General features: G+C 37.4%; 1 protein-coding gene across 2 annotated transcripts; it reads right to left on the minus strand.

Moving 5' to 3' along the window:
- Positions 1–25,520: 25,520 nt before the first annotated feature.
- GNAI1 (G protein subunit alpha i1) lies at positions 25,521–96,905 on the minus strand. Of its 2 annotated transcripts, XM_074367571.1 has the most exons (9): positions 96,660–96,905; positions 96,039–96,207; positions 51,784–51,826; positions 51,547–51,688; positions 43,482–43,639; positions 39,870–39,998; positions 34,137–34,266; positions 33,117–33,270; positions 25,521–27,553 (listed from the first exon to the last, which is right to left on the minus strand). In XM_074367571.1, exons 2-9 carry the CDS (start codon positions 96,154–96,156, stop codon positions 27,363–27,365), a joined length of 1,065 nt encoding a protein of 354 aa, XP_074223672.1. In that variant the 5' UTR covers positions 96,157–96,207; positions 96,660–96,905; the 3' UTR covers positions 25,521–27,362. The 2 variants fall into 2 exon arrangements, with proteins under 2 accessions (XP_074223672.1, XP_045366421.1); XM_045510465.2 differs by lacking the exons at positions 96,039–96,207; positions 96,660–96,905 and adding an exon at positions 95,475–95,499.
- Between the last annotated feature and the right edge of the window lie 47,274 nt (positions 96,906–144,179).

Here is a 144,179-nt window from a genome sequence, read left to right on the forward strand (position 1 = left end):
ATTTCACATCTAGTGAAATTGGAGATGTGAATTTGCTTGTACTCAGTAGTTCTACTTCCTAAGTATGAGGATTCCCAAGATGAGCATGTTCATGGATGGCAGTACTGGCAAAAAAGGGGAAATGGTTGAAACGTCCAGCAATGGAGAATGACTACATAAATTATGATACGGTCAGGCAGTGGATTAAAATTCAGCAGTGAGAATGAATGAACAAGGGCTACACACGTCAACATAGATAAATCTCACAATGTTGAGTAACAACAAAGGCAAGTCATACAAGAACATGCAGTTTGAGGCCATTCATCATTTCAAAAATAGGAAACACTAAACAACATACAGTTAAAGGATATGTGCATGTGTGATAAATTAATAAAGAAACATAACGGAATAATAAACACAAACTTCAGCATCCTGATTAACTCTTGAGGGCATGGAGAGAGATGTGGTCAGAGAAAGACCTATGGGGGACTCCAAAGATACTAACTATACAGTATAGAAAACAAAGTGTTTATTGTTTAAACCAGACATTTTAGGTTTGTACACACCCATCTACATACATACACATATATAACTTCATAATTAAAAAATTTTTTAAAGAATTGTTTAAGTCAGGAAATGAAAAAACATGTGCCTAAGGGTCTCAGGAGCTTGCTGAGAGGAAAATCAAAAACATCAACTCTTACTTAGCTGTTCTCTGCAAATAGACATTTGTGACTATGACATCAGACAGTGGGAGAGTTTCCTCACACAGAAGCCTTCCTGTAGTTCATGCCCACCCACATCTTCCAGCAGTTTTACCTCCAAGCCTGTTCTCTCCAGGCATCCACAGTTATGAAATGTAGCCTCTTGTTTACCCATCTGGTCTACCTTTGTTAAATATTTCTAGTCTTCTGACTTCTTTTGTCCGTCTATCTTCCTTTTTTGCCCTACTTCCCAATTTTTTTTAACCTTGATTCTCTACTTGCCAAACTCTTAAAGCTCAAAGTAATAGGGGAAAAAAATGGGGTGGAAAGAACAGAAAAAGAAAAGAAAGTTCTTTCAAACAGTGTTCTAAATATACTCATTGTGTCCCTGTAGGTATTTGAGAGGGATGGAGCCTCCTTTATTAAATAAACAAAGCAGATACAAAAAAATGTTTTGTTTTCAAGCAGGCTTATCAGAGTCCTTGAAACTCTAAGAGGAGGATTATAGCATGCTGTTTATTTCCAAATTTGTTTGACACAAAGTTTCCCTGTTTTCCAGATGCCCCTCTTAGATAATACTATGTTCAGTGGAAAAGTTACGGAAAATGCTGAGTTTGAATTATGACCAAGAATGTTCTTTCAGAAAGAGAGGAGTCAAACATATTTTTTCTACTTTAAATATTTGTCATAAAATATTTTAATTGGATTCTCCTACTTTCTACAATGGATTCTTTTTTGATATGGATAGTACAAAGTCTTTATGGTAAATATTGCAGTTTAGTGAATACTGTCTCAATATAATCACCTTTTAAAAAATTTTATGTCATGGTTTCTCCCTCAATACTGAATGAGTCCCTACTCTATTAGATGCTGTCTTAGTGCTACGGACACAAAAATAAAAAATATAGACATCACTTTTCTTATGGAACTTGTAAGAAAAAAATTAATAGAAATTAATCACTTCACTGTTAAATGTACTTAATATAATAGTAAAATAAGAAACAAAATTTTAAGGCAACTTGAATATGACTTTGAGTCTCAGGTGTATTTTTTCCCAAATTATTACAACTCTTATGCAAGTAGAAGCCCGAATTGGTTACCGGGGTATTCATTACGTATTTGAGTTCCCCATAGTAAAAAATACTGCACAGGGAAGAAAAAGTCATCATATGATGAAAAATTCATTTAGAGCTTTTGATGCAGTTAGTCCCTGCTCAAACATCCCTCTTCTGTTAACAGGACTACGTTGTATCACCCATGATGGCAATATCTTTACCCATCCAGGCTTTTAATTATTCTATTTGTGTTTTATGACCTGATGTTCTATGTAAATATGATTCAAACTATGAATTAAAATTACCAGCGTCATTCAGACGATAAGATTTAATGCCATTGACAAAAATAATGTTGGCGAAATACTATAAACAAATCCCATAAAGAAATGAAAATCTGGCAGAGTAAAAATTGTTAGCAAATAAAGAAAAATATAAGAATGGTAATACAACGGATTATTCAGGGTGAATTATTAAGAGAGGTACTTGAGAAATTTGGTATACTCAAATAGATTTTTAGAAATGACTCTGTAAGATCAGTCCATTAAGCCAAATATGAAGGCAGTCATACTCTATAAAAAAAATTTTTTTTAAAAAATGCTATACCAAAAGAAGTACTAAAAGACTTCTTACACCTAAACAAGAATTTAGAGCACAATTGAAATGTAATGTAAATTTGGTTAAACATATGTATTTTTTTAATTTTCAATTTTATCTGTCAAGAAAACATCTGGTCAGACTTGTTGATCATTATTTATTATGAATTTCCCCCTATTTTACAAGTATTTACTTTAAGTCTTTTTCATTGTTGATTATTCTCAGATAATGAAGATTTCCAACACTGGTTGGAAATCTCCTAGTTTAAACATATGCATAAAAGTCACATTGAACTTTGGAGCCCTATGTTCTCAGTAAATGAGTACCTGATTCTGGTTTTGGCAGTTATAGCTGATGTAGTCATATGCCTGAGATTCTTAAACTATTGAACCTTTCATCTTTAATAGGGTGATACTTGGTTCCAAGTACTATGTTCTTGATACCAAAGCAATGAACACAGTGAGTCTCTGTGTAGGCCGAATAATGGATCCCCAAAGTTGTTTATGCCTGGAACCAGTGGATACATTACTTTACATCCTAAAAGGAACTTTGCAAATGTGATTATGTTAATGATCTTAAAATAAAAGAGAGGAACCTGGATTATCCAGGTAGGTCCAGTGTAATCACATGAATCCTTCTAAGAGGGATGCAGGAGAACCGTAGCACTTGTACAAAAATATAAGGATGGAAGCTGAGGTCAGAGGGAAGAGGTGAGGCTGTAGGTTCTGAAGACAGAGGAAAAGGCCATGGGGCAAGAAATGTAGGCCTCTAGAAACTGAAAAAGAGCCTCCAAATGACAGGCAGTCCTGTGAACCCATTTTAGACTTCTGACCTCCAGAACTGCGAGAGAGTCTATCTGTATTGCTTTAGGGTGGTGATTTGGTGGTGATTGCTACAGCAGCAAGAGGAAACCAACAGTCTCATGTGGAATCTGCTCTGCTGAAAACTGAAGGAAAACTTAGCTCTCGCTTGCCCAGTCCCCTTTCAGGAGGAACTTGGCAAGGAACAGAGAAATGGCTCTCCTTTGCTAACCATTCCTTGTATGCATCAGCTCCAGAGTTTTTTCCTCCTTGAGGCCTTAAGCCCATCCCCAGCCTCTCAGGTCAGGTTGCCTTTATTGACAGTGACCATAGGTCAATTCTGAAGGTGCAGTGGGATGATTATGCTAGAACAGGGCTAAACTGGAACAGTGTTGGGCAGATGGTCACCCTACTTATATTTTCACTGTGGTGCTCATTTCATTTTGTTTAAAATTACAGTTAAATACTTGTCTTTCTCCCCATCTCCTTCCTCTTCTGCCAGAGATAAGAGAAGTTTTCATTTCTGTTCTCCATAATATATCCATCGTCCCCTTTGCCAGCATCATCTTTGTCGTCGTCACCATCACCATCGTTATAACTGAATCTTCCATCACACTTACTGCATGTTAGGCACATCCTGTGCATTATATGTAATAACTCAGCTAATCCTTGCAACAACTTATAGGAAGATGGCACTATTATATCCTCGTTTAAGAGAGAAATTACTGAGACACAGAGAGGCTAATTAACATGCTGAGGTTCACGCAATGGGAGGTGGCAAGACCAGGATTCAGTTTCAGACAGTTTGATTTCTTTATCACTATTGTCCCCAAATAGGACTTTTCACAGAGAAGAGTAGGTTGTCATTTGAAAAGTAAGGGAAACCTAGATTCACATGCTTATACCCTTAATTCTAAATTTTAATAGGAAAAAGGGGCTTGGAAATAAACAAGAATTTCAGTGTAATAATTTGTATTTTATCTATTGCAAAATTTAAAAAAGGATATCCACACAAATTGTCCCTGGTCTTCTGATAAATGAAAATTATTAGAATTGATTTAGGGAAATAGAAGTTACTGGAAGGAACATAGGCATTTTTATTTATTTTCTAGTTTTACTGAGCTATGTGTAATGACATACATCACTGTCTAAGTTAAAGGTGTGCAGCATAATGATTTGACTTACTATTGTGAAATTATCACTAAGTTTTGTTAACATCCATTATCTCATATTGAAGCAAGAAGGAAAAAGTTTTTTTTTTTGTAACGAGAACTCTTCAGATCTACTCTCAAAAACTATCGAATATACCACATAGTAGTGTTTACTGCAATCATCAAGTTGTACATTACATCCTCAGTATTTATTAATCTTATAACCCGAAGTTTGTACCTTTTGAGTACCTTAACCCAATCCCCTCCCTACCCCGGATGCTTCCCCCACTCTGGTAACCACAAATCTGATCTCTTTTTCTGTGAGTTTGGTTAGGGTTTGGGTCAGGGGTCAGAGGTGGGGGGGATTGTTTGTTTTTTAGATTCCCCAGATAACTGAGATTATACAGAATTTGTCTTTCTCTGTTTAACTTATTTCACTTATCATAACCTCAAGGTCCATCTGTGCTGTCAAAAATGGCAGAATTTCCTTCTTTTTATGGCTGAATAGTACTCTATTTTGTGTATGTTTATGTATCAATTTTTTTATCCATTCATCCATCAGTGGACACTTAGGCTGCTTCCTTCCTTGTCTTGACTATTTTAAAAAATGCTTGCTATGAACATGAGAGTGCAGATATCTTTTCCACATGGTGTTTTCATTTCCTTCAGATATATTCCCAGAAGTGGAATTGCTGGATCACATGGTAGTTAAGTTATTAATTTTTTGAGGAACCTCCATAATGTTTTCCATAATGGTTGTACCAATTTACAGTCCCACCAACAGTGCACAAGGATTCCTTTTTTTCCATGTCTTCTCCAGCATTTATCTCCTCATTTTGATGGTAGCCAGATAGGAGTTAGATGTTATCTCATTGATTTTTGATTTGCATTTTCCTGATGATTAGTGATGTTGAACACCTTTAATGTACCTCTTGGTCATGTGTGTATGTTCTTTGGAAAAATGTCTATTTGGGTTCTTTGCCCATTTTTAATTAGATTATTTGATTTTTTTTTGTTGAGTTGTATGAGTTGTTCATTTATTTTCATTGTTAACCCCTTATCCATTATATGGTTTGCAAAAATTTTTTCCAATTCTGTAGGTTGTCTTTTCATGTTGTTGTTTCTTTGGCTGTGCAGAAACATTCTAGTTTGTTATATAGTCCCACTTGTTTACTTTTGATTTTGTTGCTGTGCTTCAGGTGTCATATCTAAAGCAGTTGTTGCTATAACTGGTGCCTGTTGCCTGTTGCCTGTGTTTTCTTCTAGGAGTTTTATGCTTTTCAGTCTTACATTGAAGTCTTTAATCCATTTTGAGTTAATTTTTTGTGACGGGTGTAAGTTAGATGATCTAGTTTCATTCTTTTACTTAGGAATATCCAATTTTCCCAGCTCCATTTATTGAAGAGACTCTTTTGTCAAAGGAGTTTTCTTGGCTCCCTTGTCAAGTATTAGTTGACTGTACATGCATGGGTTCACTTCTGGACTCCCTATTCTGTTCCATTGGTCTGTATGTCTGTTTCTCTACCAGTACCGTATTTTGATTACTACAGCTTCATAATACAGCTTGGAAATGTGATACCTCTCCTTTTTTTCTTCTTTCTCAGGGTTGCTTTGGGTATGAGGCCTTTTGTGGTTCCATATAAATTTTAGGGTTTTTTTTTTGTTGTTGTTTTTTCTACTTCTGTTAAAAAATGTTACTAGAATCTTGATAGGAATTACACTGAATCTATAAATGGCTTTGAGTAGTAGGAACATTTTAACAGTATTAATTCTTCTGATCATTGAAAATATAATACCTTTCCATTTATCTGTGTCTTCAGTTTCTGTCATTGATACCTTGTAGTTTTAAGTGTAGAGATTTTTCATCTCCTTGGTTAAATTTACTCCTAAATATTTTATTGATTTATGTTCTTTATTTATTTTTCAGATAATTCATTGTTATTTATAGAAATACTACTAAATTTTGTATATTAATTTTGTATTCTGCAACTTCACTGAATTTGTTGATTAGATCTAACAAGTTTTGTTTTGGTTCTGCCTTTAGGATTTTCTATATATAAAATCATGTTATCTGCAAATAAGGACAATTTTACTTTTTTTCAGTTTTGATGCCTTTATTTCCTTTTTTCTCTTTTCTTTTTCTTTTTCCTTTTCTTTCTTTCTCTCCTCCTCCTCTCCCCCTCCCCTCCCCCTCCTCCTCCTCTTCTTCTTTGCCTAATTGCTCTGGCTAGGTCTTTCACTACTATATTGAATAGGAGTGGTGAAAGCAGGTACCCTCATATTGTTGTTCCTGCTCTTAGAGGAAAAGTTTTCAGTCTTTCACTGTTGAGTATGATGTTAGCTGTGGTCTTGTCACATATGGCCTGAATGAGGTACATTACTTCTAACCTAATCTATCACGAGTTTTTATCATGAGTGGATATTGATTTTTTCAAAGCTTTTTCTGCATCTATTTAAGAGGATCGATTTTTAATATAATTTTTTTTCATTCTGTTAAGGTAATGTATCACATTTATTGATTTCCATGTGTTGAACTATCCTTGTATCCCAGGATAAATCCCACTTGATTATAGTGAATGATGCTTTTAATGTGCTGGTGAATTTAGTTTCCTAGTATTTTATTGAGAATTTTTGCATCTATATTCATCAGTGATATTGACTTGTAGTTTTCTTTTCTTACAGAGTTGTTTTCTGGCCTTGATATCAGGGTAATGCTGGCCTCCTAAAACAAGTTTGGGAGTTTTCCCCTCTCTTTGATTTTTTGTAAGAGTTTGAGAAGAATTGGCATTAATTCTTCTCTAGATGTTTGGTGAAATTCAGCAATGAAGTCATCTAGTCCTGGGCTTTCCTTGACTGAGGATTTTTGATTATTGATTCAGTCTCCTTAATAGTAAATAGTCTGTTTAGATTTTCCATTTCTTCCTGATTCAGTTTTGGGTTGTATATTTCTAAAAACGTGTCCATGTCTTCTAGGTTGTCTGGTTTGTTGGCATATAGTTGTTCATAGTAGCCTCTTAAGATCCTTTGTATTTCTGTGGTATCAGTTGTAATGTCTACTTTTTCATTTTTCATTTTGTTGATTTTGGTCCTCTCTTTTCCTTGGGTAGTCTAGCTAAAGGTTTGGCCATTTTGTTTATATTTTCAAAGAACCAACTTTGAGTTAGGTTAATCTTTTGTATTGTTTTCCTGTTCTTGATTTCATTTGTTTCTGTTCAGATTTATCATTTTCTTACTTATGCTAACTTTTGGCTCAATTCCCTTTTTTTTTTTTTTTTTCTGATTCCTTGAGGTACAGAGTTAGGTTGTTTATTTGAGATCTTTCTTTTTAATGTAAGTGTTTTATTGCTATGAGCTTTCCTCTTAGAACTGCTTTTCCTGTATCCTGTAAGTTTTTAATTTCCTCTTTAATTTCTTCTTCTGTTCATTGGTTGTTCAGGAGAGTGTTTAATTTTCATATATTCATGAGTTTTCTAGCTTTCCTTCTGTTATTGATTTTTAGTGTCATATCATGATAGAGAAGATGTGGTGTGCTTTCAGTCTTCTTGAATTTACTAAAACTCGTTCTGTGGTCTAACATGTGGTCTGTCATATAAAATGTTCCACGTGTGCTTGAGAAGAGTATGTATTTCGCTGTTATTGAATGTTCTGTAGGTCTGTTAGAATCATTTTGTCTATAGTGTTGTTCAGATCTGCTGTTTTTTACTGATTCTCTGTCTAAATGATCTATTCATTGCTGAGAGTTGGGTATTAGAGTCCCCAGCTTTTATTGTATTGCTGTTTATTTCTCCTTTCAGCTCTGTTAGTGTTTGCTTATATATTTAGGTGCTCTAATGTTGGGTGCATAAATATTTACACTTGTTAAATCTTATCGATAAATTGTTTCCTTTATTATTATGTAGGGATTTTCTGCCTCTTTTTACCCCTGTTAGTTGAAAGTCTATTTTGTCTGATAAAAGTATAGCAACCTGTATTTTTTGTTTTGTTTTGTTTTTGTTCTTTTTGTTACCATTTGTTTGAAATGCTTTCTTTTAATCCCTTCACTCCTAGTCTATGTTTGTCTTTAAGGCTAAAGTGAATCTTTTGTAGGCATCTTATCATTGGTTCTTGGTTTTTTTTTTTAATCCGTTCGGACAGTCTAAGTCTTCAGAGAATTTAATCCATTTACATTTAAAATAATTAATAGGTAAGGACTTACTATTGCCATTTTGTTAATTGTTTTCTGACTATTTGATAGATGCATTGTTTCTTGTTTCTTATCCTGCTGTCTTTTTTTGGTATTTCATGTTTCTTTGGTATCAGTATGCTTTGACTACTTTATCATGGTCTTCTGTATAATAACTACAGGTTTTTCCCTTGTGATTACCATGGGGCTTATGTAAAGTATCTCAAAATTATAACACCCTGTTTTAAACTGATAGCATCTTAACTTTGATAGCATTCCTAGAGTTTATACTTTTACTTCTTTTCCCCCTCACATTTTAGGTTATTGACGTTATAGTTTACATACTTTAATATTTTATATTCAATAAGAGATTATTATAGCTATGGTTATTTTTGCTACATTTGTTTTTTAATTTTTAAAATAGAGTCATAAGTGAATTATGCACCATCATTACCATATTACATACTTCTTCTGCATGGTCAAGTCTGCTTTTGAAGCTCTCTATTCAGGTCTTGATCAGTCATTTTATTTTTCAGCTCTGGTATCTCTGGTTTTTTGGATGATTCCTATTTGTTGAACTTCTTGTTTTGTTCATGAATTGTTTTCTTAATTTTATTTTGTTGTCTGTGTGTTTTTGTAGTTCACTAAACTTCTTTTTAAGAGAATTATTCTGAATTCTTTATCTGACAGTTCATAGATTTCCATTTCTTTAGGGTCTGTAATTAGAGCTTTTTGGTTTCCTTTGGTGGTGTCACATTTACTTCATTTTTTGTGATTCTTGATTTCTTACATTGGGATCAGCATATTTGAGTTAAGTGGTCTCTTCTTCCAGACTTCAGAGCTTCACTTTGGCAGAGACAGTTCTTCATCAGTGAACTTAGTCTGAGCTTCTGAATGTGTCCCTTGCAACATTCTTGGGCAGGTGGAGCTTGCTATCAGGGTCTGTTTTTGGGTGAAGCCACTGCCCAAACTGTGATGTTGGGGGTACTCTTGGCTGAGAACAGTTAGTTCTATGACTGTGACTGCTGACTTGGTCCCCCTACCCAAGTAAGGCTGTAAGATGGTTTCTGCAGTTGTGTGGGTTCTCTGGTCAGGCTTGCTAGATGGTTGAAACTGTGTGCTATACTCAGTAGTAGGCAGGCCTATGAATTAGCTTCCCTTTCTGCTGCCCTGGCCAGACAGCAGAAAGGGCCCCAAGGCCTGCGTGGCTCATTGTTTGGGGACCAAAATCAGACAAGACTATGCACTGAATTTCCTGGCCAAATGGGACCACCAGTTTGCTCTGCAGAGGGAGAGAGCCCTGGGCTGGACTCTGTTCAAGTGCCACTGTAAGCAGGGAGGTTGGATGGATATGCAGCCTCCCAGGTACTCTAGTTGAGCCTGATCAGACCTGCTGAAGGCTATCTTCAGCAAGAGGTGGAGCCACAACTTAGTTTCCCTTCTCCGGTAAAGTGGGAATATCAGCTCTAAGGCTGGAAAGGTCTTGACTTTGTGGTCTTCACTCAAGCTGATCCATCCACCAAGTTTTCTGCCTGAACAGGGCTACCCTGTGAAAGATCAGCTCTGCCTGCTGAACTCTGCTCAAGTGTTGCTGGGCTATGCCGATGTCCAGGTGCTTCAGCCAGGCTTTGTGGTTATTCAGGGTTGGGAGCTATACTTAGCAAGCAGTACACTGGGCTATGACTCAACCACACTCCTTCCCCCCAGTTCACGTGTGTGGGGACAGACCAGGTCCCAGAGCCAGCAAGGTCCTTATTTGAGGACCTGAATCAGGCAGACCTGTATCCCAGCTAGTTCCCTGACCAGACTGCACCATCATCTTGGTTCTGCAGATGAGCAAAGCTGCTGGTTGGGTCTTCTACCTGGGTACAGAAGTCGGAAGTCAGTCTGTCCAGATCCAAGTTCTGGTTGTTGCAAACCCCTCCTCCCTTCTCTGTCACAATCCGGTCCTCAGTGGTCAAGTCTGAAAGATTGCTCCATAGTTTCTATGGGACGAGAGCAGAGTGGGGCTCCCAAGAAACAACCCACAATGCTGGGGGAGCTAGATGTCCACCCAGGGATCTTTTCCCACTAGAGGAACCATAGGCTCAGGGGAGATGTCTCAGGGTGGTGCTGCGCCAGCCTGGGGGAGGGGCAATGCAATCAGCATGGAGGTGCTCCTCTTACCCTTTGAATGCAGTCTGTCCTGGTCTTTGTGATGCAAGGGTATGCTTCAGTGTCACCCCTTTGTTCTAGAATTTTCTCCGTGGTGTCTTGTCAATGAACAATAATTGGGTTGTTTTTATCACAAAGTCAGAAACCACCTTGGTGGTTTACCATCTTGGTGACGTCATTCTTGCATTTTTAAGTTGTTTTTTGATTAATAGTTAATCATAGTTTCTATAAGTGGAGCTGGTTTAACAGGTCACATGCTTCCCAGCTGTCCTTGACAAGAACTTTAAAAAAGGACATTTTTGCCAAAGATTCGAGGAAAAGAAAGGTACCATTTAATTAGAAAATATGGAACATTTATACAGCTTATTAGATGAACTCTTTTGCCAAATTTGAGACAAGTCATGTTGAGAAAGAACTCTGGGCTGAAGCTGCCAGCCAAGTGTGTGAAGTCTTCTGCTTAATAAACAGAATAACCACTGATTTGGGTTATCCACACACTTAGGCCAAGAAAAATTACAATCCTAAAAAGCAAAGTTGCGCTCTAGGAAATTATGTGAAAGACTGATGCTAATTTTTTCCCATGGAAAATACTGTTTCCTATGTGAACCGTGTTGTATTTAAGTAATGGTTAAGTGCAATCTGTTGGTTTAGTGATATGAAGGATAGAAAAAGGTGAAATTACCAGAATGAAGATAGGGCTTGTGTGAGTATGAGTATGCTTTGATTTCATAAAAACAGATTCTTTCAAACATTAGATTGTTTGATATAAAAATATGAATGTAAATTTATTTAAGTCTTAATACATTTATCGAATACATAATCAGTTAAATGATAATTATGTTGATATAAAATCTTGTCTTTGTCTTATAATTGTTAAGGCAACTTAAGTCAACTTTAATCATTTAAGCTGTTCCAAACTTAAAAAACAAAACTACACGTATTTCTAAAATGTCTCTTGATAATTTCACCTATTTACAAATGAAATTGTTCACATATAGTTTTATTTGGTACTCGTTGTACCAAGTAGAAAACATCTTATTTCTCATGAAATGATTTGTTTGTGTACTCTGATGAGGAGTATACATAATATATGCATATATGTAAAATAAATTTTTTCATGATACTAGTAAACGAATGAACTCAAATCCTGAGGGAAGTTTGAGAATTTAGAAAGCATGTAAGGTCATGGAATACATGGAATATCCTATCCTGCTCCAAGTCCTGCAGAATATCAGATTCTTGTCCTCCTCCGCACCTCCAGGGAGCTACTCTTTCTGAAAAAAGTTCGAAAGCTTTTTTAATGCATGGCTGTGCTCAGCCCAGTCCTGTGGGAGGTGTGGAGGAAGAAAGGAATTTGGCCGGGGGAACTGAAGCATATTAAAAAACAAAACAACACAATAACAACATTAAAAAAAAACCTAATATTGTGATTTGGCTTAAGGACACTGAAGAGATGGGTTTGTAAACCAGGATTTAGCGATTTTCCAGGACCCTGATGCCTCTATTTCTATTCCATATATTGTAACTAAAAATAAAGATACGGCTACTCAAAAACTCAGTTTTAGAGTATGCATTTAAAATGTGGATTGCCGTCTTTTATCAAAGCTGACATGTTTGAGAACGAGAGAGCCAACCCTGCTCCCCTCAGTAAAGGCCATATTACATCAACCCAAACCATAGCATGTTATAACTGGGATAGTCCTCAAATCTTAGCTTTTTAACCATGGTTTCTGCTTCTCTAAAATTTGGGAATTTTTCCATGGGATGCAAATAGAGTGTGGAAGAAAAAACTGTGTTTCACTTCCCAAATAGAATTGTATGTAACGCAAGATGCTTGATTATTTTAAACATTCCAAGAGGCACATTAACCATGTGAGAAAAACAGGTGGAATTTTAAAGATGTATTTAATTTAACCCAGTATATCCAGAATACTAGATAAACATGTACATTCTTTATTTGTGTAAGTCTCTGAACTCCTGTGTGCATTTTGCCTTCACTGCACACCTCAGTTTGTACCAGCTACATTGCAGGTGATTCAGAATCACTTATGGGTGGTGGCTGCCTTACTAGCACAGTGCTAGTGTTTGTAAAACAGTAGGTTCACACACACATGGGCTTCTTTGCTTCAGGCCTTTTTCAGGGCCTTTGACATGCTAATGTACTCCCAGTAGGCTTCTTAACATCTGCTCAGGCAACACCATTTGGGATCCACTGCACTGCTCCCTGGGGCACTCTTGGGAAAAACTTCATGCACTGCATTCTGAAGACATGGCTAACAGGTGACTTACAGCCCTGGATTTTACTCCCACTCTGCCACTTAGCAGGTAGTCAGCATTACAGCAGATACTTTAACCTTTCTTAATTTGTCTCCTTATCAGAAAAATGGAACTTTGACCAAGGACATTGCAGGACTGCTCTGATGACTAAATGAGAACATTAGTAAAACACCATGATAAGTGCCTGGCACACAGCAGACACCCAGGAAATGTATTAGGTATCCATTTTCTGTGTATACTTAAGATATTAGAAGGGATAGATAATCTATAATATATTTTAAACTTATGTATGAGTTTATGGTGTTGAATGGATCCTATTTTATTCAAGTAATTCTTATAAAATATTATAAATTCTTCTCAAATTTCTCAGTGGACTCAATTTAGATCTATGTTTCTTTTTCCATATATATATATTTTAAATTATGGTTGATTTACAATGTTTCATTTGTTCCAGGTGTACAGCGAATTGATTCAGTTATACGTATTCCATTTCAGATTCTTTTCCATTATAGGTTATTATAAGATATTGAATATAGATTCTTGTCTATTCTATATAAAATAGAGAAAGCCCTTTGCTGTTTTAAATCTGTACTCAGAAGCCTTAGGTGCAAGAGATCAGAAGTGGGCTCTCAGAGAAAAGAAAGGGCCCTTTATACTGGCTCTGTGCTGTCCCTTCTACCTTCAGCCAGAAGAACTCTTTGTTTTTTTTAAATATATTTTTACTGAAGTACAGTCAGTTTACAATGTTGTGTCAATTTCTGGTGTACAGCACAATACTTCAGTCACATAGGAACATACGTACATTCATTCTCATAATCTTCAACATAGGTTACAAGATATTGAATACAGTTCCCTGTACTGTACAGTATAAACTTGTTTATCTATTTTATATATATTACTTAGTATCTGCAAACCTTGAACTCCCAGTTTATCCCTTCTCATCCCCTTTCCCCCTTGGTAACCATAAGTTTGTTTATGTCTGTGAGTCTGTTTCTGTTTTGCAAATAAGTTCGTTTGTCTTACATGTAAGTGATACCATTTGGTAGTTTTCTTTCTCTTTCTGGCTTACTTCACTTAGAATGGCATTCTCCAGGTTCATCCATGTTGCTGCAAATGGCATTTTGGTTTTTTATGGCTGAGTAGTATTTCGTTGTATAAATATACCATAGCTTCTTTATCCAGTCGTCTGTCAATGGACATTTAGCTTGTTTCCATGTCTTGGCTGTTGTAAATAGTACTGCTGTGAACACTGGGGTGCATGTGTCCTTTGGAATTAAGTCCACTGGATATATGCCCAGGAATGGGATTGCTGGGTCATATGGTAAGTCTGTTTTTGGTTTTTTGAGGAATCTCCATATTCTTTCCCATAATAGCTTCACAAAACTACATTCCCAAGAACACTGATCATTTGTGGACTTTTGAATGATGGCCATTCTGACTGGTGTGAGGTAACAGTTCATTGTCATTTTGATTTGCACTTCTCTGATAATGAGTGATATTGAGCTTTTTTTCATGTGCCTATTGGCCATTTGTATGTCTTCATTGGAGAATTGCTTGTTTATGTCTTCTGCCCATTTTTGGATTGGGTGGTTTGTTTTTTACTTTTTAAGTTGTATGAGCTGTTTAAATATTCTGGAGATTAAGCCCTTGTTAGTCTCATCTTTTGCAAATATTTTCTCCCATTCTGTAGGTTGTCATCTTATTTTGCTTATGCTTTCCTTTGCTATTATGCAAAAGCTTGTAAGTTTAATAAGGTCCCCTTTGTTTATTTTTGCTTTTATTTCTATTGCTTGGGTAGGTTTCCCTAGGAGAACGTTACTGAGATTTGTCAGATAATGATTTGCCTGTGTTTTCTTCTAAGAGGTTTATAATGTCTTGTCTTACATTTAAGTGTTTAAGCATTTTGAGTTTATTTTTGTGTATGATGTGAGAGAGTATTCAACTTCATTGATTTATATGCAGCTGTCTGATTTTCTGAACACCATTTGCTGAACAGACTGTCTTTATTTCATTGTGTTTTCTTGCCTCCTTTGTCAAAGATAATTGACCAAAAGTTTGTGGGTTTATTTCTGGGCTGTCTGTTGTGTTCCATAGATTCATATGTCTGTATTTGTACCAATACCATGCTGTTTTGATTAGTGTAGCTCTGTAGTATTGTCTGAAGTCTGGGAGGTTTATTCCTCCAGCTTTATTATTTTTCTTCAGTATTGCTTTGGCAATTCTGGGTCTTTTGTAATTCCATGTAAATTTTAGGATTATTTGTTCTAATTCTGTGAAAAATGTCCTGAGTAATTTGATAGGGATTACATTAAATCTGTAGATTGCTTTGGGTAGTATGCCTATTTTAACAATATTAATTCTTCCAATCCAAGTACATGGGATATCTTTCCATTTCTTAAAGTCACCTTTAATTTCCTAGTCAATGTTTTGTAGTTCCCTGTGTATAAGTCTTTCACTTCCTTGGTCAGATTTATTCCTAAGTATTTTATTGTTTTGGATGCAATTTTAAAAGGGATTGTTTCTTTGCTTTCTTTTCCTGATACTTCATTGTTAGTAAAAAGAAATTCCACTGATTTCTGTATGTTAATTTTGTATCCTGCTACCTTGCCGAATTCTTTTATCAGCCCTAGTAGTTTTTGTGTGGAGCCTTCAGGGTTTTCTATATATGGCATCATGTCATCCGCATATAATGACAATTTTACCTCTTCTCTTCCAATTTGGACTCCTTTTATTTCATTTTCTTGTCTAATTGTTATTGCTAGGACTTCCAATATTATATTGAATAGAAGTGATGAGAGTGGGCATCCTCATCTTTTTCCGGATTTTAGTGGAAAGGCTTTCACCATTGAGTATTATGCTGGCTGTAGTTTTGTCATAAATAGCTTTTATAATGTTGAGGTAATGTTCCCTCTATGTTCACTTTGATTAGAGTTGGATGTTGAATTGTATCAAATGCTTTTTCTGCATCTGTTGAGATGATCATGTGATTTTTGTCCTTCCTCTAGTTGATGAGGTGTATCATGTTGATTGATTTGCGTGTGTTGAACCATCCTTGTGTCCTTGGGATGAGCCCAGCTTGATCATGATGTATGATCTTTTTTATGTGTTGTTCGATTCTGTTTGCTAATATTTTGCTGAGGATTTTTGCATCTATATTCATCAGCAATATTGGCCTATAGCTTTCTTTTTTTGGTAGTGTCTTTGGCTTTGGAATCAGGGTGATGGTGGCTTCATAGAATAAGTTTGGGAGTATTCCCTCCTCTTCAGTCTTTTAGAAGAGTTTGAGAAGGATCGGTATGAGCTCTTTGTATATTTGATAGAATTCCTCAGTGAAGCCATCTTGTCCTGGACTTTGGTTTGCAGGGAGGTTTTTATTGCTGATTCTATTTCACTTCTAGAGATTGGTATTGGTCTGTTCAAATGATCTATTTCTTCTTGATTCAGTTTTGGTGGATTGTATGTTTCTAGAAACTTATCCATCTCTTCTGAGTTGTCCAATTGATTGCCTTATAGTTGTTCATAGTATTCTCTTATAATTTTTTCTATTTCTGTGATACTGGTTGTAATTCCTCCATTTTCATGTCTTATTTTGTTTATTTGTGTGCTCCTTTTTTTCTTCTTCTTAAACCTGGCCAGATGTTTGTCAATTTTGTTTACTCTTTCAAAAAACCAATTCTTGGTTTGATTGATTTTTTTTCTGTTTTTTTAATCTCTATTTTATTTATTTCCTCCTTGATCTTTATTATTTCTTTTCCTTCTGCTGACTTTTGGTTTTGTTTGTTCTTCTTTTTCTAATTCTTCTAGGTGGTAGGTTAGGTTGTTTATTTGAGATTGTTCTTTTTTGAGCAAGGCCTGTATCACTGTGAACATCCCTCTTAAGACTGCTTTTGCTGAATCCCATAGATTTTGTGTGGTTGTGTTTCAGAAGATTAAAGAGTTCATTAGATATTAGATAAGCTTCCTTTTGAAGAAGAAGATACACAGGTAAAACTAATCAATGGTCTATTATAATAGGGAATTTAAGGATGGAGTAAAACTTTTACCCAATCCTGCAAAAAAAAAAAAAAAGTTCCATTTCTTAGGGGTTAATTGCCTTCCAAAGTAGGCTGATATGAGAAATGGTCCCTTAATTAACAGGTGCATATGTCTGTGAAAAGGGGAAACATGTTATAGTCTGGTAGAATATTGTACAAGTCATGTACAAATTAAAGAATCTCTTGCTAGGATGGTCCACATTCCACAAGCTACAGAATCAACAATTCAGTACTATTTTTTTTTTTTTGCTTGAATGAATTCATTTTTATTCATAGATAGAAGTTTAAAGCTGGAAGGATGTCAGATGTCTATTCCTTATTTGATTTATTTTTTATGGAGATGTAATGGACATACTGGTTTCAGGTGTACAATTTAATAATCTGATATTTGTATACATCATAAAATGACCATCACAGTAATTCTAGTTAAGATCCATCACTACACAGTTACTTTTTTGTGTGTGTGATGAGAACTTAGAAAACTTACTCTCTGAGCAACTTTCAAGTATTATTAACTGTAGTTACCATGCAGTGCATTACATCCCCCAAGAATGCCTTATTTTATAACTCAAAGTTTGTACCTTATGACCATCTTCACCCATTTCACCCACCTCCTAACCCTGACTCTGGCAAGCACCAGTCTGTTTTTTGTATCCATGAGCTGGATTTTTGTTGTTGTTGTTGTTGTTTTTAGATTCCATATATAACTGGGATCATTCAGTATTTTTCTTTCTCTAACTTATTTCACTTAATAGTATATCCTTGAAGTACATGCATGTTTATCTTAAATGGCAGGATTTCCTCCTTTTATTTGAATAATATTCCATGGTGTGTATGTGAGATTATATACATAATATCACATTTTATATTGATATATAAATATATATGTGAGATCACATTTTCCTTACCCATTCACCCATCAGTGGACACATAGGTGCTTTCATGTCTCAGCTGTTACAATGCTGTGAACATGAGGGCACACGTATCTTGTCCACACAATGTTTTTGTTTCCTCTGGATATATTCCTAGAAGTGGAATTACTCGGTCATACAGTGTTGAATTTTGAATTTTTTAAGGAACCTCCATACTGTTTTCCATAGTGACTGCACCTGTTTGCATTTCTACCAACAGGACACAGGAATTCCCTTTTCTCCATGACTTGACCAATGCTTGTTATTTATTGTCTTACTTTTTTTCAAATAGCCATTCTAACAGGTATGAGGTGATTGCTTATTGTAGTTTTGAATTGCATTTTACTGATGATTAGTGATGTTGAACACCTCTTCACAGACTTGTCCATCTGTATGTCTTCTTTTGAATAATATCTATTCAGATTCTCTGCCCATTTTTAAATCAGATTGTATTTTTTTGCTAATTAGTTGTAATGAGTTCTTTCTATATTTGGATATTAACTCCTTATCAGATATATGGTTGCAAAATTGTCTCCCATCTGTAAGTTGACTTTTCAGCTTATAGATGGTTTCCTTTGCCAAGCAGAATCATTTTTAGTTTGATATAGTCCCATTTGTCTATTTTTGGTTTGCTGGCTTTGCTTTTGGTGTCAGATCTAAAAAATCATCATCAAGACTGATGTCAAGTTGCTTACTGCATATGTTTTCCTCTAAGAGTTTTATGGTTTCAGGTTTCTGCTCAAGTCTTTAATCTACTTGTAGTTAATTCTTTTGTGTAGTGTAAAATAGTGGTCCAGTTTCATTCTTTTGCATGTGGCTGTCCAGTTTTCCTAACATCATTCATTGAAGAGATTGACCCTTTTCTCACTGTATATTCTGGGGTCCTCTGTCATAAATTAATTGACCATGTATATGTGCGTTTATTTCTAGGCTCTGTATTCTGTGACATGCATCTGTCTGTTTTTATGCCAATGTCATACTGTTTTGATTACTATAGCTGTGTAATACAACTTGAAATCAGGGAACATGTCTCCAGCATTGTTCTTTCTCAAGATAGCTTTAGTTATCTGGGGTCTTGTGTGATTCCACACAAAATTTAGGATTGTTTGTTCTATTTCTGTGAAAAATGCCATTGGAATTTTGATACGGATTGTATTGAATTTGTAGACTGCTTTGGGTTGTATGGATATTTTAACAATATTAATTCTTCCAGTCCATTGGCATGGAATATCTTTCCATTTACTTGTGTTTTCACTTTCTTTCAACAGTGTCTTATAGTTTTTAGTGTACAGGTCTTTCACTTTCTTGGTTAAATTTATTTCTAGGTATTTTAGTCCTTGATGCAATCGTAAATGGGATGGTTTTCTTAATTTCTTTTTCTGATAGCTTGTTATTAGTGATAGAAAGGCAACAGATTTTTGTATATTGATTTTGTATCCTGCAGCTTTACTGAATTTGCTTATTAGTTCTAACAGGCAGCAGCTTTCAAAGTATGAAAAGATACGTAGTTCTATGGGACTTACAAGCATGAATCCTACTGGCCATCAGAGCCAGGTGATTTAGAGTCATCTACTAGGTAGAAATTGCAAAAATTAGGGCATCAAATGAGTGTACAAGCCCTTTCCAGGGGATACTGATGACCTGGACTGAGGCAGGGGAGAGCACAAAGATGACATCCCCTGGCCTCCCTCCCCAGAGAGCATGTCAGTCTGCCCCTAGGTATGTGCCAGATCAGCAGCCTGCCCCCTAGGTTGCAGTTCCAGCATAAGCAAATAGGCCTCTTTCGCGTAAAGACTGGGGTGTGTTTCAGTCTACTGTCTGCACTGTTCCCTGGGGGTGCTGACCAGCTAAGAACTGCCTCTCCATTTATTACAGTCCCATGAAAGCCCTATCGGCCACCAGAGACAGGCAATCAAGGAGCATCCCCTGGTTGACAGCTAGAAAAACTGGGCCACCAGACTCTTGTACATGCTGCCCTCTGGGAGATGCTGTCATTCAGGAGTGCAGCAGAGGGAGAGTGCAGACATAGTGCCAGCCTTCTGAAGTCTCTGGAGAGATTAGAGTTGGCCCTCAGATGTGTGTTTAATTAGAAGCCTGCCTCCCAGGCTGCAGCTATGATGATGAGCTAGTATACCTCTTCCACAGAAACACTGGGCGCCTCAGTCTCTTGTCCCTTGCTGTGCCCTGGGCATGGTAGCCTGTTCAGAACTCTATTTTTGTGACAGTCCTATGGGAACCTTGGGTGTAAACCTTACTGACCACCAGAGCCAGGCATTCTAGAGGTGTCCCCTGGGCAGTAGCTGCAAAAATTGGGGCACCAGATGAGGGTGCAGACCCCTTTCCAGGAGATGGCAGTGACCTGGAGTGAGGAGGGAGAGCGCAAAGATGGCGCCTGCTGAAATCCTCTCTGTTCCTGGAGAGGATTTGAGTTGAGTAGTGTCTAGATGTGAATTAAATTAGATGCCTGCCTGTCAGACCCATTGCTTTAAGATAAGCAAGCAAGTTTCTTTCACAGAAAGTCTAGGTGCTTCTTAGCTGGCTGCCTCTGCACTGGGCCCTGGCGAGGGTGAGTCTGTGTGCTCCTGCCTTTTAAGAAGTGTTTCTCAGTTTGCTGTCATCCTGTGGGTCTCATGGATGTGAGCCCCACTGGCTTTCAAAGTTAGATGTTTTGGGGGTTCATCTCTCAGGTGCAGGCCTTAAATGTTAGGGTGCCCTACGTGGGGTTCAAACCTTTTGCTTCTCAGGGAGAAGCTTGGGGTTTTGAGTTCTCTCCTGACTGGGTTGCCATGCTGGGGGTGAGTTTTACAGTGAGATGGCATCTCAGGCTCTCCTACCTGCTTCAGTGGATTTCGTTTTCATTTGCCCAGTGAGCCAGAGTTGCTCAGCTGTATTTCAGTTATTTTCAGAAGAAATTGTTCCATATGGAGCTGTAAATTCAGCGTGTCCATAGGAGAAGATGAGTTCAGGATCTTTCTATGTTGCCCTCTTGAACTGGAACCCAATATTACTTCATTTAATGTGAATTAAAGACAGAATTATTTACAAGTAGTTTTGACTTCACTCATTTTTTGATTTTCAAAAGTAAGGAAAGGCTCAAAGCTGAAATTACTTTGACTTTTTCACAGAAAATAATTAAAATTCAAGAGGGCATAACAAAATTCCAGGTAATATCCAGTCTTCACAGTGGCTTATTTTTAAGAATAGCTTTACAGTGAAATTGTACAAATGTCAGTTTGGTAAATATTAACTGCAGAATCATGTATCTAAATTAATTTTTTAAATCCTAGTAAGATAGAGCATACATATAGTGTGTTTGTGCAAAAGTAAAATTAATCTTAAGAATCTCTTCATGGACGGCTCTGTTGGAAAAGGAATTTCTTTGGTTTGGATTCTAAGGTTCTCAAGAGACCTACTCCATGTACTTTATTTCAGGTGAGGCAATATGCAATTCAGAAGGATATAGTACCTTCTTTTGCTAAAAGTGGCACTCTGTCACCTGCTAAAATAGTAGTTTAAATCTGCTTTGATTTATCTTCAGTGGATGCTTTGCTAAATACTTTTGTTTCATTTGTAATCAGTTACCATGCATTGTTAATTTGAAGAACTCTCTGTTGGCAATGGCAGTGTTTCCATTCAGTTCATTGGTATGGAGCCCCAGGAAGATGGCCAGTGAATCAAAGAAGTTGGAAACATTTGACCTTATGTATGGTGCTCAAGGTTTATAACATGGTAGAGTGTCCCCGGTCAGGCCTCCTCAGCCCTGGCCTGCATGATTGCAGTAGATTCCTGCTTGTGCATATTTGGGTGTTTCTGGACTTGATGAAATGTGTTTCATAATTTTTAAAGTAACTAAGACATCCAAGTAAATAATACAACACATCACAACAGATACCAAAGCAAGCAGTTATTGGTTATGGGAAAAATGCCATGGAAACAGGCCAATGGAATTATGAAATATAAAACTCTTGATATAAAGGTATTTTAATTATTAAGATAGGGTTTTCAAAAGCAACTGCAAGAGAAAGTTTCCCAAACCAACTTTAACATAACCAAAAATATGGGAGGTTTATGTTAAAATAACAGAAAAGTGTCCTGAAATTAAGAAGATGGCTTTTTTCTTCTCAAATTTTCCACTGTCGTTATCAATATGAGACACTCTGAAGTTTTAACTATAAAAGTGAATTATGATAGTTATTTTGTTTTGAGACATTTTATTCAAAGCTCTTTCTTATCAACAACTATTGGTTAAGCACTGATTGTGATTTTAAAGTTATCCCCAAATTTAATAGTCTTTGTAGTCAAATAGCTGTAAAACTTACTGTTTAGCACATGGCAGACTCACTTCCAAGTGCTTAACATGCATTGTGAACTTAATAGTCTGATTATTTAACAACCATTAATATTAATGGTCTAATTATTAACCTCTATTTTTTCAAATGATAAAAAGGCTGAGAAAAATTAAATAACTTGCCAAAGGTTAACCAATTAATAATAAGAGAGCCAGGTTTGAGCTCAGACTGAATGCCAGCACCTCGGCTACCCCCACCCCAACTCCTTTTCTCTAAAATAACACACTACACAATGAAAGTGCTAACATCTGTAATACAGATCACATTATTAAGTTCTACACAAAGCACATGGGTGGTTCTGTAGATAATGATGTAAGAATAAGAATGTCCATAACTGCCCCGTTAAGTACCTTCAAATCTAATGGGTGTTAATATGGGTTTGATATAAGATACAGTAAGTATTATATTTATATTTTTTGAAGTCTTAATGTATTTTGAGGTATATTTGACATATTGCATTTGTTCATCTGTACATGAGTCAGTATGTGTATATATTGCAAAATGATCATAGTAAGCCTAGTTACATCCATTACTATATTTTGTTCCAAATTTTTCTTGTGATAAGAACTTTTAAAATTTCCTCTTAGCAACTTTCAAATATGCTATACAGTGTTATTAACTGTCACTATTCTGTACATTATATCCCCATGAATTATTTCGTAGCTAGAAATTTCTGTCTTTTTACCCCTTTAGCCTGTTTGACCCCTCCCCCCATACCACCTCTGGCAACCAGTATTTTCTCTGCCATCAATGAGCTGATTTTTTTTTTAGATTTCACATATGAGATTGTTTATTGGTCTTTCTCTGACTTACTTCACTTAGCATAATGCCCTCCTCAGGGTCCATTCATGTCGCTAAAAATGGCAAACTTCATTCTTTTTATGGCTGAATAATATTCCTCTTTGCATGTCTGTATCACAGTTTATCCATTCATTCATCTGTAGACACTTAGGTTGTTTCTGTATCTTGGCTATTTGTAAATAACACCATTAACATGAGGTTTGTCTTTTTGAGTCATTGTTTTCTCTCTCTTTGGATAAGTACTCAGAATTGCTGAATATGGTTGTTTTAGTTTTAATATTTTGAGGAACCTCCATCCTGTTTTCCATAGTGACTGCACCAATTTACATTCCCACCAGTGGCACAAGGGTTCCTGTTTCTCCACATCCTTACAAACACTTCTTATTTTGTGTCTTTTTGGTAATAGCTATTCTAACAGGTGTGAAGTGATAGCTGCTGGTGGTTTTAGTTTGCAATTCCCTGATACTTAGTGATGCTGGGCAACTTACTACAAGCCTGTTGGCCATCTGTATGTCTTTTTTGGGAAAATGTCTTCAGGTCCTTGGGCCATTTTTAATCAGATTGTGGGGTTCTTTTTTTGCTATTGAGTTGTCTGAGTTCTTTATATATTTTGGATATTAACTACTCCCTTATAAGATATGATATGCAAATTATTTCTCACATTTCACAGCTTGCCTTTTCAATTTGCTGGTAATTTCCTTTGCTGTGCAGAAGCTTTCTAGCTTGATGTAGTCCCACTCATTTTCACTTTTGTTGCCTTTACCTTTGGTATCAGATCTAAAAAAGCATCACCAAGATCAGTGCAAGGAGCTTACCACCTGTTTTCTTCTAGGAGTTTCATGGTTTCAGGTCTTATTTCAGGTGTTTTACCCATTTGGGGTTTATTTTTGTGTACAGTGTTAAGATAGTGATCCAGTTTCATTCTTTGGCATGTGGTTGGCCAGCTTTCCCAAAACCACTTATCGAAGAAAGTGTCCTTTCCCCACTGTATATCCTTGGCTCCTCTGTCATAAATTAATTGACCACATATGCCTGGGCTTATCTCTGGGCTCTTGACCTGCTTCTCAGCACTGTTATGTCTGTTTTTATGCCAATATCATACTGCTTTACTTTAGCTTTCTAATATAAACTGAAATCAGCACAACGCATCCAGCTTTGTTCTATCTTACGTATTTTTAATCCAAAAAATATGGTTCAGATAAACCGAGGTGAGAGTGGGAATGGTTAAAAGAGTACTTACACATTTTCTGGAAATAAGGTAGCATTATTTAGAGTTCTCTGACAGACATGAAGTCAGAAGGTTTGAAACCTTGATCTTGCTCATTAACTCCTCTGTGTTTTTTTGGATCTATCTCAGTTACTGCTGGCATGCAGTAAGAACATGCATTTGAGCCAGAATTTTTTTCAGTAAAAGACTGAACCTGAATTAATTAGATGAAGCATAAGTTTTTTGTTTTTTGTTTTTTTAAGAAGGGTAATGAAATGAATGAAGGGGATTTTAGAAACCAGAACAGCTTTATGAAACTTAGGTTGGGAACTGGGACTATGATTGGTTCATTTGGGCCACTCGCCCAGTGATGCGGACCGGGACTGGTCAGACCCAAGCCTCTGACCTGGGACGTGAAAACTGTGACTGGCAGTCCCGTGAGAACCTGTAGTTCCTGAGAGGGCAGATTGAAGAACAGATGCCGATTTACCTTAAAAAAAAAAAAAAAAAAAGGTACCACAAACAGAAGTGCTAATAAATAAAAATAATTAAAGCATTAACAGACATGAATGAACACATCCCATGGTCCAGGCATTGTTTAAAGCAATCTCAGGCAGTACAATGCTTGAAGGAAAGCCCAGGCCATGCACAAGCACTGTTAGAGTGATTAGGATGTAGTGTGGGAGAGAGTGGGGACGCTGTGAGGTGGGCTCAGATGATGAAAAGCCTGGAATAGAAAGCTAAGTTAGATTTCATTCTGTTGACAAGTCAGCCAATGCACAGAAGGGAACACAGCCGAGGTTCTGGATTAGGATAAATAACCTGGACTAGAGAAGGGAGAAATTTTAAGTGGAGATTTTAATTAATAAGCCATTTTAAGTGGAAGTTAAACAGAGAACTGAATTCAGTAGGTGGTAGTGGAAAGGGAAAATAAAAACAAAAAACACATGTGAAGCACTGGGAAAGTAGACTTGTGAGCAAATCATGGCTTGTCAGAGATGGAGATGGGGATGAAGAAGAGTTCCAAAGGGTCGAAAAACCTCCCCACTGAGAGAGTACGTGACTGCTGGTGCGGCTAAGTCAGAGGGTGAGAACTGGTTTAAAAGTAAAAGGACGATGAACTGGTTTGGGTGTGCTGAGTCAGAGCGGGCCGTCAGAAGGGGATCTCAAGCAGGCAATTCCAAATGTGGCCCCACACCTCATGAGAAAATTGGGGACAAGGAAAATTCAAACTTCTGGAGTAGATGAAATTGCAGAAGGATAGCAATTAGGTAAGGAAGAAATGAAGAGACTACAGACTGATACTTAAGTTCTAATGCTAAACACGAATTTAGCCAACAGATTTGTAAAATTTTAAAAATTCAAATTTATTAGGTTTTATTAGTAACACAATTACACAGAATAAAGTTCAGGAAATCATCAATGATGGTCACCAATATGTGCTTCTTTGTGGCTTTTTGAACTTATTTTTCATGATTCAAATTTATTCATAGGATAGTTGAATTTTATATATAGCTTCATAATATGAATATAACAGTTCTTCCATCTGTAAAATTAATGAAAACATATCTTTCATGAAAGGCACATAAAGAATCTAAACTAACACATTTAAGGAATTTTGATAACTCTGAATTTCTTTACAAAGAGGAAAAACAAATCCCCAAAGTGAACAGATGTAAATGCAGTTTCTAGTTACACACATACACACTGGTAGACTTCAACTAATAGACTTCAACAAAATGATAGGACACAACTAAATTTAGAAAGTACTTACCCACAAAGCTTACTGAAAGCCTGACTTTTTCAAGGTGAGTTATGAAAGAGAAATAAGGTATGGAATGCTGTTCATTTTGCTAAAATGAGGTCACAGAGACACTAAGTAACTAAAAAATGACCATCACAGTTCAATATCTAGCTGATATGTAACACTTACTTGAGTATACATACAATCACTGAATACTTACTCTTTTTCTAAGTGTAATTGCCCATTTCATTCTCAGAAATAAAAGCACAATTTAAAAAGAAAGAATATAAACTCAAGCAAGTGGAGGAAATTGAATAAGCTAAGGGGAAAAAGTAATTTTAATATAGCGTGATGATTAAATTTGAAACTAGTTACCTATATGAATTTAAAGCTTGCAGCAGAATATTCAAAGATTTTCTTGTTATCTTCCAAACAAGGAGCTATCATGTATGGTAGGTACAAGGGATTTCCCAAAGGAAATACACAAATGAATGTCTCAAAATTCATTATGCTATCTTAGTTTCTACCCACAAAAAATGCTCTCACATCCACCTAAACTTAGTTATAAATAAAAATGTAGTTATTTAAAGTGTATAAAAATTAATCTGGCATCACCTTTAAGGCAATGCATGAATACCATCCAAATATTAAAATTCAAAGTGAAAACAAACCAACTAAATAAAAATTAAGTGTTTATTAGTCTAAGATAGTATATCCTCAAAAATCTGCAATTTTATACTTTTCAAACCAAATCTAAAGTAGCATCAGATGAGCATGCACTCTTAAAAGTTAAAATGCATACAATGTTTAATTGATCCAAAGGCAGGTATAGTCGTCATCTTTAAGAACATTTCAATGAAACACATCAAATTTGAGGAACAAATCATGTTATTAAAATAGTCTGTGCAACGTTTGTACAAATAACATTTTTATGATTACGAGTATACATATAATCAAGATAAGGGCTGCAACGTGTCCTAATGTTAATTACTGTACTTAAAAATTTACAGGACATGAACATAAATAAAGCTGTTTAAAACTGGCAAACATAGGTCTGTCATTCAGTACAAAGTACTTAATATTTCTGTTATTTCCAAAGCCATCACGCTATAATCACTTTTAATACTTAAAAGTCATGTGGAAAACTAAAGTCATAAATACATGTATACATATATTTGCATATTTACACTTACGTAGAAATCATCAATACACTAGAGCCCAGCTTTAACACTGCCCTTGGTTTCATCCTGCAAGACCACCTCTCACATTTAAGAAAGGTCCTTCTGCTACTTTCAGTTAAAAAACACAATAACTTTGGTCAGGTCCCAGATGCATTTGCCATATACTACATTCTGTGTTGCTGCAAGACTCTAGTCTAGAGAGATCCACATATAAGTACTCATTTGGTTTGAAAATGCATTTTACCATTAACTGCAAAACTCAGAAGAGACCACAATCTTTTAGATTATTTTTTATGATGACATCTGTTACGGCATCAAAGACAAACTGCACATTCTTGGTATCTGTGGCACATGTGAAGTGGGTGTATATTTCCTTTGTGTCCTTTCTTTTATTGAGGTCTTCAAACTGACACTGAATATATGCAGCTGCCTCTTCATACGTGTTTGAGCCTGAGATGGGAAAAGGAAAGGAACACAAGGTGAAAAATTGAAATGAGTATAGTGCTGAGCAACAGGGACCTTAAAATGCTGAAATTAGTTTCATATGTATAAAGTATGTGGACTCTGTAACTGTTCCCTTCCAGAAAACTATTTCTTCAGGGGACTGAGACTTCTGACTTTGATACTTGGCGGTACATAAAGATAATCACACAGTCACTCTGTGAGCCAGCACTTCCCTTTCTAGGTGTGCCTTTGACAGACCTATATACCTGTGTTCCCCAGAAGGCATACAAAGACTGTTTAGGAAACAACTCAAAAGCTCGTTAACTGTAGACTGGCTATGACTTGAGTGGTGGTAGACAACATCAGGATTTTCACTTTTTAAAATTCAGTGAGTTTCACATTTGTGCTAAGTGTGTATCTATATAATTTATATATGTACATATATAATACTTAACAGGTTTTTTCAGATGAATATTTTATTTATTTCTTTTGCAGTAATAATACAAAATTACATGCCTGGCCTTCAGGGTCCTCTGTTACCCAGCCTGCTTGGTAAAGCCATCCTGAGACCCTCTATTCCACGTTTGAGGCTGACTCCATGTCAGGGAAGACCCTATGTACAGACCACCTCCTGCGTTACTGTAGTGCTTCCCCTGTCCCGTACTTCACCAGTTGTTTTCACATCTTGGCTACTGTAAGTAATGCTGCAATGAATAGAAGGGTGCATATCTTTTCCAGAGAGGTTTTACTCTCTCCAAATAAATACCCGGCAGTGGAACTGCTGAACCATATGGTAGTTCTCCCTTTAGTTTTTTGAGGAACCCCTCCGTATTGTTTTCCATAATGGCTGTACCAATTTACATTCCCAACAACAGGGCACAAAGGTTCCCATTTCTACATATCTTCACCAATGTTTGTTATTTCTTATCTTTATAATAGCCATCCTAACAGGTGTCAGGTGACAGCTCACTGGTTTTGATATGCATTTCCCTGATGATTAGTGATACTCAGCACCATGTTGGCCACCCGTATGTCTTCTTTGGAAAAATGTCTCATTCAGATCATCTGCCCATTTTGTAAATCAGATTTGTGTTAACTGAGTTGTATGAGTTCTTTATACAGTTGGTCCCCTGTATCTACGGATGTGGAACCAGCAGATATGGAGGACCACCTAACTGTACTATGCCATTTATGTAAGGGACTTGAGCATCCACAGATTTTGGTATCTATGGCAGGTCCTGGAACCAGTTCCCCAATGGTACCTCGGGTTGACTGTACATTTTGGGTATTAACCCCTTATCAGATAAATGTTTTGCAAATATTTTCTCCCATTCCTTAAAGCTGCATTTTGTTGATGGTTTCCTTTGCTGTGAAGAAGCTTTTTAGTTTGATGATGTAGTCCCACTTGTCTATTTCTGCTTCTGTTGCCTTTGCTTTTGGTGTCCAACATTAAAAAGAAAAAAAAAAAAATCACAGCCAAGACCAATGTCCAGTTGCTTACTGCCTATATGTTTTCTTCTAGTTTTATAGTTTCAGATCTTATGTTCAAGTCCTTAATCCATTTGGGTTTATTTTTGTGCAAGACAGTAGTCCAGTTTCATTCTTGCCTGTGGGTATCCAGTTTTCCCAACACCATTAATTGAAGAGATTATCATTTTCTCGTTGTATATTCTTGGGTCCTCTGTCATAAATTACTTGATGGTGTATGTGTGGGTTTACTTCTGGGCTGTTTTGTTCCTCAGATCTATGTGTCTGTTTTTATGCCAGTACTGCACTGTTCAGATTACTACAGCTGTGTAATATAGTTGGAAATCAGGGAGCAGGATGCCTCCAGCTTTGTTCTTTCTCAAGATCGCTTTAGCTGTTGGGAGTCTTGTGATTCATAAAAATTTTAGGGTTATTTATTCTCTGTGAAAAAGGCCACTAAAATTTGGATAGGGATTGCACTGACTCTTATCTTAGAGCTTTAGGTGATACAGACCAGTTTAACAGTATTCTTCCAATCCATGGGCAGGGAGTATCTTTCCATTTATTTGTGTCTTCAGTTTCTTTCATCTGTGTCTTAATTTCAAATATACAGGTCTTTCACCTCTCCTTGGTTAAATTTATTCCTAGAAATTTTGTTCTTTTAATGCAACTATAAATTGGAGTGTTTTCTAAATTTCTTTCTGATAGTTCATTACTAGTGTATGGAAACAACAAATTTTGTATACAGGTTTTTATATCCTGCGGCTTTACTAAATTCATTGACTATGAGTTTGAACAGTTTTTTGGTGGCCTTTAAGATTTTCTATATATATATAATAATATCACGTCTTCTGCAAATCGTGACAGTTTTACTTTGTTCTTCCTGATTTGGATGTCTTTTTTTTTTTCCTTGCTTAACTGCTGTGGCAGGACTTCTAATTACTATGTTGAATCAAAGTGGTGAGGGTGGGCAACCTTGTCTTTTATTCCCTATCTTAGAGGAAAAGCTTTTAGCTTCTCACTGTTAAATGATATTAGCTATAGGTTTGTCATATATGGCTTTTATTATGTTGAGGTGCATTCCCTCTGTACCCGTTTTGTAGTTTTTTTTTTTATCATAAATGGATGTTGAATTTTGTCAGATGCTTTTTTTTTGCATCTATTGAGATGATCATAAGATTTTTACCCTTCATTTTGTTTAGGTGGTGTGTCACATTAATTCATTTGCAGATAATGAACTATCCTTGCATCCTGGCAAAAAACCTCAGTTGTAGTGTTTGATCCTTTTAATGTATTGCTGAATTCAGTTAGCTAATATTTCGGCTTGTGACTTTTTTTCTCTTATGGCATCCTTGCCTGGTTTGGGTAACGGGGTAATGCTGGCCTTGTGAAATGAGTTAGGGAGTATTCTCTCCTCTTCCATATTTCAGAAGAGTTCGAGAAGGACTGGTAATACGTCTCCTCTAAGTGTTCGGTAGAATTCACCAGTAAAGCCATCTGGTTATGAGCTTTTGTTTGTTGGGAGGTTTTTCATTACTGATCCTTACTAGTAATCAGTCTGTTCAGATTTTCTATTTCTTCATGATTCCATCTTGGAAATTCTCCATTTTCTCTAGGTTGTCAAAGTTTACATTAAACCATATACTTTACAAATAAAATTTTAGCTTATTAAATCATAGTAAGGTTGGTGCTCTGAAATTCTGTCAATAAATAGTGTCTTGTTGACTCACAAAGCTAATGTAATCTCTAAATTAAAAATATGTTTTGGGAAAACAGTTTGCACTGAGTGCATGGTTTAATTTGCTCTATCTATCTATTTTGGGTAGCTAGTTAGATTACTGAATCTCCAGAGCTACAAGATACATGAACGAATTAAGTATATTCCTCAATCTGACTTTAATTTTTGGAACAGAATGACCTGAATTGGGGTTGGAGGTGGGAATGTTGATAGAACTGTCTTGAATAAAGGTTGAGTATAGATGATAAGACTGGAGAATTGGAGGGTTAGTGATAGAATTCAAAGGGAGATAAAGGAGATTTGAAAGAAAAAAAATAACATGAGTTCAGTCTGAGTTTCAGGTGGTAAAAAAACCTGTGTATGTTCAACAAGCAGTTGGAAATGGAAGCCTGAGTCTCAATAGAAAAATTAGAGCTGACAACAGAATTTAACATGATGAGAATAAATATGACTAAGAAAGAATGGAGTGCTAAAGGATTGTAAGACTGCAGATGGAATTTGGTAAAATGTTAGCACATAAATGTGAAGAGGATAAGAGCAGAGAGAGGTAGGAAATAAACCAAGTGAGTAGTTTAGAGGCTGCACTGAGTTCTTCCAGAGAAAACAGCAGCCACAGGAATTGGGAGCTGAGGATAAAGCAAGAGGCCACTGCATCAATACTCAGCAGGAGATGAAGATTTTAAGTTACAGTCTTAACTCTGGGACTGTGAAAGAATTATTCTGAGATCAGTAATTCTTATTAACTTGACAACATAAGAACATTTTGAACACAATGTATACATGTTAAAAAAATTTAACATTCTTGGTTGCTCTAAAATCACTGTAGGGAGGTAATATTTGTGGATTCTTTTAGGTCCTCCAATAAAGATAAAACTGAGCCACCTTGATTCGGGATAACTTCAATCTTGGAACTAGAACTATAAATTACGTTTTTTCCTAAATTGACACAACATTGTAAACTGACTATACTTCAGTTAAAAAATTAATAATTAAAGCCCTAAAAGTGTTTCTGAGTAAGGTACCTAGGATACTATGACTTTCAAAAGAAAATGAAAGTTTTAAAATAAGCGACTGAAATTATTTTGACTTGAAGTATAACTGCAATGCACAAAAAGGGCTGGCTGTACTAATGAGTACTGTATGATTGTATTTATTGAAGAACCTTCCCACTCTGGCTCCAGTGAATATAATTAAATGTGTTCTGGTAGTTAAGTGTTCTGGACGCAGGACTGCAGCAGACTTGGGTCTGGATTTGGACTCTGTTGCATCACTGAGCCCCGGTGCTCTCACCTGCCTAAGTGGGAATACGAACACTGATATCACATGGTTGTTTTAACACTGCCTGTGAAAAGGCAGTAAGTACTCATCGTACAAAACTGACTAAAATTTTGTTTCTAATGAAACAAATGCTTGAGATTTTTTTTTTAAACAATTAGTATGGAATAAGGGCAATTAGCTGAATGAACCAAACTTTTCAGAATGTTTAGGTTTAGAGATCATATACACTATTGGTAGTCAAGAAAAAAATTTAAAGGCACAGAGCCTTCATCATTAAAATAAAATAAAACCTTATTTAGTAACCCAATATGTAAAACAGATGAAAGCTAGGTTACTCTGCTTTAATGAGGGAGAAGTTGCATTGGTGGGGGAATAAAAGGGGATGAATACGTCTGTTCCTTGGACTCCCGTTCAACAGCAGCCAGGGAGGTGTGCCAAGGAACCAAACCAATGGTTTAGGCCAACTTCTGATTTCATGGATGGGTACTGAGACTAGGGAAAGTAACTGCCTTGTTCAAGATCAAAGAGCTAATTATGGAAAAGCCAGGACAGCATCTCAGGTCTCCTTTTCTCACTGCAGACAGTTGGTCTCATTACCAAAGCCTGGATTTCCTGTGAAAGCCGCCTGACTCCTCTGAGTGGTTAGCTAACCCAGGACTGCTTTCCCATTCTTTCTCTTACTTCCCCTTACTCTTACTGCTCACATTCTCCAATCGTTGCGTGCTGCACCACCACTGGGTATTTGTTTAGGAGTATGCCTGTCTCTCAGATCAGTCGGTGAGCAGAGACACGTCTTACGTATTGTGCTTCACGCTATACCTGACACCGGATCCGTTAACAAACCAGACTTCGAATCATCACAGAAAATTATCTACTAGCTTTTCCATAAAATGAGTATGTTATTTTTAATCATCTCAGCCACACTTCAAGAAATTATTTGTGCTTGAATGCAGTTTGGCAAATAATTTCTCTTAAAGGTAAGAATTACTAAGCCCAGAGATTCAAATCAACAACTGAAATCTTGCCTGAGGGAACTTTCACTTAGAAATACAGGCGTTGACAAGTTATCTGCAGAAAGTAAAATACCTGCATATTCTGGATAGCATATAGTGAGAGGGCTCTTTTTGATCTTTTCTTCGAAGAGATCCTTCTTGTTTAGAAAAAGTATGATAGATGTATCTGTGAACCATTTGTTGTTACATATGCTGTCGAACAACTTCATGCTTTCATGCATTCGGTTCTGTAATAGAAAAGAATACAGCCAATTGTCATAATGACAAGGATTTTGAGAAATAATCACTTAAAAAATACCGTGCTTTGTCAGCTGAAAAGTAGATAACATACCACAAAAATACATTTCTGCCATTTAAGAACGAGAACACACACTTTGATTTTTGGTGAGATGAGTACCTAAGTCACTCATGACTTATGGCATTCAGCCAGAAAACGCGCTGAGCGCCGCGGCTGTCACTGTGCCTGGCGCGTCCTGCTGCAGGCCCTGTGATCTACAAATGCCAGTGCGAACATTTGAAAGGAGACCTCATTATTAGAGTTAACCAAGTTTCCTTTAAGAGATAAGCAGAGATTTCTCAAGATTCACAAACTAAAATACCTGAAACAATTAGCCCAACACCCTAAATATAACTGTATATTAGGGAAGGAAACTTGTAATTTCCTGCCCTTCCAGTATTTGTGGTTTCAAAAAGTCAGTGCTGTATTTTGTAGTGCCAGACGACAAGAGATGAACGTGTGTGCTGCACCTCCTGCACAGTAACTGTCTATACCTTATTTTAAAATTCTGCAACTGACATTTATAGCTTTCCCCCCTAGTCTGTACCAAAGTTAAGAGTTCTAAATTTCTGTTTAAAAATACTTCCTCCAGATTAATGGTTCATTGATACACATCTGAAAATTACATGACTAGCAAAGTATCAGACAGATCAAGGCTGAGCTACTCTCTTAACTTACTACTCCTGCTTCTGAGCTGGCACAAGTAGTAAGTTAAGAGACGTAAGTCTTGGACTAGAATTTTTCTCAGAAAATTTCTTGGCAACATCTCCAGCTTTTCATATTCTGTGCTCCGTCTTTCAAAGTGGCTCTACTTGCCATTTCTTCATCTTCAGCTAGAACCAGGTCATAGTCACTCAGTGCCACACAGAAGATGATGGCGGTCACTCCTTCAAAGCAATGAATCCATTTCTTCCGCTCAGACCTCTGTCCTCCCACATCAAACATTCTGTTAAGACGAAAAGAATGAGTTTGACATCATCCTGGATGTTCAGAAGCTCTGAGGAGTTCTATAAAATGAATCAAAAAGCTCCACATCACATGGGGAATGTGGGATGGGAAGAAAGGAGAAAAGGACTTCATGGGAGGAAAACAATGTCATAAACTGACTTTGAGAAAGAAAAAAAAAAATCTCCTGGTTTTTAGTCTTTGAAGGGAGGGAATCTCAAAACAAAATACCCAAAATACCCTAAAAAAACAGCACTTTCCTTGACAAATGAGAACACTTTAGAACAGAACATTAAAACAAATACCAGTGAAAGAGCTGCACTATGTGTAAACACGGAGAAGTCACGTGAAGCATTTAGCGAGAGTATGTTCAGTTTGCCACAGTCATGGAACATTAGAGGCAGAGAACATGGTCCCGTCATCTCACTACAAAATGTTTTCTCTCAGAAGCAACAAAGCAGGCAGGACTTTGATGTACAGGAGAAACCACTCTGGGTAAGAAAAAGCTGAGCAAGCAAGTCCTACTGAGACAGGGGTGAGCAGGTTGCCTAAATTAAAAAGTAAAACCATGGTATAGGAAAAAACAATGAGGTAAAATGAGATAAATGGGTGGTCTACTGAGCAGTCCAAAAATTAAGTGAGTAAACTCATTTTTACATGATATACCACAGTACCACTGTAGGACAGTGTACAGGGGAGTAACACAATTAACAGTATAACGACAATGATCTTTTCCTCTTTTTCTTGTAAGAGTTTATTGTTAAACAAAGTTGAAATTCATTATGCAACCTAGAAGCAACCACTTACATAATGAAACACTATGCAAAGTGGTACATTTTTTAAAGGCTCCATTTATTTAGATGGTGCACTAATTAAAATAGTCCCTATTTAATTCTCAAGGAAAAAGAATTTTCCCTGCAGAGTAGTACTGGCCTATAAACCAAGTCCAAGTCCAAGTCCATCAGACATGTGCTCTACAAAAGCCACTAGTGCTGTTACTTTTATCATTATTTTCAGTGGCCTTCTATTGGTTTAGCTAGTAAACTGTTCATTAAGCATGCTATGTAATGAAATGATTGCAGTATACACTGAATTAAAATGGATAATAAAGATCAACTAGGAACAAAATAAATTAAAATGATAAAAGATAACTCATTTGTTAAAATGCCAAGGAACATAATTTGAAGACAACTTTACTTAAAAAGATAATATATTTTAGATAAAGTCTCTGATCAACAGTCACATTATTTCCTGATTACTCAATATAAAATAACCACCAAGCCCACTGTGTCCCACATTTTCCCTCTGTGATGGTTGACTTTAAGTATCAATTTGGCTAGGCCATCACCCGCACCTGTTCAGTCAAACACTAGGTGCTGCTGTGAAGGTATTTTATAATTTTATAGTTGCAATTAACATTTTTAATCAGTTGATTTTTAGTAAGATTATCCTTGATAACGTGGGCAGACCTCATCCAATGAGTTGGAAGGCCTTAAGAGCAAAAACTGAAGTTTCCTAAAAGAAAAAGAAATTCTGCCTCAATAGTGCAAGACCAGTTTCTATCTAAGCCTGCTGTCCTGCCCCACAAACTTCCAGTCTGCCAGCCCCAACCGTCATGTAAGCCAGTTCTCGAAATATACAAACCTTACTGGTTCTGTTTCCTGGGAACCCTGACTGATGCAAATTTTAGTGCCCAGAGTGGGGTAATGCTGTAAAACGAATACCCATAACTGGAAGTGGCTCTGAAAGTGGGTAATGGGTAAAGGCTGGAAGAATTTTGAGTTACTTGACAGAAAAAGCCCAGGTTGCCTTGAAAAGGTGAGTGGTTATAAATATGGATATTAAAGGTGATTTTGAGGAGACTTAGAAAAAGTGAAGAGGATAGTTTAGAAAAGCTTCTAAGATAGATATATATTTATATATATATATATATATATATATATCATCATGAATACAACGTTAAGAGATGTCAATGTTAAAAATATTTTTGATGAAGTCTTAGAAGGAAATAAGAAATCCATTATTGGACACCAGAGAAGAGGTAATCTTGGTTTTACAGCAGCAAAAAACCTGGCTTAACTGTGTTCCACTGTTGGGTATAAGGAAGATGTTAAGAGATGCACTTGGATATTTAGATTTAGCTGAGGATATTTCCAAGCAAAGAGCACAAGGTACAGCCTTGTTTCTCTGCGCTGCTGAAGTAAAATGCAAGAGGAAAGAGAGACACTGAGAAGTGAAGTACTAAGCAAGAGGAACCAGACACGCAGGGAAGAAGGCCACGTGATGAAAGCCAAGGAACACCAAGGCCGACAACCACTGGAAGCAGGAAGAGGCAAGGGAGCATCCTTCCTTTGAGCCTTCAGGAGCATAGTCCTGCTGACGTACTGATTTTAAACCTCTAGTTCCCAGAACCATCAAGAATAAATTTATGCGGTCTAGTTTGTGGTAATATGTTACAGCAGCCTTAGGAAACTAGTACATCCTCCTCTATGGCTTTTAAATAGTTACTTCATCTCCTCTCTGCTCGGGCCATTTTATATCCCCTCCACTTCCTAAATATTTGTTGAATGGAAGAATGAACTGTGTGTCTACAGAATATTTTAAAACACTTTCAAGCAGCAACAGACTAGTTTTCCTATATTAAAGATCTAGATCTTTCAGTTATGCTGTGGGAATATTAAATATAAAAGAGCTTTAACTTGACAATCATGTAATTCTCTCCAATTTAATTTAGAAGCAAAAGAGGGTCATTCATATATTGGTCATAAACAAAGAACCTTAAATCTAAGCCAGTGATTCTCAAACTTCAGGGTGCATCAGAATCACCAAGCAGACAAGTTAATGCTGCCAATCAAGGGGCCACACTTTGAATATCACTGGCCTAATTAAAAAGTTAAAGCACAAATGACTAAGAACTAACATGACAAATGATCAGACTGTGCACAAAGCATTATTCATTCTTTCACACATTCATTAGCATTATCTTCCAATTCTGAACATCTGTTTTTTTTAACCCAAAACAGAACAATTTATAATATGTTCTCCTTCATGAAAAGATGAGACTTTTGACTAGCATCCAACAGGGAGTGGAAACCGAGTTTTCTTAGGTTTCTTTTTTGAGGGGGAGTGGAAAGACAGAGGGAAGGTGGAAGGGGATATTGGAGATCCCGATATGGCTGACTTACCTGCAGAATGTCATCTATACCACTGTGACCAAGACTGCTACAATGCTAGTTGACCATATATGAATATTAACCCCATAAATGTGACACTGCACCCCAAAACCAATCACACATTTACAATACTAAGGGAAAAGAATAGAAACTTATCTGTTATAATTTTCTAATAGAAAAGATGCTTTAATTCTATATTTAACAAAAATATCAATAAAAACTTGATTCTAAACCAAAATAAGACACTTGCCACAAATGCAGTCAGAGGTGATAGTATATATTCTTAAATTATAATGCCTGGTTATTGCCTCATTTTGCATGTTAGTTCCAATCATACCACAAAACTGAGTACCAGCAGTTAAAATCAGACAATGAATTACAACACAAAACACACAAAATGATAAATACACTAAAGGGTTCCCAGTAGAATTATTCTAAGTATATTTTTGCCCTCATTCTTCTGAGGCTCACTTAACATATAAAAAGCAAAGCTGGAACCATATGTTAGCAATGATAGTAATTTAACAGAATTCAAATCCAAAATAAGAAAAAGCTTATTTGAAGTTCTTGACAAACCTATGTTTAAGTCAGCAAGTGGAAACAGTAAGTAAAAACATCCTATGAAATTCTGCCTCACCCAAGGAGACTAAATAGAGCAAGATAAGTGGACTTTCTGGAAAGATCGTGATGAGAGACAACTTTACTAAGTCCCAGTACTTGCCTGACATTAAAATGACAACCTTGAGAAACCTAGGCTGGAAGTGAATGTTTAGGGTGCATCTAACCAAGAACGAAACTGAACTAACTGTGCACAGTTAGGTTGCCTAAAGTACCAAATAACTGACAGAACATTTACCTCCACCATTTCCCATCATTTACAGAGCTCTCCCCTCTGTTTCCTTTATAGACAATAACTCATTTTATCTTTAAACTTCTGACAATGGGCAAGACTGGAACAGTCTGTTAAAAATCTTAAACAAGTTTGCACTTACCTAATACGGGCCTAAGGCTAGATTCCTTATAACCCCAACCTCATGACAATTTAAGTTTGTTATAGAACACGGTCTTAAAGCAAGGTAAATCAAAATAAAAATTTAAGGTGTACTAGGTTTAAAAACAAACCTTAAAGCCTAACTCTTAAAAGTGAATTTCCTTATAATTAAAATCACTTCATAATTTTTAAATAAATATATTAACAGTTCTCAAATAAGACAAATCTGGTGACTTAATATTTTAATATTCCTGAGTGGTTATTTAATATTCTAGAAGTAGTAGGCAAACTAAAAGAAGGTAAATGATTTCAATAAGGGAATATCAGCAGCCAAAAAAAAAAAAAAAAAAGCGCCGGCTGACAACTAAAAAAATGATGAAAACAGAAAGTAATTAAAACCAAATGCAAAACAGTACCCATGTATTGAAGCCCAAAGTCACATGGTCAGCTAAACCAATTCTGACCTGCATCTCTGTTTAAGAAAGCAGGGCAATATTTGTACATCTGAAGGGAGGCTGCCATGGGAAACAGAAATTAAATTTTAGTTTTCCAGAAAATTCAATTACATGAACCACTGAATGTGGGATAACTTGGTGATAAAGGATAATAACAAATGAATTATAGTTAAAATACTTACGGAGGGAATATATTTAACTGTGCTTCCCACAGTGAGCTGCTTACGAGGTGAGCTGGTGAGTACTTGTTTATAATCTCTGACTAGGAACCTTTTCTTAAGATGGTTTCAGAAATTCTGCTTTATTATCATACTGTTTCAGTAGAGTTAAGTGAAGCTAAATTCAGCAGTTTTTCTCATACTTTGAAAATTGTTACTTATTAGAAAAAGGTAAACACAGTTCTGTAAAACTGAATGTAATGTTTCATTTAACTTCCCTGAGCCTGGTTTGGGACAAAATGAACTCCTGGATCCCACCCACTACTATAGGCTAAAATTCAGTGCTTCTCTGGTCAGACCTCAGTAAGTTACAGTACACCCAAAATTAAATGAACATTTTTCATCATGAAATAGTGCAAACATGAGTTTGCATAAATAAAAATCATCATGGAAAAATTTTGGAGGGTAACTGTTTAAAGTATTTCCATAAATAAGCATATATTTTATCAGTAACTCTATTTCTTTTTACATAAAAATGGATGGCAACACTTCCCCAAAATATACAATATTAGAACAGTAGTTTCTATTTAAAAATAAAAGCCAAAAACTATTTTTAGTTAGATCACTGTGAAAAATACAGGCAAAAGGAATTTGCCTGGCTACTTTTTCTGAAATAAAAATATAAACATTCCTCCTAAAAATGTTTTTCCCTCTTTCACCCCGAAATTCTCTTGTCCAATGTGACAAGAGAAACGGTTTTGTAATTTCCAACTCTAAAATATTTTAAGCTTGTAAATTATAATTTTTTTCTTAAAGAAGTTACTTACTTAAAATGAAGATCTTTGAAAGTAAAATGTGTTTCAACAATTCCTGTAGTCTTTACTCGAGTTCTGAGAACATCTTGTTGAGTTGGGATATAATTTGGTTGTGCAATTCTGTCCAAGTCATTCAAGTAGCTGAAAAAATAAACATGTTAATAGTTAATACTGTCAATAAGGATCATCTAAATCAAAGAATAAAACATTGTGATGCATGCAGTATGCCAAGTTACTGTTACATTTCTGTATAATGATGCAATACAACCAATTTAAGTTTATATCTTACACAACTCCCACTGAAATGAAAATGTACTTCTCCAGCCACAAAGCTCTTTTAACATTTTTTAAACGTTGTGTAATTTGCTTCTTAAGGACAGTAATTAGTAATTCTCCTTGTTGGAAAAGAAAACAAAGTAATAACTTCATAAACGCCCAAACTAACTGCACACCATGAATCTGTCCCTTAAAATTCATTACACTTTTTTGATGTAGCACTGTTTATGTTCCAGACATTACTCTTTTTGTTGAGGATTTAGAAAGCCTTCATTTTTGAGAAAGCAGTGAGGAAACCTCTGGAGAAAGGCCGAATTCGATGTTGTTCTCCACCAACCAGCCCTAAGTCACAGATGGACACAGTGCACGTGCTCCTGTCCTCCGCATTTTACTGGCTCTCTGAATCAGTATTCACATTTCACTTCTCACTGATTTGTCACTCATTCAACACTCTCTGCCAATGATGTCAAATATGCTGTGATATAAAAATGTAGTGGTGTCATCCCAGCAATTATTTCATTTTGTGTCAAATTCTTCAGTAGAGTTGATAATATTAGATCCAGGTATGGAGAGACTGATGTGAGCCTGAGTGGTTAAAGGAGGATTCATGGATAGTGAGGGGTATAAATAGAAATCTGAGCGGGACAATGAATAAAAGGAGTGTCATGCAGTAAAACAGCATGGAGGTAGGAACAGTCACATCTTGTTTGTCAAGTAGGCTATGCATGGAATTAATCGGGGAGCACCACTGCAGTGTTTTCTAATTCTAGAGTGGACCGGCCTGATATAATTTAGAAGATACATCTAGGTTTATTACAGAGAGGCACCAATTACTGCAACTTTGATGTCATACTCTGAAACTGTTCCTTAGCCATTTACAATGGGGTCTTACAAACAAAAGGAGCTCAATAAATATTTGATGGGTGGAGATGGAGTTGGAAAGCTATCCACTGAATTAGTAATCAGAATAGTTTAGACAGTTAAGTGTATGTATGTGATGTTGACACTAGAATACACAGAGATGACAGCTTAAGTTATCTGTGTTATATTTACTGAATTTAAAATAATCTTATTATATTTATTTGCATTGGTGATAAACCCCTAGTACTCTGTGTTTTCAGTTCCATATAGGTAACATTCACTTTACTATCAGAAAATCTGACTTTAAATAAACAGGCCACAGCAAGATTTTACTGACTGTCCCTTTGAATAGTGAGCTGTTCTTATTTAAAATGTGCTCTGATTACTCACAGGTACACTTCTTTACCTAATACTGGCACAGTTCTACTAGCCTCTAAAATAATGCACCTTTATATTTCAACACTACAAAAAAGAAAAAAAGGCATTGTGAAAAACTCCAATTGTTTTAAATGATCACAAATTTAAAATGTAAACTGGTGGTTGGATGCTCTTAACGGGCAACTTGACAGCATCCCACATCTCCAGCCAAAAACTCAGAAATCAAGATGCCTTATAACTACTATGAAGAAAAAACTTTTTATGACTTTCTTCATTCTTGAAAAATGGCCCCATCTTAAGGTCAGAACTACTAGTAATGAAATTAACAGGGAGCCAAAATGACACCTTTTGTCCAAACTGTGCACAGGACATAGGTTTTGGTCAATATACTGAGGAGGTCTAAGAATAAGAAGATGGAGGAAGTGAGGAAGTGAACCACAATCTATCATCCTTGGGAAGCACCCCTTAATTACCGAAATAGCTCTCCTTGCTGGGCTCAGCTCAGTGCAATCTTCTCACCATAAGTGATTTCCACTTAGATCTTTCTGCTGGTGCTGGTGGTGCCAAAGCAAGTACTGTGGACTAAGAGTTGTGTTCCTGCACTAGGTAATTTTTTTCCCCTGATTTTCTAGCCTCTGTAAAATCTGGTTTATGAATTTATTCATTATTAAACAGGGGCGTATTGCACGATGACTGTGTGTCAGGCAATGGAGAGAGAACACTGGGAAGAAACAGACCTTACTGAATCTACAGTGTGGTAGCAGAGATAGAAAAGAATCAAACAGTCCCAATACGAGTATAAATCAAATCACCTCAAAATAAATGTAAATCTGTGAGTGCTATGAAAGAAAACACATGGTTATCATGAGTACATAAAACAAGGAGGCAGAAAACTACTCACTGAGTCAAGGAATATTTCCTTGTAGAAGTGAGAACACCAGTTGGAGAGACGGGCTACGCAAGAGGAAGATGCTAACACACACACATGTAAACCACATGCTTTAATGTGTAGTAAATACGTTTAACCACATGTAATGATCTGTAGTGTATGTAATATGTGGTTTATATGCTTGTAAAACATTAAAAATTCGTATCAAGAAATACAGCATTATAAAAGCTGTGATGGGTTATATAATAACTTGTATTATGTATTCACTCACACTGACTCGGACGTGCAGTACATGACGTGCTATACATAATTGGGTCCTCGGGAGCCACACCCGTTTAGTTTTTCACTGTGGCCAGTATGTGTATTTACCTAGACCTTCCAGTACCTGTCATCTTCTATCTAATCCTCACTTGTGTCCCTAAGAGCCAACCAATAAACAGCTCTGTCAAGAAAACTGACGAATTCTGGAAAGTAAAGTGAGTGCACAGCGCATGATTCTCATCATATCGTCTCTGACATCTGAGTGTGTTACCAAATAATGGAAACAAATCCCTGATTTTTTAATTCTGTGCAGATCACCAAGCAGAAAGCTCCCTGACGTTTTTAATCACAACTTGCTTTAAAGATTTTTTGGGGCCACTACCTGGAAAATAAGGGCAGGTTTTTCTTCTAAAAAACTACACTTAGATATCTGTAAACAAAGTCTAACCCAACAGGGCACATATAATTGACACCTTTCAAAATGTAGAGCTATTATATTGCTCTCAGTGAGAGACTATCTTGGGGTCACCATGCACCCTTCAAAGGGGGCACCGGTCACTGGACAAGTAACTCTTCTCAGGCACCATTAGTAAACGAAAAGCACTCAAATTGGTTGCCCTCCCCTTTAGCCAGCCTCAGGCAAACTAGAGATACACCCGATTTCAGAGTAAACTTTGGTAAGTTCCAGTTACTTTCTTGGAAATATACTGGGAACAGTTCCATCCTGCATGTTTCAAGTAGAATAGCATGAGTCCCTTGAGACACGAAGAAAATAACAGCACTGCTACCTACAAACACACACATACAAAAGACAAAATGTTTTCAAATACTGTCATCCTGAATATCCTGAGTTGTACAAGAACGTGTCAGCCGATTCTGCGCTAAAACTGACTTGGAGGTATATTTGACTTGCAAGTAATTATTCATGATAGTGTAGTTCTGAAGTTATGATTACTTACTATGCTGCAGAATCATTAAGCTGGTACTCTCGGGATCTGTTGAAGCAGGCTTGTACACCACTGTCTTTCCACAATCTCTTTATCACTCCAGCAAGTTCTGCAGTCATAAAGCCTTCTTCAGCAGCGCCAGCAAGCACGAAGAGCTGGCGGGCATCATCCTGCATATTCAAAGACCATTTTTTTAAAAAGGCAAAAAGCAGACATTACAGATAAAGTACATTATAGATTACAAAAAAATACAATGAATTTCCTTTATGCATTTTATTGGTGCCATAACTTGGTTTTCTCTAAAGCACTGCTTAAAAAATTGGCTTAATTGAAAAAGCATAATCTTAAATCATGAGTCCACATTTTGTGGGATGAGTCACAGTCATCAAGGCACTGAGAGCTGAAAGAATGACTACACTCACAGCTCATGAGGGAAAATATTAACCAACCAACTACTCCCTGACAGTCTGTTCACTGAAGATGATCACTTCTAAGAAAACAGAAGAGGAATGTATGCTTTGTCCCTCCCTCCTCAAAATGCTTCTAATCTAAGAGGCACATTAATACCATTAGAGGTTATTTTTACAATCTAATTAAAGGTCATACTTTCTGATATACTTTGTAGATGCAAAAATAATCTCAGAGAAGTGAGAAATCAATGTGGAATAAGCAACAGTAGTTCCACAAAATGGTATACGATTTTCAGAACACCTTGAAGATATGTACATTAAAATCAGTGGGTCAGGAGGTGGGGACAGGTGTTTGCTAATCCAGGCAAAAGAAACAAAGTAAGTACAGCTTTGGAGTAGAAATATTCATGATGCATACAGAAGACAGCATGCAAAGGGTTTTAAATGAAAGAATACTGCACATAAAATTAAATTCTGCCTAAGTTTTGAGGCTAGAAGTATTTCATTATTGTGATGCACAGGTAATCAACCCCACCAAGTCAGTGCTGTCCAAAAGAAACAGGAGCCACTGACGCAATTCTAAATTTTCTAATAGCACATTTTAGAAAGTGCCAAAAAAAAAAAAAACTTTTAACAATATACTTAATCTATATATAAAAACCACTTCAACATGTAATCGATATAAAGTTAGAGATATTTCATATTTTTATATGTATTTAGTCTTTGGATTTTGCTGTTTCATTAATAGAGCACATCTCAATTCAGATTAGACACATTTCAAACACTCAACGGCAGCACACAGTAGTGGCTGCAGTGCTCTGTAACACAACCCTAGTCTTCAGGTAGTGTAACACAGGTAATCCACAGCTAAAGGAGATGTGAAGTTACTTTCTGGCCTGAGGTTTGCAGCTTTATATTAACTGAGTAGACAATTTCTGGTTTTTCCAACACAGTGTAGGTGCTCTTCATAAAGTGATAGCAGATACACAGTAGGGTGTACAGAAGAGAAGCATCTGGTGATACAGGCTAGCAGAGGGTACTAGCTGACAACATAAATTCATTCTGCTGCCAATTTGTGATTTTCAAATGGGAACCTATCGTGAAAAATAATTAAGTCACTCAGCATGGGAACATATTATTCAAGCATATGTTTCCCTTTTTAGTAAATCACAAGAGAAATGCATGCAAGCAGGCAACACGTGTACAACATCCTTAAACCTCAACAAAACACAGTTTCAAGTCATTCTTAGCAACATTTACCTAATTCCAGTAAACAGTTCAGTTTTACAGATAATGACTTACATATGAAAAACTTCTAAATTTGGTCAGTTTTAACTGACATCAAACATACTTTTCCCCATCCATTTTAGAAAAGTGCTTTTCACTCAAGTGGGCTTTAAAATGAGCATTCATTATGACATATTTATTCAACTTCAATAAAATTTCTTGATAGAAAGGACTAATGCCCTCTGGTATGGGTCATAAGATCATGTTCTCTTCAGACTTTCTAGGAAAGAAGCCTGAAAAGACATGGGAAACTTAGGAAGCTCTATTTATAAACTGCATTGTCTCTGCAACATTCAAAAATGTTTCTTCACAAAATGTATAATAGTCTCTTTTCCTTAAAATGCAAATTGGAATATTCACCTCCATGTCATTAGCCAGGACATTCCAGTGTCTGCGGATGAACTTAGAATAATTTCTAAAGTACCTTCTTGCTTAAATTTAATTTTTTATTTTGTATAAAAATAACCTGAGGCACAGAGAGACTGTGCAATTAAAGTTCCAAAAAGTCACTTAGTCATACATATTAGTCAACAATTACTAAGTAATTGTTTACATACAAGATAAATTTGAAACTTGCAGAATGATGACAGTAATCCTATCTCATCATGGACTGAAGTATTTTCAAGATTCATGTAAAATATTACGTAAAAACATTTAAGAAAAACACACCTCAGTGTACCAAAACAGTGTGATGCAGAAACAGGGTAGAGGTCACTAAAGGGCCTTAGGTAAGTAAAGCAGGTCACAGGAGCTCTCTGGTGGTGGTAGAAAGAAATCTATTTGCCAGGCAGTTATTTGTGAATAGCAAGAAAAAAATCCTAGGATGTAGGCAAGTTAGTATGTTTTCAGATGACTAAGAACTAAATGAAAATAAAATGTGTAAAGAATTTAAGTTCTAGTTCATATAACTGTATGTTTGGAAGACTCAGAAAGAAGATATGAAATGGTTATCAGGTCAAGAGATACATAATAGCCTCTCACAGAATCAAAAACAGTAACTTCGTCATTTTAGTTCTCAAACATACACCAGACTACTACTATAAATAGCTCAAACATTCATCTGGAAAAATAACAAGTAGAAATAACTAGAAACATTTTGAGAAAAAGTGCTAGGGAAAAAGTCTACAATATGTAGAACAGTCTGCTATTAATACAGATCAAAAGGGGGAAAAAATCTGAAATCTCGAGTAATGTAAGATGGCAAGATAAATCAGCAGGGAAGAATACGATCATTTAAAAAAAAAACCACTTATGAATAATTAGACATCTGAAGGGGAAAAAAATAATGTAGATCCTTATTCCATGCACACAACAAAGTAAATTTCAGAGGGATTAAAGAAGAAACAGAAACTCTGTTAAAATTCACTCCCCAAAAAACTTTTAATATAGCATGAATATCTGGTAAATCTTTGAGAGATTTTTTAAATTTAAATGTAATGGAAGAAATAACAGGGGATGATTTTTAAAATGAAAACGTAAGAGGGCGGAGGGTGGGAAGGGATAGACTGGGATTTCAAAATTGTAGAATAGATAAATAAGATCATACTGTATATAGCACAGGGAAATATACACAAAATCTTATGGTAGCTCACAGAGAAAAAAATGTGACAATGAGTGTGTATATGTCCATGTATGAAAAATTGTGCTGAACACTGGAATTTGATACAACATTGTAAAATGATGATAAATCAATAAAAAGTGTTTTAAAAGATAATTTAAAAAAAGAAAACGTAAGATTAAAGGCAATAAGCAAAATGTGAGGGAACATTTGCATTGCTGGACAGAGGGTCAATATATATGCAGATACAAACAAGCAAAGAGATCATCAAAACACCAAGACTCCAATCAGTAAATAACTAAAGGATAAAGTAGGCCACTAACAAACAGAGAGAAATAAAAATAGAGCAAATAAAGACATGGAAACTGTAGTTACATTTAAAAACCAAAAATGCAAATCAAACTGAAGCCAATATTTTTAAAATGTAAGACTTGTAAATTTTGGCTACTCAGAGTGCTAAGAAAAAGTGCTGCTGCTAGGAAGGCAGACTGATACAACCTTTCTCAAAAACAATCTGGCAGATTCGGCAGACAGACATAATCTGACTAATGAAATTATAAAATTAGAGGAAGGAAAAGGGGCCATTACGCAGCAGCATGCCTAGGCTGGGGGGGTGGGGGTGGGAGGGGAGCTTAAGTCAGTTCAAGGCCAGGTTTCCTGTTCCTTACAGCCTAGCTTATTCTGAGGAAGTGCTTCTCAAGCTTTCTGTGATTAAAGACCAGTCTTGTGTTGTATCTATTTTATTTTGTCTCTAGTCTATTTCAAAACTAATACTATTGAAAAAATGTCATTTAGATGACATCAAATACAAATACATTTCTGTAAACTATTGGAGTTAATATAGAAACTACTCTGTCAATGGCTCTAAGTTTGTCTAATTCCTCACCTTTACTTCTGCACTCACGTGGTACACAGGCGTGTGCACAGGCACTGTCCATGGACCACACAGAGCAGCAGTTTAAGTGATGCAGTGCATGCTAAGACATGCCGTTAGGCCCTGTGTAATGCTTCCTTAACTGCACATTATTAAAAAAAAAAAATAATCTAATTTATCAACATGCTGTCATCCACAGATTGACTACACTCATTATGAGAAAGTTTTGAAAGGATATTGGGCACAAAATTTGATTGCTCTATGTCAGCTTTGGAAACAATTTTGTTTCCTCTCATTTTAAATAACAAATGCATAATCTGCTTTGCAAATCTGCTAGCTGCCTAATACGAAGCAAACCACAGCAGATTAGTCACTGTCTCTTAAAATTTTCCATCTTTTAGTCAATTTTTGTCCAATTAACCTACATATTAAAGATGTAATTCCAATCAAGATACCAATAGGCTTTTTCTTGTTTGTTTTGTTTCAACAGGGATGTGAGGAATTAAGTTAATTCTCAAATTCATCTGGAAGAGAAATGCAGAACAGCCTTGACATTTTGGTAGAAAAAGGAACAATGGGATGGGTGCACTTACCCTACCAGATACCAACATCCTATGAAGCCACAGACACTAAAATAACTAGACCGATGAAAATAACAATAGTAGTATAAGCATTATAAATAAAGCAACAGCAGTTAAACATTTACTGAGCATCTGTTATGACCAAGGCATGTAGTAAAGGGTTGTCATTATTTCCCATAGGTAGATACTATTATTTCCATCTGATTATGATGAAACAAACTTAACCTCTCTAAGTAATTTAATAAGTGGCTAAGCTGGGAAAGAAAAGAATCTATCAATGAGAGAAAAAATGGAGTCCAGAAACACACCCAATTTAATCTAAGGGTAGCACATTCTTTTCTTTTCTTTTTTCTGTTTTGTATTTTTTAAACATTTTTTTACTGAGTCATTTTAGAATGTTCTGTCAAGTTCCAGTGTAGAGCACAATTTTTCAGTTATACATGAACATACATATATTCCATGTCACATTTTTTTTTTCACTGTGAGCTACCACAAGATCTTGTATATATTTCCCTGTGCTAAAGGTAGCATTTTCAAGTCTCTCAGGAACAGAGTTTTTAATATGTGGATGTAAGGCAAGAGATGATCAGATTATAAAATACACTTAGATTCCACCCAGCAAATAACATTTCCAGGTGGGTTAAGAGAGAAACCTTAAAAACAAACAAACAAAAAACACAGAAAACCAAACATTCTAGAAAAATAAGAATTTTTAAAAAATTGTACACACAAGTCAGAATTGACTGCAGAAAATTAAGAATTCTTAACAAGAAAAACCATAAAAAATTAACATCCCTGTTGTTTAGACTCAGTATGAAAAGTTTAACAGAATCGGGTAAAGAATACTAAGAGGAGTCCACAGAAAAAATGCAAAAAGGCAAAAAGATTCTTAACGTCTCTAAACATTAGGAAAATAAAAACTAAAAAGAAAAAAATATTTTTCACTAATATATTAAAAAAATGTTGATATCTAAGGTGACGAGACTCTGGGAAAGCAGACACTGATGTGCAGCTGTTAGAAGAGATTTTCACACTGTTTTTTCTGAAAACAAATCCATGATACCTGTCACTGAAACACGCAGTAACCTTCAACTTAAGGCTAACACTTCCAGGAATTGATACTTAAGGAAAACATACATTCAGCCTTTGTTTCTTCTAGAATGCCCTTCCTGTGTTTTTGTCTAGAAAACTCTTAACACATATTTCAATACCAGGTTCAAAAATCCTCTCCTCATGTCCAGGCCATGTTGAATTCATCTTTGTTTTCCTTAGCACAATTTCAAGAGCCTTACAGTATCTTAAAGCTTGCGTGGAGGCAGGGCGACATAAGACATGGAGTAGACCAGTCAGAACCAATGAGGGAGCCTGAGGACACTCATGTGGATGAGTTAGGAACCACGGCTAAGGCAAAGAGAAGGAACAGTTGGAAGGAGGAAGAAAACAGTTACTAGGGAACAGCTAGAGTCTAAAAAGAGCAGGTGAAACTAGCACCAGTGACCAACAAAGAGCAGAGAGGCCCACACGTAGATTCCAAACCATCAGAAAACCAGTTTTAAACAAAAGCCTGTGGTGAGAGAGCAGTTATTCTCAGTAAGGCCTGAAACTAAGCCCAAATCTGCCCCAAAAAGGACAGAAAATGACAACATTCCTTGACAGAAAAATATGAAAAATAAAACCTCATAAAAAGCTGCTTGCATTGACCCTACATTACCTCCTAGCATGGAGGCTACAAAACCTTTCCAATAATCACATGTAAGATCTGAATGCTGAACACTGTATATGTGAACTGGAATTAATGCAAAGTACAATTTATTCAATTCTCTACTTTATCTAAGGGCAGTTCTCTTTTGTGTAACACCAAGCTCAAAACGTATTTGTTGAATGAATAAATGATTAAGTTACAGCCTGAGTGGATAGTAGATAAGGCAAAAATTGTCTAGATATGATCAAATACTATTTCAGAAAAGATAATTTAGAGGAATGTTATGAATTATTACTAAAAAGATCTTGAAATCTATTTTAAAAGTTTAATTCATTCCACTAAGCTTTTTAATCTTTATTTAAAAGGAAAAGCTTAGTAAATTAGTATGGGCTAGCAACTCATAAAGAAATTTTAGGGTAACATAAAAAGCACACCAGGTTTGTTTTACAGATTTCTCCAAAGTATGTTCTCTAATAGTGCTTTCATTCATTTTTTTTTCCATTAGGCATGAATTGAGCCTCTATGTTTTAAAAAAAAAAAATCTAGCAGATACTAAGAAAACAAAAGCTCACAGTCTCTGTACAAAAGATCTTCACAGTATTATTAGGGAATAGCACACCATATATTGGACACATTAAAAAGGAACTATTAAAAGAGTACTAGTAGTAAGAATAATATACCTACTTTGCACAGAAATATTAAAAATTAATCTAGAGACTCAGTTAAAGTTTTCTGGGACTTTCTGGGGAAGGCCAAGTTTTACCTCAGTTATTTAAAAAGAGTAAGTGAAGAAAAAATGATACACAAATAAAACCTGAAATAAACAGATTAAGCAAACTGGGGCTGGGGGAAAAGAAGAAGAAATAGAACATATCCTATGGGCTAGGCTGGTTTGGGCTGGGGCTGCTTCCAGTCAGACTGAACTCAAGTTTCACACTGGGCCAAATACGCAAGCACGGGCACAGAGCCTTGGTTGCCACTGTGCAGCACTCTTTCTGGCATGAGATCTCCTGGGTACCGGTTTACTGATAAAATAAAGGGGTGGAACTAGCTTGTCTCCTGAGGTCCTTGTGCCTCTAGCTCTGAAGTTATGAAAGATGTTTTCTAACAGCTAGTATTTTCTGATCCAAAGATAGGCAAACTTTTATACTGTCTTCATTATATGAGATTAGACTGCTTTTTAGTCTGGGCATGAATACCAATAATTAGATCATTCCAGCATTCCAAATCATGAATTTTGAAGAATGGCAGTGTAGGCAGTTTACTAAACTCAGGAGTAACTACTAAAAATTGCTCTGGAGACACAGAGGTACCCAATCCGCCACATGATAAAGAAAATACTGTAATAGTTACTGAGTTGTCCAAATCATCTGATGGATAAGGAAAGTATTCTAGTTCTAAAGGGAAGATGAGGGGGGAGGGTATAGCTCAGTGGACAAGCGCATGCTTAGCATGCACGAGGTCCTGGGCTCAATCTCCAGAGCTTCAGTAAAAAAATAAAGGGAATTATACAAAACTTCTAAAGCTTCTAATCTGCTTCACTCACTACTATCCTTTTGGTCCTGAGATAGCTGATAACACCATACTGTGTAACACAGATTTATCATGCAAGTTGTGTATTCTTTTCCATTCATCAGGCCAGCTGCAAGGACTCCAGTAACTTACCGCCCGAGCTGAGTCACCGAAGTCAATCTTCAACCTCCCCATGGCCCTGATGATAGCGATAATTGACTGGATGGTGTTACTGTAGACCACTGCTTTGTACTGCTTGCATTCCTCTTCCGAATAACCAGCCTCATGGATAATTCTAATGAGACAAAAGGAGACAGGGAACGCTTACTTCCTTTGATGGAAGGGTACATGTAAAACATAAAAACCATTTAATGTTTTAAATCTACTTACTTCATTTGCTTCACAATTGTACTTTTCCCAGATTCACCAGCACCTAAAAAGAGTAAAATAAAATAAAATAAGGGATTTCTAACTTTATTACTTATGTATATCCAACTCCCAGTACACACACACTCATTCTCTCCCCTTCTCTCACAGTTGAATTTTCTTTTATCTCAAAATGATCTTTATTGGTTTCCAAGCATACAGAAAAGTTCTCAAAAATAAGCCCCAACCATTTATTACTTTGCAATACTTAAACTCAACTGAAAAAGTTTTCGTTCTTGTTTGTGTGTATTCCCCTAAAGCATTAAAAGCATTAAAAGAAATTCAGTTTTCTATAACTTACACTGAAGCAGTATCAATTAATTTTATTCAAGATTTTCCCCACTGGAAGATGTTCAACTGTTTGACCAATTATCGTGATTTTAGCCTTTGCCTCCTGTGAAGTAGTTGGCCAGTGGTGACAAGAAGCCATGAAAATTATTTTAAAATATTATTTTAAAATAGCTATGTCTCATGCATTATATATTCAACCACCATTATTAAGCAACTGACACGGAGCCAATATGACTTGCTAGCACTGGGGAAGCGATGGTATGCAGGACAGAGATGTCTCCCCCTGTGTTTTCCTATATTCCCTCTCACCAAGTCATAAACCCATTCTAAGAACTCTCCTTCACTCTTACACATACAGGCTCTCCTCAAAACTTAAGTCTCTAGAAAAATGCCACTGGAACATGAAAATATTATTAACAAATGGCCTTTTATACAATAAGAACCTCCAGATACTGAGAACATCTGAGCATAGGTGACGAAACAATGAAGAGAGGACAAGTCTATCATTTGGCTTCACCCTGTCTTTGGCCAGGGCTACACATCATGGAGCTGTTATTACTGTCTGAGAGAGGGCTCAGGATTTTCATTATCTGGGCCTTGTATTCCCATCTTCCCAAGGCCACTCCCTTCAGTGTTTTATGCTCCAGAATTACTGAACTTACAGTTCCGAGAACACCTGCCACTGATGATGCCACAAATCTTCCAAAACACCGTTTTCCTGCCAAAATGTAATTTGCTCTGTTTCCATGCGCCACCCTGGTGATCCTGTATCAACCATCAAACCCACCTCCTTCATCCACCTTTCCTGACCCAATCCCCCCGTTAAGCCCTGCTGCCTCGCACTTTGCACGTTTCTCTTTGAATGCTCAGCAGCTAATTTGTGCTAGACCGACAGTCAACCAGGAATGCACTTGAACTCTTTTCAATTGTGGCCGGTACAGTTCGGTAGCAAACTTCTGGACTTTATTCCCTTCTCCCCTTCCCCCTCCAGCTATCACACATCCAAATCATCAGAGGCATTTGAGAATAAGTCATAGTTAATGGCCTATTTGAAAAATCTGGGGGAAAAACTGCTTAAATTTTACTTGTGATTTGATATTCAAGAAAATTTCCCAAGATAGCTGCATATTAAGTAGAAAAGCAGGAGCTGAATAAACAGTGAGGGCATTCTTCATTTACAGACAGCCTTTGAATCTGTCAGGGCATCTGCCAATACAAACAACTCCAAGATAAACAACCCATTATCTATTAATCAACAACAGTATACTTGGCTCTAAGAAAAGCACGATTGTTGACATTACGGTTCACAAATTTCTCTAATTCACAGGAGGTCCACCCACGCAACCCCCCCCCCCCCCGGCGGTTTCCAGCAGGGCTATCTTCAAGAGGGCCCTTGGCATTGCCAGAGCACAGCAAGTGGACTCAGCCGGAGCCATGATGTGATGACAGGACATTCTAGAGCCCAACATCCATCCAGAGGGCTGGTGGTTCCCTAGGCACAGTGAGCTTCGATGAACAGCCATCCACGGCCCAATATTTAGAGAAACAACCCAATGACTCCAAGAAGGGCTCATGTGATACAAGCCTGTAAGGTCTGAGGGCCACACAAGGGGAAAAATCAGAAACAGTAAAGAATAAGACTGATACCAGCTGAACTATGTGTACACATGAGAATTTTTTAATCTTAATAAGAAGCAAATTTTCCAGACATTATCTTTGAATTCTAATTCACTTCATATCTCATCAAACAGTTGGTGATATGAGACAGCTTACTGGGCAATCAGCATCAGTCAATGGATTGTGGTTCAAAAACTCCTGAAAGATGTTTAACATTAAAAAGTGGGGATGGCAATATTATTAGCTGGATGTCTACCTAATTTATTTGCTACTCACAAAGTACTACTCTGTGAAATAGACATCCTAGAGGCAGAAATGCTTAAACAAAATCTTTCAAAGGTTAGCAATTTATGTAATTAGTTTTCAGTTCTCACTTCCATGCAGACAGGCTCCTAACAGGAAAATCAGAAATGCTGCCTGGTTATGGTTCCAACATTCTAAACACTGGTGTTCTTTCCACACAGCGTACAGGAAAGAGTTAAAAGTTGTTCTCTACACGTCTCAATTGGCACAGTCATGTCTGAGACTGGCAGGAAGTGATACTGTAAAAAAGCAACAAAACAAAACCCCTTAGAGGTAGTGAAGGGACAGGAGAAGGGAGAAAAGGGTGAATTTTCCCAGCAGTATTCAGCAAGGCAGCTACTGCTTTTCAGTTTAATCCAAAGGAGAAATTAAAATAGTGGAGCATCCTTCTTTCAGGAAGAAACAAAGAATACAGAACACATACCGGTCAGGAAAGATCAAAGCGTGTGACCACTGCGATCAGAGCCAAGCTGGTCAAGGTGACTGGCTGGCTTGTCAAGAAACTGTGGTCAAGCTGGTCACTGGGAAATGAGCAAGACTTTAGGGCGGTGGGAAGGGAGCGTGTGATTCCTGGAGACTGAGAACGTGCACGCTGTGGCCACGGTGGCCCAGGGACGATGAAGCCCCTGAGGGGGATCCCCCAGGCCTATCTTCAAGGAGGAAGTGGCGGATGGAAGCAAACACCGAGCCGGCAGGCGTGTGAGGTGGAGCTCGGCGTCTGGCACAGATGGTGAGAGGGAAAGGAGCAGCGTCACAGGAACACGGACGGGGAGCTCACCTGCAACCCAGGGTCTCCGGCATAGGGCTGCTCCTTAACAGGACCCAGAAAAAGGAAATGCATCAAGCTTGGACCAGGAGAGGGAGGAGGGAAGGAAAAAACTAAAACCAAATCAAGATCTAAGTAAAGTGGCTAGAGTCTTGGTCCTTGAATAACATTACATAATTTACTGTTATAAAAATGATAGGTAGTGCCTACCTCCGATTTTTGCTGAGGGGCAGTCTAGGAAATGTGGAATTTTAACTGTGGCAAGGTTTAAAAGAAAAAAAGAAAACATCTTTGACCTCAGAAAACAAACACTTTTTTTCCCCCAAGAATACTCTTCGTCCACCTCTCTGCTTAGGCCAACATTTATGTCATTTATTTCCTGGTTTTAGGGGATGTAAGCTGCCCAGCAGCACAAGCTGTTAAAATGGTGATTTAGTCAAGTTACCTTATTGCTGAATTCCTGACACCACTACACCTTTAAAAAAACCCCAACTTTTATGCAGAATTTAACAACTTTTACATTGAATGAAACTAAATTACAATTTAAACTAGAATACAACCAAATTTATAAGAACATGTAAAATCACTTCTGTTTATCACAATGCTTCTATAAGATGAACAAGATCAAGGTCCTTACTTTTGAGCTAGATGCAAAGACAAAGGATGCAAGGGCAAACAAATTAAAAATAAGAGGCTTATTTACTCCTGCTGAAAGTAAGGGAAATTTTCCCTCTCTTCTTACTTTTTAGAACAGTTACTTTAGAAAAACTGTAATCATAAGCACTTTCTCCTCTTTCTGAAACGTATATACAGTTGTCGACCTTTGAACAACATGAGTTTGAACTGCATTGGTCCACTTATTCGTGGATTTTTTTTTCAGTCAATTCATACAGCACTATACAGTCCAAGGTTGTCTGAATTTGTGGCAGGTCCTGGAACCAATCCCCTGTGGATACCAAGGGACAACTATGTATCCTCTGAAAGCTAAACAGGCCTTTTGGGGTCAGCTTTACAATCCAAAATGTCTTTCTCAAGGACCTGGGAACCATCTCTTTGAAAGCCTATCTCCTGGCTTCTGTGGGTGAGGAGGAACCTAACTTGGGTGGGTGCCTTGCTCTAAGTTGCAAAGCTTCCTCTTGTCATAAAGATAAGAGAAGTTTGTTCCTCCTCTGGAGAAGGCCAATTAAGTAAAAGATGATCACCTCAATTACCAGGTGAAGTCAGGATGAACTAGGTGTGCCGTAAGGGCTGTAAAGCCTCTTAGGACTAGTCGCTATTTATCTTGAAAACATGTATGTAACAGCGTGGCTATATAAGGGGTGAGATACCTTTCTGTCTTTGCAGTCTCTTAAGGGACTGCCTGTGGTGTAAAAATAAGTGTTTTCTTTCTCTATTACCTTTGTGAAGAGAATTTCTGAGTTAGGAGAAGATTCTGTTTTTAATTATAATTCCCCAATAATGGGTAATCTAGAAATCTTTACTATTTAGCTGTAAGAAGCTCTGAACTTATATCCCATAAATATGTACATATTTATTTAAATATATCTGACATTCTGGGATATAAGAATACTTTGATAGTGACTATAAACACCACAATCTGGATTCTCCCCCAAAGATCCCCTTTCACCAATATTAACTCTCGATAGAATTACTCCCTGAGCCATTCCTGCCTGAGGCAGGTATCATACTATTACACTGACCAAGAATGACTGCACATACAAGACTATTCTAGAAAGACTGGACAAAAGGAGAACTGTGGGCAGCACAGGAAGCTGTTTCTTGGTAGCCTGGTCAGAGAGACCACGTAAGTAGCTAACTGAACTGAGAGCTCACTGTCTTCACGTTGAGTCTAAAGACTCACAGGTGAGGGGGAGAAGAATAGAGGATGGGGGCCACAAGCATGTTTGGAGGCTGGGGGGGGGGTGGTCTACAAGTTTTCTGCAAGTATTTTTAATTTAGTTTTTATCTACATTAATAAGAAATAGTTTAAGAAATTCTGAGTCACCTGAATACCTCCATCTCGCTGAACAAAGCCATACAATTTCAGATTCTGTATTGGTTGGAGTTTGTGGTTATAGGTGCCTAAGATGCTTAAGCAAGTGCCACACACTGTACCTTTGCTTGGGAATCCATCCATCCATCATCACTGTCCGGTATGGCTGTCAATCACTCAACCCCTTACCCGAAGAAAGGGTCATCTGTTTCCAGCTGGCCAATCAGAGTTGTCTGGAAGTAAAATTCCCTATGCTTATACAAACCATCAAATAAATCGTTTTGCAAATTAATATATGTAAATACACATTATATATATATATACACACATATACATATATATACACATATATATATATATATTTTAAAAACTCATAAAATGATCGCTTTGGATGCAGTGATTTCTTTTTTTTCCTCCAAGAAAGGAATGAAATCGAGGTGCCAGAGATCTTCCCTGACCTTTTATGAGAAAGCTGTCAGGAAAAAAAAAAATCACAGCCCTGGAAGGATAATGTGAAATCTGGCCCACAGAAGCCTTTTCCATGATCACATCAGAGAAGACACCATTAAAGGATGGGGCCTTCAGAGGGAAGCGGCCCTCAGAGACTGAGAGAAAGCCAGATGAGAGAAGCCTGACATCATGTAGTCATACTCTGGGAGACAATCACAATTTACCAAAGGGGGACACAGGCATAAGCCAGGACTGACCTGGGAAAAGGAGAAAATATATCACTCTAGTCAGAACTGAAGACAATCTCAACTTGATCTCCAAGCTGTGAGAGTCAGTTATGAATTTGCTTTCTGTTACAAGGACCCAAAGAAAGTTTGGACTAACCCTGTGCCAAACAGTTTTACTTTAATTATCTTTAGCTAATGAGGGGAAAATGAAGGAGGTTTATGGTACATTTGCAACACATAAAGGTCAGAATTACTGCATGCGTTATAAAAGAAAATTACAGAAGATCAGATAGAGATGTGGGAAAATTAGTCATGATGTAGTCCACTGCAGAAGAGGTATGTCTAATCCAAAAGTCGTACTGTAAGTGCAATTTATTGTGACTAATATATCATTATTCATCTCACCAAATATTAATTTTACTTTTAAATGTTCATGTATATTATTTTATAAAGTTGATTTTTGTTTTATATGTCAGAGAAGAGCATAAGGAACTTTGTTATCAATGACAGTGACACACATTTATGAACATAATTTAGAACCCAAACAGAGAAAGTTGTCCTTCATCAGGGAGCCATACATTGCATTGTCTAAAACTAAAGTCTAATTGTGCTCGTGTTTTTGCTCACCTGTTTACTATTAAGGACCAACAGATAAGTAATATATGCAAACTTCCCCAACTTTTCCCATGCTGCCCTACAGTTCTCCATGGGTCTCTCTCACATTTCTGAACATGTCAGTGGAGGCACTGACTGCCTCTTTTCTCAACCATCCTGTCAAGAATGTTTATACAGAGAACAGTCTTGCAAAACAGATAACGCCTCCCTCTGGAAGAGAGCAGGTCTGTTTGCTGTCCTGTGTACAATAAAGATAACGTTCCCTCCCACAGTGTAGGAGGCTCCCTTTCTCGACACCCGCTCCAACACTTACTGTTTGTGGACTTTCTAATGATAGTCGTTCTGACTGGTGTGAAGTGATACCTCACTGTAGTTTTAATTTGTATTCCTCGGATAATTAGCAATATTAGGCATCTTTTCATGTGCCTGCTGGGAATATAATTTGGTGCAGCCATTATGGAAAACAGCATGGAGATTCCTTAAAAAACTGAAAACAGATTTACCCTTATCCAGCAATCTCACTTCTAGGCATGTATCCAGAGGAAATATTCAAAAGGATACATGCACCCCAATGTTCACAGTAGCACTACTTACAATACCCAAGACATGGAAGCAACCAAAATGTCCATAGACAGATGACTGGATAAAAAAGTTGTGGTGTGTACACACACACACACACACACACACACACACACACACACACACACACACACACGATGGAATACTACTCAACCATAAAAAGAAATGAAATGCCATTTGCAGCAACATAGGTGGACCTTGAGATTATTATTCAAGTAAAGTAAGTCAGATAGAGAAAGACAAATATTATATGATGTCACTTATATATGGAATCTAAAAAGTGATACAAATGAACTTATTTACAAAACAGACATTCAGACATAGAAAACAAACTTATGGTTACCAAGAGTGGAAAGAGGAGAGGGATAAATTAGGAGTTTGGGATTAACAGATACTTACTACTGTATATAAAATAGATAAACAACAAGGTCCTACTGTAGAGCACAGGGAACTATATTCGGTCCCTTGTAATAACCTATAGCGAGAAAGAATACACACACACACACACATATGTATCACTGAATCACTACACTGTACACTAGAAACTAGCACAACACTGTAAATCAAATACACTTCAATTAAAAAAAAAGATAACGTATCCTCTGGGACAAACGTCAGGCTGGCTTACTGAACACTATGGAAAAAGAAAAACCGGGGACCTCTAAGTTCAGGGCTCCTCTACTGCAACACAACCCACTGCTTGTGTCGCCATGGCTCTCTTCATGTTGCCCTTGGGGAACTGGGGCTTGGTAAATCGCCATAAAGGCTGATGTTCTGGCAACTGCAATTGTAATAAAGTCATTTTTGTCTCTGAACCAGTACACCTATGTCTTCTGCCAGCAACCATGAAACTGGGGTAGGCTGACTTGTTAGTTTCTAAGTAGGGTAAAGGAAAAGCCTCAGGTACTGACTAGTTCTTGATGTGCTCTTCCGCTTCAGTTTTAATTAATTCCCAGATTTCTGGCAACTAAGGACGCTTGCAGCCATTATCTCTACATTTATCTACTATTTTTTTTCTTCTCTCAAATGGCAGCTCAAACAGGTTTGTCCAACAAATCCAAAGAAACAGCAAGAACACTGGTTCTCAAAGTATGCTCTGGGGACCAAGTGTATCAGCAAGGTTAAGAAATGCATTCTCAGGTCCCACCCAGAACTTACTGACTCAGAAACTCTGGGAGGGGACCCCAGCAATTTGTGTTTTAACACCCACTCCAAGACATTCTGACACAAGCTAGAGACTGAGAACCAAAGAGATAGAATATTAGTGATCTTGACTAGTGATCAAAATGATTATTTTGATTTTTTATTAGTGATCAAAATAATTATAGTCGTTAAGTTACTTACTAGCTATAAAAAAACTATATAATTATTTTGATCACTAATCAAGAAAATAATATATGTCGTTAAGTTGCTGACTAGCTATAAAAAAACTAATATATTATTTTTATGAAATATTTATATTTCCCTCATCCTCCCCAAAAGTGAGACAAGTAATACTGTTTTACATTTCTGCAAACAGCTTATTAAAAGACAGCTGGATTCTCACATTTACTTCTGCATTTAATATAATAAAATGTATTCTCTGGTTGAATGGAGAAAATCCATTTTCACACATTACCTACTTAGAAAAGGAAAGAGCATTTTAATAGCATTCGTGGATAACTGTGGGTAGTCTTTGATTCTATATCAAAATTTGAAGAGTAGCTTAAAGTTCGGTTATAATGCATTTCTTTTCTGGTAGTTTACAATCCATCGGTCTAATCTTGTACTTGGAATATATATCTTTTACCCATGTCTGATTTGGAAACTAGTTCACTGAATTATAGAGAACTGACTGTTGACATTTTCAATATTAAAAAATTATATACTTTTAAAAACTGCCTTTTTAATGTTACCCATAATTTCGTCAGAAAAAAACTTTAGGTCTTGAAATGATATCAAGGTCCCAGTGGTAGGGACAAGGTTCTTTCTTAGGTTTCCATTTCAATTTTTTTCTTTTTGCTTGAAACTCACATTTTATTACTGGTAACAAATACTGTTAGCTATTTTCCTTCCAGTGAAAACTGGCTAACTCTGCCAGATCCCCAAGTTGGATTAACCATAATTTGTTTTATCAGTCATTCTTTCAAGTGCAAATGGTATTCCAGGAAAAGAGCAACTAGTTCAATTAACAGCTCAATCACACAACTGCTCGTCCTCCAGACAACCAGCGTGCTCTGGCACACGCAGTAGTTTGGGTGTACTTCCCATTTGTCCACACCGAATATTAACGAGGTGTGTACTCAATGGTCAAGATTTAATAAAAATAATGATGTTCATTGACTTCAGCATTTTTTAATCACAAGTGCACAGCAGTGAAGATGACAGTGACTACTGGGACAGTCTGGTGCTGACCTGATTTCAGCAGTTTGACACACTATCACTTTGGTGCCCTTAGAGCAAATAACACAGCAGAAAAAGCAAACAGCATCTTAGTATTATGAAAATGGTCTCGGGGCCCCAGAATCCATGGATCCCTCTAGAACTGTTGATTTAATGTCTTTCTCACCCAGTGGACTATAAGCTATGAGGGAAGAGAGCCCTTGGTTGTTATCACCATGAGATCCCCAAAGTGCACTCCTATGCTTAGCACACGGCAGGAGCACAATACACACGTACTCCCCGGCTGGATCACAGGGAGGGAGGGAATACACCAGCAAGAACGTGTAAAAAAAAAGTAACTGAATGTTTAAAGAAAATTTAATGAAATATTTATATGAACTTTGGGAAGAGAGAATTTTGTAAAAAAGACCAGAGAAAATAAAGAAGTGTGGAGGAAGCTGGTGACTGCCCATTATTAAAACTGGTTCTCTCCTTCTATTGTAGTAAGAGGAGTGGCTGGAAACAGGGCAGCTAGAGACTACGTTTCTAATCCTTCCTTGCTGCCAAGTGTAACCACATCACCACATTTCTCACCAAATCATGATGCACATAAAAGGAAAATGCTGTCTTGGACTCTCTTCTGCTCCTATACATGAGGCAGAAAATGGGCGTCCGTGTGGTCTTGTTCCAACCGTGTGGATTAAGACAATGTCCAGGGATGACGGGGCAATGAGAAGGAAGGCATGTGGGTCCCTGAACACCCACGTGAGGCCGAGCACCCCGCACTACTTAACCTTAGATCCGTTACTCGGGAGAAACAAACATCTACCTTCTATAGGCCATGGTCAGGTTAGGGTTCTTTGATACAGAGCTTGGCCTTTATGCTGACAAATTTTTTAAAAGTTGCCTGGGCTTAAATATACAAGCAAATATATAGACATGCAGATAGATAAACTAAAAGGTCCCCAAACCTACAAATGTTCACAAAGTAGGGAAAACTATCAGTAATTAATCAGTATCAAGATGCAGATTTCTTTAATTCATAATGAATTTAACATTGATTGACAAGAAAAATACCAATATTCTAAACAGCAAAAGACACAAACATAATTCTCAGACATATATATAGTAATTTTAAACTATATGTAAATACCCATGTATTCATCCAAAAAATTACCTTGAAAGAAATATAATGAAGAGTTTATATCTGAGTAATGCAATTTTGTGCCTCAAACATTTCTATAATTCCAAATTTTTACACTGTAAGACTGAACCAAAATTATGCAACTTGTTTAGAAAAATTTGGTCGTATCTCTCCCATGATTAAACTTGAATAAGATTATCTTCTTTAATCTCATTTGTTTCAACGCACGTTCCCATCTCATCACTCATGCACGTAAATCTCACATTCTAATCACAGTAAATCACTTTTACTTCCAGAAGTTTCATGCTCATCCCTTCCTCCATTCCTCCCCCATACTTGCCCGCGAGTGGAGCCCCTTATCAACACAGGCACCAAAAAGGACCACACCATGTTTAGGCAGGGAGCACCTGGGGTTGAACTCCCCCAGTCAACGCACGTCCAATTCCAGAGCGTGTGAAAACTGAGCAGACAGACATTGGCCTGCAACGTGGCCCAACATGCAGGCGGGAATCCACCAAGATCGCAGCCCCGCAGAAACTTGGGTGAGAGATTTCCAGGCCTGCACTCAAGAGGCAGCTCAAGCAGGCCGGCTCTAAGCAGGCCATGAGTTAAAGAACCACACTTTAAATATTGATGCCAAGAGCATCTAGGTAAGAGCCATCACCTCCAAGACCAGAGGAGGCAGAGCGCACTGTAAGGGACTAGACCCTGTCCTGCTGCAGTGGGGTCAAGAAAGTCAGTCTCCCCTCCCTTCTCACTCACTGTCGCCCACAGCAGTTAGGGAGACCAGCAGGAGGGGAGGATGACACTACATAAATGGAGAGTTTAAATGATCAGGTTGGACTAAGGCTTAAGTAACACTGAACATCTTGTAATTTTCCCTACTAATCAGCAGGAGGTAAACTGATTTTAGGCTAAATTAAAATTAAAATAGTTTAAATTAACTCTTGTAACCCTCACTATTAAAATATAAGCAGTGATTTTTAGGCATATTTTTTAAAAAGACCTGGATATTATTCTTTCGTCTACCAAGCATCCCAGATTTTACACACAATCTCCAAGCCTCCTCTCAGGAATTATCAAACTGGAGGAATGAGCATGTTTCCCATCTGATGTGAGCTGACATCATTCTTACACCTGAACACTTCCCTTCGGTAAGTAATCCAATGCATAGATTACCATTCCCTTTTCTACTTTAACCAACTCAGATTAAATCAATTCTGTGAGGCGCCATGCTTTTGGCACGTATACATGTACCTTAAAGTTTTAATTAGGACTCTGGTTCAGACAATGGAAGTGTTTAAACAAGAAAGAAAGAATGTCGTCGCTCTTTCATACAGCCGTCCAGGTATAAGCAGTTCAGGGCTCTTGGTCAGCGTGATAACTGTGAGAGATCCAAGCACCTTTTATCTTATTGCTCTGCCATCTTCATGACATGGCTTCCAACTCAGGTGCAGGTATCTGTTCAGGATCCCACTGGGACACGACCTTGCAGACAGCGGGAGGGACAACAGGTAGAGGGAGTGGAGGAATGTGCTTTCCCTTTAAGGGTACAGCCCCCAAACTGTAACTCTCTTCCCCCCACCCCCCATCCCCAGAACCTAGGTTCCTGGCTTCTCCTGGCCACCAATAAAGCTGGGAAATACAGTCCCTAGCTGTGTGGCTGTGTCCAGAAAACAGGCATTGTGAGACAGCCAGAAATCTCTGCTGACTTCATAGGCCCATTCTTTCCTTTCCTATGCCGTATGTCCGACCTCTAAGTTAAAAAAAAATTTTTTTTAAATTCAACATTATGCCAGTCAATATATACAAAATAAAGGAGCCGGGTTTGTGTTTTGTTTTTTATTGCTTTTGATTTCCTCCTGAAAACTAAGCTGGATGCCTTGGAAAGACGCAATAAAGCAAGTTGCTAAAAAAAGGCTACTGAATTAGATAAGGGTGAGACATTGTTCAACACCAGAAAAATTAAATCTAAAAGGATTCTTCATTCAGATTCCTTTGTAAGTTTCTTTAAATTCTCATTTGAAAAAAAAACAGAAACTGGAAATTATGGGTCCATTTTGGATATGCAAAAAAGACAACTCTGAACTATAATCAGTGACTCATACTCTCCAAAAAAGGCCATGATCCTACATCAAAAGATTGCTGAATAAAATTATACCTACATGTTTTCAACTAAAACAAAATACTCAAGTTATAGCTGCAAATTTTTTTTAAAGATTTCCCCTAAAGACAAGTATATCTGACAGATAAATTCTGATTCCATCAGTAAAGAGGACTTCTACAAAGGAAACTTCCCCCTGCAGATCTGCATATCCAGAACTTAATTACCTTTATCTCTCAATTGTTAAACTCCTCTTATTTTTCTAAAATGTTTAAATTTGCATCAACTCTTTAATGCAAACTTCTGACCATGGCATTCCAAGGATTCTAGGATTTGGACCCACATGTCTTTTAGCCTCACCTATTTTATATCTCTCCAATCATTCTCTAGCCAGATTAAGTCTTCAAAATAATCTATGTAATCTATACAGCAAGAATTCAGGCATCTTTGTGTTGAGGACTATGTTAGGCAATCAGGTCAAAGTTGAAAAGTCATGGGTCCTGCCTCTAGAAAGTTATATCCAGAATAAAAGGAGACAGTTAAGGAAATAAACAAATTTTATACATTTTCTTTCATTCAAAAATATATATATTAAGTACCCATTATATGGCAGGCGCAACACAGGGCACCAAGGACAGAGTGAGTGGGAGTAAGAGTTGTGGTCCCTCGACTCACGAGGGAGGAACAGGTGGCAGGAAACACTTCAGATCGCGTGGTGAGGGAAGGCTACTCAGAGGAGGCGATTATCATGCCGATCATTTACTTAAAATATTAACACCTGCTAATACAGCTTAGCCAACTGATGTATCTAGTAAATCAGGGAAAGAGTTAATGAAAAGGAAGAAAAGACAGGAAAAGGTTATGGAAAAGTTTAGCACAAACAAAACATGTAAAAGCACGTATCATTCCAAAGCATGAAGGCTACAGCCCTTTTACACGTTTCACTGGTCCACTAACCTCTAAAATACCCTCTTTAACCACTCTGCTAGGAAGGACACAGATAAACAGGATTATGTCCAGAGAGGTGGTGTGGAGGACTATAAACTACTTCATTTAAGGCAAGGCTGAGGAGGGAGGGATGTTTAGGGAAGAAAAAAACTAGGGGAAAACAGGATGTCTGGTAAATATTTGAGGAGCCCTCACGTGGGAAGAGAAGTTATCCTGTGACACTCAAGGCTGGATTAGGATCAGTAACAGAAATCAGACACAAGCAAATCTAACTCAATAAAAGGAATAACCTATTAATAATCTGATGCCAGAATCTATAAACAGCATCATCTGTCAGCAGGACCGTTTTCCTCCCCAGTTCTTTATTCCAGGAGGGCTGTGTGTGTGTGTGTGTGTGTGTGTGTGTGTGTGTGTGTGTCTAAGTGTGTGTGTATGTATATACGTGTGTGTGTGTATATATGTGTATATGTATGTGTGTATACATGTGTATATACATGTGTGTATGTGTATGTATACGTTTGTGTGCGTGTGTGTGTATATATATATAGCTTTGTTAGATGTCATTTTACATCATTAAGATATAAGTTAAAAAGAAATGGGGCAACTCCCCACTTCCCACAGTTAACAATACTTTACTGCATGCTAAACATTTTGTTAAGAGGGTAGTTTTCATTTTAGGTGTTTTTACCACAAGAAAAGGTGGGGGGGGGGGCTGTGGAAGGAATGGGGTAATACAGAACTCTGGATTACACTACTGGAAATCATTAAATTATTTGTATTTACCCTGATTTATGTAATTGTGTTAAAATATAGGTTTCATACAAACAACAACAATAAAAGGTTCTGTTGAATTCATACATTCCGGCCACAGCCAGTTTCCATATGGGGGCAGAGTCCCACAGAGAACAATAAAAGACAAGCCCTCACGGCTTTGTCTCATCAGCTCTCTCCACCAAAGAAGAGTGAGTCTAAAAATGAGAAATGACGGAGCAGCTCTGACTAGATTCCTGCACTCCTTCATGCAAACTGATACACACAGACCTGAAGTTGATCAAGAACAGGAAAAAATTCCTCAGTCAGTATCCAATAAATTAACTTTTTATAAGGAAATAGGTAATTATTTGTATTAAAAATGAGGATAAGTATTGCATCAAATCCCTCATAATTGGCTGGGACATGATATAATAGGTTGGCAAGTATTGACACCCTAATCAGAAAAGGCTCATATGTAAAGCAAAGAGGCTTCACATCACGAGTTACTTAAAAATTTAATCTGGTGACCTGAAAGAGAGGGAATGACTTGCTCCTAATTTGAGAATACTTTTAGTTTCTAGTTGAACCAGCTGCTCTAAGACCAGAAACAGTAAACTTCTTAAATGCAAACTGGGTTTTCTTTTTTCAAACTGTCTTCATTAAAACCATATTACTTCCCTTAAAATGTGCTGATTTCAGTGATGTTAAATGTGAAAACTGTGTATTTTATAATTAGTGAAATATATGTGTTGATTCATCCTCACTAATGGAATATCAGTGCCAGGTCAGAGCTTCCATTAGGGCTCTATAGTTCTATTCCTGATTTGTGTATCTGACTTTTATAATGACTTGTAGTTGTGGCTGAGCCACATACTGAAAACACAGTATAAATTACTCTATTTCTCTTAATATATTAGAGTTAAGAGCATTACACATTGATTGATTTTTATTAAATACAGGTTATTATTATCCACAAATTTTGTTTCAGATTATGGGGCACATTAAAATCATTTGCTACAAAAGAGGGCATTGGGTCTGCTAAGAGTAAGAACTACTGCTCTAGGGCAAGTGACATACAGACCTGTTTTCCTGTCAGACACCTAACTCCATCCTCACCTCAGCAAACACTGACCTCCACGTCAAGTCGTCCCAAAAAGAAAAGCTAACTCCACACGACTCTATGTTACAGACATGGTAAATGTCTGTTTTCCACAGAATGCTAAGCATTGCAAAGAAGAACTTTCTTCTATTCCCTCCATCCATTCATGTGCACTGCTCAGAGGCAGGATGCCCACCAGTCAGAGATGCAGAATGATGAAGGTCACTCTTAAATTAGCTGAAGGCTGGACAAGGGTCAGCTTCAAGTTCCTTTCCAACTCCAAGAAGTCTATGAAACTACCAAGGGTTCTCAGGTGACTTTAGGTTATGGAAGCCCAGGAAATATCAAGCTATTAACTCACTCGCTCTGAATTTTTTTTTTTTTAATGATGTAAACCACCTCATCAACTCTCATGGTTAGCAGACATCTGGTCCTGTCTAAAATGTCCATAATATATTTGATCCATGCCCAAAGATCATGGATATTTGCAGGACCATTTAGTCCTGTCCAAAAAGTCCTTAAGACATCTGGTCCACACCTAAAGGTCCTTGATATTTGGTCCTGTCCAAAACCATCTGGCATGGACCAATTGTGCACACAGATGTTTTAAATAGGACCACATGCCCTACAAAGGCTCTTACAGGCAACACAATGCCCCAGGTGATATACCCCAATGATGGCAGACAAACCTGTCATGACAACCTTTATAGACTATATCAACCTATAAACCAGAAAACTGAAAAGGAAACAGCATTTGGAACTTGCTTGGAGAACTGTAGCAAATCACTTTTTTAAACCACAGGTATATATTTTATAGAGCATTATGTGTAGAAGATCCACTTCCATCCCCAACCAATGACATTAAGAATAGTGGGGGGGAAATAAAACTGAAAATAACTTTATAAATAGGTAAGCATTGTGTCACTACTGTGTTATACTATAAACAGTGAAACTGAAGCTTAACAAAGACAAAGCCAGTTTCCCAAGGTCACACTACTTGTAAGCAGAGATCCAAAAGTCAAAGGTTTTATATTAATTTACCTTCTCTAACTATAATGTATTAAGAGAAATAAAGTAATTCATAGTATATTTTCAGTATGTGGCTCAGCCACAACTGCAAGTCATTATAAAAGTCAGATACATGAATCAGGAAAAGGTAAATAAATGAAGTACAAAGTAATAAAGGTCAAATGATATAACAATGCCTGTCCAAATGGTGCAGTAACTGTTACAGAAATACTGTACAATTTTACTTTGGTACTTTGATTATATCTATGGTTTATTTTATTTCCAAATCCAATAAAATTAGGGATGATAGTCCCAAATAGCATTTGTTCTTTTGAGGCAGACAGATAATATGGCCTGCATAACAGTAATCTAGTTTTTAAAAATCACCATAGTGAAAAATACCTCCAGTTATAGAATAATTTAGCTGAAGAACTAACTACTTATGAAATATTTGAAAGATAAAGAAAAAATAAATGCATGGCATATTTAATGTCACAACAGATAAACAACAAGGACCTACTATATAGCACAGGGAACTATATTCAATTCCTTGTAATGGCTTATAATGAAAAAGAACAGATATGTAAAACTGACTCACTTTGCTGTACACCTGAAACTTACACAACATTGTAAATCAACTATAATTAAAAAAAAAATCAGAACAGGAAAAATGCTCAGCCAAAACTCTTAAGGTGAATTGAAAAATAAAGACTGTCATTAAAAATAGTTTATCAAGTATCTCCTGCCATTTAAATTATGGAAATATTACATGAAGCATTTATATTTTATACAAATAAATAAAGTAACATTTTATTTTTACACACAATGGCACATTAAACTGCACAGTCATTTTTCCATTAGCAGATTCATGATGGAAGGTTAACAACAGCACTTTAAATGATCAAAAGAGAAAGAGTAAGAGTGACTCTAATGCAACACATCTCTAGACATGAGATTTGTGAAAAGACAGATCACTGGGCCAGAAAGGACTCGTAAAGGTCAGCGATGATCTCTTTTGGCCTTGGAGAACACTGGAAGACCACACCATTAGTGAGAGATGAAAATTGGTTATTTTTAGACACTTTAGAGGGGAGGAAAAAAAATTTCCAGCTTCCTCTAAAAAGTCATTCCACAGATGAATCCACAGTATTTTAGAATCATAAAATCCCTATTTATATGTAATATAAATCCTTGCCTAGTCCGGCTTAAATCCATTTCCTTTTGTTTGGTCTTTGTGGAATGAGCAAACCAGCTGGCCATCACACTACAATGTGAAGCCTTCAGCTTTCTCTTTTTGGGGACAAATATGCCGTGTTTAGCTTTTTCTCATAGGCCTAATTTTCTAACTGTTGTACATCCTCTTCTCTGATCCCTCTCTACTCCTCTTAAAAGGCCGAGTGAGGAAGTAGGTGGGATCTCATGTCAACCCACTGCTATTTAGCCATCATTCTTGCTTCACCAACCTCTGGTACCTTTGTAAAGGCATCAAATGAAAGCTGAAAAATTGTGGCAATTACCAGAGAAGAGAAGAAAAAAAACAGGCAAACAGGGGCAGAGAAATGAGGTAAGCCTAGAATCAATTTCTAGCAATTTTGAGGAGAACTCACTAAAACATAAATCACAAGCACTCAGAAATCACTGTCAGGAGGAAGTAGCACAGGTTCACTAAAAAGGTCAGACTGTGAGACAGAAAGGAGAGGCATGGCTACAAGTGAGCCCAGGAGCAGCTTAGTTTCAGCAAGGCTTTAACAAAATGTCCCATGAGAGTCTTGTGCTCAACACAAGAATACAGTGATCGACTATAGTTTGTTCAGGTGAGTTTGTATCTGGTATCTATTTAAACAGTGTTCATTAATGAATTACTATTAGTGTGTTACAGAATGTATACTTTAATCATGAGGTAGGCAAAAATGTAGACGGAAAACCACTATCTCAAAATTCAGAAATAATGAGTTAGAACAAATTGTCTCTGCATGTTAAAGCGGATATAAAATAGAGAACTTAAGACACAAAATGTCCAATTTCTCAAATGTGTATTACTGGTTTGAGCTAAGTAGTTACATCATGAATTTCAGTGGAGTAGAATTAACCTGCCAACAGTGAAGAGTTTGCTAAACACAAAACAGTGATGGAGAATCAAGTAGGGTCTAAGTACTTGCTACTATTCAAATACATCTGGCATTTGCAAATAGGTACAGAAGGCTACCAGGATGCTAAGGTGTCTGGGGGCAATGTGATCAAGATGATTACAGAACTAAAATTATTTAACTTAAATAAAAGATTGAGGGGTTCCAGGGTAGGGATCATGCTATCCTTTAAATATCTAAAACCCTTTCAGATGCTATATAAAAAGCGAAGTGGCACATAAACTGCCAGAGGGAAATGAGTACAAGGACCACAGAGACCCTCGGAACCCAGATGTGTCAGCCTCCCTCGGGTCACCTCAGCAAGTCAGCTCTGAGTCTCCCTTGAAGCTGTTAAGTCAGGACTCGGCCACATTCCCTAAAACAAATCCAGCTTCACTTTTTTTTTTTTTTTTAAGTTTACTAAAGATTCTATGGGGAGACAAGGAGTAAGAGTTGCATCACATCATGCCTACCAGAAACCTAACAATATTACCCCCACACATCCATTCTTCCTTTCCCTGCTTCTCTTCAATGAAAGTCACCCCAACTCTCTTTAATTCTCTTTTCACATAGTTTCTCAAAATCCATCCACCAGGCTCAACCACCCCAAATCCTAGTCTGTGGCTGAAAAAGAGCCACTTATTATTTCTCCCACATGTCTTAAACATCTCTCCCCCAATCTCAAAGAGCTGTTCAAAGTAGTCCTTCAACCCAACAAGGATATGCTTCTAGGTGGAGAGATTGACCCTTGCGACTGAAATGGCAGCCCAAGAGAGCAAACCCTCTTTGAAAACATGAAACTGAAGACAAGAGAGAATTCTGCTGATTTTGCTTGTGCATCAACAAAGCCAATGCCAGGACAAGCTGCGTAGTTCTTTTCTTGCTGTTGGTATTAACCATGGTATTCAGGTGTGTGCCCTCACTGTAACAGGCATGAGAGGATTATCTGTTCCCTCATCTATAAAATGAGTATAGTAACACAAACTTCCTCAGCCAGTTGCTGTGGGATTTAATAAAATACCTTAAAAATCCAGGCAAACTACCTGGCACATTAGCAGACACTCAGTAACTATTAATGAAATAAGCTGTTATTTACAGATCCCTTGGGACACTGCCTGGCAAATGCTAAGCAATGTATAAGCATCTCTAATAAACTGAGCACCTTTCCAGAGACTTTCAACCACACTACACAATTCCATGATCCAGTATGAATGCTGCAGGGATAATTTCAGCTTTTGGAAAAGGAGGATGGATTAAGGGACATGGAAAATCTCTTTGAGCTCAACTTCCTGTGAGTCTATGATTCCAAGTGTTTTGGATTGTGGAGCTCATACTTTAGAAACAAACACAGCCTGCCTCAACAAACAATAACATTATAGATTAACTTATATTTTAAATTTTATTTTAATAAGAATCCAGGGAGTTTATACTGCAGTCCCATAGTGTACTTCTAAAAACATGCGATATTTAAAGAAATTCTTGTTGACACAAACATAGCTAAGGAGTGGAAAATTTCACTCGCGTGCCCAGTGGTAAATAGTTGACATTCTTAAAACTCTCATGCTCTAAATCAACATCTTGTAACACATTTCTCTTTAGTCACCAAAGCTGTACTCAATTAATTCTCAAAAACTTCTCAAAAAAACATGCTATTGCTGATTTAAAATCTTATTTCCTTCTGAACATAAATCTCCAGCTAAGTAAACACGTGCTTTCTAACACAGCCACGGTTTCTCCAACAGTTGTTTACCTGACCAGTAAAACAATACCTAACAGGGCTGTGAAAATCAAAGGGGGTACTAATGCAACAGTACTTTATGCACTGTCAAGAACTATGTATGAATGAGCTTCTCACAGCTCACTGGAACACTAATATTGCGAAGAATGCCAACAAGTGTTCTGTGAATACTAGGCTATACAGTAGAATAAGATGTGTACTATACTTTCTTTTTGAGGAGACACACAATGCACATTAGCATATTAAAGACTCAAAAGTGTCCTACACTTACGTCTGTTAACTTTAACTCAGCCCTTTTAGAGTTAATTAACTGAAAAGCCATTTTACTTGATTTAAGGAAATTTGGAAAACTGTTGGAAGATATACTACACAATATCAACTATTATGCTAGCTATCAAAAATTTTTTTCTGAAAAACAGTATTACTAAATGGAAAGAATAAAGCAAAACTTCCTGGCTTTCTTAAGAAATACTCAAATTGTTTTACAAAAATATCCTCTTTAATAGATTTTCACATTGCTCTCAAGAATATAATGTGTTATAACAATTCAGGGTAATATTCTTCTTAAACTGGTAAAGTCACTCCAGATAACACACTGGCAAATAACTTGAAGTCTCTGATTCGCAAACAGGTATCCTAAGTACTACCCATTGTTACAATGAACTGAAAATCTTCAAAGGCAACAACCTAAAGGAGTTGGAAGCTGTTGGATCAGTTTCCCCACTCTGACTTGTAGTAAGTTTCTCCTGGATACTCACTTTCTCCATGATGGGAATACCAGGATACGTCCACTTACGTGCAGACCACCTGCCTAAAACACAAAGTTGAGCACAGACCTTGTCGTACAGAATAACAGATTTTTTTTTAACATGGAAAAGCTCCTAAAAGATCATTTGGTTCATTTCTCCCATTTTTGTTAAAAACCAAACTGAGGTCCAGAGAACTACAGAGAAGATGGGACCTGTGAGCTGCTGCATTTTAATCTAAACTCTCCTGACTGTCACATGCTCACATCATGTGCAAACAGTTCTAATGTTTTCCCCCACATTTTAAAGGGAAATTGTCTGTAGTGAGGTCACCTAAGAGAGTCAACCAATGATATGTAAAAGTCACTTCTGGGGTGTTGGTGGGATCATTTAAACGACAATCAGCCATTTTGCAGACGGGCTGAAGGGAACTAATTTGCAGCAGAGTTGCCTCTAAGCACAGATCTATGAAGAAAGTAACAAAAGGGATTCACTTACTTGCTGATGGGTAACGAATGATCCACCTAAACCAGGAAGGTCAACATGAGCGACCACGTAATCGGCAGCAAGCTCGTGCCCGGCACTTGACACGTATCTAACCCTCATGACAATCCCTATGAGACAGATGTTCTCTGCCAGTTTCACAGATGAGGAGATTAAGTTCTCCAGAAACTTAGAAATGTGTCATAGTCATCCCACCGGTTAAAGTGTTGAAGTTGAGATTCAAACCGGATTCTGCCTGCTTGAAAACCAGGATCTTTTAGCACAGAACAGTGAAATGGAGAACATCGACCTAGAGACAACCACAACTAAAGATTCCTGGCCAAACAGGAAACAAAGCATATTTCAAAACATTAGAACAGTCTGCTGAAAAAGAAGACAGCAAACAGAAATGTCTCTGTGTCTCCTAGGAACCAGCACTGAGTGTACTGCTCGACCTTGAGCTGTGGTCATCTAGGATTTAGGCTTTTCTAGACACCAGAAGACAAAAGAAATAGTGGGGTGAGGAGTCAAGCCACAAAGTCTGGCTCCAAAACAAAGAATCAGCCTCAGGGCTCTGGTCCCTTTCAGCATGGTGTCACTTAGCCAAGCCTACCTGGACTCGGGCCTGAATAGGGCACAAGGGCACTGCAACAAACAAGCGAGTGAAACATAAAAACAACTTTCACAGAAGTCTCCATGGGACTGTGAGTGCACAGGGCACTTGTGTCAGCAGCTGTAGCCCAAAACAGTACTCGACTGGACATGGGAAACATCACAAGAGACGTGGAGAGGTCACAAGACAGACCAGCGAATTCAAGCTTGGACACTAGCAGTCCCAGCATGGCTGGGTGGGCAGTGAGCAGTGGCAAAAGCTAGGCCATTGCTGACCTGGACAGCCTCAGACAGCATCACCCCTGCGAGCCACGGCCAGTGCAGGGAAGTGACAGTGTCCATGCAGAAGCCAAGAGAGAGAACACAGCGGGGAGATTCTCCCTGACAAACCCCAGGATGGACTAGGAGGAATTTGAAAGATATGGATTTTCGGAGGCTGGCAAGAGTGGCTTAATGCATATTGAGAAAACAGTGTTTTGCCATTAGCACTGTGACTTTTTATTTAAAGGTCACTCTTTGGAAAAGAAAAATTTAATTATCTAGAAACACTGTTAAGTATTAGCATACTGATTATGCACACAGACACCTCGTTAAGAATTTTGGAATTAAAAAGAAATTATTTCATTTAAATACTCAAAAGCCCTCCTTTAGAATAAGTACACTTATGCACATACTTGGGGGCCTGTTTCCCCCTAGAATGATGTCTTACATCTTAAATCACCTACCACTAGATCCGGTGGTACAAAAACCTCTTTTCTTGTTTTCTTTCACTTCTTCCAGCAGGATGCATGGCACATGATAAGCAGCACACAGTAAGTGCTGACTGAATACAGCATATTTATTTAAGACGGGGAAGACTCTGTCTGGGAGAATTGTGCAAAGGAGCAAGGCCAGCTCCAACAGCCCTGGTTTTAATGTCACCAGAAAGAGAGGGAAGCCTGCCTGCTCATACGTACATTCACTTCCTAATAGTCTGCTCAGTGACACGCTGAATTCTCTATTCTCTTAGACATTTAGCTGCATAGCTGTTATCATTCTTTCTGGAATGCCATTGCTACTTAAAATTTCAAAACCTCAATTATAATCACTGATCTTTAATAATAAAGACACCAGCCTACTCGTTGACTTTGACACCTTAATGACTAAGAGTGCAAAGTCTTGAAAACTAGACTATGTAAAATATATTTAAGGAAGGTAAGCACATAGGAGTTTTTGTTTAACCGTGATGACATCATTTGATTTCAGAACAAAAACACCACCCGAACAACCAAATTCTGAAATCACTAAAATCTTTATTATAGACCTGGCACACACCAAAAAAAAAAATCATTTTTTTGCTTTATATATGTATTGTCTGATAGAAATAGAGAATTGGAAATTATCTGAAATTGATAATACTATCAAAGAAAATTTTGTTTCCTTTTTTATGTAGGAAAAAACAATTCAATTATGAATTAAATATCCAAATAACAAAATAATTCATGTATTTAATTAGTATCAACAGTTTGTCCTTATTCATGTAAAGAGATTCTATTAAAAGCATTAAAATTTTCCTTTTACCAAGGAAAGCTCAATAATTCAAAAGTTGTATAATCCCATCTATTGAGTCAGTAATTTTGAAAAATCTCTGCACTTTAGTTAGAAATACATTTATAGACAATCCACTTAAAAACGAATTCAGAAGCAGGCTAAAATGAAATAAAGAATAACCAGTACTTTATTTTTTCCTGTAATGTGTAATAGGTATTTATGCTCATAGTAATAGAGTTCATTAAAGATGACACTATATTTTATAAAAAAGAATGTACTTTTAAGATGGTACATCTATAACTTAATAAGTCCAAGTCTTTCACAATTAGACTCCATATATAATTCTGGAACACAGCCCAGAAAGCTACTGCTGAGGCCAAAGCTCTAGTTACAATAATCAAAATCTTGCTAAGTTCTTGCAACTTGGAGAAAACATCATTTTCAAGAGAGATTTTATAGTTTTCTCTTAAATGTAAAATGTACTCATCATTTTCATTACCATAAACAGAGAAAACAACCTTAAAAATGATACAATTGGCACAACATTGTAAACTGACTGTATACTTCAATAAAGGTATTTTTTTTAAAAGATACAATTGAAGTGTGTTATCTCTCAATTGTGATCCTAAATAAAGTTACTCTAGTAAAGAATACAAATTATGGTAGAAGCCTGTTTATCTAAGAAGTATCCAAATAAAACACCAAAAGCCCAGATAACTTCTGTCTGGAAATTAATGTATACACAAGAGTTCACAGAATCAGGTTCTGTCATCCCATCCCTGCCACTCTTTCCAGGACAAACTCCCAAGAGTCTGGGAAAGACTTGGGCTTTATTTCTAAAGTCCTTGTGTACTAAGTGCAGTTTATCACAACTGCACCAAATACAAAATTCACCGTATCTGCACAGAGGCTTTAAAGCACACCCTTAACATTTAAAGCCCAGAATTCAATTAAGCACAAGCCATTATAACCATAAAAATAACAATTATAATAAAGGTGTATTTCTCCATTTCTTTCCTTAAAAAAAATCAGTTTAGTGACTATATAAACCTGATTTCCAAAGAAACTTTCAAAAGCTGGCTGCTTTAAATTTTTCTAGGAATCTTACTAAAAGAAACAAAAGAGAAGTCACAAAAGATTGAGAATGGGAAAACTAGACAATCTTCTAAATGCAAGAAAATAAAGTATTACTTTCAGCTCATTAAAAAGTTGTTCCTTTCCTTCCCGACCACGGCACAAGGGATGTATCTCTTTTGGACAGTTTCTGGAGTGAAGTACCTAGGGCCATATTTCAGAATGTTAAGGCCGTTAACTAATATGACCCTTCAAGATCACCAGAAACACTCCTTTGCATATTTACAGTATTTTAGCAACTGGGAGGGAGTAAGTATCCTTCCCAAGAATCTTTGACTTACTAATCATCTGTTTTTTCTTGTACAGAATCAGAGCAAAAGAAAACCCTCAAGAAATTCCGGGTTAATCTGTAGAAATGTACATGGTTTTAATTCCCATTTGATAATCAGACATCAGTGTTCAAATATACTCACAAGGTTAGAAAAATACAAGCATTAACTACAGCTTACCAATTTATAAGATATACATTTTAAAACCAAAACCTTAAACAAATAATGTAAAACTGTGCGTTACGTCTGTATCAAAGGAAAAAAAGAATTCACAGTTAACATGAATACTTTGATTCTTCTTGAAGTGTACACTAGACATGATGAGCTTGATTGATTTCATCTGCCCTCTTGGGTCTGTCATCATCATGCAGGGGCCAGTTTGTCAGCGAGAGGGGTATTTTTAGATTGTGGCATATTCTTAACAATTTAATATTTTAGCTACCTTGGCTAATGGGAAAGTCACTGATGTAGGAAGAAGGTCGTTCTAAAATAAACAGTCCGTAATTTTTCTATGGTAAATATAGTAGAGTAAGTATAATTAACTTTCTTCAAAGATTCAGGATATTTAATCAGTTTTTAAAAAAAGAGTAAATTTTTCATTTGAAATACTTCAGCCTTAGATTTAGAGATGGGATAGATGACAGTGAATCTATACTAAACTGAGATTATTATATCCTGAGGTAGGTTTCTCATGCTTAACAGACACTATTTTAATGTGCATGTACGATTTAGTCTCCCCTTAAAAAAAATCCAGTTAAAACACTTATGTATATCAGTTAATATTTGTGTTTTAAATTATAGTTACTCTTTCCACATAAGACATATTTGTTACTTTGTTCAACCAATATTTACTAAATGTCAACTCTTTACCAAGCCCTGCCCCCCAATACACTCTTTAATTTCACAAATGCAAAAGCCCACATGAGATAACAGAAGGACAGCAGCTTACCTGAGATCTAACCATAGAAAGCACTGTCAGGCAGCACACCCAGAGGGGTAAGAACCTGGAACCTGACAAGGAGCTACACAAGACCCAGCCTGGCCACGTACTAGTTGTATATCCTGGGGCAAACTGCATACGTGTGGAAGCCTCTGTTTCCTGCTTTGTACCAGAAAATTAACATTATCCACCTTAATTCTAGAAAACTGAAGGAAATAGGGTCCATGAAAAAGAAATAGAGAGAGGCAATGAAGGTAGAATGAAGAACATAAATATTAAAATAGAGAAATGAAGTCAAAATAAACACATCATCCCAACAGTCTTGCACGCATCCTTTAACAACTTAAGGGCTGAATAGGGATGAGCTCTGAATCTGAAATCCAGGTGCCTCCCTGTATATGTTCACATACCACCCCCTGGCATTTATCCCTCCCATAAATAATGTTTCCTCTTGCTTTGTTTTGCCACTAAACTCCTTGAGGGCAGGAACCATGTTTGATGCATTTTTGGATCCACACACTTGACACAGCCCATAGCAGACAGCAGCTAATTTAATGTCTGAGTGATATCTGCATGTAAGTCCAGATACACGGTCTTCGCATATAAAATTAGGCTACTTGGTGGGAACAGTACTGGGCCTTATGATTCATGACATTACAGATGATGCCTCAATGAGGTATTTATTCCAATGAAGGTGGAAGGAGGGTTTTGCAATAACTCAGAGAAAGTAAGAGGCAGAACTGGGACATCTGGTGGCATGTGGCCAGACAGGTATGCCAAACGCAAAGTCAGGTACACAGCTGACTCATATCACAACCAGCACAGAACGAGTCACGTTAATGAGAATTGTATACATAGTTTTGTAATCTTTTTGGCTTTGTGGTTGCTTAGGAGTAAGAAATGTGTGATTTTTATGCCTAATTACGTGTTTGCATAATTGTATATACTTAAATGATACTGCAATACATTTAAATCAATATTAAGAATCTATAAGAATTGTTTCCTCTTTACAATAAGAATCCAGATATTCAATTTTGACAAAAGTTGTCCCAAACTCTACTAATGAACAGACATGGGCAGAACTAGAAATAGATAAGGATGGAAGAGTATTCCTAGAAAGAGGAACAGCATGAGGAAGGGTATCAATACAGGAAGGCATGTGAAGTGCTCAGAGAGTGCCTAGGGACAGTCACAGGAAACGTGGAAGGGCAGGGGAGAAGCCAAACCACAGCAGCTCCTGATGACCAAAGTCATAAAGGTGCTATCCTGGAGATAATCAGGGCTACTAAAGACTTGTGAGCAGTTACTGATAAAATCAAAGCTGTCATTCAGAAGGATTAATGTAGAATGAAGGGTGGAAAGTGTGTGGGCATGAAGACCTGGTAGGAAGGTCTGACAACAGATTAACTTATATGAAAATGGGAAAAAAAAAGAGGATGATGGACAAGGCAATGGAAATGAGAGTAAAGAGGCTTAGGAAATTAACAGATGTGAAAGCACAGAAAAAGAAGATGCCACAACTGACATGAGTTAGCCCACAATCACAAAGCTTCTGTATACTTATGAAATATTTGTCATACAGAAATATAAGAGAATCACCACCTGTGTGGAGCATCCAGGACCCTGCTTGAGAAATAAAGCACAACAGCTCCCTGGATACCTCTCCCTGATCCACTTCCCTCTCTCCGTTCTCAGAAATAACGAGCACTTTGAATTTGATGTTTACCCTCCCCTGCATTTCTTTATACTTTTGCTATATACGTCTGTACCAATAACACATAAGCTTTCAAATCTTTTAAGCCAGTATTTAAGGAAATACTCAGGAATACAGGCAATATCTGCATAAAATATGATCATCTCTGATTATAAAACAGAAGATCTCAATTTTCAACATTAGTGAGATCAAATCAATTATAGCAGATCTATAAAACAGATTATTATGTAGCCACTAAACTCGAGATTTATAGAAAACACTGAATGACAGATAAACATTTAAGCCAAAAAAAAGTATGCAGTTACATAAATACACAGTATCTTGTCAGCTATTAAAAATACATAAAGAAACAGACTCGCAGACATAGTAAACAATCTTATGGTTACCGGGGAAAGGGAGTGGGAAGGGGTAAATCTGGGAGTCTGAGAATTGCAAATGTTAGTCACTATATATAAAAAATAGGTTTAAAAAAACAAATTTCTTCTGCATAGCACAGGGAACTATATTCAACATCTTGTAATAACCTGTAATGGAGAAGAATATGAAAATGAATATATGTATGTATAAGCATGACAGACATTATGCTGTACACCAGAAATTGACACATTGTAACTGACTGTACTTCAATAAAAAATGCATAAAGGAAAGAAACTTACTCAAAGGTTTATTTTCCCATATGTCCAAAGTGCACACATAATACTTTATAATTAGAAAATATAAAACAGTCTGCTAGCCCTTTCCTTGGCTTCACTGACAAGCAAGCTCAGTGACCCTGCACTGCTCTCCCACCACAGCTGCCTGGACCAGAAGAGTGCATACTTGACCAAAAGGTGGCCTGACTTCACCTACCCAAGACCTAGGACTCCACAGCTTGGGGCAAAAGTTGAGACGGGCAGATTCGATTTATCAGATTTTGGGAAACTAAGAGTTTGGGGCAGCGAGTGGTATGAACTGAGCTTAACGGTCTGGAGTGAGGAAACCAGAAGCTGGATGGAAATCATGAAGGCAGTGCCATGCGGCCCCAGAACCAAAGGTACCAGTCCTGGCTGCCAGCCCAACAGCTTGTAACAGTTTCACCCGTGGGCTTCACCTGAGGTTCTGTAGTAATGACGCCCTCTTTGCCAGAGCGAGCTTGAGAAATATCTCTTCCTGGCCGGCAAAGAGCCCCACCTAAAAACAGAACTGTTCTTCACACACTTACCCTGTCAGATATTTACTGTATCTTTCAGCACAGATGTCATTTTATTTTAAGAGAATGATATATAAACATTAAATATAAAATTAGAAAAACACCTAGAAAGGAAGAAAAATACTTTGTGAATATTTCATGCCCAAGAAAGGTGAAATGTGTCTTTTATAAAGTTTCTATACTCAAGTTTTAACAGTAGACTGCATTAAAGTATGAAACAATCTTGGGTCCGTATCATATAGTCCATTATTAGAAGACATTCTGAACAGTACTACATTAACACAGAGGCTCTGGCTGAATGCTTCAATTTAAGGCACACTCATCAAGTTCAAGAAACTTAATTATAGTAAACTAAACCTTGAAAATGCAATAAGTGTAAATGATATCTACGTTATTAAAAACCTACTTTTCAGCACCCAAAGTAATAAAATACCTAGGAATAAATCTAACGAAGGAGGTGAAAGAATTATACATGGAAAACTATAAACCATTGATGAACGAAATTAAAGACGACTTTAAAAAATGGAAAGATATCCCATGCTCTTGGATTGGAAGAATCAATATTTTTAAAATGGTCACACTGCCCAAGGCAATACACAGATTTAACGCAATCCCTATCAAATTACCCAGGACATATTTCACAGAACTAGAACAAATCATAATAAAATTTATATGGAACCATCAAAGACCTAGAATTGCCAAAAAGTTACTGAGAGAAAGAAAGAGGCTGGAGGAATAACTCTCCCAGACTTCAGACAATACTACAGAGCTACAGTCATCAAGACAGTATGGTCTTGGTACAAAAACAGACATATAGACCAATGGAACAGAAAAGAGAGCCTAGAAATGAACCCACAAACTTTTGGTCAACTCATCTTTGACAAAGGAGGCAAGAATATACAATAGAATAAAGACAGTCTCTTCAGCAAATGGTGTTGGGAAAACTGGACAGCAGCATGTAAATCAATGAAGCTAGAACACTCCCTTACACTATACCCAAAAATAAACTCAAAATGGATCAAAGACTTAAACGTAAGACAAGATACAGTAAACCTCCTAGAGGAAAATATAGGCAAAACATTATCTGACATACATCTCAAAAATTTTCTCCTAGAAGAAATAAAAGCAAGAATAAACAAATGGGACCTAATGAAACTTACAAGCTTCTGCACAGCAAGGAAACCACAAATAAAATAAAAAGACAACCTACGGAATGGGAAAAAATTTGCAAGTGAAACCGACAAAGGCTTGATCTCCAGAATATATAAGCAGCTCATACAACTCAATAAAAAAAAATAAACAACCCAATCCAAAAATGGGCAGAAGACCTAAATAAGCAATTCTCCAAGGAAGACATACAATGATCAATAGACACATGAAAAAATGCTCAATATCACTAATTATCAGAGAAATGCATATCAAAACTACAATGAGGTATCACCTCACACCAGTCAGAATGGCCGTCATTCAAAAATACACAAATGACAAATGCTGGAGAGGCTATGGAGAAAGGGAAACCCTCCTACACTGCTGGTGGGAATGCAGTTTGGTGCAGCCACTATGGAAAACAGTGTGGAGATTCCTCAAAAGACTAGGAATAGACTTATGCCCCGCTCTTGGGCATATATCCAGAAGGAACCCTCCTTCAAAATGACACCTGCACCCTAATGTTCATAGCAGCACTATTTACAATAGCCAAGACATGGAAACAGCCTAAATGGCCATCAACAGATGAATGGATAAAGAAGAGGTGGCATATGTATACAATGGAATACTACTCAGCCATAAAATCCAACAACATAATGCCATTTGCAGCAACATGGATGCTCCGGGAAAATGTCATTCTAAGTGAAGTAAGCCAGAAAGAGAAAGAAAAATACCATATGAGATTGCTCATATGTGGAATCTAAAAAAAAAAAAAAGAAAGAAAGAAAGAAACAAAGCATAAATACAAAACAGAAATAGACTCACAGGCATAGAATACAAACTTGTGGTTGCCAAGGGAGTGGGGGGTGGGAAGAGATAGACTGGGATTTCAAAACTGTAGAATAGATAAACAAGATTATACTGTATAGCACAGGGAAATATACACAAGATCTTATGGTAGCTCACAGAGAAAAAAATGTGACAATGAATATATATATGTTCATGTATAACTGAAAAATTGAGCTCTACACTGGAATTTTACACAACATTGTAAAATGATTATAAATCAATAAAAAATGTTAAAAAAAAAAAAACCAAACTTCTCTTCAATCACAGACTACCTATGTGGGAAACACGTGACAAGTAATTACACCTATTTCTAATCAAAATGTTTCATCAAATTAGCTGGCTCCCTCGTCTGCACACTTATCCACATGATATTTAATGACTGAAACTATCATAATTCTAAATACCTAATCTTAACTTTCAGAATCCAGACAAACCATTACATTAGCTGATTTTTAGCATACCATAATTCTTAAAATATTAAAGTTCAGCTCTCAAATTACTCCCCCCTGGATGTGAACCCATTCTAGAAATTTCTCCCAGCCTCTGCTATATTCAGAAAAAAAGTAAGCTGCATATCTGACCTCATTCAGATGTTTGAATTTTCTAACATTTTTGTTTTTTATTATAACGTCTGTTCACTAGTGAACAAGAACATCCACACACTCAAACAGAATTCAGAGTCACACAAGTCTATGAATTGTAAAGCATAAATCCTACTGATTTTCAAAAGGTAGCCTCTATGAAGAATTTCATATTTTTCAGAATCACTCTTGTTATACTGCTTACTTTTTAGACTAGAGCCTAACTTATTTCAGATGTGACTGCTAAAACTACAATGGGCTACGTCTGTTGGCTGATAACCTTTCAGGAAATTAGTTCTGAAATACTAAGCAGCACCATGTGCGTGGTATAAATTACATGGCATTCATTACTTATTCTCTGGTCTGGAAGTTTCTGAACAGCTTTTGGCGAAAAGCAATAAAATTCAACCTGACATATAAAATGCAATCATCCAAAGCAAAGTTAAAATGATCTACTACAAAGGCTTAGTAAGACAAATGGCAGAGAGGAAGAAACCCAGAACCCATTTTTATACTTAAATTTACAACTAAGCAGGCCAAAATAACCATACTGTTCTTATCTAATGATAAAATGCTTAAAGAATGTTTTCTCTACTTTAATTAATATCAACTTCCCAAAGACTGCTCCATTCCCAGATACCCAAATGCAAGCCATAGGGTTGGCATTCTGTAAGTATTTCTTGAATGAATCTACATGTTTCATAAGAACCAGATGCCATAACTAACGTAAGGTAAGCCCAGCCAGCTAATGATACTATGATGAAAGCATAAGTTACAGAACATTTATCCTGTATTTAATCACATTTTGTAAGTACCTGTCAGTAAATATTAATGTGACGGATGGTTTTCTAAGATCAGAATTCCCATTTAAGGGCAATGGAAATCATGTTTGTGTGCATCTAGACTAGGAGAGCTGAGGTTATATAAAAATACCAATGACTATAAACCTCCTCAGAACTTGCAACCATCTTTTATTTATTTCTGACAAAGGAATTTCATCATGAACTTTACCAGATGAAAACGTTCATAAAAAAGTTATTATAAGGTCATATTCAACCTGACCTGAATAATAATATCATCAAAAGAAGGAATACACTTTAAAAAAGTCTTGCTAAATACAAAGATAATTATCACTAATTACAGTTTATGATCACTTTCCAGGAAGCACATATTTCTGTGCAAGATAGGATCAAATAGTTTTTCTCAAAATGCACTATTAAAACAAGGTTCCAGATTATCATTAGAAGTTTAACTACATGACAATAAGTGGGTACATATGCACACACATATGTGAATGTATAAAACATGAGTGCTTACTTCATGCAAGGCACTGTTAAATACTTTATTGATAAGTTTATGGGAGGCTTCACAAATATGGCAAAGACAGAATAAGTGTTGAAAAATGCTTATAAAAAAGGCAGAAAGATCCAGGAGGATCACGTGCTCTAGGACTTGGCTTTATGGAGTATGGCCTGTGGCTCAGCAGCCAAGGCAGCCCCTCTAAGCCTGTGAGAGACGCAGACACTCAGCCCCAGTCCAGACATCTTGAATGAGAACCTATGTTTTTAAAAGATTCCAACTTATTTCTATACATATTAAAGTTTAAGAAGAGCTGTTATGAAGATAAAGGTGAGCATATGGGGAGCAGGGAGAACATACAATTAGGACAATTGTAAAAGAAAAAACCTAGCTTCAGAGTAGGAATATAAAGGAAAACAGAGAATGTAATGGAGAAATATTTTGAAAAATTATTGTGTTTCTTTTATCTTCTGTATTTACATGAAAAATGGGAAAGAGGCAGATGGGGTACATGAGTGCCATCCAGACAGACATGGATTAAGACAAGCGGCTGACCTTCCAGGCGCTACACGGCAGAGGCTGCGTGATGGTCTAGGAGCGCCTGCACAAGGCAGGGGGGGATAAGGGAGGCGGGAGTCACCTCCATCCTGATCCCCTCTCTGGGCCAAGGTTTTAGGGTGAACGGTATGTCAGAGAAGATGAAGAGACTGCCAAAGGCAGAGGGGCCTATTTGGGATCCTGGGAGAACAAGGTCGCCTAGGCAGCAACACAACCAAGCAGCCTGGTGGAGAAGCGAGGTTCTGCAAAGAGAACACCTGAGCTCATCAAGTCTCCGCAGCGTCTCGGCACCACCGCAGAATCAATGCAACAGAAAACCTTCCACATGCCTGAGGTGACTGGAGCGGGCAGAGCACTCAGGATGGCTAAGACCTGGCTACCATGTCCTGGCTCTGCAGTGAAGGGCTGGCTGGGGAAAAGTGAGATCAGGAGTGCCACAGCATTCAAGAGAGACAAAGAAGGGACAAGACAGCAAGAGAGATGGTCCTGGCTGTGACAAAAATGAGACATAATGGACCAACAAGGAGGTTCACACTTAAGCAGTGGATGCCAGCAGACAAGAAACAAGCTGGCTGCCAGGGTCATGGGCACGATGGAAGTAAATGAGGATCCCCCAGAGAGATCCAGGAGACCTTCCCCACTGCGTGTGTGTGCACACGCATGCACGTGCACACATGCACACACACAGCCCCCAAATCCTAAGCTGAGGCCACATAAGTAAAGGGTGGAGGGAGGCAAAAAAAAAAAAAAAAAAATGCACAGGAATAAAGGGAACCATAAATAAGCTTCATGTTGCTGGATGATAAGTGAGGCATGAAAATAAAATATTTAGAAACTGAAGTCAATGAAGCTTCTGACTAACTGGATGTGAATGCAGAAAAGAAGTCAAGGACTGGTGGTGCCACAAACTAAGAAGAAAACAGAAGGAGAAAGTGTTTGACTAAGTGGGTGAGTGATGATGCCTTTCGTTTTTGGAACATAGTGTTAAGAAAAATTAGAAATAAACCTGCCCTCCACCTTCAACCTGCAAGACTAAAAGAAAAACTGCTGGCAACCCAGGGATTCACACAGACCATGTGCTGGTTAATATACGCTCACGACTGAAAATTCCAAGAGGATATAACCTACTTATCATGAGAGACTGTCAAGACACTTCAAGTAGCTAAACCCCCCAAAATTCAATTTTTCGCAAAGAGACTATGAAATAAGTGTAGTATTAATGACAGTGACTTTTTTTTTAAAGAGCTAGAAAATACAATAAACTATTTTTAAAAGAAAGATTAAAAAGAGTTCCTAGAAACAAAAATGTCACCATTAACAGTAAAAACTCAATTACGCTAAAAGGCACATTAGTTTATTACTAAGGAGAGAAAGTAAACTAGCGGATACCTAAGTAGTACAAAAAAATAGGGAGATAAAAAACTGGAGAAAGGTTGATACAGAAGAAGCCCAACTAATTATAAAAGAAATTCCAGTGTACTGAGACTGGTCCTAAGATATCGTCTCTTTAAAAAAAATATTGGTATGAGTTACATGAGTATCTGTTGTATTTCCCAGTACTTCTGAGTCGTTGAAAAAGTCCACAATTTTAAAATAAAAACCAGTTTAAAGAGTGAATGGAAAGTGAAAAAGTAAAGAAGGGAATGCAGCCTAACATTTCAAAAAGTTGAGATGATAAAATGTGAGATTAAAATTATTCAAGGAGGGTATGAACAGTTTTGCTTGGATTTTATTACTTTTAATGGTGGGCATGTCCTGAGAACGTTTATGGACCAGGACACAGGAGTCTTTAAAGAAGTATAAAGACGGCAGAGAGAATCAGGGAGGACGGGAAGGTCCGGGAGGATGAAGGGGTGGGGCGAGTGCCGAGTGCTGGCCTTGAATCAGTTCCACCAACTCCACTGACCGGTATCACCACTTTTTACTCTCACAATACTTCTCCTGTGGGCATGTCTTGATTTGGCTGCTGATGACAGAGGCGCACAATTTGTGAAAACTCAGTAGATCAATTTAAAAATGCACAGAATTGTATGTAATTCTTAAATAAGATTAGCTTCAGAACTACCAATCAGAGGGCAGTTTACTTCTAACTACTATTATATTACATTGGTCTTAAGTGCCATCTGCATACAGGTTCCTTGCTTCTCAAACACATGAAAGGCTGTCAAGCAAAAGGCGTATGTCCACACAAGAAAAAATATAATATAGGTAAGTATATTACTAGGAAAAAAATCCGGAAGGTACCTTAGAAAGGCAAGGTAAATAGAGAAATTCCAGGTAACTCAAGGCTAAGTCTTAAGGAACTCCTTTGAAAAATTATTAAAAGGCATGAATACTGTCACAGATTCAATGCTTCATTGTTTCTGTTATCACTTTACAAGGAATGCTGCTTCTCTTAAAAATAAGTACATGGTAATTCTGGAGTTTTCTTAGGAATCTCTTTGAGTTATCAGCAGAGGGAGTTTCAGAAAAGTTTTAAAATTTGTGGGAAATAATCATAAACTTCCCTGATAAATGGCACAGACATTTGAATCAACTCAACGTTTCATAATTTATACTAACAGCTGTGTTCTATTTTAAGAAAGATAAAAGAAAAGTACGCAGGAAATTATTGTATTTATTCTAAAAATGGGTAATAAAATCAAGATAAAATTACTTTTAAATCATTTGTAAAGTTTTATAATTACTTAATATTCACTCTCTACAGAACTCTTCGCCTAACACAGATACTGACCTGGTCTATTCCCAGTAGGGAGTCTGTTAAGAGAAATCCAAGTCCCACAAGGAAGCTGTGGTGGGATCAGAAACTAGTAATTACGACTGATTTCAGACTTTTTGACATCTTTGCTATGTATACACCCTTTGCTAAGAAGAGCCAACAAAAGTAATGTCTGTGACCATAAATGGATCAAACTGCAAGGAGTCAGGGCAAGAGGGCTGATCCCAAAGTGTCTCTGAAGTATTTACAGTAACAAGCTTCTGTTTATTAAGAAGTTACATGCCCTGCTCTACTGCAGCTGCATCAGCTTACTTTGTCCCCCAGCCTTATGAGGTAGGGAACTTCATTATCTGGCTTTTATAGAAAAGAAAACTGAGGCTTAAAGAACTGGATAACTTGCCTAAGGTCTCAAGGAAACCATTTTGCTGCCTAAGTTCTGGGTCAACCACCTTTCCCAACTGGAGTCTTCCTGCAGAGCTAAAAAAACAAACAAATAAAAACAAAACAAAACAAAAAACACCTTGGAGGGATAAAATTCCTTACATGTGGAAAATGGTAAGAAAACTAAACTGTAAAAAGCGAAGTCTCTTCTGGATTGTAGGTTTCTGTACAACACAGAGCTACGGCCAATCAGGAGCCAAAGTCAGCTCAGAAACACATGAAGGAAATGAGCAGATTTATAACCAGTCATTTCTGAGAGGCTTGCTACCCCCACCCTCACCCCACAGATAAGAATGAAGACCTCGCTATTAAAACTCACCTCTCCTGCTACGTCTTACACCACTTCTCCTTCATTTTCCATGATGATGAGTTATCTTTATGTACAATTTATTTCCCTAAGTAAACTGTAAATTCTCTTAAGGATCTGGTAAACTTAAGGCATAACTGGACACCAAACACATGGGACACAATTTACAACTGCCACGAATGACAATTCTCACACAGAAGGACAGGTTAAGACGTAAAGAAGACTGTAGTGAACGTCTGAGCACCTTGCTGGCTCCCGAAAGCCCAAGTTATGCACACCCACATTGTCCTGCAGGACAGATACGGTGTGATATTATATGTAATGTCTGGTTGCATTACTGTGTGTATTTTAAGACAGCATTCAAATTAACATGTCAATTAGCAATGCAACAGCCCTGTTGAAAACAGTGTGTCCAGAACAGACAAATATAAAATCCATATTTTACTCCACCATTTAATTTACCAAGAATCAAAATATTTTTTCTCATCAAGAAACAAGAATTTGGTCCTCTAAATTAACTTCATTTTTTTAGAACTCTGTTAGGAATAACGTAGCAGGCTTCAGTTACTCTAACCAGCAAGGTATGAAAGAGATAAATGGGGATGCAATGGGCCAAAATTCACTGAAATTACCCAAAGCATAAGGAAAATACAGCAACTTTTTCCCTTTAAAAGGCTATTACTAACAATTCATCATTTGACTAGTCACTCATTTAATTAAACTTTATGAAAAGACTAGTATGTGTCACCTCATTAGGTGATAAACAAGTCAGACAGGATTTGTGTTCTGATGAAGCTAATCCCCATGAGAGATGCAACAGGCAACAGACAACAAAGAAGTAAACATATGAGGTGATTTCAAAATGGTGTGATCTGGAAGGGAGAGGAAGGAAGACTACTTTAGACTGGACAGTCAGGAAGAACTTCATCAAAGATGAGTCAAAAGCAAAGTCTTTTTCTTACACACAACGTCCCGAGTGAGATGCCATGATTTCAGTACGAAGCATCAGAAACTCGTGGTTCTGCTGTTCCCTGGACAGTCATAAATTACAAAGGACCAAAGAATATAAAATTACCATCTTCATGCATTCCCTAGCGTTGTATATGAGATGTCAATGAGGATGCCTGAAGTAGGGTGTTGCTACAACGAATCCTAGAACTGTGGACATGGCTTTGGAATTAGGCAATGGGCAGAGGCTGGAAGAGTTTTGAGCAGCACAATTGAAAAGGCCTAGGTTGCCCTGACATGCTGTTAAGAGTACAGATGTTAAGGGCTCTCCTAGTGAGGGCTCAGAAGGAAGTGAGGAACATGGTAAAGAAACTCCTGCGATCTTAGAAAATACCTAAACCACCATGAACAGACTTTCTACATGCTGCTGGGGAGGACTTGGAGGGAAAGAGGGGAACACGTTATTAGAAACTAGAGGAAAGAGGATCCCTGCTGTAGAGCAGCAAATCTTAAGTCAATTATGTCCTGCAGTTTACAAGTGGAAAGCAGAACCTGAAGGTATGAACTTGGATAAATAGACGAGGAGCTTTCCATGCAAACTGTTGAAGGTGCGACCTGTTCTTTTCTTGCTGGTTATAGAAAAACGGGAGAGGAAAAGATAAATTAAGAGACTACAAAATGAAAAGAATGCTGTAAAATCACCATCACACAGGCAAAAAATAGGCTGATAAATGTACTCAGCCGCAAGCATGTGCTACCTTTCATTAAAAAGGAAGGATGACTTGAAGGGAGGAGTCCAGCGCCCAGAAGGTGAAACAGGGAGTCCCAGAGGATTATTCCTAGGCCTTGAAGCCTAATGCAGTCTGCAGAGTGCAGAGAACTGATGACTCCTTTTTTCTTTCCACTTTCTCCCTTTTTGAACGACTATAACTGGTACCCTATGCCTGCCCTCCCATTCTGCCCAACAGTAAGCTGTATTCCAGGAGTCATGTTTTCTAGTTTCATGGGTTCACAGATAGAGAGGAATCTGGTCCCAGTCTGGATTACACTGAGAATCTTACCCGTTCCTGAGTTAGATTCTGAGATCTAGATAAGATTTGAGAGGTCGAGTTGATGCTGTAAGAAGTTGAGAATTTGGGAGATGTTGGGATGGGGTAAATGCATTTTGCATGTGGGACGGACACCAATCTTTGGGAACCAGAGGGCAGACCACAGGAGGCAGAATGATAGCCCCCGAAGATGCCCATGTCCCAGTCCCTGGAACCTGTGAACATGTCACCTGATGAAGCAAATGAATTTTGCAGATGTGATTAAGATAAGGATTTTGAGATGAGACTGTTATCCTGGATTATCTGGGTGGGCCCAAAGTAATCACAAAGGTCCTTATAAGTGAAGGAGGGAGGCAGAGAAAGTGAAGCTATAAGAGAAAGACTTCACCAGCCATTGCTGGCTTTCAATAAGGAGAAGGTGCCATGAGCCAATGAAAGCTGGCAGGCTCTAGATAGAGGCTGGAAAAGGCAAAGGCAAGGATTCTCTTCTACAACCTCCAAAAGAAAAGCAGGCCTGCTGGCATCTTGATTTCAGCCTGGTGTAACTTTCCGATCTACAGAAATATAAATTAATAAATTATGCATTGTTTTATGCCGCTAAGTTTATGGTAATAAACATTCATTTTAAAATTATTTTTGCCCATTTCTGTTAAGCTTTTAAATTAGTATTTAACAAATTAGGACAGAAAGCAGCCTAAGCACTGTGAGATTAGGTGCAGCTGACCCTAGCTCCTACAACTCAAATGACATCTGGGATCCGAGCTTCACCAACGTCACACTCTGGGAAGTCACACACTGGGTAACTGCATGCCAGAACAGGTAACCAAGAAATATGTAACCTAGAAATGTGACAAATACATTCAGGTCTTCCCATGTGAACCTGTGGTATCTTGAATTTCTCATGGCAGAGAGAAACGCATAACAAAATAAAAATTAAGACTGTTTGGATACTCAACTGTTGTCTTAAAAATTACAGAAATCTTTTTCAGGTTTAAATAATACCTCCCACTAGATCCTGTCATTGATAAATTAACAAGACTCCTGCTCTTTATTTATAGCTAAAAGGCCAAAAGTAAAGATTAAAAAAAAGAGATCTATCCTTACCAAAAAAAATTCTTTTAAGGAAAAACACTACAAAGCTGTAACAACATAGCAGACCCTTCTCCAGTGAATATCCTGTCATTTTCTCAAGTTTATCTAACTTATCAAATAATGACTGCCTTTTCAAGTTCTGATAAATATAAAAAAAAATTGCTTAAACCAAACAAGTTACTTTTAGTTACCATGAGCTTATTTTGGTTGTCACTTCCTCATTGTTTGCATGGTTTGGCTGGTAGTTATTTATTCCCATCAATACTGAAAATGGTAAAGTGTAAGGTTTATATTCTAGGTAAGTCCTTATCCTATGCAAGATATTCACTTAACATAATTAAGAACTTAATATGCACATGACAAAGTATAATGGTTGTTAGGGAAACGGATGACTCAGGGAGATCCTGCCCCTGAAGTGCTCACACTAGTCGGGGAAGGAGGGCATAAAGCTAAGTAACACCAGAAACCACAGTGCAAATACGCTCTGCTGTGTGCCAACTGTTCCTGCTTGGAGGAGAACAGTGCCCTGAGGAAAAGAGGATAAGGACAGAGGGAAGCCAGGTCCAGAAGAAAGTTTCTATTCTGCAGGCAATGGAGAAATCAAGAATGGTTTTCTGAGCAAGAAATTAGCATGATACCTACAGCAGGAAGAACAGGCTAGAGGCAAAGACCAGAAGCAGGGGAGTCCACTGGAATTAGGCTGCCAGGGGCAGAGGAGAATGTGAACTGTAAAAGTGAGAGTGAAGAACAGAGGATACAGAAAAGTCAACACTTTCAAAACATATGTGAACACCACCTGTGGCTTCTATCAGAGTAACTGCTAACACAAGGCAGATGAGGGAGAGAGAGGCATATTACCTGCTGAAACACCAGGTCCATTCACTCACTTAAGGAAAGGGGCTTTCTGACACCTAAGATCCCAAGCCAATTTAAGGAAACAGCTACAGCAATGCAAAATCAGAAGTCCCACAATGCCAGAATTTCTCAACTAGGGGAGTCATAGGGCAAGTTTAAAGGGAGCAAAAAAAAGATTAATGGTGTAGTTTCTCAAGTAGCTGGTGGGTGGCAGTAATGGAAAAATATTCACCAAGCACAAGAGATCAAGTCCCTCACCTCATTTTCAACCAACTTGTAATATTTGAACCGAGTTAAAGGAGATAAAAGGTGTGGATTTTTATTTGTTTGTGGGAATGAGTGGAGGGAAGGAAAATGAGGTGGAATGAAGGAGAGTACCAAGCTCAAAGCTTCACACTGAAATGACTTATGAACAATTAATTCATGAAAATTTTACTTAGATAGAATCTAACCCCACATGTCTTTGAAAATTATCATAAAATATTTAATAAGTACCTATATGCACAGCATAGTCTCACTGAAACAACAGTCTAGGCCTAATGGTATACCCTTAAAAGGATAAGTTGTAATATCCTCAAAGACATAACAATAATGATGATTTCCCCTGAGACAATTAGCCATATATACTGGAGAGAGAACTTCCATTATTAAAATGTTTCTTTATTTAGGATTATATTCTAATACTAAAGCCTGAAAGCTAAATCTAAAAGGCTTGAACCACCCAAACCCTGACCTAATTTCCTTTAGGTCAGTGATTAGACTAGGTCCTTTTTTTTTTAAAGGCCTAATTCACTGCTCCTAATAAGGATAATGAAGTACTTCTGATTTAAAAGATACACATATATATAACAAACATCCAGTACCTAAATCTTCTTACTAATAACATTTGTCTCATATCTGAATTTCTCAACCCAGGTGTCTAAAAAGACAATACATGCCTTAAGAAAAAATGAAATATAATGAACTATTTAATATGCTGTCTTAAATGTAGTTTAGAGGCTTTAAGCCTTAAATGAAAAAAAAATCATTTGATGAGAAAAACAAAATGACTTAAGAGGAAGGAGACCTGATGTAAAGAAAACTGACATTGGTAAGTTACCTACAGAACATTTTATATTTCTAGTTGATTCAGTTGCCGAGTTTTATATGGAATGATTTTACTGACCTGCTTACACATACAACTTTAAACATCCAAAAAACAACCAAAGGTTAACACTTCACTGCTAAAGTCAAATTAGGGGGGAAAAATGTTTTCAAACATTCCAAGAATTAAGATTTGTGAAATAAGCCAGCATTCTATTTATGGAAAGTAGAGTGTTGGAACTCTGGGCAAAAGGGTAGAGCAGAAAGAGAGTAAGACAGATGAGGAGGAGGAGAAGGGGAGATGGAGGGGCAAGAAGGGGAAGAGGACTGGGAGGGAGAGAAGAGTGTTGGGCCAATAAGACAGGGATGTGACAGGATTTTTACAGAGAAAAGATGTAGGGAAAAGCAGAGGGCTAAAGCTAGAAGAGACTTGAAGGAATTCAGTTATCCAAAGATTAAAAAAAAAATCATTTTGAAAGCTTTCTAATGTTACTGGCGTGGAGAAACAAAAATTCCCTACTTCTAAAAATCACGATTGTGCTACACCTTTATCTTGACTCTCACTACAGTTGGCTGTAGAGATACAACTTTTGGTTCTATGTTAGACATTCAACTATACTTGTTAGTCTAGAACAGTGAATCTTGGCCAAGATTAAATTTTGCTCCTAGTGGTCATTTTTGGGGGTTATCTGGAAACATTTTCTAGGGTCACAGGTGGAGGGGACTGCCAACTGGCATCTAAAAGGTGAAGGCCAGAGATTCTGCTAAACGTCCTACAATGCACTGGATTGCCTGCACAGCAAAGAATTATCCCATTCAAAATGCCTGAAGTGTTAAGGTTAAGAAATACTGATCTCTTCTGAATATAAGCAAAATCCAATTCCTTGGACCTTTATGCCACTCCCATCTCTCTAACATATCTATTTAAAGCACAAAACACCAAAGGACTCATTTTTCAATTGCTTTAAACATGGTGGATGGCTGGCTCAAACTGAGAGTCACCCAACACACTGAAATAATATGCCAGAGCAGGAGTGCAGAAATTGTAGGAAAATAACTTTTTAATCCTTTTTTTTTTCTTTCCAATTTTACCTCAAGCACATTCGATTCGAAAGAGGAACATCTACATGTTTTCATATCAAGGTGTGTCTCTTCTGTGCTTAATACACTAAAAATACACCGACCTCCTCAAATGACAGTATTTCTTATTAACGTAAAAACTTAAGTAAACAGTATTAAATGAGGAAGATTTATGCTGGGGGTGGGGGTGGGGGGTGAAGAAAGCCACCAGGTCTTTAAAATGCAAAGTTATTTCACAGTTTGCTTGCAGAATGACTCAGATCATTAATACTTTTAGTCATCCCAAGTTTGCTGCTTCTAAACCTACTAGTAATGGAGAAAAAAACCCACCATTTTTCCTGCAGTCATTAAGCCAATGAAACAGAAGCTTACTGAAAACAGGTTCGTGCAATAGTATTTCTCTTTTATTCTGTTATAAAAATAAAAGCAATCACTGGGAGTGCAAATGAAGATTCCGAGAAATCTTTCACCTACTTAACTACCTGGAGAAGGGGGAGCAAACAAAAGAAAGCCCTAACTCATACATCTACGAATGTAGATACATCTTAAACTGTGAATATTTTCCTAAGGTATCTCAATCATTCTTACTTTTTTCACGTTCCCTCCCTTCAAACAACCGGAAAAGACCTCCACATAGCGTTTCATCTGAAGAACACTAAGAACAAATAAAAGCCTTGGGTGTACCTGGCAAATCTCATTCATCACAAACTGTGGCAGCTGAGAGAGAACCCAGTTGTCCGGTGTTACCCATTCGCACTTTTCACATCGGTTTTCACCGCTCGAGTATCTTACTGAAGCCAATTTTACCAAACTTCGGTGGCTTCCAGGTCCTCACAGTATAATCAAGTATCCAGCACAGCCTACTTCCTCACGCAAGGTAACTATAATCAGTGCTCCTTTAACACTTACTGAGTCGCCACAGGAAGTTCACAAGGAAGACACATTTCAGCCCCACGGAGGCCCCACAAAAGGCGCACTGATTTCACAAAACGTGGCACTACTGACATGGAAAAAACCACAACCTCGATACGACACCTAGTGGGGGGGCGGTGCTTTTATTTTCTTGTCGCTAATGCCCTTTCATCTTTGTAAAGCTGAGGTAACTTCAAAGAAAGACGTTACTCGCGATCCTCGGCTCCTCGCGCGATCCACACGAAGGCACGCGAGTGAAGGGAGGCTCCTGCCCCATCGCGGGCGAGTCCCCCGCCCGCCAGCGAGGAGGGAGGAAGGCACCGGGGAGAGGGGTACCCGCCTCGGCGCGGCGCCGCACCAGCTCGCGCTCCCAAACCATCCTCCCGCGCTACAAGATGCGCCCTCGGACGCTCTGACACGTTCTCTCCAGGTTTCCCAACGCCGAGGAGCCCGCAGCGGCCGCCGCGTCGCGCCCGGCACACCCGCCCGACCCCCAAGGCCCCTGGCCCCGGGGCGCCCCCGCCCGCCCCCTGGCCCGGCGTCCGGCCCGGCAGCCCTTACCAAGAAGCAGCAGCTTGACCTCGCGCGCCGCCTTCTCGCCATCCTCGCGGAGGTTCCGGTCGATCATCTTACTCCGCTCCACCGCCGCCTTGTCCTCAGCGCTCAGCGTACAGCCCATTGTGCCAGGAGAGAGAGCCGGCCGCCGCTCCCTTCAAGTCCGACGCGCCGCCTCGAAACACAGGTGAATTCTATCTGGATGCGGGCGTTCGAATTCCTCCCGACGCCAGCCACACCACCCCCACCCACTTCCAAGCCGGAGCGACGAAAGCGATGTCTCCAACAGAGCGAGCAGCACCGCGCGGCTCTTCCCAGCTGCCGGGTTCCGTTCCTCGCCTCCCTCAGCACCCCCAAAGTCTGGGTTCCGAGCCTTGGGTACAGCGCCCACCGCCCTCCTGCCGGTGGCCGCGCTGCAGCCTCAAGAAGCCCGGCGGAGCTCGGCGTCCGCGCGCCGCCGCGGCCCCGCCCCTGCCCGCCCCTCCCGCCACCCGGCGACCACTCCCAGAGCGCGCGCCCGCGCAGCCGCGGACCCCGGAGCCGCGCAGCCCCCGAAGACCGGCCACCCCCGCGCGCGCCGGTGGGGCGCGCTCCCGGAACCTCGAGCTGACCGGCGATCTCCCCTACCTCGCTTCCTCCGCGGGCGTGTGATAATTTCTTCCCGTTTACTCACACCCTGGGATGTGTGCGGACCTGCCCCTTCGGGGTGCGGGTGGGAGAGCTGCCAAAGTTGGAAACCGAAAAAAGCCAGTCCTGGGCGTTTGAGCATGCCCAGCTCCGGCAGCCGCGCAGGGGCTTTCGAAACGTAAACCCCTGTCGGCCGGTCTTCAGGGCTGTGGGAAATAGAGGGAGCTGGGGAGCGAAAGGAGCCGCGGCGAAGGCAGAGGTAGGGACAGCTCGGAACAGAAAAGCCTGGGGTGGAGAGCCGATCAACTTTCTTCCGTTTTTTTCTTTCCTTCTCTCCTCCCTCCTTCCATCCATTCTCACGGTCCTTTTGACAAGGAGGGAACATTTTGAAGGATTTCCCCAAACCTGAGAAAATGTAAAACAAAGAATCACAGAGTATACTTTTAAATGACAAGACCAATAAAACATACCCACACAAACATTCTGCTCCACGACATAACCGACCTCCTCTGGAGAGTCAACTAAGCTTTTAAGCCAAGTTCTGAACCAAGATTTATGACCATGTTCGTAAACCATAAGCCACAGGGCATGTCATTCCTTCTTGCAGGCCTTGGCTTTAACTGACATGCAGTTGATCCACATTATGGCGGATCCACCTCCTCCCAGCTGTACCTGGTCTGGGGGAGAAAATAGCTCCTGAAGCCACCGCGCAAAGAACAAGCGAAGGTTTAAGATGTGGTCTCTCCCTGTCACTTGCACTACTACACCTTTCCCTTACAGACATCGCAGGAGATGTTGATTGGTTAGAGGATGGGATTGGTGGCAAAGAAAAACATCTTTGATGCGTTAACAAATTAGGAAATGGCTCTTTGATTTCCATCTAGAAGTCTTCCTAAAAAAAAAAATTCTAAAAACTGGGCTTGAGTTTTCAAAAAAGGTAAAGCTGAACTGATACTACAGGAAGAAGTGCTTTAGAGTGGATCTTCTAAGCAAAGCCTGTAGGCTAGCAGAGGGTGCCAGTTTCCTCCTAATGCGACATGCCCTTTCCTGTTCTCCTGCAAGAGTCAAACCTGCTGAGCTCAAGAGATGCAATTTCAAGAACTGCCTCAACTTTTCCTATGGCCTTTTGTAATATAACAACGAAAAGGAACAAGCCTTAAGTTGTACTAAATCACCTTCTAGCCTCTTTGTATTTCTTGGCAGTCTAAATGCTGATGTTCATCAGAAACTCTGTTATTGGACTTGACAGAGTGAGCTTGCAACATAGTGTTTGTGTATTACCATTTTGGATTATCTGTTATTGTCTTTCCTTTAAGCTCCCAGCCATATAGAGTGTGGGGAAGTAATTGCAAGAAAAGAGGAAGTAATCATGACTGAGAACTAGTGGAAATGACAAAAAAAAAAAAAATGGTATTTTGAAGAAAAGAAGGTGTAACAATGATACACATTACCCCCCTCATTTCAGAAACTTGTCTAGTGAGGAGTTAAAATATATGGATGGATAAGAACTGAAAATTAGCTTTATTATGAAACTAAACATCTGAGAGGATGCAGAGTAATGGAGTGATCAGTATGAGAGGGAATTCCAAGAGGAGAAAGTTTTGAAAAACCTTTTGAAGGAAGCCATGACTGGGGGGTTGATGGGGAGTTTCGAGGGGCTTTTGTTGGTCAACTCAGGCTGCCATAACAAAATATAATAGGCTGGGTGACTTAAACAACAGGAATTTATTTCTCACAGTTCTGGAGGCTGGGAAGTCCAAGACCAAAGTACCAGCCAATTTAGTTCCCCCTGAGGACTCTCTTCCTGGCTTGCAGATGGATACCTTGTCACTGAGCTCTCACATGTGGAGAGAAAGGGCTCTAATCTCTCTTCCTCTTCTTATAAGGACACTAATCCCATCATGGGGCCCACCCTTATAACCTCATCCAAACCTAATTAAACCTCATTCAAACTTCCCAAAGGCCCCACCTCCAAATTCCATCATAGTGGGGTTAGGATTTCAACATACGAATTTGGGGGGGGGGGGGGACCACAAGCATTCAGTTCATAACAGGACATATTTTGTTTGAGATGAATAACCAGCTAAAAGGATTAAAATGCAAAGTACATGATAGAAATAACAATTGTTTTATAATTGAAATGTAGTTTGGCTGTGAAGAATGATAGGAAGTGTGGCACAAAGTTGGAAGAGAGTTTTAAATGTTAAGGTGAAGAGTTAGACTTTATACAATGGGGACTAGGTGTTCCTTACAGTCTCTTGAGTTGGGTAATAGGTGTTTTGTTTTGTTTTAAAAAAAAGCTCTTACCAAATGGGGGTTATCAGCAAGTGGATTATGTCAATAATCCAGATATGAGGTAGTAAAAATCACTAAAATTAATAATTTACATAATTATGGTGTTGAAAATGTGATTCAACAACCTTGTCAAGCAGATGGAGCAGACAATATTAATTCATCTATTTTACAGAGAGTGAAACTGAAATGCAGAGGTTAAAGCAATCTACTTCAGAGTTCTGTTTTTCCTTCTGGACATAATGTTTTAAGTGACTATATTGAGATATAATTCACATACCATATAATTTATCCATTAAAAGTATACAATTCAATGGCTTCTAGTTATATTCACAGGGTTCTATAACCATCACAACACCAATTCTAGAACATTTTCATCACCCAAAAAGAAACCCCATATCCTTATGCCCCAATATTTCCACCCTACCCAATATACCAAGTCCTAGGCAACCAATAATCTACTTTGTATCTCTATAGATTTTCCCATTCCGGACATTTTATATAAATGGAACCATATTGCATGTGGTCTTTTCTCACAGCCTTCTTTAACTTAGCATAAAGTTTTCAAGGTTCATCCATGTTGTAGCATCTATCATACTTCATTTCTTTTTATTGCTGAATATTACTGAGCATCATACGTTAAGAGAGTTAGAGACACATGTTAAAAAGCAATTTGCACCCTAATGTTCATAGCAGCACTATTTACAATAGCCAAGACATGGAAACAGCCTAAATGTCCATCAACAGATGACTGGATAAAGAAGTTGTGGTGTATTTATATAACGGAATACTATTCAGCCATAAAAAAGAATAAAATAATGCCATTTGCAGCAACATGAAGGGCCCTGGAGATTGTCATTCTAAGTGAAATAAGCCAGAAAAAGAAAGAAAAATACCATGTGATATCACTTATATGTGGAATCTAAAAAAAAAAAAAAAAAAAAAAAAAGACAAACGGACTTATTTGCAAAATAGAAACAGACTCTCAGACATAGAGAACAAACTTGTGGCTGCCAGGGGCAGACATGGGTGGGAAGGGATAAATTGGGAGATCGAGATTTGCAGATACTAATTGTCATATAGAGAATAGATACACAACAAGTTCATATTGTATAGCACAGGGAACCATATGCAATATCTTGTAGTAACTTATGGTGAAAAGAATATGAAAATGAATATATGTATGTTCATGTATGACTGAAGCATTATGCTGTACACCAGAAATTGACACAACATTGTAAATGGACTATATACATATATATGCACCAAAGGAAAAATAAAAAGACAGTTTGAGACACATTTAGCTGAAATCATCTAGGTCTTAAAGTAACTCCAAACTGTGTCATAAGGAATAACTGAAGAAACTAGGGATACTTAATACAAGAGTGGGAAGATACGAAGTAACATAATAGTTATTTACAGATGACTGAAGAAATACCAAAAATCAGAGAAAAAAACATCATCTGTCTGGATTCAAGGTGGTGGATTTAACGACTATGGAAGAAAACTATAGCAAACAAATTTTACCTTGACATAAAGAAAAAGAGTATACAATGTCCCCCAAAGGAAACTCAGAAACTCACTTATTCTTGACTGAGATGTAAAAATCTAGACTGGATGATCGCGTATTGGGAAGGATCTAGAGACAGAAGAACTTTTGGGATCCCTTCCAACCTTGACATTCTATAGCATTCAGAAGTCAAATGGGATTAGCATCAAAACTGAGATTAAAATCCAGAAACTTCTTCAGGCCTCCAACCCTCTTCCTACCCATCCTGCCATCAGATACACAAGCAAAAATGGCAAAGGAGAGTACCTGAGATATGTTGGCTGGGTGTGTTGCTGGATTAGTGTGGCGATAAGGAGGAACCAGGGAAGAAGAGGATTCAGGACACACACACACACACACACACACACACCCCTTAAGGGCAGTGTGTATGTTTATCTGGCTAAGCTGGGAGCAGACAAGGGATGTGGACTTTTCTCCATTGTCTCCACTGTCTCCACTGAGTGTTTTGCCCTGTAAATAAGGACAGAGTTTGGTTTGGGGAGAGACTAGAAGTAATAAGAAGAGAGGGGCTAGGATGACATCTGCACCCGTCTATGGTGAGACATATGAAGGCCCCAAACCAAAACCATTTTTATTAGGGATGTTGTGAGATTCTGGGCAAAGGTTGAAATACAAAAGCTCATTAAATTATTAGTGAAAGACTTCATACAATGAGCAGCATTCTTTGGGTGCACAGGTTACAACACTGTGGGGCAGAGATAATGTGGAGGCCATTGTTTCTGCATGGAACATACCACCACTCAGGTACCAGTGCACAGACGGACTGAAAGCATACAGACACAGTGGTTTGAGTATGGACATCACATGCTCCTGATGGCATAGCACCCCTGGAAATACTCAGCTTCCCTCAAGTAGCTTCACAGACAGCGGACACGGCAAAAAGGGAACTGAAAAAACATGAAGATATTAGGGAGTGACTTCAACCAACAGTCTGGTTTCTGAGCACATGTGAATATGATGCTACTTTGGTAGAATCTCAGAAATATCGTGGAACACTTTTAGGATGCTTAATTTCCTGGTGAAGCAAGTAAATCTTGGAAGTCACTGTCCATGAGGGCAAGGAGAATTGACAAATACAACAGTATGTAAGTAAAGGAGAGACGTTTAAGGAAAAAAAAAGAAAAAGGTTAATATATTCTCAAATGCATCAAAAAAAAAAAAAAACCAAAACACCCCAGGGGACAAGTATAGAAAAAAAGGAATTGGCAACAGTATTATGGTAGAAGAAGCTCTATGCAGGTAATCATATAACCTTGGAACAATCTAAAGCTCTATTTTCAACTGTGTATCTGTCCTTGAAAGTCCCTTAACTTATATAAACTGCAATAACCCTATCTATAAAAGTGTGTGTGTTGAATTAGATCACCTGCAAGGTCCCAGGAATTCTGAATTCTTATGAGTCTATCATTTCAACAGGAGATGTTGGCAAAGACACCAAAGAACTTTGATGTACTGCTGTGAATGGAAGCCGTACCATGTACAGTTAAGGAGTGAGTCAATGCTGAGAATGCAGAGGTTAATGAGGAAGTTTTCCTGAATTTTCACCACAAAGAGTGGTGTGGGATGGTAGATGGAGAGGTGGGTTTGGGATTTGCTGCTGTTTCATTTAAGCCATGATTCTTCTCAAGTATTATGCAGGGGTCAAAAAGGAAACTGTTACCATACAAAGGAAACAACATGGCTGTCCCACATTCTGACCTCTGCTTCTGACTTTTCCATCTCACATCCTCTGACACCTCATCACCCCCTGACACCTCATCACCCCCAATTCTTCAATCCCACAGAGACCTTCCATCCATGGAGCATATGCCTGCCCGTGTCCCTCAGGCCCTGTCATGTGATCATTTCTCTCTTTAGGCAACTGATGCATCTTGTACCAGGATCAAAACACCCTCACCACTGCATTCAACAAGAAAACCTCAAATTTGGTTAAATCAACCCTTGGCCAGTCTGTGTCTCTACAACTGAGCTTCACTGGAGAAAAACACAATCATCAGCAACTCCATCCTTCCATGTGCTCAGGCCCCAAGCCTGGCCTCATCTGTGATTCATCCCTTTCCCTCAAACACCTGAGGGAATCCTGTTTCCTCTGCCTTCACATATATCCAGCATTTGGCCAGATACCACCATCCACTGATCTATCCTTGCTTGAGATACTGATGGACTCTCACAACAGCCTGCTTTCTGGTCCCTTGGCCTCCACCATTATCCTCTATTTTCTATCTCGCAGCCAGAGTCAGCCTTTTAGAACTGTCACTCCTTTATTTAGAACTGTCCATTCACTTTTCATCTTACTTAGAGAAAAGCCCCACCTGGAGTTCTTATGATGACATACAAGGACTTACCTGGTTTATCAAATTCACCTCTTTCACCCTCCATACTACTTCCTACCACTCTCCTTGCTCTCTGCTGTTCAGCCTTACTGAGCTTCAGGCTGTTCTTTGAACTTGCCAAACACACTTGTCACTGGGCCTTTGTACTTATGCTACCCTCCCCCCAACCTGGAACACACTTCTGTCAGGTATCCGCTTGGCTCACTCCCTTACATCATTCCAATCTCAGTTCAGATGCCTTCTTATCAGGGGGATACATTACCTAACCAACCACCTGTCACTCTTCATCCCCTCACTACACACTGCCATTTCTTTATAACTCTTATCGGCCCCTTTCACTCTCTCCCCTTTGGAGACGGCCCGCACTCTGTCTATGGATGGTGTACCAACTTTTACTTTAATCTGAGCACCCAATTCCCACACCTCTTTCCTTGCCTTTCTCTTGCCTTATACTCTATGCAGTATGTATCTCTCTAAATAAATCCACCTTAACTCAAAAAAAAAAAAAAACTCTTATCACATCACATACATAGTTCTGTGATTTGTTTATTGTCTGTCTTCTCTCACTTGAACATAAATTCAGAAGAGCAGAGAATTTGTCTCTTTTGTTTACAGTTTTATCTCCAATTGCTAGAACAGAAAATACCCATAGTAAATGAATAAAGGGGAGGAGCTGGATTTAGAGTTTAACTCTATTCTTCCATGCCACTAATCTATTTACTCAACAATAGTAGTTGAAGACCTATCATGAGCCTTAGCACTGGGAATAAGGTGGTGAATAAAACCTATTACACTGGGGTGGGGGCAGTGGTAAAACAGAGATGCTAAATAAGTAGGTAAGTGGTACAATTAAAAATATTTGTAAGTGCTATGAAGATAACGAAACAAAGTGTTTTACATGAGAGTACACCAGTTCAGGTCTTCTGAGAAGCAGATGCCAAGAAAGAATTAGACATACAAGAGCTTTACTGGGGGAAGTGCCTGTGAAGGCCAAAGCAGAGAGGGGTACAGGGAGAGGTGGGGAGAATCTTCAAATGGGATGCAGCTCTGACACCTGGGGAAGGAGAGAAGGAAAGGAGGATTGGGTAGGAGGAACCTCAGATTATGGTGCAACTCTGAGAAAGTCATGGCTGGGCCAGCGGGGCTCCCTTCCGCTACCCCCAAGTAAATCTGCTCATTAGAGGAGCCCAGCCTTGGGCAGAAACAATCTGGGTCTAGCACCCCAGCTTGCTCAGTGACGGATTCTGGGCAGCCTCGGATGTGAACACTGCAGTGGAACTAAAAATGGGGCAGCTGGAGGTGGTCAGCCAACTACACTCCCCTAAAGTGTGATCTGAGTGAAACACTGTCATGGCCACAACAGGGAGTGACTCTGAGGGAAAAACTCCTTTCAACTGAGTGTTCAGGGAGATCAGTGCAAGGAGGTGACACTTTTGAACTGAGAATTGTAAGATAAAAAGGCACCAGATTTGGGGGAAGAGGATTCCAGTCTCTCTTATTGCAAAACACAAGTGCAAAGGCCCCAGGGTAGAACTGAGGTTGGCCTAATCAAGGAACCTGAAGGTCAGTTTGGTGAAAGCATGATAGAGACAATGAGTGAGGGAGGAAGAAGAGAGTGAGGACTGCAAGCTAGGTAGGGCCAGGTGCTCTAGGGGTGAGCAGACCATGCTAAAGTGGTCAGAATCTATCTGAACTTTATTTTAACTTGGAATTTGTAAGCCTCAGTTTTTTCTTCAAAACTGGATTTATCAGCAGATGTGTTTTGATGATTAAATAACATCATGTGTAACACAGTTCCTGGCACATCATGTGCTCATAGTTAGAGTGCTTTTTCTTTGTCAGATCTAACAATTTAAGTATTTTACACAAAAGAAGAGAGAGAAAAGTTTAAGATGGGGAGGACAAGTGAGGGCTTTGAGGGCAAAGATGAAGGGTTTGGATAAGATCCCAAGAAGAGAAATGACACTGTAGTCAAATTCATGATACAGTGTCTATTCGTACCTTGAGGAACACTGCTAAAATTTTGAATATATTTTTGTGACTCCTGTCTGCCTTGTCTTTTCCTGGTTCTTAAACTTCCTGCGTCTCTTTTTGAGAATAAGCCTAAGAATGAGGTCATGTCTTTTTTCTCCCATATTTGACCTTCCCAAGATTTCAAAATGCTGTTCTAAAAAAGGATCAAGCAAACCTTGGGCCAAACTTGAAACACAGGCCAGCTTCTCAAGGAAAGAGCCACCTGGCTTTATTAAAGTCTGTGTGTTTATTTACTACATTATATTGAAAAATAGCTATGTTGACACCTCTCCCTCAGTTGCTGCTGCCTGCTGGCTCAGCTAATTTTCTGTCACTGTAGCTCTCTCTTTAAACCATGAAACGTCGGTTTCTCTTGTTCAGCTCAGCAGGAGCTACAACAGAAAGGTTGATCAGGACTGGGATTAGGAGCCAGACCAAAGGAATTTGGGGAGGCACTGAGTGCTTTCCTGTGCTAATTACAGGTATCGGCGGCAATATTATTCCAAGTCACGGTAGTAAGGAGTTTAGCATTTGTTGAATATCAGCACCTTATTAGACTATGTATGGATTAGGAACTGAAAAGGAAAAAAATATGCTTTATATTCAGTTATTAAGAAAGGAGTTCTTTGTAAGAATTCAGAGTAATCAGATGGTAATAAAATCACACTGAGGAGCTGTAAGGCACGAAATTTTCCAGATTTTTCCATATACTCAACCACAGTAGCATGCAGCATAGGAAGCCCATTAGCCAAATAAGGATCAGACCCTGAATCTTCTGTGAGAACAGTGACTGGGGTAAATCTTACGTATTGGCAGAAAATCTTTGGTCACCCCTCCCTGGACCTGGTCTACCCAACTCCCTCTGTTCCCAGCTGACTGTTCGTCTGCCCCTCATACCCAGGGAGATAAACTCAGTTAACTCTGTAGACATGGCCTGGGTTCCAGGACACTGATTTCCTCATGGAATCCACACTCCCCTGGCCTGTCCTGCTTCTAGTCTCTGCGGGGTGGGGGCCTCTGCAGAGCTTCTCTCCCTCATCTGATGTGCTCTGGGAGGGTAAACGGGCTCAAGGCCGGCCTGGGGTCTGCTGTTTCTCACAAGCAAGCCCGAGTATGTTGGGCCACACAATTTTAGTATGTATTGACTTAGCCCTCAAAGCTTCAGCTCCATGTTCAACTTCATCCCTTCACCAAAGCTCTGCTTTAGACCCCTGGGGCTGCACAGCTGCTGACTGAAGACTGCTTTGATTCACAAAGTACTCCTATTCCTTTTCTAAACAGTTCTCTTTGGGAACTCCTGGGTGAGGAAGCACGCTCTGTCCACAAAGCACCTTCCAAGCATTTCTTGGTCCTAGAAAGTACAATGTAAAATAATTAACAAAGCTTTACACTTACCCTCTGAAATTCTCAAAGCAGAGGTGGACATCTGGTCTACATTAGGTTGGGTCACTAGCAATTGCTTTTTTGACAACAGAAAGTTTATTCTGAGAACAGTAGCTAAAAATCACAAAACAGAGCCAGAAAACTGAGAAAGGTAAAGAAAGGCATTGGCTCTTCCTTAGAAGTTCAGCTTCTTTAAGATCATCAAGACTCCTTTTTAACATAAAGTGGTTGCCTGAGGAAGTTTTGGAAAGCATGGGAAAACACTGAAAAGGAAGATGTAGCAATGGAAGTACTGTGATTGCCATGGAGTCAGTGTTCATTTTGAGAATGATTTTATTATCCTGAATTCTAGAAATGTGGTATGGTTAGTTTTATTTTTTTTTAATTGGGATATAATTCATGTATAAAATTCACCACTTTAAAGTGTTCAATTCAGTGGTTTTCAATATATTTACAAGATTTTGCAGCTGTCACCACTAATTCTGAGCCATCGTTATCACTCCAAAATAGAAACCTCATACCCCTTAGCGGTCATTCCCAATTCCCTACCCACTCCAGCCCTTGGCAACTACTAATTTTTTGACTCTGTGCATTTGCCTATTCTAGACATTTCATATACACAGAATCATACAATATATGGTCTTTTGTGTCTGGCTTCCTTCATTTAGCATAATGTTTTTAAGTTCCACCCATGTTACAGCCTATAACAGGACTTCATTTCTCTCTATTGCTGATACCATTGCTCCACTGTATGGGTATGCCACATTTTGTTCTTCCACTTATCAGTTGGTAAACATCTGGGTTGCTTCCACTTTGGGGCTAGTGTGAATAGTGCTGATATAAACATCTGTACACAAGTATTTGTTTGAATACATGTTTTCATTTACCTTGGGCATATACCTTGGAGTGGAATTGCTGAGTCATACGGTAACTCTGTTTAACTTTTTGTGGATCTGCCAAGCTGTTTCCCAAACTGCCTGCACCATTACATTACAGTCTCGCCAGCAGCGTACGAGGGTTGATGTGGTTAGTTTCGGAATCTTAACTCTTCAGTTCTGCTGTTGAAGCCAGATCAGCCTTTGTGTGATACTACAGTTTCAAAGAGGACTAACACAAACAAAACAATAACAACAACAAAGAACAAAAACAAATAAGAATTACTATTCAGTCTTTTTCTTTGACAATTTTAAGATTACTTTGGTCAAACTATTCTTATTCATAAGCAAAGGGCTATCACCTACAATGGTGCGGGTCACAGAACAGGAATTCAACAAATATATTTCAGATGAGTGGATGAATGAATAAGAGGTATCCTTAGTGGTTCACTAAAAGCATTAAAAAACATTAAAAGCATTTCATGAAATGCAGTGTGTTCTTGATTCTTGCTGCTATGGTATACTACACCTATTCTGTTGCTATCATAACATTTGAAGGAAATTTTAAAAATTCAGTGCAATAATGTGAGCCCAAGAGTGAGGAGACATAGAGGCTTTAGTCCTGCTCTGAGACTAATTTGCTGTAAGATGCTGAGTAAATGATTTTTAGTTTCCTCATCTGTCGAACAGTACTGATATCTGTTTTAATTACTTGCTAAGTTGTTGGACAGAGCATAGGAAATTATACATTTATAACCCTTCGTCAGCTGCTGCCTCCCTGCCCTTGAGATCCTGGATGTTGTATGCTCTGCCTCTACCTCTGCTTTTGCACACATTTCTTCTGTTCCTTACCTTACTGACTCCATCCAGACAGAATTTACACACACACACACACACACACACACACACACACACACTTACCTCATTCACATAATGTGCACAGAACAAACATATAACCTAAATTACACAGTACCAATTAAAACCACATTAGGAAAAGACAATCTATGAAATGGAAGAAAATATCTGCAAACGATGTGACTGACAAGGGCTTAACTTCCAGAATACACAAACAGCTCATACAACTCAATAACAAAAAAACAAATAACCCAATCAAAAAATGGCCAGAAGACCTAAACAGACATTTGATAAGATGCTCAATATTGCTAATTATCAGAGAAATGCAAATCTAAACTACAATGATGTATCACCTCACACAGGTCACAATGGCCATCATCAAAAAGTCCACAAATGATAAATGTTGGAGGGGCTATGGAGAAAAGGGAACCCTGCTGCACTGTTTAGTGGAAATGTAAGTTGGTGTAGCCACTATGGAAAACAGTATGGAGATTTCTTAAAAAACTAAAAATAGAGTTATCATATGATCCAGCAATCACACTCCTGGGTATATATTCCAAGAAGAGTCCAATTTAAAAAGATACACGCACCCCAATGTTTATAGCAGCACTATTTACAACAGTCAAGACATGGAAGCAACCTAAATGTCCATTGACAGATGACTAGATAAAGAAGTTGTGGTATATTTATACAATGGAATACTACTCAGCCATAAAAAAGAATGAAATGCCATTTGCAGCAATGTGTATGGACCTAGAGATTATCATACTAAGTGAAGTCAGACAGAGAAAGATGAATATCATATGATATCACTTATATATGAAATCTAAAAAATGAACTTATTTACAAAACAGAAAGAGACTCACAGACAAACAAACTTATGGTTACCAACGGGGGAGCAGAGAGAGATGAACTGGGAGTTTGGGATTAGCAGATACAAATTGCTATATGTAGAATGGATAAACAACAAGGTCCTATTGTACAATACAGGGAACTATATTCAAGAGCTTATAATAACCTATAATGAAAAAGAATATATATGTACATATACATATCACTGAATCACTATGCTGTATACCAGAAAGTTACACAACATGGTAAGTCAACTATACTTCGATTGAAAAAAAAACCACATTAGGTGATTAGGTTACTTTTCTTCTTAAAGGATGTTTTGGGGGAGGCTAGGGCTGAAGCTTATCCTTCCTCCACAGAGATTTTTTACAAGTTCTTTATTCCATGCAGCTTTGATGCACAGCATTTCTTGGTCTCTTGGCCTCCCGTCTCCTCTTCTTTTTCCTCCCCAGTCCTCCTAGAAGCCAAATCCGATGCCTTTCACTTTCTGGAACAGAGCACCCTCAAGCACACTTTTGTTCCTGGGACTGAAGAAGCACCCATACCCTCAAGATCTCACATCTCCTTCAAAGCGATTGCTTGCTAAGGTATTTTTTCTCCTCAACAAAAATAGTTTCTTACCTCAGAGAAATTCTAGCTGTTGTATATTATCTGAATACATTTATTCATCTCATTCACATGTGAAAGTGCTTTGGAAAATTAAGGGAATAGATACCTAAGGGGTTTATGTCTGCCAACCCTTTTTCTCAGAAGGGAAAATGTCCTCTCTTTCCAGTCTATTGGAGAACAGCAGTTTTCACCAAACAGCCATCTTGTTTGTCTTGTACTTGATTATTCATCACAATGTGGGGCATGGCGGGCACGCCATCCAAGCATAACCAGATTCCCTGTGAATCGGTAGTTGGAAATGAGAGATCAGTGTCTTTAGGTGGCTGGATCTGTAAAATATATGCTCTGAATCTGTGGGTAGCCACATTTTCATTCATGGAGAAGCAGAAGAAATCTATCTTTGGATAATTAAAAAAATGCTTCAGCCAGACAGAGAATAGAAGAGAGAAGGAACTGGTTTTAGTTCTTCCCTAAGATCTTGAGGTGCTCCTGGTTTCAGATCCCAAGAGATGCTTTTGTATCCTTATAATACAATCCTCTCTCTGTGTTCTGTCCCCTTGAAGCTTCTTCGAGTTGATTTCTATTGCTTGCAATCGTAAGATTCTTAATAAAAGAAATATTTATAAAATGAGGACCTGCCACTGTTATCATTATTAAAATTTTTCTAAGCTTCCAGGAATAATATCTTTTTGTTTTCAAAATGTATTTATATGTTTCACTGCATTTGATTCTCATCACAACACTGAGCAGTAGGTAGCATAAGATTTACTGTCCCCATATTATATATGAGGAAATTAACCACATAATCAGTAACTGGCAAAGCCAGAAGGAGAGGACAGACCTGCTGGTGCTCATGTGACACGGTAGAAATGAATGTAGAGAGGAGCGGCTGCTAACTGAATTTACAATGTGTGTAAATGAAAGGTGTAGCTGTTGGAAATTTAACAATGCCTAGATCCCACTTAGTATCTGTTTAAGTTGAGTGAAATTATTATCAAATTCCCATGTAGGACACAGGAGGCAAAACCCTTACTGATGAAATAAACAGATGAAAAAGACGCAGCTGTACTGCTCTTAACCAAGAAAGTCATATGATTTTATTTATGGGGTAAGTAGCATGACTGGCTCCAATTTTCAAAGACTTTTTCTAGCAATGCTAAATATAGTATTATATTTTATTTCCATATAACACCATAAACTATATCCTCTTCTGTATCCGTAATTTTCTCTGTATTAGACTGGAATCTTTTGCTGTTTAGGAACCTATCAGTGGCCTGAAAACACTGGAATTTATAATTCACATGATATTGAAACATTGAGCATACAGTGTACTCAAACCTCTTGGAAAATCAAGTGGTCCTACTGTGTTCATTTCCCCTAATGTGGGAGTGTAGTATAAGTTCTCTGGAGACAATACTGTTAACAGATTCTAGACACCTGGCATAGATCTCAACAGGTTGGAGCACAAAGGATAAAGGCCTCCCTGAACTGGTCTGAGGACAATTCCATTCCACATCCAGATGGCAGCCCCCTGGGGCTGGCCTAGACGGGGAAATTCTGAGGAGTTATCAGAACAGAGATAACACACACTTTCTCAGGAGGGCTGGCCCGGGATACCTGTCTGTGCAGGCTCTTTGTCTTCTGATGCTATACTCACAGCATTTCTAGAATCAAGCAAAAATGACAGATATAGGCCAGAGATTTCAGTCCCTTATATCCACAAGCTTGTATTGTTTTTAAAAATAGTGGTATTTCATTTATTTAAAATATAAAAAAAGTTTTTCAGAGACATGAAATCATCATATCCCACATTTTCCCAGAAAATTAGAACTGTCTTAAAATTTTTAAAAATAATTTAATTGTTGATAGAAATCTTCACAATGTATGTTATTTACTATCTGTCTTAATAAACAAAAGGTATGAAACATAAAATCTCTTGTTTATTATTCTTAGGGGCATCCTTTTCTTATGACGGTAAGTGTAGGAGCTGGTAAGGTCATTTGGACCAGGTGTCTTCAGACAGCCGTGATGCCCCTGATTTTGGTCACTTCTATCTTCTGTTTGTTACCTGTCCCCACTGTCATTGAAAATAACCCTTGCCCCCACTCATGCTCCTCCTGGAACCCACTGTGACTGATTCCATCCATTCTTTCACCTACACACACAATAATACACTATTCCTTTTCTTTCCATTATTTTCATTAGTGATTTTCTAAAAATTTCTCCTTGTCTTCTTTAATTCCTTTAAAATTTAGCATTGAAGGTATTTGGCCTTTATAACCATCCCTCATAAAAACATCTCTTGAATTATTTCCCTAGCATTCTATATAAAAGTGAAAATTCAGAAATCATCTAAATGTTCAGTAATAGAAAGTGTATCTAATATTCCACTAAACAATCATTCAAAAAGACTAAATATAGATCTGTATTTATTAACTTCAAAGGATGTTTTATACAATATCAATAAGTCAAGGAAGTAACTTATAAAAAAACATGTTTTTTAAAAACCTATATATGTGTATGTATATGTATGTTACAGAAATGGCAGGCCAGCAAAGAAACAAACACCACTTGGAGGGTTGGAGTGCTCAGGTTTATTACACTGGCGGACTCAGAGAGGCTTATGCTCTGAAGCTCTGAGCACCTCCAGGAAATCTAAGTGAGGTTTTGTAGAGTCGCTTACAAGCTCGGGGTCCATCAACCAATAGGGTGAGTACAGCTAGGCAGTATCATAAAAGCAGAAGCAAAGGCTCGCTTGCAGTAACCCAAAACCAGTCTAGCAAGGTGAGACTTGAAATTCATGAGTTAGCCCAGCCCAGTCTTGGCCCAGCCCAACCTATTCCTTCTCATGTAAATACAGAGGTATGTGTATAAAGTGTTATTTAATAGAAGTATAATGTAAACCACAATTTAAATTCTGTGGTAGCCACTTTAGAAAAAATAAAAATAAGCAGATTAAATATATATTTTACTTAGTCCATTACATCCAAAATATTATCACTTCAACATGTAATCCATAAAAAAGTTATTACTAAGATTTCTTGGGTTTTTTATATTATCTTTAAAACTCAGTGTATATTTTACATTCACAGCACATCTCAATTTAGACATTGTATTTTTGATAAAGCAAAATGTAGTTATACCAAACAATAAAGTAGTATTTGGAAAAAATATTTTATACTGCTTCAGTTTTCATTTTAATTTTATTACAAATAAATATGTAAGTAACTAGGTAAACTAAAACTTTAGTTCCTCATTTGAACTAGCCATGTTTCAATTGTTCAATAACCATATGTAGATCTCCATGGGAAAAATCTGGAAATTATGTAAGAAAATATTAATTGAAATTTTAACCAGTTGATGGGCTAGCAGATAATCTTAGATTATTTTTCCTTATATGTATTTTCTAAGATTTCTGCAATTATACATACATTTCTTTATAACTTTTCAAAAAAGGATAAATGTGTTCGTCTAAACTTAATATATTTGCTTTATTTTTATTCTCTCGGCTGTGCTGTTGCTCCATATGTTCTTAGATTATTTATATTTTCCGAATTTTCTCAAAAGTTGAGGGTATTGGACCACTTAGTTTGGGTTAGATTGTGATGTCATCCAGTTTCACAATCCTTGACCTTTTTCATATAACAAACATACTTCATAAATAATCTCTTCATGTTGTCATACAATTATTCAACAACTACCTATCAATCACTATACAGGGCAGACATTGGCCTGGACCTAAAAAAATACAAAAGTGATCCAAAGAGACAATGTCCCTGTTCTCCAGGAACTTCTATTCAAATGGACATTGAAATAGATAAAGAGTGAACAAGAAACCAAATAGGATGTATTCAGGTAGTGGTAAGTGGGGCAAAATAAAGAGAATGAGAGGATAAAGAGTAGTAGACAGAGGCTACTTTAAGTGGTTTTGGGGGAGGGGAGGAATTCTGCAAAAAGGAGACATTTGAGCTGAAATATGAAGGACGAGAATGAGCCAGGTGAAGGTTAGGGGTGGGAGGAAAATGATTTCAGGCACAGAAAGGGAACTTGGATACTGGGAGAGCAGTACAGAGGCCAAGTGGCTGAAGAATGGAGCGTGAGCAAGAGGTCATGCAAAAAACCTGTATTTGCAGGGCTAAACAGGAGCCAGGAAAGAATGCCATGGGAAAAAATTAGAGAAGAGTAAAGAGAGAAGCAATATGATCTTATTTATTTTAAAACATCACTTTCACCACAATTTGGAGAATGGAAGAACTGTTCACGAGAGCAGGGACTATAAATAAGGAATTTCTGCACTATTTTAGGAAACACAGTAAGATATCTTAGAGCAGGGCTGGTATAGTTCAGAATCACAACTGACATCTTTTAGATAAATTCAAAAACAGATTTTAGAATTAATTAGACCAAGAGGACTTGATGATCAATGGATTTAGGGAGGATAGTGTGGAGCAAAAAGGAATCTAGTATGATTTTTAGATTTTTTTTTTTTTTTGGCTTAAGTAACTGGCAGAGCCACTGCATAAAATGGGAAAAGAGGGAAATAAATCGGTTAGTGGAGAGAATCATCAGTGACCTTTGAACACGTCCAACCAATTAGGTGTTTAAGTGAAGATGTCAGATAGGCAGGTGAATACATGACTCCAGACCTCATGAGCCAGGATTCAGACCTTGAAGATTGGTCTGACATAGAGAAACAGACTTGGAATGTGGGAGAACAGGAATTCTATCTAGAACTATTGGACAGAAGAAGCCTCCTAGGAAGAAGATGTAATAAAGAGGAGGAGCCTAAGAAGGCATTTAGGAAGATCTATATCAGAAACTAAGTTTAAGTAGACAATGAGTGAGGTAGGAGGGAAAGCCTGAAACTGTTAGGCCAGGGAATCCAGGAGGTAAGGTTTCCAGAATAGTGTTTCAAATGTGTTTAATACTGTCAAGAGGCCAACTAGGTTAAACACAGAGAAATTCCTGTTGGAACTGGCAACTCGGAGATAGTTGGCAACCTTGAAAAGAATAGAGTCAGTGGAAAAGGGAATAAAGTCAAATGTGCGTGGTTTGATTGATGAACTGAAGAAGTGAAGTTGGAGAAAGTAAGTAAAGCAACTAAATAAAGACCATTTTCTGGGAAGAGGAGTAGAAAAATTAGGACAGTAGCTGGAGGAAATGAAGGTTTTGGGAAGAGATTTTAAAATGGAAACAGTAGAGAATATCTGTTTGCTGATGGACTCATTCCAGTACAGAGGAAGAGCCTGATCCTGGACAGATGAAGAGACTGAGGAGGGAGGGGAGAGGAGGCCTGGCTAAGGAGATGAAGTCCTTGACAGGCAAGAGGATGGAGCCCAGTGCTCGCAAGGAGAGATTTGCTAGGACACTTCGCTCCTACTCCATGTACGAGTGCAGAGACAATGAACAGATTTGTTGCTGGGAATGTGAGGGAGTTCCCCTGTAGTAACTTTTCTCAGTGGACAATGAAGTGGCGTGTGCATCAGCTGAGGGTTAAAGACTGCGGGAGAGGGAAGGCAAGTATAAAGTAAATGGGTAATGTGAGCCACGGTGAACTGGGGGTGGGTGGGAACGTGGTACTTTCACTGGGAGAAGGAGGGGATGTTTCTGTCGTATTTTAATGTCATAATGAATGCGTTACTTTTCAAGATATGAAAGATGAGTGCATCAAGTGAGATGACTGACATATTTTTAAAGGGTCAGGACAACAAGGCCCCATGTAAAAGTTAGAATTAGCTTTCTAATATTTGTTGGAATCTAATTGATTTTGTTTCCATTTAGTTCACTTATTTTCCATTTTTAGTGTTCTGGCAAGCACTTGATTATCTACATTTACTGACACCTGACCAGACTAAATGTCTGTCTTCAATAAAGGGTGACACTTAAATAGAGTCCCTGAGCTGTAATGACAAGTATTAGAAATACGATTTACTGTCCTATAAATTCAGACATTATATTATTTAAGGATTCCACATCATATTTTCCACCAGGATTTTCTAAGATACACACATCTGCACACACACGAAAATTTCTTTTAAAGTATTCAAGCAGTGAATAAGATAAACTATAAAATAATTTGAGATCTTGAAGGACAGAAATCACAAAAACATGGATTTTAGTAACCATAAGATTATGTAAATAAAAAACCTAATACTAAGAAAACAATATCTAGTGACTTACTAAACATATCAGATGAATAAAATTAATCAGACTAAAGCTTAAAAGAGTCTTTGTTAGCCCTTTAAAATGCCCAGCTGCCCCATCTTTGTCTGTTATATCTGTACATTTTCAACTGGGATAGTATATATGGGCTGTGATTTCAGTGTACATATGTGCATGTACATTTGTACATAACAAAACTAAGTGTTTTCTTCATAAGTAATAAATTAATAGGAAATGCAAATACATTAATTTTTAATTTCCTTAGTGTACTAAATTCCAACAGATTTACTGCTTAGTTGAATTATGCATTATGTTTACTGGGTAAATGAAAATATAAAATTACTTTTCTCTATATTATCTTACTGGACTCTTAATTGATCTGACAAGGTCTCACACAAAATTAATATGTAAAAGCAGTTATTTTTTCTTTTTTATAAACACCTTTACTATGGTAAGATTCACATACAGTAAACTACTCATACTTCAGATATGCAATTTGATGAGTTTTGATAGATGTATACACCAATGAAACCACCACCACAATCAAGATAACATTTCCATCACTCCCCAAGAGGTGCAAATTTCAAATTCTCAATTTATTCCTTCCCACCCCCTTTACCCACTGATAACCATAAGTTTGTTCTCTATGTCTGTGAGTCTGTTTGTTTTGTAGATAAGTTCATTTTTGTCCTTTTTTTAGATTATAGAGCAGTATTTTTCTTTCTTGTTTATTAACTTGTTAGTAGCCTGTCATACCAACATAAATACAGCAAATGTTATCTCTTTCCTAACACTGTTTCAAAATTCCTAAAATAACTACATTCAGAGGTTTCAAATGAATAAAACTCTGTACATTTGATAGGAGACATGCCTTTGATATGATCATTTAGGAAGAATTCTGTCACTTCAATTTGTATCAAAATCTCATCTCTTGAGGCTTCAGTCCTCTGTCAAGCAACCCAATGCATCTTAATCCTCCCCACTTGAATACTTGCCTCCTATCAAACTCTATCTCTTTCTAGCTTTCCTTTTTTTTGTTAATCTCTGAAGGCCAACCCATCTATGAACGGATGACTTCCACTAACCAACTAAGTGTACTGACTAGCTAGTTCCACTAATCAAAATATAAAAGCTAGAGATGTCTACTTCACCTCCTATTAATTTTACTTAAATGTAATTGAACTCTATACACATTTCTCTGACAACCACCATCGACCCAGTTCAGACTACTATCATGTCATGCCTATACTCCTGAAATAGAAGTTTGATCATTTACTTTAAATCTGAGTCTAGGGTAATTATGAGAATGAAAGAGTCGAAATAAATTACATAGTGTTTTGAAATGTTCATCTCTTTAACCCCAAAATTATTTTATTATAATGCTGAAACTATACAAATATTTCTGAAAATAAAAATAGCATGTATCTCTGTTCATTAAAACAAGCATTTTAACAATTATTTTTATTGATTATATAAACATCAAAATATATAAGCAGAATAATTATTCTTATATTCATGTTGTTTAATCAGTTTGTCACATAATGCCACTGGCGTTTTTCTTAAGAATGTATTTTTCAGCATCTTTTCTTAAGAATGTCTTAATTATTTTTATTTTTCATACAGTTACCTACAATATGCCTCAAAGTTGTATTTTCTGGTTATTAAATTGAAATTGTTAACAATTTAGATTCATATTTCTCTGTGGACTGTGACATTTTTAATTAAACAAATAGTGTCTTTAACAATGTTAAGATGCCTGGTAAGGCCCTAGCAAATTTTGCTAAATGGAGGATATTGTCAATTCTTCTTTTTTTCATTGTTGCCATTCAAATGTGCAAATATTTAACATAAATATTTTGACAGGGTTTATCTTTTTCCCTCCATTCAGAAACCTTTCTTTGATGTATATTTTATAAGAAAAAAACTTGAAGTCATCTATTTTTATTATTTTTGGGATATTTCACCGTATTTAAAATTATAGGTCTTTTATTCAATTCTTGTAGAAATTATAAATTTAGCCATTAAAAATAAGACCTCTGAAATTAAACATGACTTAAAGAAATGGAAAGATATCGGAAAGATATCCCATGCTCTTGGATTAGAAGAATCAATATCCTTAAAATGGACATACTGCTCAAGGCAATCTACAGATTTAATGCAATCCTTATCAAATTACCCAGCACATTTTTCACATAACTAGAACAAACAATCCTAAAATTTATATGGAATTACAAAAGACCCAGAATTGCCAAAGAAATACTGAAGAAAAAGAATTAAGCTGGAGGAATAACCCTCACAGACTTCAGACAATACTACAGAGCTATTGTAATCAGAACAGCATGGTATTGGTACAAAAACAGACTTATGGATCAATGGAACAGAATAGAGAGCCCAGAAATAAACCCACAGACCTATGGCCAATTAATTTTCAATAAAGGAGGCAAGAATATACAATGGAGAAAAGACAGTCTCTTCAGCAAGTGGTGTTGGGAACACTGGATAGCAGCATGTAAATCAGTGAAGTTAGGACACTCCCTCACACCATGCACTAAAATAAACTCAAAATGGCTTAAAGACAAATATAAGGCAAGACATGATAAATCTCCTAGAAGAAAACATAGGCAAAACATTCTCTGACATAAATCTCATCAATGTTCTCCTAGGGCAGTCTACCCAGGCAATAGAAATAAGAGCAAAAAACAAACAAATCGGAGCTAAATTAAACTTACAAGCTTCCACACAGCAAAGGAAACCATAAGCAAAACAAAACAACCACCTATGGAATGGGAGAGAGTATTTGCAAATGATGCAACTGACAAAGGCTTAATTTCCAGAATATGTATCAGCTCATACAACTTAATAACAAAAAAACCAACAACCTAATCCAAAAATGTGCAGAAGACCTAAACAAGCAGTTGTCCAGTGAAGACACAAATGGCCAATAGGCATATGAAAAAATGCTCAATTATCACTAATTATCAGAGAAGTACAAATCAAAATTACAATGAGCTATCACCTCACAAGTCAGAATAGCTATCATTAAAAAGTCCACAAATGATAAATGCTGGAGAGGGTGTAGAGAAAAGGGACCCCTCCAACACTGCTGGTGGGAATATAGTTTGATGCAGTTGTTATGGAAAACAGTACAGAGATTCCTCAAAAAACTAAAAATAGACTTACCATATGATCCAGCAATCCCACTTCTGGGTATGTATCTGGAGGGAACTCTAATTTAAAAAGATACATGCATCCCAGTGTTCATAGCAGCACTATATATAATAGCCAAGATGTGGAAGCAACTTCTATGTCCATTGACAGATGACTGGATAAAGAAGCTGTCATATATTTATACAATAGAATACTACTCAGCCATAAAAAAGAATAAAAACAATGCCATTTGCAGCAAAATGGATTGACCTAGAGATCATCATTCTAAGTGAAGTAACAGAAAGAGAAAGGAAAAACACCATATGATATCACTTACATGTGGAATCTTAAAAACAAGAAAAAAAAAAGACACTATGAACTCATCTACAAAACAGAAACAGACTCACAGGCATAGTAAACAATCTTATGGATACTGGGGAAAGGGCATGGGAAGGGATAAATTTGGGAACCTGAGATTTGGAAATGTTAGCCACTATATTAAAAAATAGATTAAAAAATAAGTTTCTTCTGTACAGCACAGGGAACTATGTTCAATATCTTGTAATAACCTTTAATGAAAAAGAATATGAAAACAAATATATGTATGTACATTCATGAATGAGACGTGCTGTATGCCAGAAATTGACACATTGTAACTGACTACTTCAATTAAAAATTTTTTAAACAAAAAAAATAAGACCACTGTCAAAAGATTCATCCCACAAATCGAGATATTTCAAAGTACAATTATATAATTCAAAAATTAAAGTATGTATTCTGCTTGAGCTCTCATCCCTTAATTTACTGTTTTTCCTTTGCTTTTAAACATATATATTTTAAGACCCTCCTGATTTTAGCACTGTTTCTAATTTTTCTTTTCTAAAAGCTTGAAAAGCTGAAGTTTTTTACTGTTCCATTTGCAAAACATTTTGTTTAAATATTTTCAACTTTAATTTTGAACAGAATACAACAAAAAAATTAGAAGCTTTTCATTTTTTTTTATAAGTTCAATTGCATTGTAGGCGTTTAAGGTTGTTTTACAAATTGTCTCCAAGTCTCAAATATTTTTTTAAAAATGTATTCATGATTAGCAGCAAAGAGAAAAAGCACATGCTTCAAGGTTGAAGTACATTTATATTTATTTAACATCAGCTTTATCCCCCAAATTTTGTAGTTTATCTACTCTGTGAACATATTGAAGTGTAAAGCCTGACATCTCCATCCTCGGTTTTGACTATAGAGCACTGTGCTTTATGGGATGCACTCAATTATGTATGACCACAGCCAATTCCAAGTATATCTGTTTTTGAGTTTATTGCTTCCGAAAGGGTTTGTAGATTGGATGATTGCCCCAAATATTTGCATCCTTTTTTGTATCCAAATCCTTGTCAATCTGAGCAGAATCTACTTCCCCATCTCTTGACTTACGTTTGCCACTGGCATGTAGATAGATTTGATAGCGTGCTAGTTCTGATCTTTGGCTCTAAGAGGTCTGCAGCATTTCCGCTTGCCCTCCAGAGCCTTGGCATCACCATGAGAAGAACTGGTCCTTGTCTATCCCATTGGGACCAAGAGACACAGAAAATGAAATGGCAGCTAAATACAGCCCAGCTCAGTTGAAGTAAAGCTGACCCAGGCATTTAAATTTGGTCATTTCTTATCAGCCCCAAGTCCTCACTCCTATCATGCTAGCCTGAGCCACCATCATCTCACTCTTGATTACTACATTCATCTATTAGCTGGTATTCCTACTGTCAGCTAATCAAATATCCATGCAAATAAATCACTTTTGTCTTAGGCCACTGAATTTTGAGATGATTTATTATGCAGCATTAATGTGGCAACAACCAATTAATAAAGAGGTTTCTTAAATTAGCCAGAACATTGTTTTTATTACAGGGCTTTGCTCCATCAAAATTTGCATTCATTTTATCATTGTAAAAATAAATAATTATATCTTAAATATTAAACTTTTTAACTGAATTTATAACTTTCATGTAATGTTGTAAATATCAGATGTTTCACCTTCTTCAAAATTTTTACTTTATTTCCATGAATTGGGTGGAAATCTTAAGCATTACTGTAAATTAACTTATGTGAATTCTCGTCTGAAGCACCTAATGACATAGAAAACTGACAAGAGTTATTGCTTCACTTTCCACATGTGCTCAAGAAAAACTGGGATTGAAAATAAACTCAGTCATTTAGAAGAACAGTCATTTGATCTAAGTGAAAAGTCTTGCTTCTCAGAACGAAATGTTATGAGTTCTATACATTAAACTGTTGTCTTTGGGAACATTCTTCTTAAAACAAATATTAACTTTTGAAGTAGAAGGTGTTTCTTCAGAGACTGTGTTTTCTGGCTCTGTAGTGAGTATTAGCTTTACTCTGGCTCCTGGGGTGAATGGTTGATAAACTTTCTGTGCAAGTTCAAATTATATCCACTTGTTTGAAGAGTAGATGATTAGTATTTAAGTTTTTATTAAACATGCTTTTCATATTTTGAGTTCATTGAGGCCCAGAGTCTACTGCAAAATAAAAAAAGCTTTACTAAACTATAAAATAAATATTTGTACTTTACAGTATTTAATAAATGATCAAACTGCTATAGCAAGAGATTTAAAAGTACTCTCTTTACATTACACTGCAGAAGTATCATGTTTATTTAACCTTTAATTTTCCATATTTCCTGTTGACCCTGTTGACTATTGATGGTGGCTTCATGCATCTTCCAGACTGTGACATGTGCCACAAAACAGCTAACTAACTTACCAAGTGACTGGCACAGACCACAACTTCAAAAGCTTCTCCCATCAGCTCTGAAACTGCAAACTGAATTGTGCCTACCCATTCATGTCCAACTGTACTTGGTTTTATCAGTGAGTGTACTGTACACTGTTCTTGAAAGAGAGAAACTCCTTACACTGAATCTGAACAGGCTCAGGAGTAAGTGGGTGGTTATTGAAGGTTATATAAAAGATATAACCATGTTTATGACAGACAGTGACAGAGCTGGAAATACAAAGAGTAGATCTAACAAACTCATCCATGATTACTAATATAAATACTAATACTTTAATAAAAATAAAAGAATCCAGGACAAATGCTAAGTAGGTGTAAATGAGGCCTGTTCCAGCTAAACTGGGGCACAGATATACACACATACACAAAAACACACATGCATTAGTCTCCTAATTGCACTGGCTTCCCTCAATCCATTCTTCCTTCCATTCCAAACATTTCTCCAAATGAAAGGAAAAAAAGAAAAGAAAGGGAAGAATGAGTAGGATAAATAGCAATAAAATGTCTCTTGTACTGATCAGATGAAAATTTACCCTGAACCCAGAAAATCACATACCTATTCTGTGGCTTTAGTCTACTCTTATGGTGAAACACTTTTTATCAGTTTTTTAGGCTTGATGGCACCAGCCATTATAATCATCCATCTGATGTCTTTGGCTCACAGTAACTTTCTGATTATAATATTGTTTCCCACACATATTTGCCCCAGAAGAGAATGTGCTGATCAGCAAACATGAGTATCCTTTCTTCTTGATAATGTAATTCTCATTTTTAAGTAACAAATTGCCTTTCTGGTTTTGTAACAGTCACTGGATACCACTCTACAACTTTTTTCTGTGTACAGTCTATTCTAGAAAGAACAGCCTTCATCTCTGTTTCAATCCTGATTCACTAATTCAACAAATGTTTGCTGAGGATTCAGTGTGAAGGGAGGAAACCTTTTATCATTTCTAGTGAATTGCCAAAATAGGACCAAGTCATGTGTTCTTTCCCTACATCAGCTTCTTTAGATTTGGAAATCTTTTCAAATCATGTAAAGAAAGTGAATAGAATGCTAATTCACTTGAATACTTAAGGATGTTTACATTTAGTCCAGTGAAATACTGAATATTATTGAAATTCTGATTTACAATAATGAAGAAATTAACCAGAAAAATATATCACTAATAAATACTTAATATATTTTCTATTTTCTCCAAAGTTTTCCAACTTAGAGTATTATGCAAATAAAATCTCTTGTTTCTACTCATGCCCATTTGCTTAAGCTGATTAGCTCAATGGCCCATTTATAATATATTGATTCTAAAGAAAACATAAGATGTGAAAAAGTAGAGTTGAATATGATTTGAGTTATATTTCTTTGGAATTTATTTTCTTTCCACACCACCTGGGACCTTTAAACCTTCCAGCATACTAGGTTTTCAATTCCTTGAGCATTTCTGCTCAAATTCTAATGTGCATGCAAATCATCTGAGAATCCTTTTAAATTAAAATTCTGAGTCAGCAGGCCTAGGTGGAGCCTGAGATTCTTCCGGAAGTTTGTGGAGATGTGGATACTGTGGATCCAGGGACTACATTTGAATAATAAAGGCCCTAAAAGACAGACAAGATACAAACAACTTAAAATGTTTTATAAAGAGAATTCTGATGAATAGAAACACATGCAAATTGTGATAAATACTCTTGGTCATAAATATTGGCATGTCTTTAGGGTCTAAGCAACAGGCCTAGTGATGTCCAGAGATGCAGAACCACGGAAATGGGTTTTTATAAACTGAGAATTTACCCAAATTACCACAAACCAGTAAGTTAATCGTTCTGTGTATTATCAGATGTTTAGGTATATACAATTTAGGTTAATATTTAGGTATGTACTGATTTAGGTTAATCATTCAAACTGGTAACATTTACAACTTATCTAGGTTTTTCATGTGCAAACACAAAACTCATTTTGTACACCATGCTTGTGGACTTTTTTTTAAACATGAAAAATAGTCAAGAATATGAGAACAATAGCATGATTAATGTCCTATGTGTGTTCCTGTTCTATTACAAACTATTTAACACATTATTACTATTAATATTTGTTACTTTTCCCTTTGGTTTAATTATTATATTTTAAAAGAAAATTTCTATTGTGTAATAAATATTTTTTAAAAAATCACTCTTTCATCCTTTTATAGGAAAATAACAAATCCAATATAAAAGTAAAAAATATAAAACAGCATGAATGTAATGTTTTATTATCAATTAATTATATATTGAATGAAGTATACACGATCTTTTAGATCATGTGCTGCTGCTTCTAGTTCTCAATACAGTTGAAAATGTCTTGATATTACCCTGCTGTATTAAGAAAAGGAGCATTAAAAAATTCAGTTATTCTATTTTTATGGTAATCAGCACCCTCAATTTCTATCTGATTTTGGAGTTAAAGCAGTCTCATTCACACGAGTACAGTAAGTATTTTTACATGTGGCTAGGATCACTTCCATAGTCATATATTTTTTCTCTTTCCTTGGTGTTCTTGAACCTGACAGTGTGCTATAAACTGCAAAACTAAAATCCATTCAGAAATAAAAACCCTTGGTAGAAAAAGTAAAAACCAAGAAGGCAGCACCACATTCAATGCCGCCCCACTCTTTCATCATTAACCCAAAGGGCAGGAAGAAAAGTATCATAAAGCAGTTCACCACAAGGGCAGGACTGATCAATATGACAGAGACAGACATTGGTTTTATCCAAGTTTATACCAAAGACTGATTTCACTTGGAAATGGAACCAGCTACAAGCAGCCATGTGCCTGAGCTGAATACAGAAAGTACACCTGTGCTGTTACTCTCCCTTTTGGTATAGAAGATTTTTACAAACCTAATCATAAAAGCAAAGAGAAAATGCACAAATATTAATGGCAATATTACAATACTTACACAATTTTTCCTTGAGTTTGTGTGTGTCATAAATATCTCTATACAACTTATTTTTTTTCCAAACAAGAGCCTTATTCTGTGTCTCTTGTATTCTAGCAAACATTTGTATCATGTTTAATTATGAATTTGCTCTTTTAACTGAGAGGCCTGAATAAGTTATATGCTTAGCTGATGAAAGCACTTTTTCTAAATCAGCAGATTGACATAAAATACTTCAGTAAGTCACTTAACTATATTTGATTGATTTTGAAATCTGTATCAGGAACTTTCAGTTTATCTTCAAGAGCTGTGTATTTACTTATCAGTTTTTTCCCCCCTGAATTAAGGCAGGTTACCAGATGAAGTCAAATAAAATTTCCATGCAGCTTTTTCTTACACCCAGAAAAGCAAGCACTTAGGCAAATAAAGCGAAAGTGTGTCTCATAAAGCCACATCCTCAATGGATGTCTTTTAGAGGAAGCACTTTTTTTTTTTTAATCGAAACAGGATACTTAGAGCCTTCAGAGATAAAATAGCAGAACTTACCAGTCTCTTAGCATCTGAAACCACAGGCTGTACCTGTCATTTATTGTTCTGTAAATGAACTAAAAATACAAGGTTGATGGGCTATGTGAAATCCGTAAGTTCTGTTAATGGCCTAAGAAGCCATGTATTTAGGACACAATGTTATTCAATGATCCTCTTTCTATGATATTAAAAAAATATATTTTTTAACTGAAATACAGTTAATTCACAAAGTGGTAGTTTCTGGTTATATCCATGTCTTAAAGAGAGATCTTCGAGCGCTTGTTTAGTCATTTTTCCCAATTTCAATTTTGAGATAAAATGATAACTTTAGCTTATTCAATTTTGCTCTTTCTATAAATATACTCAGCACATGACTTTCCTTTCAAACTTCACAGAAAATCAAGAGTTCTCAATTTCCTGTCCCCTCCCCACTGAACTCCCTGAGAACACATCAGTTATTTTTCTTTCGTCTCAGGGGCTGTGCTTACATCCAAAGCTAGTGCTAATATATAGCATTGTCTGGATATGTCCCCTTTTGCTCAAGAAAATATCACTACTAGTTATCTTCTCCCCCACATCCCATTCCACTCCGCCCTCTCTCTCTCCATCTCTGTCTCATCTTTTCCCCTCCTGTATTTTTGACTTCTTCAGCTCCACCTGCTCTTTCTTTCACTATTTCTCTTCTGAATACAAACACTCAGAGCCTCTTGTTCTAAAAATAATATCCTATAACTTCCACTCTCCTTCCTTCCTTCTAACTAAATGTCTCTATAGAAAAGAACACTTCCCATCCCATTTCCTCACCTCTAATTCAATCATGAGCTACTGCAGTTTGGCCTCTGCTCGCAGGACTCCTCAAGTCACCAGAGATGTCAACAACTCTCCACACAAAACAGTTTCCAGACAGCATTTTCTCGGAATCTGTGGCATTTGATAGAGTTGACCCTTCCCTTCTTGGACACATCCCTTTCTTGGCTTGTCTTTTTTGTTTATACACTTCCTTCTATCTCTCTTTGGCCTTGAACCAAAATATATTTCAATAATACTATGTGCAGAGCTGAACCAATTCTTAGGTATAAAGAAAAATAAATGCCAATCTGATTGCACAGAAAAAAGCATCAAATGGCCCAGACCCTAAAATTATATAGGAAAAGCAAGCAACACCTACCCTTCTAATAAGCTGAATGTATAAAACTATAATTTTATCTTCAGTTATCAGCATAGGAAGAACTGTTTTATTCTATGCACTTGTCACTGGCTGCTTGAAATGACCCAACCAGGAGAAACCACTCAGCAGGGAGAGACAACACGAACTCCTTCAACATTGCATGATCACAGGGAATAGGTTTTAGATTTGGAACTGCCTGTGTTTTCTGTTTCTCAAAAAAGTAAAGTTTAAAAGGTACTAATCTAGACAAGTTTTTAAAACACAACTTAATCTTTCTATTTTTGCTAAATGATACATTCATCTTACTGAGAAAAGATGTATTAGTCTCCTAGCACTGCCGTAGCAAAGTGCCAAAAAACGGGTGACTTAAACAACAGAAATTTATTCTCTCATAATTCTAGAGGCTAGTAGTTCAAAATCAATCAGTTCTAGGGAAGAATCCTTTCTTATCCTTCTAGTTTCTGGTGGTTGCCAGTAATCCTTGGTGGTCCCTGGCTCATACTATAGAGGGAACATATCTCAACATAATAAAGGCCATACATGACAAACCCATAGCTAACTTCATACTCATTGCTGAAACGCTGAAAGCTTTTCCTCTAACATCAGGAACAAGACAAGGATACCTACTCACTCTAGCTACTTTTATTTAACATGGTATTGGAAGTCCTAGCCATAACAATTAGGCAAGAAAAAGAAACAAAAGGTATACAAAATTGGAAAGGAAGAAATAAAACTGTCACTATTTGTAGGAGACATGATACTAAGTATAGATAACACTAAAGACTTCACCAGAAAACTGTTAGAATAAATAAATTCAGTAAATTGCAGGATATAAAATCAATATACAGAAATCTGTGGCATTTCTATAGACTAATAATAAACTCTCAGAAAGACAAATTAAGAAAACAATACTATTTACAACTGCAGAAAGAAATAAAAAGAATAAAACACCCAGGAATAAATTTAACCAAGGAGGTGAAAGACCTGTACACTGAAAACTAAAGGCAATGATGAAAGAAACTGAAGAAGACACATCAAAAATTGGAAAGATGTTCTATGCTCATGGACTGGAATAATTAATATTCTTAAAATGTCACACCACACAAAGCAATCTACAGACTCAACATAATCCCTATCAAAATTCCAACAGTATATTTTACAGAACTAAAACAAGTAATTCTAAAATTTGTATGGAACCACAAAATATCTTGAATAGCCAAAACAACCTTGAGAAATAAGAACAAAGCTGGAGGTATCATGCTCTCTGATTTCAAACTTAACTATCAAACCACAGTAATCAAAACAGTATAATACTGGCAAAAAACAAACACATAGATCAATGGAACAGAATTGAGAGCCCAGAAATAAATTAATTACTTACCCATGTGTGGGTTTAAGACAAAGAAGCAAAAAATGTGCAATGGAGAAAGGACAGTCTCTTTAATAAATACTGCTAGGAAATCTGCACCGCCATGCAAAGGATGAAACTAGATCACTATCTTACATCATACCCCAAAATTGACTCAAAATGTGTTAATGACTTAAATATAAGAACTAAAACTTTAAAATTGCTAGAAGAAAACATAGGCAGTAACCTCACTGCAGTCAGTCTCACCAATATTTCTGTAGATCTGACTCCAAAGGCAAAGGAAACAAGAACAAAAATTAACAGGATTATATCAAACGAAAAAGCTTCTGCACATCAAAGGAAACCATTATCGAAACAAAAAGGCAACCTACTGAATGAGAAGATATTTGAAAATTATATGTCTTAAGTTATATTAAGGGGTTGATATCCAAAATATATAAAGAATTCATACAACCCACCAAAAACAAACAGAAATCCTCATTAAGAATGGGCAGAGGATCTGGATAGACATTTTTCCAAAGAGGACATACAAATGATCAACAGATACGTGAAAAGATGCTCAACATCACTAACCATCAGGAAAATGCAGATCAAAGCCACAAAAAAATATCATCTCACACCCATTAAAATGCCTACTATGGAAATGACAAGAAATAACAAATGCTGGCAAGGCTGTGGAGAAAAGGGAACCCTCATACACTACTGACAGGACTGTAAATAGGTTGCAGCCATTAAGGAAAACATTATGGAGATCCCTCAAAAACTCAAGAATAAAATTACCCTACCACCTGGCTATTCCACTTCTAGGTATTTATTCGAAGAACATGAAAATACTAATTCAAAAAGATATATGCAACCCCATGTTCAGTGCAGCATTATTTACAAGTCAAGATGTGGAAACAACCTAGGGTCCATTGATGGATGAATAATGGATAAAGGAGTTGTGATATATGCATACACACATACTACTACTCAGCCACAAAAAGAATGAAATTATGGCACTTGCAGCAAACATGGATGGACCCTGAGAGCATTATATTAAGTGCAATAAGTCAGATGAAGAAAGACAAATACCATATGATTTTACCAGTATGTGGAATCTAAGAAAAAAACAAAGGAGCAAATAAAACAAAAACAAACCCATAGATACAGAGAACAGATTAGTCGTTACCAGAGAGGAAGGGGGTTGGGGGTGAGCAAAATGGGTACAGGAGGTCAGCAGTGTGGTGATGGATAGTAACTAGACATGTGGTGTCCATCACCCTGCAGTGTATACAGATGTTGAACTGTAATGCTTTACACCTGAAACTTACACACACACACACACAAGAATGGCAGCCCTATTTACACGTGTTTTTCTTGTATATAATTATCACAACTCCATTCACGTTTCCCCCGTTTTCTGTCTTTGTAAATTCTGTCTCCACCACTGTGCTTTGCCTCACTAGTCTGATTCTGATATCCTAGTTCTGGTCTGAACCTGGCTTGAATCTGCCAACTTTGGGTACAAACTTGTCATAACTAGCCTAGACAAAGGCAGCAATGATCACAGGGACACAGCTGGTCTCTCTCACCCTTACCCAATTTCGTGCTTGTGACATTTATAACCCCCAGGCAATTCTTACATCATCCAGTAGGTTCAATGTCACCCCCTTTAGGCCTATACCTTTCCCTGGGAGGCCACAGAAACCACCGCACCCCAACCCCACAGCATTCATGCCGTGTGCTGGAAGGGCTGTTGGTATAACTAGATGTTCAAAGTAAGATATAGTCTAAAACTATAGCAACTACCGAACAAACAAAAAGTATAGAGGATTTTTTTTAACATTTTTTTATTGAGTAATAGTCACTTTACAATGTGTCAAATTCCAGTGTAGAGCACAATTTTTCACTTACACACGAACATACATATAATCATTGTCACAATTTTTTTCCACTGTGAGCTACCACAAGATCTTGTATATATTTCCCTGTGCTATACAGTATAATCTTGTTTATCTATTATACATTTTGAAATCCCAGTCTGTCCCTTCCCACCCCCTGAGGATGTTTTTTAAAGGATGTTAAAGGTCCTTTAAAAGATAAGGAAGCAAGGGTACTTAGGATCAAACTGGTCCTCAGGTTAGCATGTTTAGTCAGTCATTCCACAGAGCTGCTGTGTATCTATTATATGCCACAATTTTATCTTATTACTCAAGGATTATTAGGGAAATTTCCTGGGAAATTATTTCATATGAATAAAAAATGAAGAAAATAAAATGCAGAAGTTTTAATTGGCACTTTCTGGAAATACTGTCTGCTTCTATACAAGTCACAGATTGGGAAGGGAGACACCTCCCAAAGAGTGAAAACTGTTCTAATCAATGGAATTAATCAGGAGACAAAAGATAACACAGCCAGATCTCCCTCACAGTCTAGTTTATTAAGAAATAAAGCTAATAAACACTCATTTTAAGAGTTTTCATCATGAATTTTAATATTATTGAGATAAAATGCATATATTTAGATAGGCTTGAAATAGACCATCACTTCACCAAAATTATTATTTGTATGTAATATATAGAGTCACGGTAAAAAGTATTGAGTGATTTCAGGAAACAATATCAAACTGTTATACTCTACACATCAGCTATTTACTCCTGTTAGTAAGGGAAACTGCCTGAATAGTACAAAGATACAATGACAGAATCAGCTCACTGTTTCTTTTTATAGGCTCCATGAAATCAGTATCCTTACACTATGACAATACTACCTTGAATATTCAAAAAAATAAATTAATTGTCTAATCATCAGATGATAGCTTAAGACTCAACATCAGTTTTGGAAAACCTTTTAGTCACTTTAAGAGACACTTGATCGATATCTTAGATTGGACTTTTGAGTTATTTGCAAAGTATAAAAACTCATTTATTTACAACTTTCCACCAAACCTCCACAGGTACTGAAATACCATGTTCTATGCCAGAGCAAAAAAGGCAGTAACTCTTCCTGACACTAAGAGATTACAGTAATGATTTCATTAAAGTTTATTTTGAGGAACAGAGTCAGCCCTTATAACTTAGCATATTTATAAGAAAAGAGTCTTCTGTACTTGGCTATTAATGAGTTGGTTACTTCTGAAGATAATCTCAACTTCCACAGTTTACATGTGGGCCCATTTATATCCAGTTTTGGGTCAATGCCAATTGATGTATTAAGGAGAGTTGCTTCAAAGATAATTCTCTTACATTAAACTTATATAAATCCCTTGATTATTGATCAATAATGATTCAGCTCTAACAGCCAAAGATTTATATTGATAATGGTAATTTTTTTGCTTTACTACTTTTTTCAAATATGGCATTACTTTTATATTGGTGTGAGTTTGACTAATTCCAGGCAGAGAATTATACTTATTTTATAACTATGATAGGCCAGTATCCCAATTCAATATGTGACTTTAAAAAAAAAAAGGAATAAATTAGAGATTAGTTATATTATTTAATGAGTTTTTCACAAAACAGCGGCACCTAGTGGTCTATAAAAATCCTCCTCCTAGATGTTTCCAACTTGCCTTCACCATTAATTGACCACTCAGGAGTAGCCTACAATAAAATTTAATGGCAACGTAGATTTTCTAACAGTGATATTTTATTTGTAAATGTGTAGCTCTCAAAACTAATTCATATAAAAATGTCTTTGTCCAGTTGGTACTAAAAATAGAAGAGATAGAAATGAAAAGAATCCTTGCTAGAGGAGTTTAAACTGAAAAATTTATGAATATATTGCTTTATGATTAGATATTATAAAATTGTGTGATTCATTTTAGTCATCAACATTCTAAACATCAAACAGATTGAAAGGTATAATTAGAAGAAAATATAGTAGCAGGTAGTTTTTAAGTTGGGAGAAATAAGTTTAGGAAATGATTCAAAAACAGCCATAAATATTCATAAAATGAGAAGCTGATGGTCTGAAATGCCTATATATTTTCAAACTATTTTAAAATTATGAGACACATATAAATTTGATACTCATTTTAAAAAAAACTAAGAAATAGTACTGCCATATGACTTACCTTCTTCTAATTAAAAAGTTACCTAAAATTACTCTAAAATATTGAAGCATAGATGGTACTCCTTGCAGAGATGAGACAGATTCCATTGGTGTTGAGGAGAGATTAGCTATCAAATCTGCGGATGCAGTTATACTGGGTTTATCAAGCACTTTTCACATGTCTCCTCTGAGTTTCAGACCCTGGAATGCTGGCCCCACCACAGCCACCACTGCAAAATATGGGATCTCCTAGAGGCTGCTAGAGAGACCAGGTGACACAACACGGAAGTGCAGTAAAGTCTGCTCATGGGGAAAACTTTGACCAATGGTTGGCAAGAGACACAAAGACGACAGGGGATAAATTTCCCGATATTCCTGTCAATGGATTGTTCTATTACCCAGGCTTTCCATGCATGTCTTTTCAAGGCTTAGCAAATAGTGTGGCCAGCAGGGCAACACACTACCTGCAACTTCTTTCCAACTGTCTTCCTCACTCCTTTTTCTCTCCCTCTTGGTGCCCTGAGATAATATTCCTAAGTAATTAACATGTTAACATGTAGGTATTGACTCAGACTCTTATTTCTTTTCTAAAGAATCTAAACTAGACAGGGATTTCTGAAGTTCAAGCTACATAAGGAAATAATACATTCTCAGACTTAATCCATACAAGTAATATCCTTTATAGTGAAATAGAATAGCTTTAACTTTAATATTTAGCCACATCTACAACTGAACCTACACATTCTTTAAATATATCTTCACAGAGTTGGCATTTATCGAGATAGACTGTGGGGAACATTTTTGTTTTGGTGGTGATGGTGGAGAAATATTAGTAGTTTAGTTTTGAACATTTAAACTTGAGGTAACTATTGGACATCCAAATAGGGATAAAGAGAAGGCTGTTGGTTATACGGGTCTAGATTTCAGAAGAGAGGTCCAGAATGGAGGTATAAATGTAGGAATCCCCGCATACAGACAGTATATCGTATGATGAGATTGGATGAGGTTTCCTAAAGGCCACATGTTAGTATAGGGAGAAGATCGTAAAGGACCAAGCCCTAGAAAACTCCCACATCTAGAGGTCAGGAAATAAAGAGGGAACAGCAAACAGACTAGGAGAAAAACTCAGAGTATGATCTTTTAGATGCCAAGAGGATTAAAAAATAAGTGTTTCAAGGGGGAGAAAGTCAGCTAATGGACTCAATGATATCGACAAGTCAAGTAAAAACAGAAAAGGACTGAGAATACAGACTGAATGCAGTTAGGAGGATGAGAAGTTCATTAGAACAGATTCAAGAGAGTCTGGGGGGAGGAAAAGTGGGTATATAGACAGCTCATTGAAGGCATTTTGGTCTGGAGGAAAAGAAAAAAATGGGATATAAGCAGGAGAAAGCAATGAGGTTATGGGACAGTTTTTTTCAAAGATGATTTTGAAAAATATGAAAGGAATGACCCAGAACAGAAGGAAAAATGGATGATTCAAGGGAGGAAGAGGAGACTGTCAGTGCAATACTCTTGAGGGAATAAAAGGAGATGGTATCTAGCAGACAATTGAAAACTGGCCCATAATAAATTGAAGAGTTCACCCATAGTAATAGGAATGAATGCAAAGATTCAGATCGGTTTATAGTTTTAGTCTGGTGAGCCCATGTTCAGTCTTTTCTGGTTGCTTCAGTATTTTTAAAATTGAAGTGCAGTGACAATATGTCAACTTCTGGTGTACAGCACAATGTCCCAGTCATGCATACACATACATATATTCATTTTCATATTCTTTTTCATTGAAGGTTATTACAAGATATTGAATATAGTTCCCTGTGCTATACAGAAAAAATTTGTTTTTTTAATCTATTTTATAGATGATGGTAACATTTGCAAATCTCAAACTCCCAAATTTATCCCTTCCCACCCCCTTTCCCTGGTAATCATAAGTTGTTTACTATGTCTGCGAGTCTGTTTCTGTTTTGTAGATGAGTTCATCAGTGTCCTCTTTTTTCTTTCTTTTTTTTTTAGATTCCACATATGAATGATATCATACAGTATTTTTCTTTCTCTTTCTGGCTTGCTTCATTTAGAATGATGATCTCTAGGTCTTTCCATGTTGCTGCAAATGACATTATTTTATTTTTTTATGGCTGAGTCATATTCCATTGTATACATATACCAGCTTCTATTTTCTTAATGAAATAGGAAGTCAAATAAATAGCTGAGAGTAAGGATGAAAAAGGAATTGTTGGGTTTGAGAATAGAGCAGAAAGGAAGAGTGTCTAGGTGAATAAGAGAATGAATGGTCTTTGAATTGACAATACACTTATCATGGGCATTAAAGATGACTTGGGTTGGTGTTCATTAATTTAAAGGGATACAAGTAAGTTTGACTGTATGTTTTTTTCTAGTTATGCTCAGCTTTGGAATTACATACAAGGAGTAGGCAGATCATTGGTTTTAACTAGTGATATGGATTAGCCATTCAAATTAAATGAATGAGAAAGTGACAGACAATTGAATATAGAAATGGGAGTAATTACAATGACTGAACATAAGATTTAAGCTATGTAAATGAGAGGAGTAAAGGCACAGGGGAGCTGGGAGAGTGAGAGTGGGAGGGTGGTATTCTCAGTTCACTATTGGTCCTAGTGAAAGCAAATAATTTCGGTGTTTAGAGAGTGATCATGAAAGATTTGGGGAAGTACTGAGAGAGGGATAAAGACTACATATGAGGCTGTAACTTATTGGTATTGACAAAGTCATAATAGCGAGTGGCTGAGGAGGCTGCAAGAGACCACTGGTAGAGAGGAGGTCCAGGAATTAAAAGGCCAGGAGATGGAAAGGGTCATCTATATGGATGTTGCAATCAAAAAAAATTTGACAGGAGTAACGCTGGAGCACGACAATGATTTGAAGAGCCAATGATCCTCGTTTAAGATAAGGAGGATGAGCTGACCTCGGGAGTTACAGATGACAAGAAGGACATATAATGGGAAATATAAACCAATGACACAAATTTGAAAGTTGGGGCCTTTTAGGGAAGAGAACAGGAAAATGGGCAGGAAGGGGCAAAGAGGAGAAAGGAGGTCACCTACTACTCCCATAGGCCTACTGTAAGAAGAGAGTGGAAAAGAAATCAGTCATCACTTGAGAAGACTAAAAAAAGGGAAAGTCTCCAGGGAAAAAACAGGTTTCCATTAAAGCAACATGGTACAATGAAGGTTCACAGAGAAGACTGAGGCTATAGAAGACTTTATTAATAACCCACCATGAGTTTCAGTGATCACAGCCAGAAGAGATGTGAAGAGTGGAAGATGGGGTAAGAAAAGGCACCAGGCAGAACTACAACCCAAATGGTCTTGGAATCTTAGGTTTCTTCTCGTGATTGACATCGACTAGTAGAAGAAAATCCATGAGTCTAGTCTTAATATTTCCAAGAGTGGTGGCCGAGCTGTAAGCAGACGGAGTGGGAGGGATGAGAGGTCTTAGGAGGACTATGGCTACTACTGGGCTCCCATTTTTCTCTTGCCATGGAAGCACAGATGTCTGGAGTTTAGGGTCTTCCTCCCATGGCAATCTATGTCTCTCTCGACATCTGTAGAAGGAAGCCTGCTGCTACGCAGTGAAGCAGTCCTACCTTGAGCACAGGGGATCCAGCACCCTTTGATTGTTGTCCAGGGCAAACTACAGGGAAACGGTCTTCAGGCACATGAGCTCCTGTTGACTACTCCCGAAAGAGGCCCATGGAAAGAACACAGCACTCACAGGAGAACCAGGACTTGTTTGTGTCATGAATTTAACAAGCTCTCCTTTTTCTCTATCTCAGGCAGTCATTATTTTCATCTGCAAAAGTCTAGGAAGTAGGGCGACAGCTCTCTTTTATTCTCATTCCCTGGAGAGCTTCATTATAACTGTAGCAATATATCTACAATGAAATTATGATATAGTGAAAATTCACAATATCTTTTAAAATTTATTGTATCAGGCTGTATTATAATTTCAATTTGTTTTAACTGGACTTTTGATAAATATGTCTATTGGAGTCAATTTTCACTTTTGAAATTGATATGAAGTATCCATCATATACTAGTCACTGGTCCACAGGGTGGGATACACTCAACGAACTCATAGTCTAATGAGAGATTATACTTCGAAAGATAATTTCATTTCCCCTATAACATCATGGAGGTATGTAAAAGGATATAAGGGGGAGAGGTTAAGATAGGTAACTCATTTGAGATTTTTTTTTTGAATCTTTATAATGACAGTTTTCACACTATTTTCTGCCCCAGCTCATTTGAAGGATGCAACACATTCTCTTTCTATGGCAGTGGCTTTCTATTACAATGATTCTCATTTAAGCATGTGGGATGATGTGTCATCCTATAGGCAATGGATCATAATCTCCAAGTGGGGAAGGGACAGATAGTTGGAAAAGAGTCCACCTCTCAGAGGGGTATCCTCTTTTCTGGAGATAATTTTCTTCCATCATGTGAGAATACTGCTTTGTAGGATAAGCAATTTTAGTTATAATCAATCAGTAAAGCGCATTTCAGGGGTATGGTTAGTGCAAAAAATAGGGAAACCTGGAGGTGGGGGGGCACAGGTTGGGAGTGGGTTGTGGCAAGAAGTGAATAGGAGAAAGAGAGACCCAAATACAATATCCCTTAAACTGCATGGTTAGAAGGCTTTGACTGACCTTTCTGAAGGTTATCAAAAACTACTGATGATTTGAAACAATGGCATGATATAATCAGGCATAAATTTTCAAAAGCACATTCTGATTTAAAAAAAAAAAGGATAAATTTGAGAATGTTTAGACTGGAAATCGGAAGACCAGATGAAGATATTGCCATCCAAGCAAGGAAAAATGAAGGACTAATCTATGAAAGTGGTAACAGACGTGGAAAAGGAGGAATGGATTTGAAAAGATACAGGAAGGAGATTGGGGAAATGATGAATTGGATGTGTGGTGAATGAAAAGAGAAGGACAAATTAGTAATTTTTGAAGGTCTACTATGTGTTTCATGCTAAGTACTTCTACATATGCTACCATTTACTCACACCCCAAACCTGAGGATCTAGTGCTGCCCCCACTCTGACAAAAGAGGAACTTGAAGATCAAAGAATATTTTTACATGCCAAAGATTACCCGTTAAGTAGTGGGAGAGCTAGAATTAAGCCAGATTGCTTTCAAAATACAGACTCTTCCCATTATATCATAATTCCTCCAAAATTACAAAAGTAACAATAGGACTATCAGATCTCTGTCTTGACCAGTTAGGTAAATGGTGGGACCATTAATAAAAGTTTGCAATATTGGATGGAAGTGAAGAGTGACATGTGCATATAAGTTTGAGGCATCTGTGACTTTTCCAATTAGATATATAAAGAAGGCATTTGTACGTGCAACTCCAAAGATCAAAAGATACATACTCTGGATGCAGATATACAGTTAGAGTTATTTATCTAAGTTTTCAGTGAGAAGGAACTGAATGATAAGAGAATCCAGTCAGAAATTTGAAGAACAACAATCTTTGACAGAAGCAGAAAGATCCACAAAGGAGACCAAGACCAAAGAGGCAAAGAACAATGAAAATACATTATTTTTACAAATAGTAAGAGAGAATAGAGTTCCAGGTGGATTTAATAGTTCACAGGGAAAAATGCAGCAGTATGCTCACGAAATGTAAGAAATGAAATATTTCCCTTGGCATTGGAAATTAAGTCATCTGCTTCTGGTGAGAAGCAGTTCATTGGGATGATGGAGGCAAAAAAAGAGTACTGGAATTTATTAGGACTGCTTCTTCAAAAAGAGTAAACACAGCCTGGAGAACAACTGGATGCTACAGGTATGTGACGACTTTATATATGACAGTAGGACTGCCTTGTCAGAGATCGTGTTTCCGTAACATTTAACTAAATATATTGAAGAAACCAGGAAAAAAAGGAAAAGAAAAGATAGAAACACTCAACAGGAAAATGGTCAAAGAACAAGAGCCGACAATTCACAAAACAAGAAATACAAATTTAAATTTAAGGAGAGAACACTTGATCCTATTGGTGAGCAAAATATTACAAAGTAAACCACAATGAGTTTCTCATTGTTGGCAAACAAATGAACAGAAATGTTTAAAACAATAATAACCCAACATTGGGATGCAAGTTAGTACAACTTTCCTGGAGGCTAGTTGGGCTATGTATGGTAATACAAGTTTCCAAATGTACATTTACTTTGATTCAGATATTTAATTTTTAGAAAATGTTCATATATATACATATATATATATATATATAAAATGTACATTGATGGGAACAAATACTGAGCTATGAGATTTTAGCTATTATATGCTATTTATATTAGCAAAACTATTACAATTAGACTATCACCATTTTACAATGATGATTAATAGATCTACACATTGATCATCAATGGCTGTTAACATTAGAAAAAGACAGACACTCCAATATTATGTACCACCCGAGGGCAGCACACCATACTGCCTATGAGATATTATTGCCAAAACACAGAACCTGAATTTGAGCAAAATTCTAGATCTAAGTACCTGTTTCTAAGATAGACACTTGACAGAGGAACTTGTTCAGGGGCACCGATGATGTAATCAGCAAAATCCACAATGTGAGAAATACAGATCTACTGATCTATTTTTATTTTTCTCCCCTCTCCCAACAAATAAATTGCAAGAAAATAAAAAGAGCTATGGAGAGGAACCTATAATATTGTGTGTTTTCTATTCTACTCAATTGATCCATCTGTTTATATACCATACCTCACTCTACTTAATAGTTACAGTGGCTTTATTCTGCATTTTGAGATTCACCCACAAAACAAATATTGAGCTTGGCATATTTAAATATTCATGGTGAATAAGACCTGTAGACATAAGTATCACCAGCCCTCATGAAGCTCATGAAGTCCAGGGATCAGCAGCATTTTTTGTAAATAGTTAGATAGTAAATATTTTAGGCTTTGCAAGCCACTCTGTTTTTGTTGCAACTCCTCAACTCTGCTATTGTAGCTGAAGTTAGCCAGACCATATATAAAGAGTGTGCCTGTGTTCTGACACAAATTTATTTACAAAGACAGGCAGTGGAATGGATGTGGCTGAGAGCTCTAGTTTGCCTACCCTTGCTCCAGGCTGGCAATGCAGTCATAGTGAAAACATATTTTGGAAGTGACAATGAAGATTTAAGAGACTCTACATTTTGTTCTTACCCAGCTCTAGTTCCACATTGTTCGGGGTTGAGGTAGTATGACTTATATCCTTGTTTGCCCCAGACTGTTCAAGTTTATGCCAGTCACCCTGGTATAACCTGACCCCCACCCCAAACTTCACCTTGTCAAATTCTTTGAAGCTTTTTTTGTTAAAACTGTAAACTTAGGAGCTAAACAATGATCTCCCTCAAAAGGAAAATGAATCAGATCTCAGTTAAGGCAAAACTATGGGAGGGAGATAAAAAGGACAGAGGTAAGTTTCTTTATCGGAGGAGGTTTTCCAGAGGGCATATTAGGAAAGGACTGGAATGGAGGGGAACTGAAATTCTTATTTAATAGTGTCTTAGGTCAGGCTGCTATAACAAGGTTCTGTAGACTGAGCGGCTTATACACAACAGAAATATATTTCTGTTGGCTGGAGTTCTGAAGAACTTCCAGTTCTGAAGGCTGGAAGTTCAAGATCAAGGCACCCAGAACAGTTAGGTTCTGGTGAGAACCCTCTTCTGGGCTGCAGACTGCCAGTTTCCCCTGTGTCCTCACAAGGTAGAAACATAAGAATTACCTCAGGGCCTCTTCTTATTCGGGCACTAATCCTATTCATAAGGGCTCCACCCTCAGGATGCAATCACCTCCCATAGGCCCCACCTCCAAATACCTTCACACTGAGGATTAGCATTCAACATATAAAATTTGGGAAGGACACAAACATTCAGTCTATAACAAATGGTGTGTATTAAAAAAAAAAGGAAACAGTTGAAGAATGAGAAGTAAAGAAATAAGATCAGTAAAGGAAAGAGTCTGGGAGAGGAACTAAAGATACACTGATTTCTCTGCAGAGTATTATTGATAATTTGTGTCTCATTTAAAAAAATTAACTTACTTGCTTCATCCTTACTAAGCTTACCAAGCAAAGCAAGTGCTCTTCAGGCAACAGATCATAAAGGAAGTAATAATCTAATTAAAGAGTCTATTCTCGGAGTATTTACATTCCTATTTGTTAAATGTAGTTGGTTTTCAGAAAACAGCTAGAGTTGAGATAAACAGTCAAATTCAGAATGTTTATCCACACCAGATATTTAAAGCTACACCCATAATAAGTGTTTCCTGTTGATTTTTTAAGACCAATATTTCCTCTCTACCTGCTGCCTCCTTCTCTGTCTGCAAGATCAAGTATCTCCTTGGTAAAGTTTTCCTCTTATCCCCTCCGGCAGGATTAGTCACTCTCTTCACTGCTCCCTGGTGACATTGCATACATACCCCTGGAAACAGACTGGCTGTGGAGAACAGGATGCTTAAGTTTCAAGATGAGCCCCTCCCAAGCCATAGTGAGGATCCTGCCACACATGTTTTTGTGAAGTTGGCAAATGTAAGAACTTTAAAAACTGGAACTGCATAAGTCACATTTCCTTCCACGCCACCTTCTACTTTGGATTTTTCTAGTGTCCATGGTTTGGGGGAAGCTGCAGGCATTTCTGGAATCTGGCTAAGGGGATATGTTGAGTACGGGATTAGTAGCCTGTATTTCCCAGCTTTAATCACTTCCAAACACAGCTGTGTTGTTGCTGGCCCAACAGTTCCAGAAATGGCTTCCAGCTGCCTCCCGTGCTGGCTTACCCAGCCTTGTGAAATGCCTCAACAGCGCAGATCCGAAGTTACATGGTGATATGCAGGTGTCTTTTGGTCAAGTCTATGCATGTGGAGGAGGAAGAAGGATCAGTGCAGGGTCTGCCTGAGTGGCAGAGAACCTCCTTGGCTGACACCCTCCTTGGGACAGCCTGCACCCCGTGACCGAGGCAGGAGGCGGTAGGTGGCCCCCTAAGGGCTCTTTAATGGGCTACACACCGGGTTAGCAGAGGCAGTCACCGGCCTGCTTTGTAATCCCACGTGTTCTTTGGCCCAATTCTACTTCCTTTCTTCCTCTTTCGGCTATTAATCTCTAATAAACATCTTACATCCCAATCTCAGCCTCAGCATCTGCTTCTGCCAATTTGTGGCACTAATTTTAGTTTGGAAAATTCTATCACAAGATAAATTTCCAGAAAATGGTAAAATCATGGCTCTGATACAGATGTGAAAGTGAACATATAGCAAAGAACTTATTTTACTCATGGAATGAGGCAGACGCTACAACTGATTCAAAGTAAAAGTCAAAACAATACAAAGCAGTATGGAATAGAGGTGTGTCAGGATGAACTGCAAATGGAGACAAAACTAGCTTTTCCACAAGGTGGAGAAAATCAATTAAATCACTTCTGGAGGAGACAAAACGTACAATTGTCAATTACCTACAATTTATCAAGGATTGAAAAATAGCTCAGAGACAATGAACCAGGCTGGAATCTGATAGCCTAGAAGAATATACTATAGAAGATACGTACTTTTCCACTGAAACCTCCTTTTTGGGTTGATGTCTTATTTGTAAAAGTGCTTTTCTTCCCATCTCCCTTTTACTTTCGAAAGAAATGTTTAGTCAGCAAATTCTGTCGGGCTTTCAGCACACACACACAGATATCTTAAAAATGCCTTTTTATAAACTTCCAAACAGTTATGATTAAAAAGAAAAATTTAAAAACCTTAAATGGCTGTAAATGAGTCCCTATAATTGAAAATCAAACACAATATTTGGTCTAATATTTGCTCTGTTATTCAAACACAAGCTTTCTACTAACAGAAAGATAAATGTAAGCAAGCTCATTTGAACAAAAATAGAAAAATATTATGGTCAAACTTAGTGTCTGATAAATGTAAATAATGAATTATATATTGACTAAAATAGAAAATATGGAATATAGGTACATAATCCATGATAATATTGTCAATATGTCGGTGACCTAGGAGGGAGGTTTAGAAATGCATAAAATTATGTCTGACTAGACATCTCTTCAGACTTAAGTCATTTGTTTCTTGCAATATTGTTACAAATTCACAAATGAGATCAGGTTCTGTTGAGGCTTCTGTTTTCAAGTTCAATTTTAAAAGTACAAATTCTGCCATAATTAAAACTGTTAGAGAAAAATGTGAAGTCTTCCAGAAATTTGTGGACCTTAATATTAAATTTTACAAGGCAGGAAATGGTTCACACTGGGTATTTCATTAATATTTTGTAATGTTAATGCTTACATTTTTCCAATTCAAATGTTTGAAGTGTAACAATTGATTTTAAATGATTGATGTGAGTAATTTGAAATGATGTGTTTGATATTTTAAGGGTGCTATTTATTCCTCACAATCCAGTGATGTGTATGAGTGGTTATTTGTACAATTCTTTCATACTGCATGAAAGAATAGAGTTCTTTGTATTCAAGAAGATATTTGGAAGCTTGTTCTAAAGATACAAAATTGCTCTTGGAAAACACTAAGAAAAAAACAGGCCATATTGTTTTTCCTCAAAGAGCACAAAAGGCAATCAAACAAGTGAACTAGAATATGGTAATTGAGAATGTTGATAGTACCCATAAGAAGATTAAACCACAGAAGATAAATGCTTTTCTGGGGATGAGTTTTCTGAAAAAATCTATTAAGTAGGGGTGAGGAGAGGGTGGCAAACTTTTGCTACCACCTTGCACAAAACAATCCATTTGAGCAACCTACCAAGTCATATTTCTTGATTTAGCTTATAGAGCTTGAAGGCACCATTGATTACTGGAGAGATAACAAGTATGAGAAAAAGAAAAAAAAAAAGAGACAGGTAAAATGAAGATAATAAAGATGCTATTTCCAGAAGAGCTCTGATGTGTCAGAATTTGAAGAAGCAGAAACCTCTGCATTCCATTTAGTTTACCAGACAGCCTCCAACAATGAAGATGAACTAAGAAGCGGGGAAATAAATGCCCTTGATATTAATTCCCTTACATTTATCTTTTCTTCAGAAACTCCTTGGAGATCAGAGGATAAGACCTGATCTTCATATTCATGTTTTTGTAACTTTAAAATGGATTTCTCTGCTGCTCCTCAGATCCTAACAACTAAATCCATAATGCAAATACTCAGAATGCTAGATTTTAAAGAAAAAGGAACAAAGCAAAAATCTTTATTCTAGATTAATATGTATTTGTTATATCAGTAGCTTTCAAGGTTAAACAATCACATTAAAATTTAGAACTGTAGTTTTAGAGTGGGAGATAACTTGCTGGCATGTGAAGAACCCTTGCACTGGCCTCAGATGATGCATTTTGCTGACTAACTCTATTACTGATGAAAACATCAAGGAGGCTCTTCACTGGGCTGTGAAATAGTGTGACTATTTTAAATTGCTCTAATTCTTTTTACTTTTCCAACCCTCCTATTTTTGACAAAACTGAGTGCTATGGTATGTTTGTGTCAGCCCCCAGATTCATATGTTGAAATCCTAACCCCCAAGATGATGATACGTTTGGGAGGAGATTCGGTCATGAGGGTAGAGCGCTCATGAATGGGACTGTGCCCTCCATGGGAAGATACTGCAGAAGTCAGAAGTCTGCAGCCCAGAAGAAGGCCATCATCAGAACCTGATCATGCTGGCACTCTGACCTTGGACTTCCAACCTTCAGAAATGTGAGAAATAAATATCTATAGCGTACAAGCCACCCAGAGTCTGTTTTTGCTTTGTTTTCTTACTCCAGCCTGAGCTAAGACACCAAAGTATTTTCAGTTTGTTTTAAAGTATAAAAACAGCTACAATATACTTCCACTCTTTAAAACAGTGGAATAATGAATTACAGTTACTATTTCGTGGTTGTAGTGGAAAGCCTCCTGAGAAGTCCCTTTCTTTAAACATAAACATGGATGTATTATCTTAAATCACCTAGCTCATGGTATCTACTAATTATGATTATTAACATGGCCCATGACTTAAGAATAAGGATATAATACGAGGGATGAGAATTTATTTTGCTCACACATATGCCTATTTATCATAAGCACAGTGAATGGTCCTACTTCATGCACTGTAATCATAAAGCAACTTTATCATCGGGACTCCTACCACCCCTTTAAATTTACTCAGTGGGACTATGTCCTTGCTTGAACGTGCACGTGAACCCATACTGAGCTATGACTTGACTTCAGTTTGTTTTTGGTAATTAAAATCCCTATGGGCTTTTCCCATATCAATTCCAAAATTAAGCCAACTTGGTTTTAAATTAAGATTTCTTCTCCTCTAGCCGATTTCATGTCATCTTACTGCCATCTCTCTGTAAATAACACTGCTTCACTCATTCAACTGAGCCACGTAAGGCCTGAATTCTGAGTTTTTATCTTTGTGTTCTCGAGTCTCGTCAGTGCCTAGCTGCAATATTTTTATAAAAACCTGAGTGAATAAACAAAAGAATTATCTATCAGTTAAAGTTCAGTCCCTTAATGGCTTCAGGACAAAGGTCAATTGTTTTAACCAAAGGCTCAGTTTTATCATCTAT

Source organism: Camelus bactrianus, chromosome 7 (assembly GCF_048773025.1).
Source record: "Camelus bactrianus isolate YW-2024 breed Bactrian camel chromosome 7, ASM4877302v1, whole genome shotgun sequence".
NCBI lineage: Eukaryota > Metazoa > Chordata > Mammalia > Artiodactyla > Camelidae > Camelus > Camelus bactrianus.

What these genes read in the sequence shown, in the direction of transcription:
- GNAI1 (XM_074367571.1), bottom strand. Translation starts at nt 96,156, where the DNA reads ATGGGCTGTACGCTGAGCGCTGAGGACAAGGCGGCGGTGGAGCGGAGT. An exon ending in GGTCAAGCTGCTGCTTCTTG is followed by an intron (nt 51,827 to 96,038) that starts GTAAGGGCTGCC and finishes TACTCTTTTTAG; the next exon opens with GTGCTGGTGAATCTGGGAAA. An exon ending in TCGGTGACTCAGCTCGGGCG is followed by an intron (nt 43,640 to 51,546) that starts GTAAGTTACTGG and finishes TTGAATATGCAG; the next exon opens with GATGATGCCCGCCAGCTCTT.